This window comes from Cylas formicarius, unplaced genomic scaffold (assembly GCF_029955315.1).
Source record: "Cylas formicarius isolate icCylForm1 unplaced genomic scaffold, icCylForm1.1 PGA_scaffold_6__28_contigs__length_40554024, whole genome shotgun sequence".
Taxonomy (NCBI): domain Eukaryota; kingdom Metazoa; phylum Arthropoda; class Insecta; order Coleoptera; family Brentidae; genus Cylas; species Cylas formicarius.
In genome coordinates, this window is record NW_026844347.1 from 19,044,909 (window position 1) to 19,189,087 (window position 144,179).

The window sequence follows — 144,179 nt, forward strand, 5'->3', positions numbered from 1 at the left end:
CCAAAGACGCCGATTTTGACTAGAATTTGAAAGATATTGACATGAATATATAACAGTTTTTATCAAAAAATGATAGTTTAAACTGATATTTGCAGTTTTGATGCGGTTTTAGATACGATATGGATCGAAGAAGCCGATTTTGACTTTAATCTGTTTAAAATGACAAAGAAAAACCTATTATCAATTCAAGGAAGTGAATTTTTAAGTAGTTATCTGCAGTTTTAATGTAGATTTCAGTTCGCTAAGTTATGAAAATGCATGTTTTGGCTATAATCTTCCGTAAATCAAGGGCGAAAATCAATTATTTGTCCCAAAAGAAGGTGTTTTAAGTATATATCTGCATTTCTAAGGTAGATTTGGTACAATAAGAGGCGAAAAAGCAGATTCTGACTAAGATTTTATCGAAATCGGCAACTATTTGACTCAGAAAGGTTGCCTTACGTCGAAATCTAATAGTTTATTAAGGTTTTCGTTACTAAAATGCCCAAAGACGCCGATTTTGACTAGAATTTGAAAGATATTGACATGAATATATAACTGTTTGTATCAAAAAATGATAGTTTAAACTGATATTTGCAGTTTTGATGCGGTTTTAGATACGATATGAATCGAAGAAGCCGATTTTGACTGGAATCTGTTTAAAATGGCAAAGAAAAACCTATTATCAATTCATGCATGCATGCATCAATGGATGTTTTGGCTATAATCTTCCGTAAATCAAGGGCGAAAACCAATTATTTGTCCCAAAAGAAGGTGTTTTAAGTATATATCTGCATTTCTAAGGTAGATTTGGCTACAATAAGAGGCGAAAAAGCAGATTCTGACTAAGATTTTATCGAAATCGGCAACTATTTGACTCAGAAAGATTGCCTTACGTCGAAATCTAATAGTTTATTAAGGTTTTCGTTACTAAAATGCCCAAAGACGCCGATTTTGACTAGAATTTGAAAGATATTGACATGAATATATAACTGTTTGTATCAAAAAATGATAGTTTAAACTGATATTTGCAGTTTTGATGCGGTTTTAGATACGATATGAATCGAAGAAGCCGATTTTGACTGGAATCTGTTTAAAATGACAAAGAAAAACCTATTATCAATTCAAGGAAGTGAATTTTTAAGTAGTTATCTGCAGTTTTAATGTAGATTTCAGTTCGCTAAGTTATGAAAATGCATGTTTTGGCTATAATCTTCCGTAAATCAAGGGCGAAAACCAATTATTTGTCCCAAAAGAAGGTGTTCTAAGTATATATCTGCATTTCTAAGGTAGATTTGGGTACAATAAGAGGCGAAAAAGCAGATTCTGACTAAGATTTTATCGAAATCGGCAACTATTTGACTCAGAATGGTTGCCTTACGTCGAAATCTAATAGTTTATTTAGGTTTTCGTTACTAAAATGCCCAAAGACGCCGATTTTGACTAGAATTTGAAAGATATTGACATGAATATATAACTGTTTGTATCAAAAAATGATAGTTTAAACTGATATTTGCAGTTTTGATGCGGTTTTAGGTACGATATGAGTCGAAGAAGCCGATTTTGACTGGAATCTGTTTAAAATGACAAAGAAAAACCTATTATCAATTCAAGGAAGTGAATTTTTAAGTAGTTATCTGCAGTTTTAATGTAGATTTCAGTTCGCTAAGTTATGAAAATGCATGTTTTGGCTATAATCTTCCGTAAATCAAGGGCGAAAACCAATTATTTGTCCCAAAAGAAGGTGTTCTAAGTATATATCTGCATTTCTAATGTAGATTTGGGTACAATAAGAGGCGAAAAAGCAGATTCTGACTAAGATTTTATCGAAATCGGCAACTATTTCACTCAGAATGGTTGCCTTACGTCGAAATCTAATAGTTTATTAAGGTTTTCGTTACTAAAATGCCGAAAGACGCCGATTTTGACTAGAATTTGAAAGATATTGACATGAATATATAACTGTTTGTATCAAAAAATGATATTTTAAACTGATATTTGCAGTTTTGATGCGGTTTTAGGTACGATATGAGTCGAAGAAGCCGATTTTGACTGGAATCTGTTTAAAATGACAAAGAACAACCTATTATCAATTCAAGGAAGTGAATTTTTAAGTAGTTATCTGCAGTTTTAATGTAGATTTCAGTTCGCTAAGTTATGAAAATGCATGTTTTGGCTATAATCTTCCGTAAATCAAGGGCGAAAACCAATTATTTGTCCCAAAAGAAGGTGTTTTAAGTATATATCTACATTTCTAAGGTAGATTTGGGTACAATAAGAGGCGAAAAAGCAGATTCTGACTAAGATTTTATCGAAATCGGCAACTATTTCACTCAGAATGGTTGCCTTACGTCGAAATCTAATAGTTTATTAAGGTTTTCGTTATTAAAATGCCGAAAGACGCCGATTTTGACTTGAATTTGAAAGATATTGAGATGAATATATAACTGTTTGTATCAAAAAATGATAGTTTAAACTGATATTTGCAGTTTTGATGTGGTTTTAGGTACGATATGAGTCGAAGAAGCCGATTTTAACTGGAATCTGTTTAAAATGACAAAGAACAACCTATTATCAATTCAAGGAAGTGAATTTTTAAGTAGTTATCTGCAGTTTTAATGTAGATTTCAGTTCGCTAAGTTATGAAAATGCATGTTTTGGCTATAATCTTCCGTAAATCAAGGGCGAAAACCAATTATTTGTCCCAAAAGAAGGTGTTTTAAGTATATATCTACATTTCTAAGGTACATTTGGGTACAATAAGAGGCGAAGAAGCAGATTCTGACTAAGATTTTATCGAAATCGTCAACTATTTCACTCAGAATGGTTGCCTTACGTCGAAATCTAATAGTTTATTAAGGTTTTCGTTATTAAAATGCCGAAAGACGCCGATTTTGACTAGAATTTGAAAGATATTGACATGAATATATAACTGTTTGTATCAAAAAATGATAGTTTAAACTGATATTTGCAGTTTTGATGCGGTTTTAGGTACGATATGAGTCGAAGAAGCCGATTTTAACTGGAATCTGTTTAAAATGACAAAGAACAACCTATTATCAGTTCAAGGAAGTGAATTTTTAAGTAGTTATCTGCAGTTTTAATCTAGATTTCAGTTCGCTAAGTTATGAAAATGCATGTTTTGGCTATAATCTTCCGTAAATCAAGGGCGAAAACCAATTATTTGTCCCAAAAGAAGGTGTTTTAAGTATATATCTGCATTTCTAAGGTAGATTTGGGTACAATAAGAGGCGAAAAAGCAGATTCTGACTAAGATTTTATCGAAATCGGCAACTATTTGACTCAGAAAGGTTGCCTTACGTCGAAATCTAATAGTTTATTAAGGTTTTCGTTACTAAAATGCCCAAAGACGCCGATTTTGACTAGAATTTGAAAGATATTGACATGAATATATAACTGTTTGTATCAAAAAATGATAGTTTAAACTGATATTTGCAGTTTTGATGCGGTTTTAGATACGATATGGATCGAAGAAGCCGATTTTGACTTTAATCTGTTTAAAATGACAAAGAAAAACCTATTATCAATTCAAGGAAGTGAATTTTTAAGTAGTTATCTGCAGTTTTAATGTAGATTTCAGTTCGCTAAGTTATGAAAATGCATGTTTTGGCTATAATCTTCCGTAAATCAAGGGCGAAAACCAATTATTTGTCCCAAAAGAAGGTGTTTTAAGTATATATCTGCATTTCTAAGGTAGATTTGGGTACAATAAGAGGCGAAAAAGCAGATTCTGACTAAGATTTTATCGAAATTGGCAACTATTTGACTCAGAAAGGTTGCCTTACGTCGAAATCTAATAGTTTATTAAGGTTTTCGTTACTAAAATGCCCAAAGACGCCGATTTTGACTAGAATTTGAAAGATATTGACATGAATATATAACTGTTTGTATCAAAAAATGATAGTTTAAACTGATATTTGCAGTTTTGATGCGGTTTTAGATACGATATGAATCGAAGAAACCGATTTTGACTGGAATCTGTTTAAAATGACAAAGAAAAACCTATTATCAATTCAAGGAAGTGAATTTTTAAGTAGTTATCTGCAGTTTTAATGTGGATTTCAGTTCGCTAAGTTATGAAAATGCATGTTTTGGCTATAATCTTCCGTAAATCAAGGGCGAAAACCAATTATTTGTCCCAAAAGAAGGTGTTTTAAGTATATATCTGCATTTCTAAGGTAGATTTGGGTACAACAAGATTCTAAAAAGCAGATTCTGACTAAGATTTTATCGAAATCGGCAACTATTTGACTCAGAATGGTTGCCTTACGTCGAAATCTAATAGTTTATTAAGGTTTTCGTTACTAAAATGCCCAAAGACGCCGATTTTGACTAGAATTTGAAAGATATTGACATGAATATATAACTGTTTGTATCAAAAAATGATAGTTTAAACTGATATTTGCAGTTTTGATGCTGTTTTAGGTACGATATGAGTCGAAGAAGCCGATTTTGACTGGAATCTGTTTAAAATGACAAAGAAAAACCTATTATCAATTCATGCATGCATGCATCAATGCATGTTTTGGCTATAATCTTCCGTAAATCAAGGGCGAAAACCAATTATTTGTCCCAAAAGAAGGTGTTTTAAGTATATATCTGCATTTCTAAGGTAGATTTGGGTACAATAAGAGGCCAAAAAGCAGATTCTGACTAAGATTTTATCGAAATCGGCAAATATTTGACTCAGAATGGTTGCCTAACGTCGAAATCTAATAGTTTATTAAGGTTTTCGTTACTAAAATGCCCAAAGACGCCGATTTTGGCTAGAATTTGAAAGATATTGACATGAATATATAACTGTTTGTATCAAAAAATGATAGTTTAAACTGATATTTGCAGTTTTGATGCGGTTTTAGATACGATATGAATCGAAGAAGCCGATTTTGACTGGAATCTGTTTAAAATGACAAAGAAAAACCTATTATCAATTCAAGGAAGTGAATTTTTAAGTAGTTATCTGCAGTTTTAATGTAGATTTCAGTTCGCTAAGTTATGAAAATGCATGTTTTGGCTATAATCTTCCGTAAATCAAGGGCGAACACCAATTATTTGTCCCAAAAGAAGGTGTTTTAAGTATATATCTGCATTTCTAAGGTAGATTTGGGTACAATAAGAGGCGAAAAAGCAGATTCTGACTAAGATTTTATCGAAATCGGCAACTATTTCACTCAGAATGGTTGCCTTACGTCGAAATCTAATAGTTTATTAAGGTTTTCGTTACTAGAATGCCGAAAGACGCCGATTTTGACTAGAATTTGAAAGATATTGACATGAATATATAACTGTTTGTATCAAAAAATGATAGTTTAAACTGATATTTGCAGTTTTGATGCGGTTTTAGGTACGATATGAGTCGAAGAAGCCGATTTTGACTGGAATCTGTTTAAAATGACAAAGAAAAACCTATTATCAATTCAAGGAAGTGAATTTTTAAGTAGTTATCTGAAGTTTTAATGTAGATTTCAGTTCGCTAAGTTATGAAAATGCATGTTTTGGCTATAATCTTCCGTAAATCAAGGGCGAAAACCAATTATTTGTCCCAAAAGAAGGTGTTCTAAGTATATATCTGCATTTCTAAGGTAGATTTGGGTACAATAAGAGGCGAAAAAGCAGATTCTGACTAAGTTTTTATCGAAATCGGCAACTATTTGACTCAGAATGGTTGCCTTACGTCGAAATCTAATAGTTTATTAAGGTTTTCGTTACTAAAATGCCCAAAGACGCCGATTTTGACTAGAATTTGAAAGATATTGACATGAATATATAACTGTTTGTATCAAAAAATGATAGTTTAAACTGATATTTGCAGTTTTGATGCGGTTTTAGGTACGATATGAGTCGAAGAAGCCGATTTTGACTGGAATCTGTTTAAAATGACAAAGAAAAACCTATTATCAATTCAAGGAAGTGAATTTTTAAGTAGTTATCTGCAGTTTTAATGTAGATTTCAGTTCGATAAGTTATGAAAATGCATGTTTTGGCTATAATCTTCCGTAAATCAAGGGCGAAAACCAATTATTTGTCCCAAAAGAAGGTGTTTTAAGTATATATCTGCATTTCTAGGGTAGATTTGGGTACAATAAGAGGCGAAAAAGCAGATTCTGACTAAGATTTTATCGAAATCGGCAACTATTTGACTCAGAAAGGTTGCCTTACGTCGAAATCTAATAGTTTATTAAGGTTTTCGTTACTAAAATGCCCAAAGACGCCGATTTTGACTAGAATTTGAAAGATATTGACATGAATATATAACTGTTTGTATCAAAAAATGATAGTTTAAACTGATATTTGCAGTTTTGATGCGGTTTTAGATACGATATGGATCGAAGAAGCCGATTTTGACTTTAATCTGTTTAAAATGACAAAGAAAAACCTATTATCAATTCAAGGAAGTGAATTTTTAAGTAGTTATCTGCAGTTTTAATGTAGATTTCAGTTCGCTAAGTTATGAAAATGCATGTTTTGGCTATAATCTTCCGTAAATCAAGGGCGAAAACCAATTATTTGTCCCAAAAGAAGGTGTTTTAAGTATATATCTGCATTTCTAAGGTAGATTTGGGTACAATAAGAGGCGAAAAAGCAGATTCTGACTAAGATTTTATCGAAATCGGCAACTATTTGACTCAGAAAGGTTGCCTTACGTCGAAATCTAATAGTTTATTAAGGTTTTCGTTACTAAAATGCCCAAAGACGCCGATTTTGACTAGAATTTGAAAGATATTGACATGAATATATAACTGTTTGTATCAAAAAATGATAGTTTAAACTGATATTTGCAGTTTTTATGCGGTTTTAGGTACGATATGAGTCGAAGAAGCCGATTTTGACTGGAATCTGTTTAAAATGACAAAGAAAAACCTATTATCAATTCAAGGAAGTGAATTTTTAAGTAGTTATCTGCAGTTTTAATGTAGATTTCAGTTCGCTAAGTTATGAAAATGCATGTTTTGGCTATAATCTTCCGTAAATCAAGTGCGAAAACCAATTATTTGTCCCAAAAGAAGGTGTTTTAAGTATATATCTGCATTTCTAAGGTAGATTTGGGTACAATAAGAGGCGAAAAAGCAGATTCTGACTAAGATTTTATCGAAATCGGCAACTATTTGACTCAAAAAGGTTGCCTTACGTCGAAATCTAATAGTTTATTAAGGTTTTCGTTACTAAAATGCCCAAAGACGCCGATTTTGACTAGAATTTGAAAGATATTGACATGAATATATAACTGTTTGTATCAAAAAATGATAGTTTAAACTGATATTTGCAGTTTTGATGCGCTTTTAGGTACGATATGAGTCGAAGAAGCCGATTTTGACTGGAATCTGTTTAAAATGACAAAGAACAACCTATTATCAATTCAAGGAAGTGCATTTTTAAGTAGTTATCTGCAGTTTTAATGTAGATTTCAGTTCGCTAATTTATGAAAATGCATGTTTTGGCTATAATCTTCCGTAAATCAAGGGCGAAAACCAATTATTTGTCCCAAAAGAAGGTGTTTTAAGTATATATCTACATTTCTAAGGTAGATTTGGGTACAATAAGAGGCGAAAAAGCAGATTCTGACTAAGATTTTATCGAAATCGGCAACTATTTCACTCAGAATGGTTACCTTACGTCGAAATCCAATAGTTTATTAAGGTTTTCGTTATTAAAATGCCGAAAGACGCCGATTTTGACTAGAATTTGAAAGATATTGACATGAATATATAACTGTTTGTATCAAAAAATGATAGTTTAAACTGATATTTGCAGTTTTGATGCGGTTTTAGGTACGATATGAGTCGAAGAAGCCGATTTTGACTGGAATCTGTTTAAAATGACAAAGAACAACCTATTATCAATTCAAGGAAGTGAATTTTTAAGTAGTTATCTGCAGTTTTAATGTAGATTTCAGTTCGCTAAGTTATGAAAATGCATGTTTTGGCTATAATCTTCCGTAAATCAAGGGCGAAAACCAATTATTTGTCCCAAAAGAAGGTGTTTTAAGTATATATCTGCATTTCTAAGGTAGATTTGGGTACAATAAGAGGCGAAAAAGTAGATTCTGACTAGGATTTTATCGAAATCGGCAACTATTTGACTCAGAATGGTTGCCTTACGTCGAAATCTAATAGTTCATTAAGGTTTTCGATACTAAAATGCCCAAAGACGCCGATTTTGACTAGAATTTGAAAGATATTGACATGAATATATAACTGTTTTTATCAAAAAATGATAGTTTAAACTGATATTTGCAGTTTTGATGCGGTTTTAGGTACGATATGAGTCGAAGAAGCCGATTTTGACTGGAATCTGTTTAAAATGACAAAGAAAAACCTATTATCAATTCAAGGAAGTGAATTTTTAAGTAGTTATCTGCAGTTTTAATGTAGATTTCAGTTCGCTAAGTTATGAAAATGCATGTTTTGGCTATAATCTTCCGTAAATCAAGGGCGAAAACCAATTATTTGTCCCAAAAGAAGGTGTTTTAAGTATATATCTGCATTTCTAAGGTAGATTTGGGTACAATAAGAGGCGAAAAAGCAGATTCTGACTAAGATTTTATCGAAATCGGCAACTATTTGACTCAGAAAGGTTGCCTTACGTCGAAATCTAATAGTTTATTAAGGTTTTCGTTACTAAAATGCCCAATGACGCCGATTTTGACTAGAATTTGAAAGATATTGACATGAATATATAACTGTTTGTATCAAAAAATGATAGTTTAAACTGATATTTGCAGTTTTGATGCGGTTTTAGGTACGATATGAGTCGAAGAAGCCGATTTTGACTGGAATCTGTTTAAAAGGACAAAGAAAAACCTATTATCAATTCAAGGAAGTGAATTTTTAAGTAGTTATCTGCAGTTTTAATGTAGATTTCAGTTCGCTAAGTTATGAAAATGCATGTTTTGGCTATAATCTTCCGTAAATCAAGGGCGAAAACCAATTATTTGTCCCAAAAGAAGGTGTTTTAAGTATATATCTGCATTTCTAAGGTAGATTTGGGTACAATAAGAGGCGAAAAAGCAGATTCTGACTAAGATTTTATCGAAATCGGCAACTATTTGACTCAGAAAGGTTGCCTTACGTCGAAATCTAATAGTTTATTAAGGTTTTCGTTACTAAAATGCCCAAAGACGCCGATTTTGACTAGAATTTGAAAGATATTGACATGAATATATAACTGTTTGTATCAAAAAATGATAGTTTAAACTGATATTTGCAGTTTTGATGCGGTTTTAGATACGATATGAATCGAAGAAGCCGATTTTGACTGGAATCTGTTTAAAATGACAAAGAAAAACCTATTATCAAGGAAGTGAATTTTTAAGTAGTTATCTGCAGTTTTAATGTAGATTTCAGTTCGCTAAGTTATGAAAATGCATGTTTTGGCTATAATCTTCCGTAAATCAAGGGCGAAAACCAATTATTTGTCCCAAAAGAAGGTGTTCTAAGTATATATCTGCATTTCTAAGGTAGATTTGGGTACAATAAGAGGCGAAAAAGCAGATTCTGACTAAGATTTTATCGAAATCGGCAACTATTTGACTCAGAATGGTTGCCTTACGTCGAAATCTAATAGTTTATTAAGGTTTTCGTTACTAAAATGCCCAAAGACGCCGATTTTGACTAGAATTTGAAAGATATTGACATGAATATATAACTGTTTGTATCAAAAAATGATAGTTTAAACTGATATTTGCAGTTTTGATGCGGTTTTAGGTACGATATGAGTCGAAGAAGCCGATTTTGACTGGAATCTGTTTAAAATGACAAAGAAAAACCTATTATCAATTCAAGGAAGTGAATTTTTAAGTAGTTATCTGCAGTTTTAATGTAGATTTCAGTTCGCTAAGTTATGAAAATGCATGTTTTGGCTATAATCTTCCGTAAATCAAGGGCGAAAACCAATTATTTGTCCCAAAAGAAGGTGTTTTAAGTATATATCTGCATTTCTAAGGTAGATTTGGGTACAATAAGAGGCGAAAAAGCAGATTCTGACTAAGATTTTATCAAAATCGGCAACTATTTGACTCAGAAAGGTTGCCTTACGTCGAAATCTAATAGTTTATTAAGGTTTTCGTTGCTAAAATGCCCAAAGACGCCGATTTTGACTAGAATTTGAAAGATATTGACATGAATATATAACTGTTTGTATCAAAAAATGATAGTTTAAACTGATATTTGCAGTTTTGATGCGGTTTTAGGTACGATATGAGTCGAAGAAGCCGATTTTGACTGGAATCTGTTTAAAATGACAAAGAAAAACCTATTATCAATTCAAGGAAGTGAATTTTTAAGTAGTTATCTGCAGTTTTAATGTAGATTTCAGTTCGCTAAGTTATGAAAATGCATGTTTTGGCTATAATCTTCCGTTAATCAAGGGCGAAAACCAATTATTTGTCCCAAAAGAAGGTGTTTTAAGTATATATCTGCATTTCTAAGGTAGATTTGGGTACAATAAGAGGCGAAAAAGCAGATTCTGACTAAGATTTTATCGAAATCGGCAACTATTTGACTCAGAAAGGTTGCCTTACGTCGAAATCTAATAGTTTATTAAGGTTTTCGTTACTAAAATGCCCAAAGACGCCGATTTTGACTAGAATTTGAAAGATATTGACATGAATATATAACTGTTTGTATCAAAAAATGATAGTTTAAACTGATATTTGCAGTTTTGATGCGGTTTTAGATACGATATGAATCGAAGAAGCCGATTTTGACTGGAATCTGTTTAAAATGACAAAGAAAAACCTATTATCAATTCATGCATGCATGCATCAATGCATGTTTTGGCTATAATCTTCCGTAAATCAAGGGCGAAAACCAATTATTTGTCCCAAAAGAAGGTGTTTTAAGTATATATCTGCATTTCTAAGGTAGATTTGGGTACAATAAGAGGCGAAAAAGCAGATTCTGACTAAGATTTTATCGAAATCGGCAACTATTTGACTCAGAATGGTTGCCTTACGTCGAAATCTAATAGTTTATTAAGGTTTTCGTTACTAAAATGCCCAAAGACGCCGATTTTGACTAGAATTTGAAAGATATTGACATGAATATATAACTGTTTGTATCAAAAAATGATAGTTTAAACTGATATTTGCAGTTTTGATGCGGTTTTAGATACGATATGAGTCGAAGAAGCCGATTTTGACTGGAATCTGTTTAAAATGACAAAGAAAAACCTATTATCAATTCAAGGAAGTGAATTTTTAAGTAGTTATCTGCAGTTTTAATGTAGATTTCAGTTCGCTAAGTTATGAAAATGCATGTTTTGGCTATAATCTTCCGTAAATCAAGTGCGAAAACCAATTATTTGTCCCAAAAGAAGGTGTTTTTAGTATATATCTGCATTTCTAAGGTAGATTTGGGTACAATAAGAGGCGAAAAAGCAGATTCTGACTAAGATTTTATCGAAATCGGCAACTATTTGACTCAGAAAGGTTGCCTTACGTCGAAATCTAATAGTTTATTAAGGTTTTCGTTACTAAAATGCCCAAAGACGCCGATTTTGACTAGAATTTGAAAGATATTGACATGAATATATAACTGTTTGTATCAAAAAATGATAGTTTAAACTGATATTTGCAGTTTTGATGCGGTTTTAGGTACGATATGAGTCGAAGAAGCCGATTTTGACTGGAATCTGTTTAAAATGACAAAGAACAACCTATTATCAATTCAAGGAAGTGAATTTTTAAGTAGTTATCTGCAGTTTTAATGTAGATTTCAGTTCGCTAAGTTATGAAAATGCATGTTTTGGCTATAATCTTCCGTAAATCAAGGGCGAAAACCAATTATTTGTCCCAAAAGAAGGTGTTTTAAGTATATATCTACATTTCTAAGGTAGATTTGGGTACAATAAGAGGCGAAAAAGCAGATTCTGACTAAGATTTTATCGAAATCGGCAACTATTTGACTCAGAATGGTTGCCTTACGTCGAAATCTAATAGTTTATTAAGGTTTTCGTTACTAAAATGCCCAAAGACGCCGATTTTGACTAGAATTTGAAAGATATTGACATGAATATATAACTGTTTGTATCAAAAAATGATAGTTTAAACTGATATTTGCAGTTTTGATGCGGTTTTAGGTACCATATGAGTCGAAGAAGCCGATTTTCACTGGAATCTGTTTAAAATGACAAAGAAAAACCTATTATCAATTCATGCATGCATGCATCAATGCATGTTTTGGCTATAATCTTCCGTAAATCAAGGGCGAAAACCAATTATTTGTCCCAAAAGAAGGTGTTTTAAGTATATATCTGCATTTCTAAGGTAGATTTGGGTACAATAAGAGGCGAAAAAGCAGATTCTGACTAAGATTTTATCGAAATCGGCAACTATTTGACTCAGAAAGGTTGCCTTACGTCGAAATCTAATAGTTTATTAAGGTTTTCGTTACTAAAATGCCCAAAGACGCCGATTTTGACTAGAATTTGAAAGATATTGACATGAATATATAACTGTTTGTATCAAAAAATGATAGTTTAAACTGATATTTGCAGTTTTGATGCGGTTTTAGATACGATATGGATCGAAGAAGCCGATTTTGACTTTAATCTGTTTAAAATGACAAAGAAAAACCTATTATCAATTCAAGGAAGTGAATTTTTAAGTAGTTATCTGCAGTTTTAATGTAGATTTCAGTTCGCTAAGTTATGAAAATGCATGTTTTGGCTATAATCTTCCGTAAATCAAGGGCGAAAACCAATTATTTGTCCCAAAAGAAGGTGTTTTAAGTATATATCTGCATTTCTAAGGTAGATTTGGGTACAATAAGAGGCGAAAAAGCAGATTCTGACTAAGATTTTATCGAAATCGGCAACTATTTGACTCAGAAAGGTTGCCTTACGTCGAAATCTAATAGTTTATTAAGGTTTTCGTTACTAAAATGCCCAAAGACGCCGATTTTGACTAGAATTTGAAAGATATTGACATGAATATATAACTGTTTGTATCAAAAAATGATAGTTTAAACTGATATTTGCAGTTTTGATGCGGTTTTAGATACGATATGAATCGAAGAAACCGATTTTGACTGGAATCTGTTTAAAATGACAAAGAAAAACCTATTATCAATTCATGCATGCATGCATCAATGCATGTTTTGGCTATAATCTTCCGTAAATCAAGGGCGAAAACCAATTATTTGTCCCAAAAGAAGGTGTTTTAAGTATATATCTGCATTTCTAAGGTAGATTTGGGTACAATAAGAGGCGAAAAAGCAGATTCTGACTAAGATTTTATCGAAATCGGCAACTATTTGACTCAGAATGGTTGCCTTACGTCGAAATCTAATAGTTTATTAAGGTTTTCGTTACTAAAATGCCCAAAGACGCCGATTTTGACTAGAATTTGAAAGATATTGACATGAATATATAACTGTTTGTATCAAAAAATGATAGTTTAAACTGATATTTGCAGTTTTGATGCGGTTTTAGGTACGATATGAGTCGAAGAAGCCGATTTTGACTGGAATCTGTTTAAAATGACAAAGAACAACCTATTATCAATTCAAGGAAGTGAATTTTTAAGTAGTTATCTGCAGTTTTAATGTAGATTTCAGTTCGCTAAGTTATGAAAATGCATGTTTTGCATTCTCATCTTCCGCAAATCAAGGGCGAACACCAATTATTTGTCCCAAAAGAAGGTGTTTTAAGTATATATCTGCATTTCTAAGGTAGATTTGGGTACAATAAGAGGCGAAAAAGCAGATTCTGACTAAGATTTTATCGAAATCGGCAACTCTTTCACTCAGAATGGTTGCCTTACGTCGAAATCTAATAGTTTATTAAGGTTTTCGTTACTAAAATGCCGAAAGACGCCGATTTTGACTAGAATTTGAAAGATATTGACATGAATATATAACTGTTTGTATCAAAAAATGATAGTTTATACTGATATTTGCAGTTTTGATGCGGTTTTAGGTACGATATGAGTCGAAGAAGCCGATTTTGACTGGAATCTGTTTAAAATGACAAAGAACAACCTATTATCAATTCAAGGAAGTGAATTTTTAAGTAGTTATCTGCAGTTTTAATGTAGATTTCAGTTCGCTAAGTTATGAAAATGCATGTTTTGGCTATAATCTTCCGTAAATCAAGGGCGAAAACCAATTATTTGTCCCAAAAGAAGGTGTTTTAAGTATATATCTACATTTCTAAGGTAGATTTGGGTACAATAAGAGGCGAAAAAGCAGATTCTGACTAAGATTTTATCGAAATCGGCAACTATTTGACTCAGAATGGTTGCCTTACGTCGAAATCTAATAGTTTATTAAGGTTTTCGTTACTAAAATGCCCAAAGACGCCGATTTTGACTAGAATTTGAAAGATATTGACATGAATATATAACTGTTTGTATCAAAAAATGATAGTTTAAACTGATATTTGCAGTTTTGATGCGGTTTTAGGTACCATATGAGTCGAAGAAGCCGATTTTCACTGGAATCTGTTTAAAATGACAAAGAAAAACCTATTATCAATTCATGCATGCATGCATCAATGCATGTTTTAGCTATAATCTTCCGTAAATCAAGGGCGAAAACCAATTATTTGTACCAAAAGAAGGTGTTTTAAGTATATATCTGCATTTCTAAGGTAGATTTGGGTACAATAAGAGGCGAAAAAGCAGATTCTGACTAAGATTTTATCGAAATCGGCAACTATTTGACTCAGAAAGGTTGCCTTACGTCGAAATCTAATAGTTTATTAAGGTTTTCGTTACTAAAATGCCCAAAGACGCCGATTTTGACTAGAATTTGAAAGATATTGACATGAATATATAACTGTTTGTATCAAAAAATGATAGTTTAAACTGATATTTGCAGTTTTGATGCGGTTTTAGATACGATATGGATCGAAGAAGCCGATTTTGACTTTAATCTGTTTAAAATGACAAAGAAAAACCTATTATCAATTCAAGGAAGTGAATTTTTAAGTAGTTATCTGCAGTTTTAATGTAGATTTCAGTTCGCTAAGTTATGAAAATGCATGTTTTGGCTATAATCTTCCGTAAATCAAGGGCGAAAACCAATTATTTGTCCCAAAAGAAGGTGTTTTAAGTATATATCTGCATTCCTAAGGTAGATTTGGGTACAATAAGAGGCGAAAAAGCAGATTCTGACTAAGATTTTATCGAAATCGGCAACTATTTGACTCAGAAAGGTTGCCTTACGTCGAAATCTAATAGTTTATTAAGGTTTTCGTTACTAAAATGCCCAAAGACGCAGATTTTGACTAGAATTTGAAAGATATTGACATGAATATATAACTGTTTGTATCAAAAAATGATAGTTTAAACTGATATTTGCAGTTTTGATGCGGTTTTAGGTACCATATGAGTCGAAGAAGCCGATTTTCACTGGAATCTGTTTAAAATGACAAAGAAAAACCTATTATCAATTCATGCATGCATGCATCAATGCATGTTTTGGCTATAATCTTCCGTAAATCAAGGGCGAAAACCAATTATTTGTCCCAAAAGAAGGTGTTTTAAGTATATATCTGCATTTCTAAGGTAGATTTGGGTACAATAAGAGGCGAAAAAGCAGATTCTGACTAAGATTTTATCGAAATCGGCAACTATTTGACTCAGAAAGGTTGCCTTACGTCGAAATCTAATAGTTTATTAAGGTTTTCGTTACTAAAATGCCCAAAGACGCCGATTTTGACTAGAATTTGAAAGATATTGACATGAATATATAACTGTTTGTATCAAAAAATGATAGTTTAAACTGATATTTGCAGTTTTGATGCGGTTTTAGATACGATATGGATCGAAGAAGCCGATTTTGACTTTAATCTGTTTAAAATGACAAAGAAAAACCTATTATCAATTCAAGGAAGTGAATTTTTAAGTAGTTATCTGCAGTTTTAATGTAGATTTCAGTTCGCTAAGTTATGAAAATGCATGTTTTGGCTATAATCTTCCGTAAATCAAGGGCGAAAACCAATTATTTGTCCCAAAAGAAGGTGTTTTAAGTATATATCTGCATTTCTAAGGTAGATTTGGATACAATAAGAGGCGAAAAAGCAGATTCTGACTAAGATTTTATCGAAATCGGCAACTATTTGACTCAGAAAGGTTGCCTTACGTCGAAATCTAATAGTTTATTAAGGTCTTCGTTACTAAAATGCCCAAAGACGCCGATTTTGACTAGAATTTGAAAGATATTGACATGAATATATAACTGTTTGTATCAAAAAATGATAGTTTAAACTGATATTTGCAGTTTTGATGCGGTTTTAGGTACGATATGAGTCGAAGAAGCCGATTTTGACTGGAATCTGTTTAAAATGACAAAGAAAAACCTATTATCAATTCAAGGAAGTGAATTTTTAAGTAGTTATCTGCAGTTTTAATGTAGATTTCAGTTCGCTAAGTTATGAAAATGCATGTTTTGGCTATAATCTTCCGTAAATCAAGTGCGAAAACCAATTATTTGTCCCAAAAGAAGGTGTTTTAAGTATATATCTGCATTTCTAAGGTAAATTTGGGTACAATAAGAGGCGAAAAAGCAGATTCTGACTAGGATTTTATCGAAATCGGCAACTATTTGACTCAGAATGGTTGCCTTACGTCGAAATCTAATAGTTCATTAAGGTTTTCGTTACTAAAATGCCCAAAGACGCCGATTTTGACTAGAATTTGAAAGATATTGACATGAATATATAACTGTTTTTATCAAAAAATTATAGTTTAAACTGATATTTGCAGTTTTGATGCGGTTTTAGGTACGATATGAGTCGAAGAAGCCGATTTTGACTGGAATCTGTTTAAAATGACAAAGAAAAACCTATTATCAATTCAAGGAAGTGAATTTTTAAGTAGTTATCTGCAGTTTTAATGTAGATTTCAGTTCGCTAAGTTATGAAAATGCATGTTTTGGCTATAATCTTCCGTAAATCAAGGGCGAAAACCAATTATTTGTCCCAAAAGAAGGTGTTTTAAGTATATATCTGCATTTCTAAGGTAGATTTGGGTACAATAAGAGGCGAAAAAGCAGATTCTGACTAAGATTTTATCGAAATCGGCAACTATTTGACTCAGAGAGGTTGCCTTACGTCGAAATCTAATAGTTTATTAAGGTTTTCGTTACTAAAATGCCCAAAGACGCCGATTTTGACTAGAATTTGAAAGATATTGACATGAATATATAACTGTTTGTATCAAAAAATGATAGTTTAAACTGATATTTGCAGTTTTGATGCGGTTTTAGGTACGATATGAGTCGAAGAAGCCGATTTTGACTGGAATCTGTTTAAAATGACAAAGAAAAACCTATTATCAATTCAAGGAAGTGAATTTTTAAGTAGTTATCTGCAGTTTTAATGTAGATTTCAGTTCGCTAAGTTATGAAAATGCATGTTTTGGCTATAATCTTCCGTAAATCAAGGGCGAAAACCAATTATTTGTCCCAAAAGAAGGTGTTTTAAGTATATATCTGCATTTCTAAGGTAGATTTGGGTACAATAAAAGGCGAAAAAGCAGATTCTGACTAAGATTTTATCGAAATCGGCAACTATTTGACTCAGAAAGGTTGCCTTACGTCGAAATCTAATAGTTTATTAAGGTTTTCGTTACTAAAATGCCCAAAGACGCCGATTTTGACTAGAATTTGAAAGATATTGACATGAATATATAACTGTTTGTATCAAAAAATGATAGTTTAAACTGATATTTGCAGTTTTGATGCGGTTTTAGATACGATATGGATCGAAGAAGCCGATTTTGACTTTAATCTGTTTAAAATGACAAAGAAAAACCTATTATCAATTCAAGGAAGTGAATTTTTAAGTAGTTATCTGCAGTTTTAATGTAGATTTCAGTTCGCTAAGTTATGAAAATGCATGTTTTGGCTATAATCTTCCGTAAATCAAGGGCGAAAACCAATTATTTGTCCCAAAAGAAGGTGTTTTAAGTATATATCTGCATTTCTAAGGTAGATTTGGGTACAATAAGAGGCGAAAAAGCAGATTCTGACTAAGATTTTATCGAAATCGGCAACTATTTGACTCAGAAAGGTTGCCTTACGTCGAAATCTAATAGTTTATTAAGGTTTTCGTTACTAAAATGCCCAAAGACGCCGATTTTGACTAGAATTTGAAAGATATTGACATGAATATATAACTGTTTGTATCAAAAAATGATAGTTTAAACTGATATTTGCAGTTTTGATGCGGTTTTAGATACGATATTAATCGAAGAAGCCGATTTTGACTGGAATCTGTTTAAAATGACAAAGAAAAACCTATTATCAATTCATGCATGCATGCATCAATGCATGTTTTGGCTATAATCTTCCGTAAATCAAGGGCGAAAACCAATTATTTGTCCCAAAAGAAGGTGTTTTAAGTATATATCTGCATTTCTAAGGTAGATTTGGGTACAATAAGAGGCGAAAAAGCAGATTCTGACTAAGATTTTATCGAAATCGGCAACTATTTGACTCAGAATGGTTGCCTTACGTCGAAATCTAATAGTTTATTAAGGTTTTCGTTACTAAAATGCCCAAAGACGCCGATTTTGACTAGAATTTGAAAGATATTGACATGAATATATAACTGTTTGTATCAAAAAATGATAGTTTAAACTGATATTTGCAGTTTTGATGCGGTTTTAGGTACGATATGAGTCGAAGAAGCCGATTTTGACTGGAATCTGTTTAAAATGACAAAGAAAAACCTATTATCAATTCAAGGAAGTGAATTTTTAAGTAGTTATCTGCAGTTTTAATGTAGATTTCAGTTCGCTAAGTTATAAAAATGCATGTTTTGGCTATAATCTTCCGTAAATCAAGTGCGAAAACCAATTATTTGTCCCAAAAGAAGGTGTTTTAAGTATATATCTGCATTTCTAAGGTAGATTTGGGTACAATAAGAGGCGAAAAAGCAGATTCTGACTAAGATTTTATCGAAATCGGCAACTATTTGACTCAGAAAGGTTGCCTTACGTCGAAATCTAATAGTTTATTAAGGTTTTCGTTACTAAAATGCCCAAAGACGCCGATTTTGACTAGAATTTGAAAGATATTGACATGAATATATAACTGTTTGTATCAAAAAATGATAGTTTAAACTGATATTTGCAGTTTTGATGCGGTTTTAGGTACGATATGAGTCGAAGAAGCCGATTTTGACTGGAATATGCTTAAAATGACAAAGAACAACCTATTATCAATTCAAGTAAGTGAATTTTTATGTAGTTATCTGCAGTTTTAATGTAGATTTCAGTTCGCTAAGTTATGAAAATGCATGTTTTGGCTATAATCTTCCGTAAATCAAGGGCGAACACCAATTATTTGTCCCAAAAGAAGGTGTTTTAAGTATATATCTGCATTTCTAAGGTAGATTTGGGTACAATAAGAGGCGAAAAAGCAGATTCTGACTAAGATTTTATCGAAATCGGCAACTATTTCACTCAGAATGGTTGCCTTACGTCGAAATCTAATAGTTTATTAAGGTTTTCGTTACTAAAATGCCGAAAGACGCCGATTTTGACTAGAATTTGAAAGATATTGACATGAATATATAACTGTTTGTATCAAAAAATGATAGTTTAAACTGATATTTGCAGTTTTGATGCGGTTTTAGGTACGATATGAGTCGAAGAAGCCGATTTTGACTGGAATCTGTTTTTTAAATGACAAAGAACAACCTATTATCAATTCAAGGAAGTGAATTTTTAAGTAGTTATCTGCAGTTTTAATGTAGATTTCAGTTCGCTAAGTTATGAAAATGCATGTTTTGGCTATAATCTTCCGTAAATCAAGGGCGAAAACCAATTATTTGTCCCAAAAGAAGGTGTTTTAAGTATATATCTACATTTCTAAGGTAGATTTGGGTACAATAAGAGGCGAAAAAGCAGATTCTGACTAAGATTTTATCGAAATCGGCAACTATTTCACTCAGAATGGTTGCCTTACGTCGAAATCTAATAGTTTATTAAGGTTTTCGTTATTAAAATGCCGAAAGACGCCGATTTTGACTAGAATTTGAAAGATATTGACATGAATATATAACTGTTTGTATCAAAAAATGATAGTTTAAACTGATATTTGCAGTTTTGATGCGGTTTTAGGTACGATATGAGTCGAAGAAGCCGATTTTGACTGGAATCTGTTTAAAATGACAAAGAACAACCTATTATCAATTCAAGGAAGTGAATTTTTAAGTAGTTATCTGCAGTTTTAATGTAGATTTCAGTTCGCTAAGTTATGAAAATGCATGTTTTGGCTATAATCTTCCGTAAATCAAGGGCGAAAACCAATTATTTGTCCCAAAAGAAGGTGTTTTAAGTATATATCTGCATTTCTAAGGTAGATTTGGGTACAATAATAGGCGAAAAAGCAGATTCTGACTAGGATTTTATCGAAATCGGCAACTATTTGACTCAGAATTGTTGCCTTACGTCGAAATCTAATAGTTCATTAAGGTTTTCGTTACTAAAATGCCCAAAGACGCCGATTTTGACTAGAATTTGAAAGATATTTACATGAATATATAACTGTTTTTATCAAAAAATGATAGTTTAAACTGATATTTGCAGTTTTGATGCGGTTTTAGGTACGATATGAGTCGAAGAAGCCGATTTTGACTGGAATCTGTTTAAAATGACAGAGAAAAACCTATTATCAATTCAAGGAAGTGAATTTTTAAGTAGTTATCTGCAGTTTTAATGTAGATTTCAGTTCGCTAAGTTATGAAAATGCATGTTTTGGCTATAATCTTCCGTAAATCAAGGGCGAAAACCAATTATTTGTCCCAAAAGAAGGTGTTCTAAGTATATATCTGCATTTCTAAGGTAGATTTGGGTACAATAAGAGACGAAAAAGCAGATTCTGACTAAGATTTTATCGAAATCGTCAACTATTTGACTCAGAATGGTTGCCTTACGTCGAAATCTAATAGTTTATTAAGGTTTTCGTTACTAAAATGCCCAAAGACGCCGATTTTGACTAGAATTAGAAAGATATTGACATGAATATATAACTGTTTGTATCAAAAAATGATAGTTTAAACTGATATTTGCAGTTTTGATGCGGTTTTAGGTACGATATGAGTCGAAGAAGCCGATTTTGACTGGAATCTGTTTAAAATGACAAAGAAAAACCTATTATCAATTCAAGGAAGTGAATTTTTAAGTAGTTATCTGCAGTTTTAATGTAGATTTCAGTTCGCTAAGTTATAAAAATGCATGTTTTGGCTATAATCTTCCGTAAATCAAGTGCGAAAACCAATTATTTGTCCCAAAAGAAGGTGTTTTAAGTATATATCTGCATTTCTAAGGTAGATTTGGGTACAATAAGAGGCGAAAAAGCAGATTCTGACTAAGATTTTATCGAAATCGGCAACTATTTGACTCAGAAAGGTTGCCTTACGTCGAAATCTAATAGTTTATTAAGGTTTTCGTTACTAGAATGCCCAAAGACGCCGATTTTGACTAGAATTTGAAAGATATTGACATGAATATATAACTGTTTGTATCAAAAAATGATAGTTTAAACTGATATTTGCAGTTTTGATGCGGTTTTAGATACGATATGAATCGAAGAAGCCGATTTTGACTGGAATCTGTTTAAAATGACAAAGAAAAACCTATTATCAATCCAAGGAAGTGAATTTTTAAGTAGTTATCTGCAGTTTTAATGTAGATTTCAGTTCGCTAAGTTATGAAAATGCATGTTTTGGCTATAATCTTCCGTAAATCAAGGGCGAAAACCAATTATTTGTCCCAAAAGAAGGTGTTTTAAGTATATATCTGCATTTCTAAGGTAGATTTGGGTACAATAAGAGGCGAAAAAGCAGATTCTGACTAAGATTTTATCGAAATCGGCAACTATTTGACTCAGAATGGTTGCCTTACGTCGAAATCTAATAGTTTAATAAGGTTTTCGTTACTAAAATGCCCAAAGACGCCGATTTTGACTAGAATTTGAAAGATATTGACATGAATATATATATAACTGTTTGTATCAAAAAATGATAGTTTAAACTGATATTTGCAGTTTTGATGCGGTTTTAGGTACGATATGAGTCGAAGAAGCCGATTTTGACTGGAATCTGTTTAAAATGACAAAGAAAAACCTATTATCAATTCATGCATGCATGCATCAATGCATGTTTTGGCTATAATCTTCCGTAAATCAAGGGCGAAAACCAATTATTTGTCCCAAAATAAGGTGTTTTAAGTATATATCTGCATTTCTAAGGTAGATTTGGGTACAATAAGAGGCGAAAAAGCAGATTCTGACTAAGATTTTATCGAAATCGGCAACTATTTGACTCAGAATGGTTGCCTTACGTCGAAATCTAATAGTTTATTAAGGTTTTCGTTACTAAAATGCAAAAAGACGCCGATTTTGACTAGAATTTGAAAGATATTGACATGAATATATAACTGTTTGTATCAAAAAATGATAGTTTAAACTGATATTTGCAGTTTTGTTGCGGTTTTAGATACGATATGAATCGAAGAAGCCGATTTTGACTGGAATCTGATTAAAATGACAAAGAAAAACCTATTATCAATTCAAGGAAGTGAATTTTTAAGTAGTTATCTGCAGTTTTAATGTAGATTTCAGTTCGCTAAGTTATGAAAATGCATGTTTTGGCTATAATCTTCCGTAAATCAAGGGCGAACACCAATTATTTGTCCCAAAAGAAGGTGTTTTAAGTATATATCTGCATTTCTAAGGTAGATTTGGGTACAATAAGAGGCGAAAAAGCAGATTCTGACTAAGATTTTATCGAAATCGGCAACTATTTCACTCAGAATGGTTGCCTTACGTCGAAATCTAATAGTTTATTAAGGTTTTCGTTACTAAAATGCCGAAAGACGCCGATTTTGACTAGAATTTGAAAGATATTGACATGAATATATAACTGTTTGTATCAAAAAATGATAGTTTAAACTGATATTTGCAGTTTTGATGCGGTTTTAGGTACTATATGAGTCGAAGAAGCCGATTTTGACTGGAATCTGTTTAAAATGACAAAGAACAACCTATTATCAATTCAAGGAAGTGAATTTTTAAGTAGTTATCTGCAGTTTTAATGTAGATTTCAGTTCGCTAAGTTATGAAAATGCATGTTTTGGCTATAATCTTCCGTAAATCAAGGGCGAAAACCAATTATTTGTCCCAAAAGAAGGTGTTTTAAGTATATATCTGCATTTCTAAGGTAGATTTGGGTACAATAAGAGGCGAAAAAGCAGATTCTGACTAGGATTTTATCGAAATCGGCAACTATTTGACTCAGAATGGTTGCCTTACGTCGAAATCTAATAGTTCATTAAGGTTTTCGTTACTAAAATGCCCAAAGACGCCGATTTTGACTAGAATTTGAAAGATATTGACATGAACATATAACTGTTTGTATCAAAAAATGATAGTTTAAACTGATATTTGCAGTTTTGATGCGGTTTTAGGTACGATATGAGTCGAAGAAGCCGATTTTGACTGGAATCTGTTTAAAATGACAAAGAAAAACCTATTATCAATTCAAGGAAGTGAATTTTTAAATAGTTATCTGCAGTTTTAATGTAGATTTCAGTTCGCTAAGTTGTGAAAATGCATGTTTTGGCTATAATCTTCCGTAAATCAAGGGCGGAAACCAATTATTTGTCCCAATAGAAGGTGTTCTAAGTATATATCTGCATTTCTAAGGTAGATTTGGGTACAATAAGAGGCGAAAAAGCAGATTCTGACTAAGATTTTATCGAAATCGGCAACTATTTGACTCAGAATGGTTGCCTTACGTCGAAATCTAATAGTTTATTAAGGTTTTCGTTACTAAAATGAACAAAGACGCCGATTTTGACTAGAATTTGAAAGATATTGACATGAATATATAACTGTTTGTATCAAAAAATGATAGTTTAAACTGATATTTGCAGTTTTGATGCGGTTTTAGGTACGATATGAGTCGAAGAAGCCGATTTTTACTGGAATCTGTTTAAAATGACAAAGAAAAACCTATTATCAATTCAAGGAAGTGAATTTTTAAGTAGTTATCTGCAGTTTTAATGTAGATTTCAGTTCCTTAAGTTATGAAAATGCATGTTTTGGCTATAATCTTCAGTAAATCAAGGGCGAAAACCAATTATTTGTCCCAAAAGAAGGTGTTTTAAGTATATATCTGCATTTCTAAGGTAGATTTGGGTACAATAAGAGGCGAAAAAGCAGATTCTGACTAAGATTTTATCGAAATCGGCAACTATTTGACTCAGAAAGGTTGCCTTACGTCGAAATCTAATAGTTTATTAAGGTTTTCGTTACTAAAACGCCCAAAGACGCCGATTTTGACTAGAATTTGAAAGATATTGACATGAATATATAACTGTTTGTATCAAAAAATGATAGTTTAAACTGATATTTGCAGTTTTGATGCGGTTTTAGATACGATATGGATCGAAGAAGCCGATTTTGACTTTAATCTGTTTAAAATGACAAAGAAAAACCTATTATCAATTCAAGGAAGTGAATTTTTAAGTAGTTATCTGCAGTTTTAATGTAGATTTCAGTTCGCTAAGTTATGAAAATGCATGTTTTGGCTATAATCTTCCGTAAATCAAGGGCGAAAACCAATTATTTGTCCCAAAAGAAGGTGTTTTAAGTATATATCTGCATTTCTAAGGTAGATTTGGGTACAATAAGAGGCGAAAAAGCAGATTCTGACTAAGATTTTATCGAAATCGGCAACTATTTGACTCAGAAAGGTTGCCTTACGTCGAAATCTAATAGTTTATTAAGGTTTTCGTTACTAAAATGCCCAAAGACGCCGATTTTGACTAGAATTTGAAAGATATTGACATGAATATATAACTGTTTGTATCAAAAAATGATAGTTTAAACTGATATTTGCAGTTTTGATGCGGTTTTAGATACGATATGGATCGAAGAAGCCGATTTTGACTTTAATCTGTTTAAAATGACAAAGAAAAACCTATTATCAATTCAAGGAAGTGAATTTTTAAGTAGTTATCTGCAGTTTTAATGTAGATTTCAGTTCGCTAAGTTATGAAAATGCATGTTTTGGCTATAATCTTCCGTAAATCAAGGGCGAAAACCAATTATTTGTCCCAAAAGAAGGTGTTTTAAGTATATATCTGCATTTCTAAGGTAGATTTGGGTACAATAAGAGGCGAGAAAGCAGATTCTGACTAAGATTTTATCGAAATCGGCAACTATTTGACTCAGAAAGGTTGCCTTACGTCGAAATCTAATAGTTTATTAAGGTTTTCGTTACTAAAATGCCCAAAGACGCCGATTTTGACTAGAATTTGAAAGATATTGACATGAATATATAACAGTTTGTATCAAAAAATGATAGTTTAAACTGATATTTGCAGTTTTGATGCGGTTTTAGATACGATATGGATCGAAGAAGCCGATTTTGACTTTAATCTGTTTAAAATGACAAAGAAAAACCTATTATCAATTCAAGGAAGTGAATTTTTAAGTAGTTATCTGCAGTTTTAATGTAGATTTCAGTTCGCTAAGTTATGAAAATGCATGTTTTGGCTATAATCTTCCGTAAATCAAGGGCGAAAACCAATTATTTGTCCCAAAAGAAGGTGTTTTAAGTATATATCTGCATTTCTAAGGTAGATTTGGGTACAATAAGAGGCGAAAAAGCAGATTCTGACTAAGATTTTATCGAAATCGGCAACTATTTGACTCAGAAAGGTTGCCTTACGTCGAAATCTAATAGTTTATTAAGGTTTTCGTTACTAAAGTGCCCAAACACGCCGATTTTGACTAGAATTTGAAAGATATTGACATGAATATATAACTGTTTGTATCAAAAAATGATAGTTTAAACTGATATTTGCAGTTTTGATGCGTTTTAGATACGATATGAATCGAAGAAGCCGATTTTGACTGGAATCTGTTTAAAATGACAAAGAAAAACCTATTATCAATTCATGCATGCATGCATCAATGCATGTTTTGGCTATAATCTTCCGTAAATCAAGGGCGAAAACCAATTATTTGTCCCAAAAGAAGGTGTTTTAAGTATATATCTGCATTTCTAAGGTAGATTTGGGTACAATAAGAGGCGAAAAAGCAGATTCTGACTAAGATTTTATCGAAATCGGCAACTATTTGACTCAGAAAGGTTGCCTTACGTCGAAAACTAATAGTTTATTAAGGTTTTCGTTACTAAAATGCCCAAAGACGCCGATTTTGACTAGAATTTGAAAGATATTGACATGAATATATAACTGTTTGTATCAAAAAATGATAGTTTAAACTGATATTTGCAGTTTTGATGCGGTTTTAGGTACGATATGAGTCGAAGAAGCCGATTTTGACTGGAATCTGATTAAAATGACAAAGAACAACCTATTATCAATTCAAGGAAGTGAATTTTTAAGTAGTTATCTGCAGTTTTAATGTAGATTTCAGTTCGCTAAGTTATGAAAATGCTTGTTTTGGCTATAATCTTCCGTTAATCAAGGGCGAACACCAATTATTTGTCCCAAAAGAAGGTGTTTTAAGTATAGATCTGCATTTCTAAGGTAGATTTGGGTACAATAAGAGGCGAAAAAGCAGATTCTGACTAAGATTTTATCGAAATCGGCCACTATTTCACTCAGAATGGTTGCCTTACGTCGAAATCTAATAGTTTATTAAGGTTTTCGTTACTAAAATGCCGAAAGACGCCGATTTTGACTAGAATTTGAAAGATATTGACATGAATATATAACTGTTTGTATCAAAAAATGATAGTTTAAACTGATATTTGCAGTTTTGATGCGGTTTTAGGTACGATATGAGTCGAAGAAGCCGATTTTGACTGGAATCTGTTTAAAATGACAAAGAACAACCTATTATCAATTCAAGGAAGTGAATTTTTAAGCAGTTATCTGCAGTTTTAATGTAGATTTCAGTTCGCTAAGTTATGAAAATGCATGTTTTGGCTATAATCTTCCGTAAATCAAGGGCGAAAACCAATTATTTGTCCCACAAGAAGGTGTTCTAAGTATATATCTACATTTCTAAGGTAGATTTGGGTACAATAAGAGGCGAAAAAGCAGATTCTGACTAAGATTTTATCGAAATCGGCAACTATTTTACTCAGAATGGTTGCCTTACGTCGAAATCTAATAGTTTATTAAGGTTTTCGTTATTAAAATGCCGAAAGACGCCGATTTTGACTAGAATTTGCAAGATATTGACATGAATATATAACTGTTTGTATCAAAAAATGATAGTTTAAACTGATATTTGCAGTTTTGATGCGGTTTTAGGTACGATATGAGTCGAAGAAGCCGATTTTGACTGGAATCTGTTTAAAATGACAAAGAAAAACCTATTATCAATTCAAGGAAGTGAATTTTTTAGTAGTTATCTGCAGTTTTAATGTAGATTTCAGTTCGCTAAGTTATGAAAATGCATGTTTTGGCTATAATCTTCCGTAAATCAAGGGCGAAAACCAATTATTTGTCCCAAAAGAAGGTGTTTTAAGTATATATCTGCATTTCTAAGGTAGATTTGGGTACAATAAGAGGCGAAAAAGCAGATTCTGACTAAGATTTTATCGAAATCGGCAACTATTTGACTCAGAAAGGTTGCCTTACGTCGAAATCTAATAGTTTATTAAGGTTTTCGTTACTAAAATGCCCAAAGACGCCGATTTTGACTAGAATTTGAAAGATATTGACATGAATATATAACTGTTTGTATCAAAAAATGATAGTTTAAACTGATATTTGCAGTTTTGATGCGGTTTTAGATACGATATGGATCGAAGAAGCCGATTTTGACTTTAATCTGTTTAAAATGACAAAGAAAAACCTATTATCAATTCAAGGAAGTGAATTTTTAAGTAGTTATCTGCAGTTTTAATGTAGATTTCAGTTCGCTAAGTTATGAAAATGCATGTTTTGGCTATAATCTTCCGTAAATCAAGGGCGAAAACCAATTATTTGTCCCAAAAGAAGGTGTTTTAAGTATATATCTGCATTTCTAAGGTAGATTTGGGTACAATAAGAGGCGAAAAAGCAGATTCTGACTAAGATTTTATCGAAATCGGCAACCATTTGACTCAGAAAGGTTGCCTTACGTCGAAATCTAATAGTTTATTAAGGTTTTCGTTACTAAAATGCCCAAAGACGCCGATTTTGACTAGAATTTGAAAGATATTGACATGAATATATAACTGTTTGTATCAAAAAATGATAGTTTAAACTGATATTTGCAGTTTTGATGCGGTTTTAGATACGATATGAATCGAAGAAGCCGATTTTGACTGGAATCTGTTTAAAATGACAAAGAAAAACCTATTATCAATTCAAGGAAGTGAATTCTTAAGTAGCTATCTGCAGTTTTAATGTGGATTTCAGTTCGCTAAGTTATGAAAATGCATGTTTTGGCTATAATCTTCCGTAAATCAAGGGCGAAAACCAATTATTTGTCCCAAAAGAAGGTGTTTTAAGTATATATCTGCATTTCTAAGGTAGATTTGGGTACAATAAGATTCTAAAAAGCAGATTCTGACTAAGATTTTATCGAAATCGGCAACTATTTGACTCAGAATGGTTGCCTTACGTCGAAATCTAATAGTTTATTAAGGTTTTCGTTACTAAAATGCCCAAAGACGGCGATTTTGACTAGAATTTGAAAGATATTGACATGAATATATAACTGTTTGTATCAAAAAATGATAGTTTAAACTAATATTTGCAGTTTTGATGCGGTTTTAGGTACGATATGAGTCGAAGAAGCCGATTTTGACTGGAATCTGTTTAAAATGACAAAGAAAAACCTATTATCAATTCATGCATGCATGCATCAATGCATGTTTTGGCTATAATCTTCCGTAAATCAAGGGCGAACACCAATTATTTGTCCCAAAAGAAGGTGTTTTAAGTATATATCTGCATTTCTAAGGTAGATTTGGGTACAATAAGAGGCGAAAAAGCAGATTCTGACTAAGATTTTATCGAAATCGGCAACTATTTCACTCAGAATGGTTGCCTTAAGTCGAAATCTAATAGTTTATTAAGGTTTTCGTTACTAAAATGCCGAAAGACGCCGATTTTGAGTAGAATTTGAAAGATATTGACATGAATATATAACTGTTTGTATCAAAAAATGATAGTTTAAACTGATATTTGCAGTTTTGATGCGGTATTAGGTACGATATGAATCGAAGAAGCCGATTTTGACTGGAATCTGTTTAAAATGACAAAGAACAACCTATTATCAATTCAAGGAAGTGAATTTTTAAGTAGTTATCTGCAGTTTTAATGTAGATTTCAGTTCGCTAAGTTATGAAAATGCATGTTTTGGCTATAATCTTCCGTAAATCAAGGGCGAAAACCAATTATTTGTCCCAAAAGAAGGTGTTTTAAGTATATATCTGCATTTCTAAGGTAGATTTGGGTACAATAAGAGGCGAAAAAGCAGATTCTGACTAAGATTTTATCGAAATCGGCAACTATTTGACTCAGAAAGGTTGCCTTACGTCGAAAACTAATAGTTTATTAAGGTTTTCGTTACTAAAATGCCCAAAGACGCCGATTTTGACTAGAATTTGAAAGATATTGACATGAATATATAACTGTTTGTATCAAAAAATGATAGTTTAAACTGATATTTGCAGTTTTGATGCGGTTTTAGATACGATATGGATCGAAGAAGCCGATTTTGACTTTAATCTGTTTAAAATGACAAAGAAAAACCTATTATCAATTCAAGGAAGTGAATTTTTAAGTAGTTATCTGCAGTTTTAATGTAGATTTCAGTTCGCTAAGTTATGAAAATGCATGTTTTGGCTATAATCTTCCGTAAATCAAGGGCGAAAACCAATTATTTGTCCCAAAAGAAGGTGTTTTAAGTATATATCTGCATTTCTAAGGTAGATTTGGGTACAATAAGAGGCGAAAAAGCAGATTCTGACTAATATTTTATCGAAATCGGCAACCATTTGACTCAGAAAGGTTGCCTTACGTCGAAATCTAATAGTTTATTAAGGTTTTCGTTACTAAAATGCCCAAAGACGCCGATTTTGACTAGAATTTGAAAGATATTGACATGAATATATAACTGTTTGTATCAAAAAATCATAGTTTAAACTGATATTTGCAGTTTTGATGCGGTTTTAGATACGATATGAATCGAAGAAGCCGATTTTGACTGGAATCTGTTTAAAATGACAAAGAAAAACCTATTATCAATTCAAGGAAGTGAATTCTTAAGTAGTTATCTGCAGTTTTAATGTGGATTTCAGTTCGCTAAGTTATGAAAATGCATGTTTTGGCTATAATCTTCCGTAAATCAAGGGCGAAAACCAATTATTTGTCCCAAAAGAAGGTGTTTTAAGTATATATCTGCATTTCTAAGGTAGATTTGGGTACAATAAGATTCTAAAAAGCAGATTCTGACTAAGATTTTATCGAAATCGGCAACTATTTGACTCAGAATGGTTGCCTTACGTCGAAATCTAATAGTTTATTAAGGTTTTCGTTACTAAAATGCCCAAAGACGGCGATTTTGACTAGAATTTGAAAGATATTGACATGAATATATAACTGTTTGTATCAAAAAATGATAGTTTAAACTAATATTTGCAGTTTTGATGCGGTTTTAGGTACGATATGAGTCGAAGAAGCCGATTTTGACTGGAATCTGTTTAAAATGACAAAGAAAAACCTATTATCAATTCATGCATGCATGCATCAATGCATGTTTTGGCTATAATCTTCCGTAAATCAAGGGCGAACACCAATTATTTGTCCCAAAAGAAGGTGTTTTAAGTATATATCTGCATTTCTAAGGTAGATTTGGGTACAATAAGAGGCGAAAAAGCAGATTCTGACTAAGATTTTATCGAAATCGGCAACTATTTCACTCAGAATGGTTGCCTTAAGTCGAAATCTAATAGTTTATTAAGGTTTTCGTTACTAAAATGCCGAAAGACGCCGATTTTGAGTAGAATTTGAAAGATATTGACATGAATATATAACTGTTTGTATCAAAAAATGATAGTTTAAACTGATATTTGCAGTTTTGATGCGGTATTAGGTACGATATGAATCGAAGAAGCCGATTTTGACTGGAATCTGTTTAAAATGACAAAGAACAACCTATTATCAATTCAAGGAAGTGAATTTTTAAGTAGTTATCTGCAGTTTTAATGTAGATTTCAGTTCGCTAAGTTATGAAAATGCATGTTTTGGCTATAATCTTCCGTAAATCAAGGGCGAAAACCAATTATTTGTCCCAAAAGAAGGTGTTTTAAGTATATATCTGCATTTCTAAGGTAGATTTGGGTACAATAAGAGGCGAAAAAGCAGATTCTGACTAGGATTTTATCGAAATCGGCAACTATTTGACTCAGAATGGTTGCCTTACGTCGAAATCTAATAGTTTATTAAGGTTTTCGTTACTAAAATGCCCAAAGACGCCGATTTTGACTAGAATTTGAAAGATATTGACATGAACATATAACTGTTTGTATCAAAAAATGATAGTTTAAACTGATATTTGCAGTTTTGATGCGGTTTTAGGTACGATATGAGTCGAAGAAGCCGATTTTGACTGGAATCTGTTTAAAATGACAAAGAAAAACCTATTATCAATTCAAGGAAGTGAATTTTTAAGTAGTTATCTGCAGTTTTAATGTAGATTTCAGTTCGCTAAGTTATGAAAATGCATGTTTTGGCTATAATCTTCCGTAAATCAAGGGCGAAAACCAATTATTTGTCCCAAAAGAAGGTGTTTTAAGTATATATCTGCATTTCTAAGGTAGATTTGGGTACAATAAGAGGCGAGAAAGCAGATTCTGACTAAGATTTTATCGAAATCGGCAACTTTTTGACTCAGAAAGGTTGCCTTACGTCGAAATCTAATAGTTTATTAAGGTTTTCGTTACTAAAATGCCCAAAGACGCCGATTTTGACTAGAATTTGAAAGATATTGACATGAATATATAACTGTTTGTATCAAAAAATGATAGTTTAAACTGATATTTGCAGTTTTGATGCGGTTTTAGATACGATATGAATCGAAGAAGCCGATTTTTACTGGAATCTGTTTAAAATGACAAAGAAAAACCTATTATCAATTCATGCATGCATGCATCAATGCATGTTTTGGCTATAATCTTAAGTAAATCAAGGGCGAAAACCAATTATTTGTCCCAAAAGAAGGTGTTTTAAGTATATATCTGCATTTCTAAGGTAGATTTGGGTACAATAAGAGGCGAAAAAGCAGATTCTGACTAAGATTTTATCGAAATCGGCAACTATTTGACTCAGAAAGGTTGCCTTACGTCGAAATCTAATAGTTTATTAAGGTTTTCGTTACTAAAATGCCCAAAGACGCCGATTTTGACTAGAATTTGAAAGATATTGACATGAATATATAACAGTTTGTATCAAAAAATGATAGTTTAAACTGATATTTGCAGTTTTGATGCGGTTTTAGATACGATATGGATCGAAGAAGCCGATTTTGACTTTAATCTGTTTAAAATGACAAAGAAAAACCTATTATCAATTCAAGGAAGTGAATTTTTAAGTAGTTATCTGCAGTTTTAATGTAGATTTCAGTTCGCTAAGTTATGAAAATGCATGTTTTGGCTATAATCTTCCGTAAATCAAGTGCGAAAACCAATTATTTGTCCCAAAAGAAGGTGTTTTAAGTATATATCTGCATTTCTAAGGTAGATTTGGGTACAATAAGAGGCGAAAAAGCAGATTCTGACTAAGATTTTATCGAAATCGGCAACTATTTGACTCAGAAAGGTTGCCTTACGTCAAAATCTAATAGTTTATTAAGGTTTTCGTTACTAAAATGCCCAAAGACGCCGATTTTGACTAGAATTTGAAAGATATTGACATGAATATATAACTGTTTGTATCAAAAAATGATAGTTTAAACTGATATTTGCAGTTTTGATGCGGTTTTAGGTACGATATGAGTCGAAGAAGCCGATTTTGACTGGAATCTGTTTAAAATGACAAAGAACAACCTATTATCAATTCAAGGAAGTGAATTTTTAAGTAGTTATCTGCAGTTTTAATGTAGATTTCAGTTCGCTAAGTTATGAAAATGCATGTTTTGGCTATAATCTTCCGTAAATCAAGGGCGAACACCAATTATTTGTCCCAAAAGAAGGTGTTTTAAGTATATATCTGCATTTCTAAGGTAGATTTGGGTACAATAAGAGGCGAAAAAGCAGATTCTGACTAAGATTTTATCGAAATCGGCAACTATTTCATTCAGAATGGTTGCCTTACGTCGATATCTAATAGTTTATTAAGGTTTTCGTTACTAAAATGCCGAAAGACGCCGATTTTGACTAGAATTTGAAAGATATTGACATGAATATATAACTGTTTGTATCAAAAAATGATAGTTTAAACTGATATTTGCAGTTTTGATGCGGTTTTAGGTACGATATGAGTCGAAGAAGCCGATTTTGACTGGAATCTGTTTAAAATGACAAAGAACAACCTATTATCAATTCAAGGAAGTGAATTTTTAAGTAGTTATCTGCAGTTTTAATGTAGATTTCAGTTCGCTAAGTTATGAAAATGCATGTTTTGGCTATAATCTTCCGTAAATCAAGGGCGAAAACCAATTATTTGTCCCAAAAGAAGGTGTTTTAAGTATATATCTGCATTTCTAAGGTAGATTTGGGTACAATAAGAGGTGAAAAAGCAGATTCTGACTAGGATTTTATCGAAATCGGCAACTATTTGACTCAGAATGGTTGACTTACGTCGAAATCTAATAGTTCATAAAGGTTTTCGTTACTAAAATGCCCAAAGATGCCGATTTTGACTAGAATTTGAAAGTTATTGACATGAATATATAACTGTTTGTATCAAAAAAAGATAGTTTAAACTGATATTTGCAGTTTTGATGCGGTTTTAGGTACGATATGAGTCGAAGAAGCCGATTTTGACTGGAATCTGTTTAAAATGACAAAGAAAAACCTATTATCAATTCAAGGAAGTGAATTTTTAAGTAGTTATCTGCAGTTTTAATGTAGATTTCAGTTCGCTAAGTTATGAAAATGCATGTTTTGGCTATAATCTTCCGTAAATCAAGGGCGAAAATCAATTATTTGTCCCAAAAGAAGGTGTTTTAAGTATATATCTGCATTTCTAAGGTAGATTTGGGTACAATAAGAGGCGAAAAAGCAGATTCTGACTAAGATTTTATCGAAATCGGCAACTATTTGACTCAGAAAGGTTGCCTTACGTCGAAATCTAATAGTTTATTAAGGTTTTCGTTACTAAAATGCCCAAAGACGCCGATTTTGACTAGAATTTGAAAGATATTGACATGAATATATAACTGTTTGTATCAAAAAATGATAGTTTAAACTGATATTTGCAGTTTTGATGCGGTTTTAGATACGATATGGATCGAAGAAGCCGATTTTGACTTTAATCTGTTTAAAATGACAAAGAAAAACCTATTATCAATTCAAGGAAGTGAATTTTTAAGTAGTTATCTGCAGTTTTAATGTAGATTTCAGTTCGCTAAGTTATGAAAATGCATGTTTTGGCTATAATCTTCCGTAAATCAAGGGCGAAAACCAATTATTTGTCCCAAAAGAAGGTGTTTTAAGTATATATCTGCATTTCTAAGGTAGATTTGGGTACAATAAGAGGCGAAAAAGCAGATTCTGACTAAGATTTTATCGAAATCGGCAACTATTTGACTCAGAATGGTTGCCTTACGTCGAAATCTAATAGTTTATTAAGGTTTTCGTTACTAAAATGCCCAAAGACGCCGATTTTGACTAGAATTTGAAAGATATTGACATGAATATATAACTGTTTGTATCAAAAAATGATAGTTTAAACTGATATTTGCAGTTTTGATGCGGTTTTAGATACGATATGAATCGAAGAAGCCGATTTTGACTGGAATCTGTTTAAAATGACAAAGAAAAACCTATTATCAACTCAAGGAAGTGAATTTTTAAGTAGTTATCTGCAGTTTTAATGTAGATTTCAGTTCGTTAAGTTATGAAAATGCATGTTTTGGCTATAATCTTCCGTAAATCAAGGGCGAACACCAATTATTTGTCCCAAAAGAAGGTGTTTTAAGTATATATCTGCATTTCTAAAGTAGATTTGGGTACAATAAGAGGCGAAAAAGCAGATTCTGACTAAGATTTTATCGAAATCGGCAACTATTTCACTCAGAATGGTTGCCTTACGTCGAAATCTAATAGTTCATTAAGGTTTTCGTTACTAAAATGCCCAAAGACGCCGATTTTGACTAGAATTTGAAAGATATTGACATGAATATATAACTGTTTGTATCAAAAAATGATAGTTTAAACTGATATTTGCAGTTTTGATGCGGTTTTAGGTACGATATGAGTCGAAGAAGCCGATTTTGACTGGAATCTGTTTAAAATGACAAAGAAAAACCTATTATCAATTCAAGGAAGTGACTTTTTAAGTAGTTATCTGCAGTTTTAATGTAGATTTCAGTTCGCTAAGTTATGAAAATGCATGTTTTGGCTATAATCTTCCGTAAATCAAGGGCGAAAACCAATTATTTGTCCCAAAAGAAGGTGTTCTAAGTATATATCTGCATTTCTAAGGTAGATTTGGGTACAATAAGAGGCGAAAAAGCAGATTCTGACTAAGATTTTATCGAAATCGGCAACTATTTGACTCAGAATGGTTGCCTTACGTCGAAATCTAATAGTTTATTAAGGTTTTCGTTACTAAAATGCCCAAAGACGCCGATTTTGACTAGAATTTGAAAGATATTGACATGAATATATAACTGTTTGTATCAAAAAATGATAGTTTAAACTGATATTTGCAGTTTTGATGCGGTTTTAGGTACGATATGAGTCGAAGAAGCCGATTTTGACTGGAATCTGTTTAAAATGACAAAGAAAAACCTATTATCAATTCAAGGAAGTGAATTTTTAAGTAGTTATCTGCAGTTTTAATGTAGATTTCAGTTCGCTAAGTTATGAAAATGCATGTTTTGGCTATAATCTTCCGTAAATCAAGGGCGAAAACCAATTATTTGTCCCAAAAGAAGGTGTTTTAAGTATATATCTGCATTTCTAAGGTAGATTTGGGTACAATAAGAGGCGAGAAAGCAGATTCTGACTAAGATTTTATCGAAATCGGCAACTATTTGACTCAGAAAGGTTGCCTTACGTCGAAATCTAATAGTTTATTAAGGTTTTCGTTACTAAAATGCCCAAAGACGCCGATTTTGACTAGAATTTGAAAGATATTGACATGAATATATAACTGTTTGTATCAAAAAATGATAGTTTAAACTGATATTTGCAGTTTTGATGCGGTTTTAGATACGATATGAATCGAAGAAGCCGATTTTTACTGGAATCTGTTTAAAATGACAAAGAAAAACCTATTATCAATTCATGCATGCATGCATCAATGCATGTTTTGGCTATAATCTTCCGTAAATCAAATGCGAAAACCAATTATTTGTCCCAAAAGAAGGTGTTTTAAGTATATATCTGCATTTCTAAGGTAGATTTGGGTACAATAAGAGGCGAAAAAGCAGATTCTGACTAAGATTTTATCGAAATCGGCAACTATTTGACTCAGAAAGGTTGCCTTACGTCGAAATCTAATAGTTTATTAAGGTTTTCGTTACTAAAATGCCCAAAGACGCCGATTTTGACTAGAATTTGAAAGATATTGACATGAATATATAACTGTTTGTATCAAAAAATGATAGTTTAAACTGATATTTGCAGTTTTGATGCGGTTTTAGGTACGATATGAGTCGAAGAAGCCGATTTTGACTGGAATCTGTTTAAAATGACAAAGAACAACCTATTATCAATTCAAGGAAGTGAATTTTTAAGTAGTTATCTGCAGTTTTAATGTAGATTTCAGTTCGCTAAGTTATGAAAATGCATGTTTTGGCTATAATCTTCCGTAAATCAAGGGCGAACACCAATTATTTGTCCCAAAAGAAGGTGTTTTAAGTATATATCTGCATTTCTAAGGTAGATTTGGGTACAATAAGAGGCGAAAAAGCAGATTCTGACTAAGATTTTATCGAAATCGGCAACTATTTCATTCAGAATGGTTGCCTTACGTCGAAATCTAATAGTTTATTAAGGTTTTCGTTACTAAAATGCCGAAAGACGCTGATTTTGACTAGAATTTGAAAGATATTGACATGAATATATAACTGTTTGTATCAAAAAATGATAGTTTAAACTGATATTTGCAGTTTTGATGCGGTTTTAGGTACGATATGAGTCGAAGAAGCCGATTTTGACTGGAATCTGTTTAAAATGACAAAGAACAACCTATTATCAATTCAAGGAAGTGAATTTTTAAGTAGTTATCTGCAGTTTTAATGTAGATTTCAGTTCGCTAAGTTATGAAAATGCATGTTTTGGCTATAATCTTCCGTAAATCAAGGGCGAAAACCAATTATTTGTCCCAAAAGAAGGTGTTTTAAGTATATATCTGCATTTCTAAGGTAGATTTGGGTACAATAAGAGGTGAAAAAGCAGATTCTGACTAGGATTTTATCGAAATCGGCAACTATTTGACTCAGAATGGTTGCCTTACGTAAATCTAATAGTTCATTAAGGTTTTCGTTACTAAAATGCCCAAAGACGCCGATTTTGACTAGAATTTGAAAGTTATTGACATGAATATATAACTGTTTGTATCAAAAAAAGATAGTTTAAACTGGTATTTGCAGTTTTGATGCGGTTTTAGGTACGATATGAGTCGAAGAAGCCGATTTTGACTGGAATCTGTTTAAAATGACAAAGAAAAACCTATTATCAATTCAAGGAAGTGAATTTTTAAGTAGTTATCTGCAGTTTTAATGTAGATTTCAGTTCGCTAAGTTATGAAAATGCATGTTTTGGCTATAATCTTCCGTAAATCAAGGGCGAAAATCAATTATTTGTCCCAAAAGAAGGTGTTTTAAGTATATATCTGCATTTCTAAGGTAGATTTGGGTACAATAAGAGGCGAAAAAGCAGATTCTGACTAAGATTTTATCGAAATCGGCAACTATTTGACTCAGAAAGGTTGCCTTACGTCGAAATCTAATAGTTTATTAAGGTTTTCGTTACTAAAATGCCCAAAGACGCCGATTTTGACTAGAATTTGAAAGATATTGACATGAATATATAACTGTTTGTATCAAAAAATGATAGTTTAAACTGATATTTGCAGTTTTGATGCGGTTTTAGATACGATATGGATCGAAGAAGCCGATTTTGACTTTAATCTGTTTAAAATGACAAAGAAAAACCTATTATCAATTCAAGGAAGTGAATTTTTAAGTAGTTATCTGCAGTTTTAATGTAGATTTCAGTTCGCTAAGTTATGAAAATGCATGTTTTGGCTATAATCTTCCGTAAATCAAGGGCGAAAACCAATTATTTGTCCCAAAAGAAGGTGTTTTAAGTATATATCTGCATTTCTAAGGTAGATTTGGGTACAATAAGAGGCGAAAAAGCAGATTCTGACTAAGATTTTATCGAAATCGGCAACTATTTGACTCAGAAAGGTTGCCTTACGTCGAAATCTAATAGTTTATTAAGGTTTTCGTTACTAAAATGCCCAAAGACGCCGATTTTGACTAGAATTTGAAAGATATTGACATGAATATATAACTGTTTGTATCAAAAAATGATAGTTTAAACTGATATTTGCAGTTTTGATGCGGTTTTAGATACGATATGAATCGAAGAAGCCGATTTTGACTGGAATCTGTTTAAAATGACAAAGAAAAAACTATTATCAATTCAAGGAAGTGAATTCTTAAGTAGTTATCTGCAGTTTTAATGTGGATTTCAGTTCGCTAAGTTATGAAAATGCATGTTTTGGCTATAATCTTCCGTAAATCAAGGGCGAAAACCAATTATTTGTCCCAAAAGAAGGTGTTTTAAGTATATATCTGCATTTCTAAGGTAGATTTGGGTACAATAAGATTCTAAAAAGCAGATTCTGACTAAGATTTTATCGAAATCGGCAACTATTTGACTCAGAATGGTTGCCTTACGTCGAAATCTAATAGTTTATTAAGGTTTTCGTTACTAAAATGCCCAAAGACCCCGATTTTGACTAGAATTTGAAAGATATTGACATGAATATATAACTGTTTGTATCAAAAAATGATAGTTTAAACTAATATTTGCAGTTTTGATGCTGTTTTAGGTACGATATGAGTCGAAGAAGCCATTTTGACTGGAATCTGTTTAAAATGACAAAGAAAAACCTATTATCAATTCATGCATGCATGCATCAATGCATGTTTTGGCTATAATCTTCCGTAAATCAAGGGCGAAAACCAATTATTTGTCCCAAAAGAAGGTGTTTTAAGTATATATCTGCATTTCTAAGGTAGATTTGGGTACAATAAGAGGCGAAAAAGCAGATTCTGACTAAGATTTTATCGAAATCGGCAACTATTTGACTCAGAATGGTTGCCTTACGTCGAAATCTAATAGTTTATTAAGGTTTTCGTTACTAAAATGCCCAAAGACGCCGATTTTGACTAGAATTTGAAAGATATTGACATGAATATATAACTGTTTGTATCAAAAAATGATAGTTTAAACTGATATTTGCAGTTTTGATGCGGTTTTAGATACGATATGAATCGAAGAAGCCGATTTTGACTGGAATCTGTTTAAAATGACAAAGAAAAACCTATTATCAACTCAAGGAAGTGAATTTTTAAGTAGTTATCTGCAGTTTTAATGTAGATTTCAGTTCGCTAAGTTATGAAAATGCATGTTTTGGCTATAATCTTCCGTAAATCAAGGGCGAACACCAATTATTTGTCCCAAAAGAAGGTGTTTTAAGTATATATCTGCATTTCTAAGGTAGATTTGGGTACAATAAGAGGCGAAAAAGCAGATTCTGACTAAGATTTTATCGAAATCGGCAACTATTTCACTCAAAATGGTTGCCTTACGTCGAAATCTAATAGTTCATTAAGGTTTTCGTTACTAAAATGCCGAAAGACGCCGATTTTGACTAGAATTTGAAAGATATTGACATGAATATATAACTGTTTGTATCAAAAAATGATAGTTTAAACTGATATTTGCAGTTTTGATGCGGTATTAGGTACGATATGAATCGAAGAAGCCGATTTTGACTGGAATCTGTTTAAAATGACAAAGAACAACCTATTATCAATTCAAGGAAGTGAATTTTTAAGTAGTTATCTGCAGTTTTAATGTAGATTTCAGTTCGCTAAGTTATGAAAATGCATGTTTTGGCTATAATCTTCCGTAAATCAAGGGCGAAAACCAATTATTTGTCCCAAAAGAACGTGTTTTAAGTATATATCTGCATTTCTAAGGTAGATTTGGGTACAATAAGAGGCGAAAAAGCAGATTCTGACTAAGATTTTATCGAAATCGGCAACTATTTGACTCAGAATGGTTGCCTTACGTCGAAATCTAATAGTTTATTAAGGTTTTCGTTACTAAAATGCCCAAAGACGCCGATTTTGACTAGAATTTGAAAGATATTGACATGAATATATAACTGTTTGTATCAAAAAATGATAGTTTAAACTGATATTTGCAGTTTTGATGCGGTTTTAGGTACGATATGAGTCGAAGAAGCCGATTTTGACTGGAATCTGTTTAAAATGACAAAGAAAAGCCTATTATCAATTCAAGGAAGTGAATTTTTAAGTAGTTATCTGCAGTTTTAATGTAGATTTCAGTTCGCTAAGTTATGAAAATGCATGTTTTGGCTATAATCTTCCGTAAATCAAGGGCGAAAACCAATTATTTGTCCCAAAAGAAGGTGTTTTAAGTATATATCTGCATTTCTAAGGTAGATTTGGGTACAATAAGATTCGAAAAAGCAGATTCTGACTAAGATTTTATCGAAATCGGCAACTATTTGACTCAGAATGGTTGCCTTACGTCGAAATCTAATAGTTTATTAAGGTTTTCGTTACTAAAATGCCCAAAGACGCCGATTTTGACTAGAATTTGAAAGATATTGACATGAATATATAACTGTTTGTATCAAAAAATGATAGTTTAAACTGATATTTGCAGTTTTGATGCGGTTTTAGGTACGATATGAGTCGAAGAAGCCGATTTTGACTGGAATCTGTTTAAAATGACAAAGAAAAACCTATTATCAATTCAAGGAAGTGAATTTTTAAGTAGTTATCTGCAGTTTTAATGTAGATTTCAGTTCGCTAAGTTATGAAAATGCATGTTTTGTCTATAATCTTCCGTAAATCAAGTGCGAAAACCAATTATTTGTCCCAAAAGAAGGTGTTTTAAGTATATATCTGCATTTCTAAGGTAGATTTGGGTACAATAAGAGGCGAAAAAGCAGATTCTGACTAAGATTTTATCGAAATCGGCAACTATTTGACTCAGAAAGGTTGCCTTACGTCGAAATCTAATAGTTTATTAATGTTTTCGTTACTAAAATGCCCAAAGACGCCGATTTTGACTAGAATTTGAAAGATATTGACATGAATATATAACTGTTTGTATCAAAAAATGATAGTTTAAACTGATATTTGCAGTTTTGATGCGGTTTTAGGTACGATATGAGTCGAAGAAGCCGATTTTGACTGGAATCTGTTTAAAATGACAAAGAACAACCTATTATCAATTCAAGGAAGTAAATTTTTAAGTAGTTATCTGCAGTTTTAATGTAGATTTCAGTTCGCTAAGTTATGAAAATGCATGTTTTGGCTATAATCTTCCGTAAATCAAGGGCGAAAACCAATTATTTGTCCCAAAAGAAGGTGTTCTAAGTATATATCTGCATTTCTAAGGTAGATTTGGGTACAATAAGAGGCGAAAAAGCAGATTCTGACTAAGATTTTATCAAAATCGGCAACTATTTCACTCAGAATGGTTGCCTTACGTCGAAATCTAATAGTTTATTAAGGTTTTCGTTACTAAAATGCCGAAAGACGCCGATTTTGACTAGAATTTGAAAGATATTGACATGAATATATAACTGTTTGTATCAAAAAATGATAGTTTAAACTAATATTTGCAGTTTTGATGCGGTTTTAGGTACGATATGAGTCGAAGAAGCCGATTTTGACTGGAATCTGTTTAAAATGACAAAGAACAACCTATTATCAATTCAAGGAAGTAAATTTTTAAGTAGTTATCTGCAGTTTTAATGTAGATTTCAGTTCGCTAAGTTATGAAAATGCATGTTTTGGCTATAATCTTCCGTAAATCAAGGGCGAAAACTAATTATTTGTCCCAAAAGAAGGTGTTTTAAGTATATATCTGCATTTCTAAGGTAGATTTGGGTACAATAAGAGGTGAAAAAGCAGATTCTGACTTGGATTTTATCGAAATCGGCAACTATTTGACTCAGAATGGTTGCCTTACGTCGAAATCTAATAGTTCATTAAGGTTTTCGTTACTAAAATGCCCAAAGACGCCGATTTTGACTAGAATTTGAAAGTTATTGACATGAATATATAACTGTTTGTATCAAAAAATGATAGTTTAAACTGATATTTGCAGTTTTGATGCGGTTTTAGGTACGATATGAGTCGAAGAAGCCGATTTTGACTGGAATCTGTTTAAAATGACAAAGAACAACCTATTATCAATTCAAGGAAGTAAATTTTTAAGTAGTTATCTGCAGTTTTAATGTAGATTTCAGTTCGCTAAGTTATGAAAATGCATGTTTTGGCTATAATCTTCCGTAAATCAAATGCGAAAACTAATTATTTGTCCCAAAAGAAGGTGTTTCAAGTATATATCTGCATTTCTAAGGTAGATTTGGGTACAATAAGAGGTGAAAAAGCAGATTCTGACTAGGATTTTATCGAAATCGGCAACTATTTGACTCAGAATGGTTGCCTTACGTCGAAATCTAATAGTTCATTAAGGTTTTCGTTACTAAAATGAACAAAGACGCCGATTTTGACTAGAATTTTAAAGTTATTGACATGAATATATAACTGTTTGTATCAAAAAATGATAGTTTAAACTGATATTTGCAGTTTTGATGCGGTTTTAGGTACGATATGAAACGAAGAAGCCGATTTTGACTGGAATCTGTTTAAAATGACAAAGAAAAACCTATTATCAATTCAAGGAAGTGAATTTTTAAGTAGTTATCTGCAGTTTTAATGTAGATTTCAGTTCGCTAAGTTATGAAAATGCATGTTTTGGCTATAATCTTCCGTAAATCAAGGGCGAAAACCAATTATTTGTCCCAAAAGAAGGTGTTCTAAGTATATATCTGCATTTCTAAGGTAGATTTGGGAACAATAAGAGGCGAAAAAGCAGATTCTGACTAAGATTTTATCGAAATCGGCAACTATTTGACTCAGAATGGTTGCCTTACGTCGAAATCTAATAGTTTATTAAGGTTTTCGTTACTAAAATGCCCAAAGACGCCGATTTTGACTAGAATTTGAAAGATATTGACATGAATATATAACTGTTTGTATCAAAAAATGATAGTTTAAACTGATATTTGCAGTTTTGATGCGGTTTTAGGTACGATATGACTCGAAGAAGCCGATTTTGACTGAAATCTGTTTAAAATGACAAAGAAAAACCTATTATCAATTCAAGGAAGTGAATTTTTAAGTAGTTATCTGCAGTTTTAATGTAGATTTCAGTTCGCTAAGTTATGAAAATGCATGTTTTGGCTATAATCTTCCGTAAATCAAGTGCGAAAACCAATTATTTGTCCCAAAAGAAGGTTTTTTAAATATATATCTGCATTTCTAAGGTAGATTTGGGTACAATAAGAGGCGAAAAAGCAGATTCTGACTAAGATTTTATCGAAATCGGCAACTATTTGACTCAGAAAGGTTGCCTTACGTCGAAATCTAATAGTTTATTAAGGTTTTCGTTACTAAAATGCCCAAAGACGCCGATTTTGACTAGAATTTGAAAGATATTGACATGAATATATAACTGTTTGTATCAAAAAATGCTAGTTTAAACTGATATTTGCAGTTTTGATGCGGTTTTAGATACGATATGAATCGAAGAAGCCGATTTTGACTTTAATCTGTTTAAAATGACAAAGAAAAACCTATTATCAATTCAAGGAAGTGAATTTTTAAGTAGTTATCTGCAGTTTTAATGTAGATTTCAGTTCGCTAAGTTATGAAAATGCATGTTTTGGCTATAATCTTCCGTAAATCAAGGGCGAACACCAATTATTTGTCCCAAAAGAAGGTGTTTTAAGTATATATCTGCATTTCTAAGGTAGATTTGGGTACAATAAGAGGCGAAAAAGCAGATTCTGACTAAGATTTTATCGAAATCGGCAACTATTTCACTCAGAATGGTTGCCTTACGTCGAAATCTAATAGTTTATTAAGGTTTTTAAAATGCCGAAAGACGCCGATTTTGACTAGAATTTGAAAGATATTGACATGAACATATAACTGTTTGTATCAAAAAAAGATAGTTTAAACTGATATTTGCAGTTTTGATGCGGTTTTAGGTACGATATGAGTCGAAGAAGCCGATTTTGACTGGAATCTGTTTAAAATGACAAAGAAAAACCTATTATCAATTCAAGGAAGTGAATTTTTAAGTAGTTATCTGCAGTTTTAATGTAGATTTCAGTTCGCTAAGTTATGAAAATGCATGTTTTGGCTATATTCTTCCGTAAATCAAGTGCGAAAACCAATTATTTGTCCCAAAAGAAGATGTTTTAAGTATATATCTGCATTTCTAAGGTAGATTTGGGTACAATAAGAGGCGAAAAAGCAGATTCCGACAAAGATTTTATCGAAATCGGCAACTATTTGATTCAGAATTTTTGCCTTACGTCGAAATCTAATAGTTTATTAAGGTTTTCGTTACTAAAATGCCCAAAGACGCCGATTTTGACTAGAATTTGAAAGATATTGACATGAATATATAACTGTTTGTATCAAAAAATGATAGTTTAAACTGATATTTGCAGTTTTGATGCGGTTTTTTGGTACGATATGAGTCGAAGAAGCCGATTTTGACTGGAATCTGTTTAAAATGACAAAGAAAAACCTATTATCAATTCAAGGAAGTGAATTTTTAAGTAGTTATCTGCAGTTTTAATGTAGATTTCAGTTCGCTAAGTTATGAAAATGCATGTTTTGGCTATAATCTTCCGTAAATCAAGGGCGAAAACCAATTATTTGTACCAAAAGAAGGTGTTTTAAGTATATATCTGCATTTCTAAGGTAGATTTGGGAACAATAAGAGGCGAAAAAGCAGATTCTGACTAAGATTTTATCGAAATCGGCAACTATTTGACTCAGAAAGGTTGCCTTACGTCGAAATCTAATAGTTTATTAAGGTTTTCGTTACTAAAATGCCCAAATACGCCGATTTTGACTAGAATTTGAAAGATATTGACATGAATATATAACTGTTTGTATCAAAAAATGATAGTTTAAACTGATATTTGCAGTTTTGATGCGGTTTTAGGTACGATATGAGTCGAAGAAGCCGATTTTGACTGGAATCTGTTTAAAATGACAAAGAACAAATTATTATCAATTCAAGGAAGTGAATTTTTAAGTAGTTATCTGCAGTTTTAATGTAGATTTCAGTTCGCTAAGTTATGAAAATGCATGTTTTGGCTATAATCTTCCGTAAATCAAGGGCGAACACCAATTATTTGTCCCAAAAGAAGGTGTTTTAAGTATATATCTGCATTTCTAAGGTAGATTTGGGTACAATAAGAGGCGAAAAAGCAGATTCTGACTAAGATTTTATCGAAATCGGCAACTATTTCACTCAGAATGGTTGCCTTACGTCGAAATCTAATAGTTTATTAAGGTTTTTAAAATGCCGAAAGACGCCGATTTTGACTAGAATTTGAAAGATATTGACATGAATATATAACTGTTTGTATCAAAAAATGATAGTTTAAACTGATATTTGCAGTTTTGATGCGGTTTTAGGTACGATATGAGTCGAAGAAGCCGATATTGACTGGAATCTGTTTAAAATGACAAAGAACAACCTATTATCAATTCAATTAAGTGAATTTTTAAGTAGTTATCTGCAGTTTTAATGTAGATTTCAGTTCGCTAAGTTATGAAAATGAATGTTTTGGCTATAATCTTCCGTAAATCAAGGGCGAAAACCAATTATTTGTCCCAAAAGAAGGTGTTTTAAGTATATATCTACATTTCTAAGGTAGATTTGGGTACAATAAGAGGCGAAAAAGCAGATTCTGACTAAGATTTTATCGAAATCGGCAACTATTTCACTCAGAATGGTTGCCTTACGTCGAAATCTAATAGTTTATTAAGGTTTTCGTTACTAAAATGCCCAAACACGCCGATTTTGACTAGAATTTGAAAGATATTGACATGAATATATAACTGTTTGTATCAAAAAATGATAGTTTAAACTGATATTTGCAGTTTTGATGCGGTTTTAGGTACGATATGAGTCGAAGAAGCCGATTTTGACTGGAATCTGTTTAAAATGACAAAGAAAAACCTATTATCAATTCATGCATGCATGCATCAATGCATGTTTTGGCTATAATCTTCGGTAAATCAAGGGCGAAAACCAATTATTTGTCCCAAAAGAAGGTGTTTTAAGTATATATCTGCATTTCTAAGGTAGATTTGGGTAGAATAAGAGGCGAAAAAGCAGATTCTGACTAAGATTTTATCGAAATCGGCAACTATTTGACTCAGAATGGTTGCCTTACGTCGAAATCTAATAGTTTATTAAGGTTTTCGTTACTAAAATGCCCAAAGACGCCGATTTTGACTAGAATTTGAAAGATATTGACATGAATATATAACTGTTTGTATCAAAAAATGATAGTTTAAACTGATATTTGCAGTTTTGATGCGGTTTTAGGTACGATATGAGTCGAAGAAGCCGATTTTGACTGGAATCTGTTTAAAATGACAAAGAAAAACCTATTATCAATTCAAGGAAGTGAATTTTTAAGTAGTTATCTGCAGTTTTAATGTAGACTTCAGTTCGCTAAGTTATGAAAATGCATGTTTTGGCTATAATCTTCCGTAAATCAAGTGCGAAAACCAATTATTTGTCCCAAAAGAAGGTGTTTTAAGTATATATCTGCATTTCTAAGGTAGATTTGGGTACAATAAGAGGCGAAAAAGCAGATTCTGACTAAGATTTTATCGAAATCGGCAACTATTTGACTCAGAAAGGTTGCCTTACGTCGAAATCTAATAGTTTATTAAGGTTTTTAAAATGCCGAAAGACGCCGATTTTGACTAGAATTTGAAAGATATTGACTATTGACATGAATATATAACTGTTTGTATCAAAAAATGATAGTTTAAACTGATATTTGCAGTTTTGATGCGGTTTTAGGTACGATATGAGTCGAAGAAGCCGATTTTGACTGGAATCTGTTTAAAATGACAAAGAAAAACCTATTATCAATTCAAGGAAGTGAATTTTTAAGTAGTTATCTGCAGTTTTAATGTAGATTTCAGTTCGCTAAATTATGAAAATGCATGTTTTGGCTATAATCTTCCGTAAATCAAGTGCGAAAACCAATTATTTGTCCCAAAAGAAGGTGTTTTAAGTATATATCTGCATTTCTAAGGTAGATTTGGGTACAATAAGAGGCGAAAAAGCAGATTCCGACTAAGATTTTATCGAAATCGGCAACTATTTGACTCAGAATTTTTGCCTTACGTCGAAATCTAATAGTTTATTAAGGTTTTCGTTACTAAAATGCCCAAAGACGCCGATTTTGACTAGAATTTGAAAGATATTGACATGAATATATAACTGTTTGTATCAAAAAATGATAGTTTAAACTGATATTTGCAGTTTTGATGCGGTTTTAGGTACGATATGAGTCGAAGAAGCCGATTTTGACTGGAATCTGTTTAAAATGACAAAGAAAAACCTATTATCAATTCAAGGAAGTGAATTTTTAAGTAGTTATCTGCAGTTTTAATGTAGATTTCAGTTCGCTAAGTTATGAAAATGCATGTTTTGGCTATAATCTTCCGTAAATCAAGTGCGAAAACCAATTATTTGTCCCAAAAGAAGGTGTTTTAAGTATATATCTGCATTTCTAAGGTAGATTTGGGTACAATAAGAGGCGAAAAAGCAGATTCTGACTAAGATTTTATCGAAATCGGCAACTATTTGACTCAGAAAGGTTGCCTTACGTCGAAATCTAATAGTTTATTAAGGTTTTCGTTACTAGAATGCCCAAAGACGCCGATTTTGACTAGAATTTGAAAGATATTGACATGAATATATAACTGTTTGTATCAAAAAATGATAGTTTAAACTGATATTTGCAGTTTTGATGCGGTTTTAGGTACGATATGAGTCGAAGAAGCCGATTTTGACTGGAATCTGTTTAAAATGACAAAGAACAACCTATTATCAATTCAAGGAAGTGAATTTTTAAGTAGTTATCTGCAGTTTTAATGTAGATTTCAGTTCGCTAAGTTATGAAAATGCATGTTTTGGCTATAATCTTCCGTAAATCAAGGGCGAACACCAATTATTTGTCCCAAAAGAAGGTGTTTTAAGTATATATCTGCATTTCTAAGGTAGATTTGGGTACAATAAGAGGCGAAAAAGCAGATTCTGACTAAGATTTTATCGAAATCGGCAACTATTTCACTCAGAATGGTTGCCTTACGTCGAAATCTAATAGTTTATTAAGGTTTTTAAAATGCCGAAAGACGCCGATTTTGACTAGAATTTGAAAGATATTGACATGAATATATAACTGTTTGTATCAAAAAATGATAGTTTAAACTGATATTTGCAGTTTTGATGCGGTTTTAGGTACGATATGAGTCGAAGAAGCCGATTTTGACTGGAATCTGTTTAAAATGACAAAGAACAACCTATTATCAATTCAAGGAAGTGAATTTTTAAGTAGTTATCTGCAGTTTTAATGTAGATTTCAGTTCGCTAAGTTATGAAAATGAATGTTTTGGCTATAATCTTCCGTAAATCAAGGGCGAAAACCAATTATTTGTCCCAAAAGAAGGTGTTTTAAGTATATATCTGCATTTCTAAGGTAGATTTGGGTACAATAAGAGGCGAAAAAGCAGATTCTGACTAAGATTTTATCGAAATCGGCAACTATTTGACTCAGAAAGGTTGCCTTACGTCGAAATCTAATAGTTTATTAAGGTTTTCGTTACTAGAATGCCCAAAGACGCCGATTTTGACTAGAATTTGAAAGATATTGACATGAATATATAACTGTTTGTATCAAAAAATGATAGTTTAAACTGATATTTGCAGTTTTGATGCGGTTTTAGGTACGATATGAGTCGTAGAAGCCGATTTTGACTAAAATCTGTTTAAAATGACAAAGAACAACCTATTATCAATTCAAGGAAGTGAATTTTTAAGTAGTTATCTGCAGTTTTAATGTAGATTTCAGTTCGCTAAGTTATGAAAATGCATGTTTTGGCTATAATCTTCCGTAAATCAAGGGCGAACACCAATTATTTGTCCCAAAAGAAGGTGTTTTAAGTATATATCTGCATTTCTAAGGTAGATTTGGGTACAATAAGAGGCGAAAAAGCAGATTCTGACTAAGATTTTATCGAAATCGGCAACTATTTCACTCAGAATGGTTGCCTTACGTCGAAATCTAATAGTTTATTAAGGTTTTTAAAATGCCGAAAGACGCCGATTTTGACTAGAATTTGAAAGATATTGACATGAATATATAACTGTTTGTATCAAAAAATGATAGTTTAAACTGATATTTGCAGTTTTGATGCGGTTTTAGGTACGATATGAGTCGAAGAAGCCGATTTTGACTGGAATCTGTTTAAAATGACAAAGAACAACCTATTATCAATTCAAGGAAGTGAATTTTTAAGTAGTTATCTGCAGTTTTAATGTAGATTTCAGTTCGCTAAGTTATGAAAATGAATGTTTTGGCTATAATCTTCCGTAAATCAAGGGCGAAAACCAATTATTTGTCCCAAAAGAAGGTGTTTTAAGTATATATCTACATTTCTAAGGTAGATTTGGGTACAATAAGAGGCGAAAAAGCAGATTCTGACTAAGATTTTATCGAAATCGGCAACTATTTCACTCAGAATGGTTGCCTTACGTCGAAATCTAATAGTTTATTAAGGTTTTCGTTACTAAAATGCCGAAAGACGCCGATTTTGACTAGAATTTGAAAGATATTGACATGAATATATAACTGTTTGTATCAAAAAATGATAGTTTAAACTGATATTTGCAGTTTTGATGCGGTTTTAGGTACGATATGAGTCGAAGAAGCCGATTTTGACTGGAATCTGTTTAAAATGACAAAGAACAACCTATTATCAATTCAAGGAAGTGAATTTTTAAGTAGTTATCTGCAGTTTTAATGTAGATTTCAGTTCGCTAAGTTATGAAAATGCATGTTTTGGCTATAATCTTCCTTAAATCAAGGGCGAAAACCAATTATTTGTCCCAAAAGAAGGTGTTTTAAGTATATATCTGCATTTCTAAGGTAGATTTGGGTACAATAAGAGGCGAAAAAGCAGATTCTGACTAGGATTTTATCGAAATCGGCAACTATTTGACTCAGAATGGTTGCCTTACGTCGAAATCTAATAGTTCATTAAGGTTTTCGTTACTAAAATGCCCAAAGACGCCGATTTTGACTAGAATTTGAAAGTTATTGACATGAATATATAACTGTTTGTATCAAAAAATGATAGTTTAAACTGATATTTGCAGTTTTGATGCGGTTTTAGGTACGATATGAGTCGAAGAAGCCGATTTTGACTGGAATCTGTTTAAAATGACAAAGAAAAACCTATTATCAATTCAAGGAAGTGAATTTTTAAGTAGTTATCTGCAGGTTTAATGTAGATTTCAGTTCGCTAAGTTATGAAAATGCATGTTTTGGCTATAATCTTCCGTAAATCAAGGGCGAAAACCAATTATTTGTCCCAAAAGAAGGTGTTCTAAGTATATATCTGCATTTCTAAGGTAGATTTGGGTACAATAAGAGGCGAAAAAGCAGATTCTGACTAAGATTTTATCGAAATCGGCAACTATTTGACTCAGAATGGTTGCCTTACGTCGAAATCTAATAGTTTATTAAGGTTTTCGTTACTAAAATGCCCAAAGACGCCGATTTTGACTAGAATTTGAAAGATATTGACATGAATATATAACTGTTTGTATCAAAAAATGATAGTTTAAACTGATATTTGCAGTTTTGATGCGGTTTTAGGTACGATATGAGTCGAAGAAGCCGATTTTGACTGGAATCTGTTTAAAATGACAAAGAAAAACCTATTATCAATTCAAGGAAGTGAATTTTTAAGTAGTTATCTGCAGTTTTAATGTAGATTTCAGTTCGCTAAGTTATGAAAATGCATGTTTTGGCTATAATCTTCCGTAAATCAAGGGCGAAAACCAATTATTTGTCCCAAAAGAAGGTGTTTTAAGTATATATCTGCATTTCTAAGGTAGATTTGGGTACAATAAGAGGCGAAAAAGCAGATTCTGACTAAGATTTTATCGAAATCGGCAACTATTTGACTCAGAAAGGATGCCTTACGTCGAAATCTAATAGTTTATTAAGGTTTTCGTTACTAAAATGCCCAAAGACGCCGATTTTGACTAGAATTTGAAAGATATTGACATGAATATATAACTGTTTGTATCAAAAAATGATAGTTTAAACTGATATTTGCAGTTTTGATGCGGTTTTAGGTACGATATGAGTCGAAGAAGCCGATTTTGACTGGAATCTGTTTAAAATGGCAAAGAAAAACCTATTATCAATTCATGCATGCATGCATCAATGCATGTTTTGGCTATAATCTTCCGTAAATCAAGGGCGAAAACCAATTATTTGTCCCAAAAGAAGGTGTTTTAAGTATATATCTGCATTTCTAAGGTAGATTTGGGTTGAATAAGAGGCGAAAAAGCAGATTCTGACTAAGATTTTATCGAAATCGGCAACTATTTGACTCAGAATGGTTGCCTTACGTCGAAATCTAATAGTTTATTAAGGTTTTCGTTACTAAAATGCCCAAAGACGCCGATTTTGACTAGAATTTGAAAGATATTGACATGAATATATAACTGTTTGTATCAAAAAATGATAGTTTAAACTGATATTTGCAGTTTTGATGCGGTTTTAGGTACGATATGAGTCGAAGAAGCCGATTTTGACTGGAATCTGTTTAAAATGACAAAGAAAAACCTATTATCAATTCAAGGAAGTGAATTTTTAAGTAGTTATCTGCAGTTTTAATGTAGATTTCAGTTCGCTAAGTTATGAAAATGCATGTTTTGGCTATAATCTTCCGTAAATCAAGGGCGAAAACCAATTATTTGTCCCAAAAGAAGGTGTTTTAAGTATATATCTGCATTTCTAAGGTAGATTTGGGTACAATAAGAGGCGAAAAAGCAGATTCTGACTAAGATTTTATCGAAATCGGCAACTATTTGACTCAGAAAGGTTGCCTTACGTCGAAATGTAATAGTTTATTAAGGTTTTCGTTACTAAAATGCCCAAAGACGCCGATTTTGACTAGAATTTGAAAGATATTGACATGAATATATAACTGTTTGTATCAAAAAATGATAGTTTAAACTGATATTTGCAGTTTTGATGCGGTTTTAGGTACGATATGAGTCGAAGAAGCCGATTTTGACTGGAATCTGTTTAAAATGACAAAGAAAAACCTATTATCAATTCATGCATGCATGCATCAATGCATGTTTTGGCTATAATCTTCCGTAAATCAAGGGCGAAAACCAATTATTTGTCCCAAAAGAAGGTGTTTTAAGTATATATCTGCATTTCTAAGGTAGATTTGGGTACAATAAGAGGCGAAAAAGCAGATTCTGACTAAGATTTTATCGAAATCGGCAACTATTTGACTCAGAAAGGTTGCCTTACGTCGAAATCTAATAGTTTATTAAGGTTTTCGTTACTAAAATGCCCAAAGACGCCGATTTTGACTAGAATTTGAAAGATATTGACATGAATATATAACTGTTTGTATCAAAAAATGATAGTTTAAACTGATATTTGCAGTTTTGATGCGGTTTTAGATACGATATGAATCGAAGAAGCCGATTTTGACTTTAATCTGTTTAAAATGACAAAGAAAAACCTATTATCAATTCAAGGAAGTGAATTTTAAAGTAGTTATCTGCAGTTTTAATGTAGATTTCGGTTCGCTAAGTTATGAAAATGCATGTTTTGGCTATAATCTTCCGTAAATCAAGGGCGAAAACCAATTATTTGTCCCAAAAGAAGGTGTTTTAAGTATATATCTGCATTTCTAAGGTAGATTTGGGTACAATAAGAGGCGAAAAAGCAGATTCTGACTAAGATTTTATCGAAATCGGCAACTATTTGACTCAGAATGGTTGCCTTACGTCGAAATCTAATAGTTTATTAAGGTTTTCGTTACTAAAATGCCCAAAGACGCCGATTTTGACTAGAATTTGAAAGATATTGACATGAATATATAACTGTTTGTATCAAAAAATGATAGTTTAAACTGATATTTGCAGTTTTGATGCGGTTTTAGATACGATATGAATCGAAGAAGCCGATTTTGACTGGAATCTGTTTAAAATGACAAAGAAAAACCTATTATCAATTCAAGGAAGTGAATTTTTAAGTAGTTATCTGCAGTTTTAATGTAGATTTCAGTTCGCTAAGTTATGAAAATGCATGTTTTGGCTATAATCTTCCATAAATCAAGGGCGAAAACCAATTATTTGTCAAAAAAGAAGGTGTTTTATGTATATATCTGCATTTCTAAGGTAGATTTGGGTACAATAAGAGGCGAAAAAGCAGATTCTGACTAAGATTTTATCGAAATCGGCAACTATTTGACTCAGAATGGTTGCCTTACGTCGAAATCTAATAGTTTATTAAGGTTTTCGTTACTAAAATGCCCAAAGACGCCGATTTTGACTAGAATTTGAAAGATATTGACATGAATATATAACTGTTTGTATCAAAAAATGATAGTTTAAACTGATATTTGCAGTTTTGATGCGGTTTTAGATACGATATGAATCGAAGAAGCCGATTTTGACTGGAATCTGTTTAAAATGACAAAGAAAAACCTATTATCAATTCAAGGAAGTGAATTTTTAAGTAGTTATCTGCAGTTTTAATGTAGATTTCAATTCGCTAAGTTATGAAAATGCATGTTTTGGCTATAATCTTCCGTAAATCAAGTGCGAAAACCAATTATTTGTCCCAAAAGAAGGTGTTTTAAGTATATATCTGCATTTCTAAGGTAGATTTGGGTACAATAAGAGGCGAAAAAGCAGATTCTGACTAAGATTTTATCGAAATCGGCAACTATTTGACTCAGAAAGGTTGCCTTACGTCGAAATCTAATAGTTTATTAAGGTTTTCGTTACTAAAATGCCCAAAGACGCCGATTTTGACTAGAATTTGAAAGATATTGACATGAATATATAACTGTTTGTATCAAAAAATGATAGTTTAAACTGATATTTGCAGTTTTGATGCGGTTTTAGATACGATATGAATCGAAGAAGCCGATTTTGACTTTAATCTGTTTAAAATGACAAAGAAAAACCTAATATCAATTCAAGGAAGTGAATTTTAAAGTAGTTATCTGCAGTTTTAATGTAGATTTCGGTTCGCTAAGTTATGAAAATGCATGTTTTGGCTATAATCTTCCGTAAATCAAGGGCGAAAACCAATTATTTGTCCCAAAAGAAGGTGTTTTAAGTATATATCTGCATTTCTAAGGTAGATTTGGGTACAATAAGAGGCGAAAAAGCAGATTCTGACTAAGATTTTATCGAAATCGGCAACTATTTGACTCAGAATGGTTGCCTTACGTCGAAATCTAATAGTTTATTAAGGTTTTCGTTACTAAAATGCCCAAAGACGCCGATTTTGACTAGAATTTGAAAGATATTGACATGAATATATAACTGTTTGTATCAAAAAATGATAGTTTAAACTGATATTTGCAGTTTTGATGCGGTTTTAGATACGATATGAATCGAAGAAGCCGATTTTGACTGGAATCTGTTTAAAATGACAAAGAAAAACCTATTATCAATTCAAGGAAGTGAATTTTTAAGTAGTTATCTGCAGTTTTAATGTAGATTTCAGTTCGCTAAGTTATGAAAATGCATGTTTTGGCTATAATCTTCCATAAATCAAGGGCGAAAACCAATTATTTGTCAAAAAAGAAGGTGTTTTATGTATATATCTGCATTTCTAAGGTAGATTTGGGTACAATAAGAGGCGAAAAAGCAGATTCTGACTAAGATTTTATCGAAATCGGCAACTATTTGACTCAGAATGGTTGCCTTACGTCGAAATCTAATAGTTTATTAAGGTTTTCGTTACTAAAATGCCCAAAGACGCCGATTTTGACTAGAATTTGAAAGATATTGACATGAATATATAACTGTTTGTATCAAAAAATGATAGTTTAAACTGATATTTGCAGTTTTGATGCGGTTTTAGATACGATATGAATCGAAGAAGCCGATTTTGACTGGAATCTGTTTAAAATGACAAAGAAAAACCTATTATCAATTCAAGGAAGTGAATTTTTAAGTAGTTATCTGCAGTTTTAATGTAGATTTCAATTCGCTAAGTTATGAAAATGCATGTTTTGGCTATAATCTTCCGTAAATCAAGTGCGAAAACCAATTATTTGTCCCAAAAGAAGGTGTTTTAAGTATATATCTGCATTTCTAAGGTAGATTTGGGTACAATAAGAGGCGAAAAAGCAGATTCTGACTAAGATTTTATCGAAATCGGCAACTATTTGACTCAGAAAGGTTGCCTTACGTCGAAATCTAATAGTTTATTAAGGTTTTCGTTACTAAAATGCCCAAAGACGCCGATTTTGACTAGAATTTGAAAGATATTGACATGAATATATAACTGTTTGTATCAAAAAATGATAGTTTAAACTGATATTTGCAGTTTTGATGCGGTTTTAGATACGATGTGAATCGAAGAAGCCGATTTTGACTTTAATCTGTTTAAAATGACAAAGAAAAACCTATTATCAATTCAAGGAAGTGAATTTTAAAGTAGTTATCTGCAGTTTTAATGTAGATTTCGGTTCGCTAAGTTATGAAAATGCATGTTTTGGCTATAATCTTCCGTAAATCAAGGGCGAAAACCAATTATTTGTCCCAAAAGAAGGTGTTTTAAGTATATATCTGCATTTCTAAGGTAGATTTGGGTACAATAAGAGGCGAAAAAGCAGATTCTGACTAAGATTTTATCGAAATCGGCAACTATTTGACTCAGAATGGTTGCCTTACGTCGAAATCTAATAGTTTATTAAGGTTTTCGTTACTAAAATGCCCAAAGACGCCGATTTTGACTAGAATTTGAAAGATATTGACATGAATATATAACTGTTTGTATCAAAAAATGATAGTTTAAACTGATATTTGCAGTTTTGATGCGGTTTTAGATACGATATGAATCTAAGAAGCCGATTTTGACTGGAATCTGTTTAAAATGACAAAGAAAAACCTATTATCAATTCAAGGAAGTGAATTTTTAAGTAGTTATCTGCAGTTTTAATGTAGATTTCAGTTCGCTAAGTTATGAAAATGCATGTTTTGGCTATAATCTTCCGTAAATCAAGGGCGAAAACCAATTATTTGTCCCAAAAGAAGGTGTTTTATGTATATATCTGCATTTCTAAGGTAGATTTGGGTACAATAAGAGGGGAAAAAGCAGATTCTGACTAAGATTTTATCGAAATCGGCAACTATTTGACTCAGAATGGTTGCCTTACGTCGAAATCTAATAGTTTATTAAGGTTTTCGTTACTAAAATGCCCAAAGACGCCGATTTTGACTAGAATTTGAAAGATATTGACATGAATATATAACTGTTTGTATCAAAAAATGATAGTTTAAACTGATATTTGCAGTTTTGATGCGGTTTTAGATACGATATGAATCGAAGAAGCCGATTTTGACTGGAATCTGTTTAAAATGACAAAGAAAAACCTATTATCAATTCAAGGAAGTGAATTTTTAAGTAGTTATCTGCAGTTTTAATGTAGATTTCAATTCGCTAAGTTATGAAAATGCATGTTTTGGCTATAATCTTCCGTAAATCAAGGGCGAAAACCAATTATTTGTCCCAAAAGAAGGTGTTTTAAGTATATATCTGCATTTCTAAGGTAGATTTGGGTACAATAAGAGGCGAAAAAGCAGATTCTGACTAAGATTTTATCGAAATCGGCAACTATTTGACTCAGAATGGTTGCCTTACGTCGAAATCTAATAGTTTATTAAGGTTTTCGTTACTAAAATGCCCAAAGACGCCGATTTTGACTAGAATTTGAAAGATATTGACATGAATATATAAATGTTTGTATCAAAAAATGATAGTTTAAACTGATATTTGCAGTTTTGATGCGGTTTTAGATACGATATGAATCTAAGAAGCCGATTTTGACTGGAATCTGTTTAAAATGACAAAGAAAAACCTATTATCAATTCAAGGAAGTGAATTTTTAAGTAGTTATCTGCAGTTTTAATGTAGATTTCAGTTCGCTAAGTTATGAAAATGCATGTTTTGGCTATAATCTTCCATAAATCAAGGGCGAAAACCAATTATTTGTCAAAAAAGAAGGTGTTTTATGTATATATCTGCATTTCTAAGGTAGATTTGGGTACAATAAGAGGCGAAAAAGCAGATTCTGACTAAGATTTTATCGAAATCGGCAACTATTTGACTCAGAATGGTTGCCTTACGTCGAAATCTAATAGTTTATTAAGGTTTTCTTTACTAAAATGCCCAAAGACGCCGATTTTGACTAGAATTTGAAAGATATTGACATGAATATATAACTGTTTGTATCAAAAAATGATAGTTTAAACTGATATTTGCAGTTTTGATGCGGTTTTAGATACGATATGAATCGAAGAAGCCGATTTTGACTGGAATCTGTTTAAAATGACAAAGAAAAACCTATTATCAATTCAAGGAAGTGAATTTTTAAGTAGTTATCTGCAGTTTTAATGTAGATTTCAATTCGCTAAGTTATGAAAATGCATGTTTTGGCTATAATCTTCGGTAAATCAAGTGCGAAAACCAATTATTTGTCCCAAAAGAAGGTGTTTTAAGTATATATCTGCATTTCTAAGGTAGATTTGGGTACAATAAGAGGCGAAAAAGCAGATTCTGACTAAGATTTTATCAAAATCGGCAACTATTTGACTCAGAAAGGTTGCCTTACGTCGAAATCTAATAGTTTATTAAGGTTTTCGTTACTAAAATGCCCAAAGACGCCGATTTTGACTAGAATTTGAAAGATATTGACATGAATATATAACTGTTTGTATCAAAAAATGATAGTTTAAACTGATATTTGCAGTTTTGATGCGGTTTTAGATACGATATGAATCGAAGAAGCCGATTTTGACTTTAATCTGTTTAAAATGACAAAGAAAAACCTATTATCAATTCAAGGAAGTGAATTTTAAAGCAGTTATCTGCAGTTTTAATGTAGATTTCGGTTCGCTAAGTTATGAAAATGCATGTTTTGGCTATAATCTTCCGTAAATCAAGGGCGAAAACCAATTATTTGTCCCAAAAGAAGGTGTTTTAAGTATATATCTGCATTTCTAAGGTAGATTTGGGTACAATAAGAGGCGAAAAAGCAGATTCTGACTAAGATTTTATCGAAATCGGCAACTATTTGACTCAGAATGGTTGCCTTACGTCGAAATCTAATAGTTTATTAAGGTTTTCGTTACTAAAATGCCCAAAGACGCCGATTTTGACTAGAATTTGAAAGATATTGACATGAATATATAACTGTTTGTATCAAAAAATGATAGTTTAAACTGATATTTGCAGTTTTGATGCGGTTTTAGATACGATATGAATCTAAGAAGCCGATTTTGACTGGAATCTGTTTAAAATGACAAAGAAAAACCTATTATCAATTCAAGGAAGTGAATTTTTAAGTAGTTATCTGCAGTTTTAATGTAGATTTCAGTTCGCTAAGTTATGAAAATGCATGTTTTGGCTATAATCTTCCGTAAATCAAGGGCGAAAACCAATTATTTGTCCCAAAAGAAGGTGTTTTATGTATATATCTGCATTTCTAAGGTAGATTTGGGTACAATAAGAGGCGAAAAAGCAGATTCTGACTAAGATTTTATCGAAATCGGCAACTATTTGACTCAGAATGGTTGCCTTACGTCGAAATCTAATAGTTTATTAAGGTTTTCGTTACTAAAATGCCCAAAGACGCCGATTTTGACTAGAATTTGAAAGATATTGACATGAATATATAACTGTTTGTATCAAAAAATGATAGTTTAAACTGATATTTGCAGTTTTGATGCGGTTTTAGATACGATATGAATCGAAGAAGCCGATTTTGACTGGAATCTGTTTAAAATGACAAAGAAAAACCTATTATCAATTCAAGGAAGTGAATTTTTAAGTAGTTATCTGCAGTTTTAATGTAGATTTCAATTCGCTAAGTTATGAAAATGCATGTTTTGGCTATAATCTTCCGTAAATCAAGGGCGAAAACCAATTATTTGTAACAAAAGAAGGTGCTTTAAGTATATATCTGCATTTCTAAGGTAGATTTGGGTACAATAGGAGGCGAAAAAGCAGATTCTGACTAAGATTTTATCGAAATCGGCAACTATTTGACTCAGAATGGTTGCCTTACGTCGAAATCTAATAGTTTATTAAGGTTTTCGTTACTAAAATGCCCAAAGACGCCGATTTTGACTAGAATTTGAAAGATATTGACATGAATATATAACTGTTTGTATCAAAAAATGATAGTTTAAACTGATATTTGCAGTTTTGATGCGGTTTTAGATACGATATGAATCGAAGAAGCCGATTTTGACTGGAATCTGTTTAAAATGACAAAGAAAAACCTATTATCAATTCAAGGAAGTGAATTTTTAAGTAGTTATCTGCAGTTTTAATGTAGATTTCAATTCGCTAAGTTATGAAAATGCATGTTTTGGCTATAATCTTCCGTAAATCAAGGGCGAAAACCAATTATTTGTAACAAAAGAAGGTGCTTTAAGTATATATCTGCATTTCTAAGGTAGATTTGGGTACAATAGGAGGCGAAAAAGCAGATTCTGACTAAGATTTTATCGAAATCGGCAACTATTTGACTCAGAATGGTTGCCTTACGTCGAAATCTAATAGTTTATTAAGGTTTTCGTTACTAAAATGCCCAAAGACGCCGATTTTGACTAGAATTTGAAAGATATTGACATGAATATATAACTGTTTGTATCAAAAAATGATAGTTTAAACTGATATTTGCAGTTTTGATGCGGTTTTAGATACGATATGACTCTAAGAAGCCGATTTTGACTGGAATCTGTTTAAAATGACAAAGAAAAACCTATTATCAATTCAAGGAAGTGAATTTTTAAGTAGTTATCTGCAGTTTTAATGTAGATTTCAGTTCGCTAAGTTATGAAAATGCATGTTTTGGCTATAATCTTCCGTAAATCAAGGGCGAAAACCAATTATTTGTCCCAAAAGAAGGTGTTTTATGTATATATCTGCATTTCTAAGGTAGATTTGGGTACAATAAGAGGCGAAAAAGCAGATTCTGACTAAGATTTTATCGAAATCGGCAACTATTTGACTCAGAATGGTTGCCTTACGTCGAAATCTAATAGTTTATTAAGGTTTTCGTTACTAAAATGCCCAAAGACGCCGATTTTGACTAGAATTTGAAAGATATTGACATGAATATATAACTGTTTGTATCAAAAAATGATAGTTTAAACTGATATTTGCAGTTTTGATGCGGTTTTAGGTACGATATGAGTCGAAGAAGCCGATTTTGACTGGAATCTGTTTAAAATGACAAAGAAAAACCTATTATCAATTCAAGGAAGTGAATTTTTAAGTAGTTATCTGCAGTTTTAATGTAGATTTCAGTTCGCTAAGTTATGAAAATGCATGTTTTGGCTATAATCTTCCGTAAATCAAGGGCGAAAACCAATTATTTGTCCCAAAAGAAGGTGTTTTAAGTATATATCTGCATTTCTAAGGTAGATTTGGGTACAATAAGAGGCGAAAAAGCAGATTCTGACTAAGATTTTATCGAAATCGGCAACTATTTGACTCAGAAAGGTTGCCTTACGTCGAAATCTAATAGTTTATTAAGGTTTTCGTTACTAAAATGCCCAAAGACGCCGATTTTGACTAGAATTTGAAAGATATTGACATGAATATATAACTGTTTGTATCAAAAAATGATAGTTTAAACTGATATTTGCAGTTTTGATGCGGTTTTAGGTACGATATGAGTCGAAGAAGCCGATTTTGACTGGAATCTGTTTAAAATGACAAAGAAAAACCTATTATCAATTCATGCATGCATGCATCAATGCATGTTTTGGCTATAATCTTCCGTAAATCAAGGGCGAAAACCAATTATTTGTCCCAAAAGAAGGTGTTTTAAGTATATATCTGCATTTCTAAGGTAGATTTGGGTAGAATAAGAGGCGAAAAGCAGATTCTGACTAAGATTTTATCGAAATCGGCAACTATTTGACTCAGAATGGTTGCCTTACGTCGAAATCTAATAGTTTATTAAGGTTTTCGTTACTAAAATGCCCAAAGACGCCGATTTTGACTAGAATTTGAAAGATATTGACATGAATATATAACTGTTTGTATCAAAAAATGATAGTTTAAACTGATATTTGCAGTTTTGATGCGGTTTTAGGTACGATATGAGTCGAAGAAGCCGATTTTGACTGGAATCTGTTTAAAATGACAAAGAAAAACCTATTATCAATTCATGCATGCATGCATCAATGCATGTTTTGGCTATAATCTTCCGTAAATCAAGGGCGAAAACCAATTATTTGTCCCAAAAGAAGGTGTTTTAAGTATATATCTGCATTTCTAAGGTAGATTTGGGTACAATAAGAGGCGAAAAAGCAGATTCTGACTAAGATTTTATCGAAATCGGCAACTATTTGACTCAGAATGGTTGCCTTACGTCGAAATCTAATAGTTTATTAAGGTTTTCGTTACTAAAATGCCCAAAGACGCCGATTTTGACTAGAATTTGAAAGATATTGACATGAATATATAACTGTTTGTATCAAAAAATGATAGTTTAAACTGATATTTGCAGTTTTGATGCGGTTTTAGGTACGATATGAGTCGAAGAAGCCGATTTTGACTGGAATCTGTTTAAAATGACAAAGAAAAACCTATTATCAATTCAAGGAAGTGAATTTTTAAGTAGTTATCTGCAGTTTTAATGTAGATTTCAGTTCGCTAAGTTATGAAAATGCATGTTTTGGCTATAATCTTCCGTAAATCAAGGGCGAAAACCAATTATTTGTCCCAAAAGAAGGTGTTTTATGTATATATCTGCATTTCTAAGGTAGATTTGGGTACAATAAGAGGCGAAAAAGCAGATTCTGACTAAGATTTTATCGAAATCGGCAACTATTTGACTCAGAATGGTTGCCTTACGTCGAAATCTAATAGTTTATTAAGGTTTTCGTTACTAAAATGCCCAAGGACGCCGATTTTGACTAGAATTTGAAAGATATTGACATGAATATATAACTGTTTGTATCAAAAAATGATAGTTTAAACTGATATTTGCAGTTTTGATGCGGTTTTAGATACGATATGAATCGAAGAAGCCGATTTTGACTGGAATCTGTTTAAAATGACAAAGAAAAACCTATTATCAATTCAAGGAAGTGAATTTTTAAGTAGTTATCTGCAGTTTTAATGTAGATTTCAATTCGCTAAGTTATGAAAATGCATGTTTTGGCTATAATCTTCCGTAAATCAAGGGCGAAAACCAATTATTTGTAACAAAAGAAGGTGCTTTAAGTATATATCTGCATTTCTAAGGTAGATTTGGGTACAATAGGAGGCGAAAAAGCAGATTCTGACTAAGATTTTATCGAAATCGGCAACTATTTGACTCAGAATGGTTGCCTTACGTCGAAATCTAATAGTTTATTAAGGTTTTCGTTACTAAAATGCCCAAAGACGCCGATTTTGACTAGAATTTGAAAGATATTGACATGAATATATAACTGTTTGTATCAAAAAATGATAGTTTAAACTGATATTTGCAGTTTTGATGCGGTTTTAGATACGATATGACTCTAAGAAGCCGATTTTGACTGGAATCTGTTTAAAATGACAAAGAAAAACCTATTATCAATTCAAGGAAGTGAATTTTTAAGTAGTTATCTGCAGTTTTAATGTAGATTTCAGTTCGCTAAGTTATGAAAATGCATGTTTTGGCTATAATCTTCCGTAAATCAATGGCGAAAACCAATTATTTGTCCCAAAAGAAGGTGTTTTAAGTATATATCTGCATTTCTAAGGTAGATTTGGGTACAATAAGAGGCGAAAATGCAGATTCTGACTAAGATTTTATCGAAATCGGCAACTATTTGACTCAGAATGGTTGCCTTACGTCGAAATCTAATAGTTTATTAAGGTTTTCGTTACTAAAATGCCCAAAGACGCCGATTTTGACTAGAATTTGAAAGATATTGACATGAATATATAACTGTTTGTATCAAAAAATGATAGTTTAAACTGATATTTGCAGTTATGATGCGGTTTTAGATACGATATGAATCGAAGAAGCCTATTTTGACTGGAATCTGTTTAAAATGACAAAGAAAAACCTATTATCAATTCAAGGAAGTGAATTTTTAAGTAGTTATCTGCAGTTTTAATGTAGATTTCAGTTCGCTAAGTTATGAAAATGCATGTTTTGGCTATAATCTTCCGTAAATCAAGGGCGAAAACCAATTATTTGTCCCAAAAGAAGGTGTTTTATGTATATATCTGCATTTCTAAGGTAGATTTGGGTACAATAAAAAGCGAAAAAGCAGATTCTGACTAAGATTTTATCGAAATCGGCAACTATTTGACTCAGAATGGTTGCCTTACGTCGAAATCTAATAGTTTATTAAGGTTTTCGTTACTAAAATGCCCAAAGACGCCGATTTTGACTAGAATTTGAAAGATATTGACATGAATATATAACTGTTTGTATCAAAAAATGATAGTTTAAACTGATATTTGCAGTTTTGAGGCGGTTTTAGATACGATATGAATCGAAGAAGCCGATTTTGACTGGAATCTGTTTAAAATGACAAAGAAAAACCTATTATCAATTCAAGGGAGTGAATTTTTAAGTAGTTATCTGCAGTTTTAATGTAGATTTCAGTTCGCTAAGTTATGAAAATGCATGTTTTGGCTATAATCTTCCGTAAATCAAGGGCGAAAACCAATTATTTGTCCCAAAAGAAGGTGTTTTAAGTATATATCTGCATTTCTAAGGTAGATTTGGGTACAATAAGAGGCGAAAAAGCAGATTCTGACTAAGATTTTATCGAAATCGGCAACTATTTGACTCAGAAAGGTTGCCTTACGTCGAAATCTAATAGTTTATTAAGGTTTTCGTTACTAAAATGCCCAAAGACGCCGATTTTGACTAGAATTTGAAAGATATTGACATGAATATATAACTGTTTGTATCAAAAAATGATAGTTTAAACTGATATTTGCAGTTTTGATGCGGTTTTAGGTACGATATGAGTCGAAGAAGCCGATTTTGACTGGAATCTGTTTAAAATGACAAAGAAAAACCTATTATCAATTCAAAGAAGTGAATTTTTAAGTAGTTATCTGCAGTTTTAATGTAGATTTCAGTTCGCTAAGTTATGAAAATGCATGTTTTGGCTATAATCTTCCGTAAATCAAATGCAAAAACCAATTATTTGTCCCAAAAGAAGGTGCTTTAAGTATGTATCTGCATTTCTAAGGTAGATTTGGGTACAATAAGAGGCGAAAAAGCAGATTCTGACTAAGATTTTATCGAAATCGGCAACTATTTGACTCAGAATGGTTGCCTTACGTCGAAATCTAATAGTTTATTAAGGTTTTCGTTACTAAAATGCCCAAAGACGCCGATTTTGACTAGAATTTGAATGATATTGACATGAATATATAACTGTTTGTATCAAAAAATGATAGTTTAAACTGATATTTGCAGTTTTGATGCGGTTTTAGATACGATATGAATCTAAGAAGCCGATTTTGACTGGAATCTGTTTAAAATGACAAAGAAAAACCTATTATCAATTCAAGGAAGTGAATTTTTAAGTAGTTATCTGCAGTTTTAATGTAGATTTCAGTTCGCTAAGTTATGAAAATGCATGTTTTGGCTATAATCTTCCGTAAATCAAGGGCGAAAACCAATTATTTGTCCCAAAAGAAGGTGTTTTATGTATATATCTGCATTTCTAAGGTAGATTTGGGTACAATAAGAGGCGAAAAAGCAGATTCTGGCTAAGATTTTATCGAAATCGGCAACTATTTGACTCAGAATGGTTGCCTTACGTCCAAATCTAATAGTTTATTAAGGTTTTCGTTACTAAAATGCCCAAAGACGCCGATTTTGACTAGAATTTGAAAGATATTGACATGAATATATAACTGTTTGTATCAAAAAATGATAGTTTAAACTGATATTTGCAGTTTTGATGCGGTTTTAGATACGATATGAATCGAAGAAGCCGATTTTGACTGGAATCTGTTTAAAATGACAAAGAAAAACCTATTATCAATTCAAGGAAGTGAATTTTTAAGTAGTTATCTGCAGTTTTAATGTAGATTTCAATTCGCTAAGTTATGAAAATGCATGTTTTGGCTATAATCTTCCGTAAATCAAGGGCGAAAACCAATTATTTGTAACAAAAGAAGGTGCTTTAAGTATATATCTGCATTTCTAAGGTAGATTTGGGTACAATAGGAGGCGAAAAAGCAGATTCTGACTAAGATTTTATCGAAATCGGCAACTATTTGACTCAGAATGGTTGCCTTACGTCGAAATCTAATAGTTTATTAAGGTTTTCGTTACTAAAATGCCCAAAGACGCCGATTTTGACTAGAATTTGAAAGATATTGACATGAATATATAACTGTTTGTATCAAAAAATGATAGTTTAAACTGATATTTGCAGTTATGATGCGGTTTTAGATACGATATGAATCGAAGAAGCCGATTTTGACTGGAATCTGTTTAAAATGACAAAGGAAAACCTATTATCAATTCAAGGAAGTGAATTTTTAAGTAGTTATCTGCAGTTTTAATGTAGATTTCAGTTCGCTAAGTTATGAAAATGCATGTTTTGGCTATAATCTTCCGTAAATCAAGGGCGAAAACCAATTATTTGTCCCAAAAGAAATTGTTTTAAGTATATATCTGCATTTCTAAGGTAGATTTGGGTACAATAAGAGGCGAAAAAGCAGATTCTGACTAAGATTTTATCGAAATCGGCAACTATTTGACTCAGAAAGGTTGCCTTACGTCGAAATCTAATAGTTTATTAAGGTTTTCGTTACTAAAATGCCCAAAGACGCCGATTTTGACTAGAATTTGAAAGATATTGACATGAATATATAACTGTTTGTATCAAAAAATGATAGTTTAAGCTGATATTTGCAGTTTTGATGCGGTTTTAGATACGATTTGAATCGAAGAAGCCGATTTTGACTTTAATCTGTTTAAAATGACAAAGAAAAACCTATTATCAATTCAAGGAAGTGAATTTTTAAGTAGTTATCTGCAGTTTTAATGTAGATTTCAGTTCGCTAAGTTATGAAAATGCATGTTTTGGCTATAATCTTCCGTAAATCAATTGCGAAAACCAATTATTTGTCCCAAAAGAAGGTGTTTTAAGTATATATCTGCATTTCTAAGGTAGATTTGGGTACAATAAGAGGCGAAAAAGCAGATTCTGACTAAGATTTTATCGAAATCGGCAACTATTTGACTCAGAATGGTTGCCTTACGTCCAAATCTAATAGTTTATTAAGGTTTTCGTTACTAAAATGCCCAAAGACGCCGATTTTGACTAGAATTTGAAAGATATTGACATGAATATATAACTGTTTGTATCAAAAAATGATAGTTTAAACTGATATTTGCAGTTTTGATGCGGTTTTAGGTACGATATGAGTCGAAGAAGCCGATTTTGACTGGAATCTGTTTAAAATGACAAAGAAAAACCTATTATCAATTCATGCATGCATGCATCAATGCATGTTTTGGCTATAATCTTCCGTAAATCAAGGGCGAAAACCAATTATTTGTCCCAAAAGAAGGTGTTTTAAGTATATATCTGCATTTCTAAGGTAGATTTGGGTACAATAAGAGGCGAAAAAGCAGATTCTGACTAAGATTTTATCGAAATCGGCAACTATTTGACTCAGAATGGTTGCCTTACGTCGAAATCTAATAGTTTATTAAGGTTTTCGTTACTAAAATGCCCAAAGACGCCGATTTTGACTAGAATTTGAAAGATATTGACATTAATATATAACTTTTTGTATCAAAAAATGATAGTTTAAACTGATATTTGCAGTTTTGATGCGGTTTTAGATACGATATGAATCGAAGAAGCCGATTTTGACTGGAATCTATTTAAAATGACAAAGAAAAACCTATTATCAATTCAAGGAAGTTAATTTTTAAGTAGTTATCTGCAGTTTTAATGTAGATTTCAGTTCGCTAAGTTATGAAAAAGCATGTTTTGGCTATAATCTTCCGTAAATCAAGGGCCAAAACCAATTATTTGTCCCAAAAGAAGGTGTTTTATGTATTTATCTGCATTTCTAAGGTAGATTTGGGTACAATAAGAGGCGAAAAAGCAGATTCTGACTAAGATTTTATCGAAATCGGCAACTATTTGACTCAGAATGGTTGCCTTACGTCGAAATCTATTAGTTTATTAAGGTTTTCGTTACTAAAATGCCCAAAGACGCCGATTTTGACTAGAATTTGAAAGATATTGACATGAATATATAACTGTTTGTATCAAAAAATGATAGTTTAAACTGATATTTGCAGTTTTGATGCGGTTTTAGATACGATATGAATCGAAGAAGCCGATTTTGACTGGAATCTGTTTAAAATGACAAAGAAAAACCTATTATCAATTCAAGGAAGTGAATTTTTAAGTAGTTATCTGCAGTTTTAATGTAGATTTCAGTTCGCTAAGTTATGAAAATGCATGTTTTGGCTATAATCTTCCGTAAATCAAGGGCGAAATCCAATTACTTGTCCCAAAAGAAGGTGCTTTAAGTATATATCTGCATTTCTAAGGTAGATTTGGGTACAATATGAGGCGAAAAAGCAGATTCTGACTAAGATTTTATCGAAATCGGCAACTATTTGACTCAGAATGGTTGCCTTACGTCGAAATCTAATAGTTTATTAAGGTTTTCGTTACTAAAATGCCCAAAGACGCCGATTTTGACTAGAATTTGAAAGATATTGACATGAATTTATAACTGTTTGTATCAAAAAATGATAGTTTAAACTGATATTTGCAGTTTTGATGCGGTTTTAGATACGATATGAATCGAAGAAGCCGATTTTGACTGGAATCTGTTTAAAATGACAAAGAAAATCCTATTATCAATTCAAGGAAGTGAATTTTTAAGTAGTTATCTGCAGTTTTAATGTAGATTTCAGTTCGCTAAGTTATGAAAATGCATGTTTTGGCTATAATCTTCCGTAAATCAAGCGCGAAAACCAATTATTTGTCCCAAAAAAGGTGTTTTAAGTATATATCTGCATTTCTAAGGTAGATTTGGGTACAATAAGAGGCGAAAATGCAGATTCTGACTAAGATTTTATCGAAATCGGCAACTATTTGACTCAGAATGGTTGCCTTACGTCGAAATCTAATAGTTTATTAAGGTTTTCGTTACTAAAATGCCCAAAGACGCCGATTTTGACTAGAATTTGAAAGATATTGACATGAATATATAACTGTTTGTATCAAAAAATGATAGTTTAAACTGATATTTGCAGTTATGATGCGGTTTTAGATACGATATGAATCGAAGAAGCCGATTTTGACTGGAATCTGTTTAAAATGACAAAGAAAAACCTATTATCAATTCAAGGAAGTGAATTTTTAAGTAGTTATCTGCAGTTTTAATGTAGATTTCAGTTCGCTAAGTTATGAAAATGCATGTTTTGGCTATAATCTTCCGTAAATCAAGGGCGAAAACCAATTATTTGTCCCAAAAGAAGGTGTTTTAAGTATATATCTGCATTTCTAAGGTAGATTTGGGTACAATAAGAGGCGAAAAAGCAGATTCTGACTAAGATTTTATCGAAATCGGCATCTATTTGACTCAGAATGGTTGCCTTACGTCGAAATCTAATAGTTTATTAAGGTTTTCGTTACTAAAATGCCCAATGACGCCGATTTTGACTAGAATTTGAAAGATATTGACCTGAATATATAACTGTTTGTATCAAAAAATGATAGTTTAAACTGATATTTGCAGTTTTGATGCGGTTTTAGATACGATAAGAATCGAAGAAGCCGATTTTGACTGGAATCTGTTTTAAATGACAAAGAAAAACCTATTATCAATTCAAGGAAGTGAATTTTTAAGTAGTTATCTGCAGTTTTAATGTTGATTTCAGTTCGCTAAGTTATGAAAATGCATGTTTTGGCTATAATCTTCCGTAAATCAAGGGCGAAAACCAATTATTTGTCCCAAAAGAAGGTGTTTTAAGTATATATCTGCATTTCTAAGGTGGATTTGGGTACAATAATATTCGAAAAAGCAGATTCTGACTAAGATTTTATCGAAATCGGCAACTATTTGACTCAGAATGGTTGCCTTACGTCGAAATCTAATAGTTTATTAAGGTTTTCGTTACTAAAATGCCCAAAGACGCCGATTTTGACTAGAATTTGAAAGATATTGACATGAATATATAACAGTTTGTATCAAAAAATGATAGTTTAAACTGATATTTGCAGTTTTGATGCGGTTTTAGATACGATATGAATCGAAGAAGCCGATTTTTATCTGCAGTTTTAATGTAGATTTCAGTTCGCTAAGTTATGAAAATGCATGTTTTGGCTATAATCTTCCGTAAATCAAGGGCGAAAACCAATTATTTTTCCCAAAAGAAGGTGTTTTAAGTATATATCTGCATTTCTAAGGTAGATTTGGGTACAATAAGAGGCGAAAAAGCAGATTCTGACTAAGATTTTATCGAAATCGGCAACTATTTGACTCAGAAAGGTTGCCTTACGTCGAAATCTAATAGTTTATTAAGGTTTTCGTTACTAAAATGCCTAAAGACGCCGATTTTGACTAGAATTTGAAAGATATTGACATGAATATATAACTGTTTGTATCAAAAAATGATAGTTTAAACTGATATTTGCAGTTTTGATGCGGTTTTAGATACGATATGAATCGAAGAAGCCGATTTTGACTGGAATCTGTTTAAAATGACAAAGAAAAACCTATTATTAATTCAAGGAAGTGAATTTTTATGTAGTTATCTGCAGTTTTAATGTAGATTTCACTTCGCTAAGTTATGAAAATGCATGTTTTGGCTATAATCTTCCGTAAATCAAGGGCGAAAACCAATTATTTGTCCCAAAAGAAGGTGTTTTAAGTATATATCTGCATTTCTAAGGTAGATTTGGGTACAATAAGAGGCGAAAAAGCAGATTCTGACTAAGATTTTATCGAAATCGGCATCTATTTGACTCAGAATGGTTGCCTTACGTCGAAATCTAATAGTTTATTAAGGTTTTCGTTACTAAAATGCCCAATGACGCCGATTTTGACTAGAATTTGAAAGATATTGACCTGAATATATAACTGTTTGTATCAAAAAATGATAGTTTAAACTGATATTTGCAGTTTTGATGCGGTTTTAGATACGATAAGAATCGAAGAAGCCGATTTTGACTGGAATCTGTTTAAAATGACAAAGAAAAACCAATCAATTCAAGGAAGTGAATTTTTAAGTAGTTATCTGCAGTTTTAATGTAGATTTCAGTTCGCTAAGTTATGAAAATGCATGTTTTGGCTATAATCTTAAGTAAATCAAGGGCAAAAACCAATTATTTGTCCCAAAAGAAGGTGTTTTAAGTATATATCTGCATTTCTAAGGTAGATTTCGGTACAATAAGAGGCGAAAAAGCAGATTCTGACTAAGATTTTATCGAAATCGGCAACTATTTGACTCAGAAAGGTTGCCTTACGTCGAAATCTAATAGTTTATTAAGGTTTTCGTTACTAAAATGCCCAAAGACGCCGATTTTGACTAGAATTTGAAAGATATTGACATGAATATATAACTGTTTGTATCAAAAAATGATAGTTTAAACTGATATTTGCAGTTTTGATGCGGTTTTAGATACGATATGAATCGAAGAAGCCGATTTTGACTGGAATCTGTTTAAAATGACAAAGAAAAACCTATTATTAATTCAAGGAAGTGAATTTTTATGTAGTTATCTGCAGTTTTAATGTAGATTTCACTTCGCTAAGTTATGAAAATGCATGTTTTGGCTATAATCTTCCGTAAATCAAGGGCGAAAACCAATTATTTGTCCCAAAAGAAGGTGTTTTAAGTATATATCTGCATTTCTAAGGTAGATTTGGGTACAATAAGAGGCGAAAAAGCAGATTCTGACTAAGATTTTATCGAAATCGGCAACTATTTGACTCAGGAAGGTTGCCTTACGTCGAAATCTAATAGTTTATTAAGGTTTTCGTTACTAAAATGCCTAAAGACGCCGATTTTGACTAGAATTTGAAAGATATTGACATGAATGTATAACTGTTTTTATCAAAAAATGATAGTTTAAACTGATATTTGCAGTTTCGATGCGGTTTTAGGTACGATATGAGTCGAAGAAGCCGATTTTGACTGGAATCTGTTTAAAATGACAAAGAAAAATATATTATCAATTCAAGGAAGTGAATTTTTAAGTAGTTATCTGCAGTTTTAATGTAGATTTCAGTTCGCTAAGTTATGAAAATGCATGTTTTGGCTATAATCTTCCGTAAATCAAGGGCAAAAACCAATTATTTGTACCAAAAGAATGTGTTTTAAGTATATATATCTGCATTTCTAAGGTAGATTTGGGTAAAATAAGAGGCGAAAAAGCAGATTCTGACTAAGATTTTATCGAAATCGGCAACTATTTGTCTCAGAAAGGTTGCCTTACGTCGAAATCTAATAGTTCATTAAGGTTTTCGTTACTAAAATGCCCAAAGACGCCGATTTTGACTAGAATTTGAAAGATATTGACATGAATATATAACTGTTTGTATCAAAAAATGATAGTTTAAACTGATATTTGCAGTTTTGATGCGGTTTTAGATACGATAAGAATCGAAGAAGCCGATTTTGACTGGAATCTGTTTAAAATGACAAAGAAAAACCTATTATCAATTCAAGGAAGTGAATTTTTAAGTAGTTATCTGCAGTTTTAATGTTGATTTCAGTTCGCTAAGTTATGAAAATGCATGTTTTGGCTATAATCTTCCGTAAATCAAGGGCGAAAACCAATTATTTGTCCCAAAAGAAGGTGTTTTAAGTATATATCTGCATTTCTAAGGTAGATTTGGGTACAATAATATTCGAAAAAGCAGATTCTGACTAAGATTTTATCGAAATCGGCAACTATTTGACTCAGAATGGTTGCCTTACGTCGAAATCTAATAGTTTATTAAGGTTTTCGTTACTAAAATGCCCAAAGACGCCGATTTTGACTAGAATTTGAAAGATATTGACATGAATATATAACAGTTTGTATCAAAAAATGATAGTTTAAACTGATATTTGCAGTTTTGATGCGGTTTTAGATACGATATGAATCGAAGAAGCCGATTTTGACTGGAATCTGTTTAAAATGACAAAGAAAAACCTATTATCAATTCAAGGAAGTGAATTTTTATGTAGTTATCTGCAGTTTTAATGTAGATTTCAGTTCGCTAAGTTATGAAAATGCATGTTTTGGCTATAATCTTCCGTAAATCAAGGGCGAAAACCAATTATTTGTCCCAAAAGAAGGTGTTTTAAGTATATATCTGCATTTCTAAGGTAGATTTGGGTACAATAAGAGGCGAAAAAGCAGATTCTGACTAAGATTTTATCGAAATCGGCAACTATTTGACTCAGAAAAGTTGCCTTACGTCGAAATCTAATAGTTTATTAAGGTTTTCGTTATTAAAATGCCTAAAGACGCCGATTTTGACTAGAATTTGAAAGATATTGACATGAATATATAACTGTTTGTATCAAAAAATGATATTTTAAACTGATATTTGCAGTTTTGATGCGGTTTTATTTACGATATGAGTCGAAGAAGCCGATTTTGACTGGAATCTGTTTAAAATGACAAAGAAAAACCAATCAATTCAAGGAAGTGAATTTTTAAGTAGTTATCTGCAGTTTTAATGTAGATTTCAGTTCGCTAAGTTATGAAAATGCATGTTTTGGCTATAATCTTCCGTAAATCAAGGGCAAAAACCAATTATTTGTCCCAAAAGAAGGTGTTTTAAGTATATATCTGCATTTCTAAGGTAGATTTCGGTACAATAAGAGGCGAAAAAGCAGATTCTGACTTAGATTTTATCGAAATCGGCAACTATTTGACTCAGAAAGGTTGCCTTACGTCGAAATCTAATAGTTTATTAAGGTTTTCGTTACTAAAATGCCCAAAGACGCCGATTTTGCTAGAATTTGAAAGATATTGACATGAATATATAACTGTTTGTATCAAAAAATGATAGTTTAAACTGATATTTGCAGTTTTGATGCGGTTTTAGATACGATATGAATCGAAGAAGCCGATTTTGACTGGAATCTGTTTAAAATGACAAAGAAAAACCTATTATTAATTCAAGGAAGTGAATTTTTATGTAGTTATCTGCAGTTTTAATGTAGATTTCACTTCGCTAAGTTATGAAAATGCATGTTTTGGCTATAGTCTTCGGTAAATCAAGGGCGAAAACCAATTATTTGTCCCAAAAGAAGGTGTTTTAAGTATATATCTGCATTTCTAAGGTAGATTTGGGTACAATAAGAGGCGAAAAAGCAGATTCTGACTAAGATTTTATCGAAATCGGCAACTATTTGACTCAGGAAGGTTGCCTTACGTCGAAATCTAATAGTTTATTAAGGTTTTCGTTACTAAAATGCCTAAAGACGCCGATTTTGACTAGAATTTGAAAGATATTGACATGAATATATAACTGTTTTTATCAAAAAATGATAGTTTAAACTGATATTTGCAGTTTCGATGCGGTTTTAGGTACGATATGAGTCGAAGAAGCCGATTTTGACTGGAATCTGTTTAAAATGACAAAGAAAAACCTATTATCAATTCAAGGAAGTGAATTTTTAAGTAGTTATCTGCAGTTTTAATGTAGATTTCAGTTCGCTAAGTTATGAAAATGCATGTTTTGGCTATAATCTTCCGTAAATCAAGGGCAAAAACCAATTATTTGTCCCAAAAGAAGGTGTTTTAAGTATATATATCTGCATTTCTAAGGTAGATTTGGGTAAAATAAGAGGCGAAAAAGCAGATTCTGACTAAGATTTTATCGAAATCGGCAACTATTTTTCTCAGAAAGGTTGCCTTACGTCGAAATCTAATAGTTTATTAAGGTTTTCGTTACTAAAATGCCCAAAGACGCCGATTTTGACTAGAATTTGAAAGATATTGACATGAATATATAACTGTTTGTATCAAAAAATGATAGTTTAAACTGATATTTGCAGTTTTGATGCGGTTTTAGATACGATATGAATCGAAGAAGCCGATTTTGACTGGAATCTGTTTAAAATGACAAAGAAAAACCTATTATCAATTCAAGGAAGTGAATTTTTAAGTAGTTATCTGCAGTTTTAATGTAGATTTCAGTTCGCTAAGTTATGAAAATGCATGTTTTGGCTATAATCTTCCGTAAATCAATGGCGAAAACCAATTATTTGTCCCAAAAGGTAAGTATATATCTGCATTTCTAAGGTAGATTTGGGTACAATAAGAGGCGAAAAAGCAGATTCTGACTAAGATTTTATCGAAATCGGCAAATATTTGACTCAGAAAGGTTGCCTTACGTCGAAATCTAATAGTTTATTAAGGTTTTCGTTACTAAAATGCCCAAAGACGCCGATTTTGACTAGAATTTGAAAGATATTGACATGAATATATAACTGTTTGTATCAAAAAATGATAGTTTAAACTGATATTTGCAGTTTTGATGCGGTTTTAGATACGATATGAATCGAAGAAGCCGATTTTGACTGGAATCTGTTTAAAATGACAAAGAAAAACCTATTATCAATTCAAGGAAGTGAATTTTTAAGTAGTTATCTGCAGTTTTAATGTAGATTTCAGTTCGCTAAGTTATGAAAATGCATGTTTTGGCTATAATCTTCCGTAAATCAAGGGCGAAAACCAATTATTTGTCCCAAAAGAAGGTGTTTTAAGTATATATCTGCATTTCTAAGGTAGATTTGGGTACAATAAGAGGCGAAAAAGCAGATTCTGACTAAGATTTTATCGAAATCGGCAAATATTTGACTCAGAAAGGTTGCCTTACGTCGAAATCTAATAGTTTATTAAGGTTTTCGTTGCTAAAATGCCCAAAGACGCCGATTTTGACTAGAATTTGAAAGATATTGACATGAATATATAACTGTTTGTATCAAAAAATGATAGTTTAAACTGATATTTGCAGTTTTGATGCGGTTTTAGATACGATATGAATCGAAGAAGCCGATTTTGACTGGAATCTGTTTAAAATGACAAAGAAAAACCTATTATCAATTCAAGGAAGTGAATTTTTATGTAGTTATCTGCAGTTTTAATGTAGATTTCAGTTCGCTAAGTTTTGAAAATGCATGTTTTGGCTATAATCTTCAGTAAATCAAGGGCGAAAACCAATTATTTGTCCCAAAAGAAGGTGTCTTAAGTATATATCTGCATTTCTAAGGTAGATTTGGGTACAATAAGAGGCGAAAAAGCAGATTCTGACTAAAATTTTATCGAAATCGGCAACTATTTGACTCAGGAAGGATGCTTAAGTCGAAATCTAATAGTTTATTAAGGTTTTCGTTACTAAAATGCCCAAAGACGCCGATTTTGACTAGAATTTGAAAGATATTGACATGAATATGTAACTGTTTTTATCAAAAAATGATAGTTTAAACTGATATTTGCAGTTTCGATGCGGTTTTAGGTACGATATGAGTCGAAGAAGCCGATTTTGACTGGAATCTGTTTAAAATGACAAAGAAAAACCTATTATCAATTCAAGGAAGTGAATTTTTAAGTAGTTATCTGCAGTTTTAATGTAGATTTCAGTTCGCTAAGTTATGAAAATGCATGTTTTGGCTATAATCTTCCGTAAATCAAGGGCAAAAACCAATTATTTGTCCCAAAAGAAGGTGTTTTAAGTATATATATCTGCATTTCTAAGGTAGATTTGGGTAAAATAAGAGGCGAAAAAGCAGATTCTGACTAAGATTTTATCGAAATCGGCAACTATTTGTCTCAGAAAGGTTGCCTTACGTCGAAATCTAATAGTTTATTAAGGTTTTCGTTACTAAAATGCCCAAAGACGCCGATTTTGACTAGAATTTGAAAGATATTGACATGAATATATAACTGTTTGTATCAAAAAATGATAGTTTAAACTGATATTTGCAGTTTTGATGCGGTTTTAGATACGATATGAATCGAAGAAACCGATTTTGACTGGAATCTGTTTAAAATGACAAAGAAAAACCTATTATCAATTCAAGGAAGTGAATTTTTAAGTAGTTATCTGCAGTTTTAATGTAGATTTCAGTTCGCTAAGTTATGAAAATGCATGTTTTGGCTATAATCTTCCGTAAATCAAGGGCGAAAACCAATTATTTGTCCCAAAAGAAGGTGTTTTAAGTATATATCTGCATTTCTAAGGTAGATTTGGGTACAATAAGAGGCGAAAAAGCAGATTCTGACTAAGATTTTATCGAAATCGGCAACTATTTGACTCAGAAAAGTTGCCTTACGTCGAAATCTAATAGTTTATTAAGGTTTTCGTTACTAAAATGCCCAAAGACGCCGATTTTGACTAGAATTTGAAAGATATTGACATTAATATATAACTTTTTGTATCAAAAAATGATAGTTTAAACTGATATTTGCAGTTTTGATGCGGTTTTAGATACGATATGAATCGAAGAAGCCGATTTTGACTTTAATCTGTTTAAAATGACAAAGAAAAACCTATTATCAATTCAAGGAAGTGAATTTTTAAGTAGTTATCTGCAGTTTTAATGTAGATTTCAGTTCGCTAAGTTATGAAAATGCATGTTTTGGCTATAATCTTCCGTAAATCAAGGGCGAAAACCAATTATTTGTCCCAAAAGAAGGTGTTTTAAGTATATATCTGCATTTCTAAGGTAGATTTGGGTACAATAAGAGGCGAAAAAGCAGATTCTGACTAAGATTTTATCGAAATCGGCAACTATTTGACTCAGAATGGTTGCCTTACGTCCAAATCTAATAGTTTATTAAGGTTTTCGTTACTAAAATGCCCAAAGACGCCGATTTTGACTAGAATTTGAAAGATATTGACATGAATATATAACTGTTTGTATCAAAAAATGATAGTTTAAACTGATATTTGCAGTTTTGATGCGGTTTTAGGTACGATATGAGTCGAAGAAGCCGATTTTGACTGGAATCTGTTTAAAATGACAAAGAAAAACCTATTATCAATTCATGCATGCATGCATCAATGCATGTTTTGGCTATAATCTTCCGTAAATCAAGGGCGAAAACCAATTATTTGTCCCAAAAGAAGGTGTTTTAAGTATATATCTGCATTTCTAAGGTAGATTTGGGTACAATAAGAGGCGAAAAAGCAGATTCTGACTAAGATTTTATCGAAATCGGCAACTATTTGACTCAGAATGGTTGCCTTACGTCGAAATCTAATAGTTTATTAAGGTTTTCGTTACTAAAATGCCCAAAGACGCCGATTTTGACTAGAATTTGAAAGATATTGACATTAATATATAACTTTTTGTATCAAAAAATGATAGTTTAAACTGATATTTGCAGTTTTGATGCGGTTTTAGATACGATATGAATCGAAGAAGCCGATTTTGACTGGAATCTATTTAAAATGACAAAGAAAAACCTATTATCAATTCAAGGAAGTTAATTTTTAAGTAGTTATCTGCAGTTTTAATGTAGATTTCAGTTCGCTAAGTTATGAAAAAGCATGTTTTGGCTATAATCTTCCGTAAATCAAGGGCCAAAACCAATTATTTGTCCCAAAAGAAGGTGTTTTATGTATTTATCTGCATTTCTAAGGTAGATTTGGGTACAATAAGAGGCGAAAAAGCAGATTCTGACTAAGATTTTATCGAAATCGGCAACTATTTGACTCAGAATGGTTGCCTTACGTCGAAATCTATTAGTTTATTAAGGTTTTCGTTACTAAAATGCCCAAAGACGCCGATTTTGACTAGAATTTGAAAGATATTGACATGAATATATAACTGTTTGTATCAAAAAATGATAGTTTAAACTGATATTTGCAGTTTTGATGCGGTTTTAGATACGATATGAATCGAAGAAGCCGATTTTGACTGGAATCTGTTTAAAATGACAAAGAAAAACCTATTATCAATTCAAGGAAGTGAATTTTTAAGTAGTTATCTGCAGTTTTAATGTAGATTTCAGTTCGCTAAGTTATGAAAATGCATGTTTTGGCTATAATCTTCCGTAAATCAAGGGCGAAAACCAATTACTTGTCCCAAAAGAAGGTGCTTTAAGTATATATCTGCATTTCTAAGGTAGATTTGGGTACAATATGAGGCGAAAAAGCAGATTCTGACTAAGATTTTATCGAAATCGGCAACTATTTGACTCAGAATGGTTGCCTTACGTCGAAATCTAATAGTTTATTAAGGTTTTCGTTACTAAAATGCCCAAAGACGCCGATTTTGACTAGAATTTGAAAGATATTGACATGAATTTATAACTGTTTGTATCAAAAAATGATAGTTTAAACTGATATTTGCAGTTTTGATGCGGTTTTAGATACGATATGAATCGAAGAAGCCGATTTTGACTGGAATCTGTTTAAAATGACAAAGAAAAACCTATTATCAATTCAAGGAAGTGAATCTTTAAGTAGTTATCTGCAGTTTTAATGTAGATTTCAGTTCGCTAAGTTATGAAAATGCATGTTTTGGCTATAATCTTCCGTAAATCAAGGGCGAAAACCAATTATTTGTCCCAAAAGAAGGTGCTTTAAGTATATATCTGCATTTCTAAGGTAGATTTGGGTACAATAGGAGGCGAAAAAGCAGATTCTGACTAAGATTTTATCGAAATCGGCAACTATTTGACTCAGAATGGTTGCCTTACGTCGAAATCTAATAGTTTATTAAGGTTTTCGTTACTAAAATGCCCAAAGACGCCGATTTTGACTAGAATTTGAAAGATATTGACATGAATATATAACTGTTTGTATCAAAAAATGATAGTTTAAACTGATATTTGCAGTTTTGATGCGGTTTTAGATACGATATGAATCGAAGAAGCCGATTTTGACTGGAATCTATTTAAAATGACAAAGAAAAACCTATTATCAATTCAAGGAAGTTAATTTTTAAGTAGTTATCTGCAGTTTTAATGTAGATTTCAGTTCGCTAAGTTATGAAAAAGCATGTTTTGGCTATAATCTTCCGTAAATCAAGGGCCAAAACCAATTATTTGTCCCAAAAGAAGGTGTTTTATGTATTTATCTGCATTTCTAAGGTAGATTTGGGTACAATAAGAGGCGAAAAAGCAGATTCTGACTAAGATTTTATCGAAATCGGCAACTATTTGACTCAGAATGGTTGCCTTACGTCGAAATCTATTAGTTTATTAAGGTTTTCGTTACTAAAATGCCCAAAGACGCCGATTTTGACTAGAATTTGAAAGATATTGACATGAATATATAACTGTTTGTATCAAAAAATGATAGTTTAAACTGATATTTGCAGTTTTGATGCGGTTTTAGATACGATATGAATCGAAGAAGCCGATTTTGACTGGAATCTGTTTAAAATGACAAAGAAAAACCTATTATCAATTCAAGGAAGTGAATTTTTAAGTAGTTATCTGCAGTTTTAATGTAGATTTCAGTTCGCTAAGTTATGAAAATGCATGTTTTGGCTATAATCTTCCGTAAATCAAGGGCGAAAACCAATTACTTGTCCCAAAAGAAGGTGCTTTAAGTATATATCTGCATTTCTAAGGTAGATTTGGGTACAATATGAGGCGAAAAAGCAGATTCTGACTAAGATTTTATCGAAATCGGCAACTATTTGACTCAGAATGGTTGCCTTACGTCGAAATCTAATAGTTTATTAAGGTTTTCGTTACTAAAATGCCCAAAGACGCCGATTTTGACTAGAATTTGAAAGATATTGACATGAATTTATAACTGTTTGTATCAAAAAATGATAGTTTAAACTGATATTTGCAGTTTTGATGCGGTTTTAGATACGATATGAATCGAAGAAGCCGATTTTGACTGGAATCTGTTTAAAATGACAAAGAAAAACCTATTATCAATTCAAGGAAGTGAATCTTTAAGTAGTTATCTGCAGTTTTAATGTAGATTTCAGTTCGCTAAGTTATGAAAATGCATGTTTTGGCTATAATCTTCCGTAAATCAAGGGCGAAAACCAATTATTTGTCCCAAAAGAAGGTGCTTTAAGTATATATCTGCATTTCTAAGGTAGATTTGGGTACAATAGGAGGCGAAAAAGCAGATTCTGACTAAGATTTTATCGAAATCGGCAACTATTTGACTCAGAATGGTTGCCTTACGTCGAAATCTAATAGTTTATTAAGGTTTTCGTTACTAAAATGCCCAAAGACGCCGATTTTGACTAGAATTTGAAAGATATTGACATGAATATATAACTGTTTGTATCAAAAAATGATAGTTTAAACTGATATTTGCAGTTTTGATGCGGTTTTAGATACGATATGAATCTAAGAAGCCGATTTTGACTGGAATCTGTTTAAAATGACAAAGAAAAACCTATTATCAATTCAAGGAAGTGAATTTTTAAGTAGTTATCTGCAGTTTTAATGTAGATTTCAGTTCGCTAAGTTATGAAAATGCATGTTTTGGCTATAATCTTCCGTAAATCATGGGCGAAAACCAATTATTTGTCCCAAAAGAAGGTGTTTTAAGTATATATCTGCATTTCTAAGGTAGATTTGGGTACAATAAGAGGCGAAAATGCAGATTCTGACTAAGATTTTATCGAAATCGGCAACTATTTGACTCAGAATGGTTGCCTTACGTCGAAATCTAATAGTTTATTAAGGTTTTCGTTACTAAAATGCCCAAAGACGCCGATTTTGACTAGAATTTGAGAGATATTGACATGAATATATAACAGTTTGTATCAAAAAATGATAGTTTAAACTGATATTTGCAGTTTTGATGCGGTTTTAGATACGATATGAATCGAAGAAGCCGATTTTGACTGGAATCTGTTTAAAATGACAAAGAAAAACCTATTATCAATTCAAGGAAGTGAATTTTTATGTAGTTATCTGCAGTTTTAATGTAGATTTCAGTTCGCTAAGTTATGAAAATGCATGTTTTGGCTATAATCTTCCGTAAATCAAGGGCGAAAACCAATTATTTGTCCCAAAAGAAGGTGTTTTAAGTATATATCTGCATTTCTAAGGTAGATTTGGGTACAATAAGAGGCGAAAAAGCAGATTCTGACTAAGATTTTATCGAAATCGGCAACTATTTGACTCAGAAAGGTTGCCTTACGTCGAAATCTAATAGTTTATTAAGGTTTTCGTTACTAAAATGCCTAAAGACGCCGATTTTGACTAGAATTTGAAAGATATTGACATGAATATATAACTGTTTGTATCAAAAAATGATAGTTTAAACTGATATTTGCAGTTTTGATGCGGTTTTAGATACGATATGAATCGAAGAAGCCGATTTTGACTGGAATCTGTTTAAAATGACAAAGAAAAACCTATTATTAATTCAAGGAAGTGAATTTATATGTAGTTATCTGCAGTTTTAATGTAGATTTCACTTCGCTAAGTTATGAAAATGCATGTTTTGGCTATAATCTTCCGTAAATCAAGGGCGAAAACCAATTATTTGTCCCAAAAGAAGGTGTTTTAAGTATATATCTGCATTTCTAAGGTAGATTTGGGTACAATAAGAGGCGAAAAAGCAGATTCTGACTAAGATTTTATCGAAATCGGCATCTATTTGACTCAGAATGGTTGCCTTACGTCGAAATCTAATAGTTTATTAAGGTTTTCGTTACTAAAATGCCCAATGACGCCGATTTTGACTAGAATTTGAAAGATATTGACCTGAATATATAACTGTTTGTATCAAAAAATGATAGTTTAAACTGATATTTGCAGTTTTGATGCGGTTTTAGATACGATAAGAATCGAAGAAGCCGATTTTGACTGGAATCTGTTTAAAATGACAAAGAAAAACCTATTATCAATTCAAGGAAGTGAATTTTTAAGTAGTTATCTGCAGTTTTAATGTTGATTTCAGTTCGCTAAGTTATGAAAATGCATGTTTTGGCTATAATCTTCCGTAAATCAAGGGCGAAAACCAATTATTTGTCCCAAAAGAAGGTGTTTTAAGTATATATCTGCATTTCTAAGGTGGATTTGGGTACAATAATATTCGAAAAAGCAGATTCTGACTAAGATTTTATCGAAATCGGCAACTATTTGACTCAGAATGGTTGCCTTACGTGGAAATCTAATAGTTTATTAAGGTTTTCGTTACTAAAATGCCCAAAGACGCCGATTTTGACTAGAATTTGAAAGATATTGACATGAATATATAACAGTTTGTATCAAAAAATGATAGTTTAAACTGATATTTGCAGTTTTGATGCGGTTTTATTTACGATATGAGTCGAAGAAGCCGATTTTGACTGGAATCTGTTTAAAATGACAAAGAAAAACCAATCAATTCAAGGAAGTGAATTTTTAAGTAGTTATCTGCAGTTTTAATGTAGATTTCAGTTCGCTAAGTTATGAAAATGCATGTTTTGGCCTTAATCTTCCGTAAATCAAGGGCAAAAACCAATTATTTGTCCCAAAAGAAGGTGTTTTAAGTATATATCTGCATTTCTAAGGTAGATTTCGGTACAATAAGAGGCGAAAAAGCAGATTCTGACTAAGATTTTATCGAAATCGGCAACTATTTGACTCAGAAAGGTTGCCTTACGTCGAAATCTAATAGTTTATTAAGGTTTTCGTTACTAAAATGCCCAAAGACGCCGATTTTGACTAGAATTTGAAAGATATTGACATGAATATATAACTGTTTGTATCAAAAAATGATAGTTTAAACTGATATTTGCAGTTTTGATGCGGTTTTAGATACGATATGAATCGAAGAAGCCGATTTTGACTGGAATCTGTTTAAAATGACAAAGAAAAACCTATTATTAATTCAAGGAAGTGAATTTTTATGTAGTTATCTGCAGTTTTAATGTAGATTTCACTTCGCTAAGTTATGAAAATGCATGTTTTGGCTATAATCTTCCGTAAATCAAGGGCGAAAACCAATTATTTGTCCCAAAAGAAGGTGTTTTAAGTATATATCTGCATTTCTAAGGTAGATTTGGGTACAATAAGAGGCGAAAAAGCAGATTCTGACTAAGATTTTATCGAAATCGGCAACTATTTGACTCAGGAAGGTTGCCTTACGTCGAAATCTAATAGTTTATTAAGGTTTTCGTTACTAAAATGCCTAAAGACGCCGATTTTGACTAGAATTTGAAAGATATTGACATGAATATATAACTGTTTTTATCAAAAAATGATAGTTTAAACTGATATTTGCAGTTTCGATGCGGTTTTAGGTACGATATGAGTCGAAGAAGCCGATTTTGACTGGAATCTGTTTAAAATGACAAAGAAAAACCTATTATCAATTCAAGGAAGTGAATTTTTAAGTAGTTATCTGCAGTTTTAATGTAGATTTCAGTTCGCTAAGTTATGAAAATGCATGTTTTGGCTATAATCTTCCGTAAATCAAGGGCAAAAACCAATTATTTGTACCAAAAGAATGTGTTTTAAGTATATATATCTGCATTTCTAAGGTAGATTTGGGTAAAATAAGAGGCGAAAAAGCAGATTCTGACTAAGATTTTATCGAAATCGGCAACTCTTTGTCTCAGAAAGGTTGCCTTACGTCGAAATCTAATAGTTCATTAAGGTTTTCGTTACTAAAATGCCCAAAGACGCCGATTTTGACTAGAATTTGAAAGATATTGACATGAATATATAACTGTTTGTATCAAAAAATGATAGTTTAAACTGATATTTGCAGTTTTGATGCGGTTTTAGATACGATAAGAATCGAAGAAGCCGATTTTGACTGGAATCTGTTTAAAATGACAAAGAAAAACCTATTATCAATTCAAGGAAGTGAATTTTTAAGTAGTTATCTGCAGTTTTAATGTTGATTTCAGTTCGCTAAGTTATGAAAATGCATGTTTTGGCTATAATCTTCCGTAAATCAAGGGCGAAAACCAATTATTTGTCCCAAAAGAAGGTGTTTTAAGTATATATCTGCATTTCTAAGGTAGATTTGGGTACAATAATATTCGAAAAAGCAGATTCTGACTAAGATTTTATCGAAATCGGCAACTATTTGACTCAGAATGGTTGCCTTACGTCGAAATCTAATAGTTTATTAAGGTTTTCGTTACTAAAATGCCCAAAGACGCCGATTTTGACTAGAATTTGAAAGATATTGACATGAATATATAACAGTTTGTATCAAAAAATGATAGTTTAAACTGATATTTGCAGTTTTGATGCGGTTTTATTTACGATATGAGTCGAAGAAGCCGATTTTGACTGGAATCTGTTTAAAATGACAAAGAAAAACCTATTATCAATTCAAGGAAGTGAATTTTTAAGTAGTTATCTGCAGTTTTAATGTTGATTTCAGTTCGCTAAGTTATGAAAATGCATGTTTTGGCTATAATCTTCCGTAAATCAAGGGCGAAAACCAATTATTTGTCCCAAAAGAAGGTGTTTTAAGTATATATCTGCATTTCTAAGGTAGATTTGGGTACAATAAGAGGCGAAAAAGCAGATTCTGACTAAGATTTTATCGAAATCGGCAACTATTTGACTCAGAAAAGTTGCCTTACGTCGAAATCTAATAGTTTATTAAGGTTTTCGTTACTAAAATGCCTAAAGACGCCGATTTTGACTAGAATTTGAAAGATATTGACATGAATATATAACTGTTTGTATCAAAAAATGATAGTTTAAACTGATATTTGCAGTTTTGATGCGGTTTTATTTACGATATGAGTCGAAGAAGCCGATTTTGACTGGAATCTGTTTAAAATGACAAAGAAAAACCAATCAATTCAAGGAAGTGAATTTTTAAGTAGTTATCTGCAGTTTTAATGTAGATTTCAGTTCGCTAAGTTATGAAAATGCATGTTTTGGCTATAATCTTCCGTAAATCAAGGGCAAAAACCAATTATTTGTCCCAAAAGAAGGTGTTTTAAGTATATATCTGCATTTCTAAGGTAGATTTCGGTACAATAAGAGGCGAAAAAGCAGATTCTGACTTAGATTTTATCGAAATCGGCAACTATTTGACTCAGAAAGGTTGCCTTACGTCGAAATCTAATAGTTTATTAAGGTTTTCGTTACTAAAATGCCTAAAGACGCCGATTTTGACTAGAATTTGAAAGATATTGACATGAATATATAACTGTTTTTATCAAAAAATGATAGTTTAAAATGATATTTGCAGTTTCGATGCGGTTTTAGGTACGATATGAGTCGAAGAAGCCGATTTTGACTGGAATCTGTTTAAAATGACAAAGAAAAACCTATTATCAATTCAAGGAAGTGAATTTTTAAGTAGTTATCTGCAGTTTTAATGTAGATTTCAGTTCGCTAAGTTATGAAAATGCATGTTTTGGCTATAATCTTCCGTAAATCAAGGGCAAAAACCAATTATTTGTCCCAAAAGAAGGTGTTTTAAGTATATATATCTGCATTTCTAAGGTAGATTTGGGTAAAATAAGAGGCGAAAAAGCAGATTCTGACTAAGATTTTATCGAAATCGGCAACTATTTTTCTCAGAAAGGTTGCCTTACGTCGAAATCTAATAGTTTATTAAGGTTTTCGTTACTAAAATGCCCAAAGACGCCGATTTTGACTAGAATTTGAAAGATATTGACATGAATATATAACTGTTTGTATCAAAAAATGATAGTTTAAACTGATATTTGCAGTTTTGATGCGGTTTTAGATACGATATGAATCGAAGAAGCCGATTTTGACTGGAATCTGTTTAAAATGACAAAGAAAAACCTATTATCAATTCAAGGAAGTGAATTTTTAAGTAGTTATCTGCAGTTTTAATGTAGATTTCAGTTCGCTAAGTTATGAAAATGCATGTTTTGGCTATAATCTTCCGTAAATCAAGGGCGAAAACCAATTATTTGCCCCAAAAGAAGGTGTTTTAAGTATATATCTGCATTTCTAAGGTAGATTTGGGTACAATAAGAGGCGAAAAAGCAGATTCTGACTAAGATTTTATCGAAATCGGCAAATATTTGACTCAGAAAGGTTGAATTACGTCGAAATCTAATAGTTTATTAAGGTTTTCGTTGCTAAAATGCCCAAAGACGCCGATTTTGACTAGAATTTGAAAGATATTGACATGAATATATAACTGTTTGTATCAAAAAATGATAGTTTAAACTGATATTTGCAGTTTTGATGCGGTTTTAGATACGATATGAATCGAAGAAGCCGATTTTGACTGGAATCTGTTTAAAATGACAAAGAAAAACCTATTATCAATTCAAGGAAGTGAATTTTTATGCAGTTATCTGCAGTTTTAATGTAGATTTCAGTTCGCTAAGTTATGAAAATGCATGTTTTGGCTATAATCTTCCGTAAATCAAGGGCGAAAACCAATTATTTGTCCCAAAAGAAGGTGTCTTAAGTATATATCTGCATTTCTAAGGTAGATTTGGGTACAATAAGAGGCGAAAAAGCAGATTCTGACTAAAATTTTATCGAAATCGGCAACTATTTGACTCAGGAAGGATGCTTAAGTCGAAATCTAATAGTTTATTAAGGTTTTCGTTACTAAAATGCCCAAAGACGCCGATTTTGACTAGAATTTGAAAGATATTGACATGAATATGTAACTGTTTTTATCAAAAAATGATAGTTTAAACTGATATTTGCAGTTTCGATGCGGTTTTAGGTACGATATGAGTCGAAGAAGCCGATTTTGACTGGAATCTGTTTAAAATGACAAAGAAAAACCTATTATCAATTCAAGGAAGTGAATTTTTAAGTAGTTATCTGCAGTTTTAATGTAGATTTCAGTTCGCTAAGTTATGAAAATGCATGTTTTGGCTATAATCTTCCCTAAATCAAGGGCAAAAACCAATTATTTGTCCCAAAAGAAGGTGTTTTAAGTATATATATCTGCATTTCTAAGGTAGATTTGGGTAAAATAAGAGGCGAAAAAGCAGATTCTGACTAAGATTTTATCGAAATCGGCAACTATTTGTCTCAGAAAGGTTGCCTTACGTCGAAATCTAATAGTTTATTAAGGTTTTCGTTACTAAAATGCCCAAAGACGCCGATTTTGACTAGAATTTGAAAGATATTGACATGAATATATAACTGTTTGTATCAAAAAATGATAGTTTAAACTGATATTTGCAGTTTTGATGCGGTTTTAGATACGATATGAATCGAAGAAACCGATTTTGACTGGAATCTGTTTAAAATGACAAAGAAAAACCTATTATCAATTCAAGGAAGTGAATTTTTAAGTAGTTATCTGCAGTTTTAATGTAGATTTCAGTTCGCTAAGTTATGAAAATGCATGTTTTGGCTATAATCTTCCGTAAATCAAGGGCGAAAACCAATTATTTGTCCCAAAAGAAGGTGTTTTAAGTATATATCTGCATTTCTAAGGTAGATTTGGGTACAATAATATTCGAAAAATCAGATTCTGACTAAGATTTTATCGAAATCGGCAACTATTTGACTCAGAAAAGTTGCCTTACGTCGAAATCTAATAGTTTATTAAGGTTTTCGTTACTAAAATGCCTAAAGACGCCGATTTTGACTAGAATTTGAAAGATATTGACATGAATATATAACTGTTTGTATCAAAAAATGATAGTTTAAACTGATATTTGCAGTTTTGATGCGGTTTTATTTACGATATGAGTCGAAGAAGCCGATTTTGACTGGAATCTGTTTAAAATGACAAAGAAAAACCAATCAATTCAAGGAAGTGAATTTTTAAGTAGTTATCTGCAGCTTTAATGTAGATTTCAGTTCGCTAAGTTATGAAAATGCATGTTTTGGCTATAATCTTCCGTAAATCAAGGGCAAAAACCAATTATTTGTCCCAAAAGAAGGTGTTTTAAGTATATATCTGCATTTCTAAGGTAGATTTCGGTACAATAAGAGGCGAAAAAGCAGATTCTGACTAAGATTTTATCGAAATCGGCAACTATTTGACTCAGAAAGGTTGCCTTACGTCGAAATCTAATAGTTTATTAAGGTTTTCGTTACTAAAATGCCCAAAGACGCCGATTTTGACTAGAATTTGAAAGATATTGACATGAATATATAACTGTTTGTATCAAAAAATGATAGTTTAAACTGATATTTGCAGTTTTGATGCGGTTTTAGATACGATATGAATCGAAGAAGCCGATTTTGACTGGAATCTGTTTAAAATGACAAAGAAAAACCTATTATTAATTCAAGGAAGTGAATTTTTATGTAGTTATCTGCAGTTTTAATGTAGATTTCACTTCGCTAAGTTATGAAAATGCATGTTTTGGCTATAATCTTCCGTAAATCAAGGGCGAAAACCAATTATTTGTCCCAAAAGAAGGTGTTTTAAGTATATATCTGCATTTCTAAGGTAGATTTGGGTACAATAAGAGGCGAAAAAGCAGATTCTGACTAAGATTTTATCGAAATCGGCAACTATTTTTCTCAGAAAGGTTGCCTTACGTCGAAATCTAATAGTTTATTAAGGTTTTCGTTACTAAAATGCCCAAAGACGCCGATTTTGACTAGAATTTGAAAGATATTGACATGAATATATAACTGTTTGTATCAAAAAATGATAGTTTAAACTGATATTTGCAGTTTTGATGCGGTTTTAGATACGATATGAATCGAAGAAGCCGATTTTGACTGGAATCTGTTTAAAATGACAAAGAAAAACCTATTATCAATTCAAGGAAGTGAATTTTTAAGTAGTTATCTGCAGTTTTAATGTAGATTTCAGTTCGCTAAGTTATGAAAATGCATGTTTTGGCTATAATCTTCCGTAAATCAAGGGCGAAAACCAATTATTTGTCCCAAAAGGTAAGTATATATCTGCATTTCTAAGGTAGATTTGGGTACAATAAGAGGCGAAAAAGCAGATTCTGACTAAGATTTTATCGAAATCGGCAAATATTTGACTCAGAAAGGTTGCCTTACGTCGAAATCTAATAGTTTATTGTTTTCGTTACTAAAATGCCCAAAGACGCCGATTTTGACTAGAATTTGAAAGATATTGACATGAATATATATCTGTTTGTATCAAAAAATGATAGTTTAAACTGATATTTGCAGTTTTGATGCGGTTTTAGATACGATATGAATCGAAGAAGCCGATTTTGACTGGAATCTGTTTAAAATGACAAAGAAAAACCTATTATCAATTCAAGGAAGTGAATTTTTAAGTAGTTATCTGCAGTTTTAATGTAGATTTCAGTTCGCTAAGTTATGAAAATGCATGTTTTGGCTATAATCTTCCGTAAATCAAGGGCGAAAACCAATTATTTGTCCCAAAAGAAGGTGTTTTAGGTATATATCTGCATTTCTAAGGTAGATTTGGGTACAATAAGAGGCGAAAAAGCAGATTCTGACTAAGATTTTATCGAAATCGGCAAATATTTGACACAGAAAGGTTGCCTTACGTCGAAATCTAATAGTTTATTAAGGTTTTCGTTACTAAAATGCCCAAAGACGCCGATTTTGACTAGAATTTGAAAGATATTGACATGAATATATAACTGTTTGTATCAAAAAATGATAGTTTAAACTGATATTTGCAGTTTTGATGCGGTTTTAGATACGATATGAATCGAAGAAGCCGATTTTGACTGGAATCTGTTTAAAATGACAAAGAAAAACCTATTATCAATTCAAGGAAGTGAATTTTTATGTAGTTATCTGCAGTTTTAATGTAGATTTCAGTTCGCTAAGTTATGAAAATGCATGTTTTGGCTATAATCTTCCGTAAATCAAGGGCGAAAACCAATTATTTGTCCCAAAAGAAGGTGTCTTAAGTATATATCTGCATTTCTAAGGTAGATTTGGGTACAATAAGAGGCGAAAAAGCAGATTCTGACTAAAATTTTATCGAAATCGGCAACTATTTGACTCAGGAAGGTTGCCTTACGTCGAAATCTAATAGTTTATTAAGGTTTTCGTTACTAAAATGCCCAAAGACGCCGATTTTGACTAGAATTTGAAAGATATTGACATGAATATATATCTGTTTGTATCAAAAAATGATAGTTTAAACTGATATTTGCAGTTTTGATGCGGTTTTAGATACGATATGAATCGAAGAAGCCGATTTTGACTGGAATCTGTTTAAAATGACAAAGAAAAACCTATTATCAATTCAAGGAAGTGAATTTTTAAGTAGTTATCTGCAGTTTTAATGTAGATTTCAGTTCGCTAAGTTATGAAAATGCATGTTTTGGCTATAATCTTCCGTAAATCAAGGGCGAAAACCAATTATTTGTCCCAAAAGAAGGTGTTTTAGGTATATATCTGCATTTCTAAGGTAGATTTGGGTACAATAAGAGGCGAAAAAGCAGATTCTGACTAAGATTTTATCGAAATCGGCAAATATTTGACACAGAAAGGTTGCCTTACGTCGAAATCTAATAGTTTATTAAGGTTTTCGTTACTAAAATGCCCAAAGACGCCGATTTTGACTAGAATTTGAAAGATATTGACATGAATATATAACTGTTTGTATCAAAAAATGATAGTTTAAACTGATATTTGCAGTTTTGATGCGGTTTTAGATACGATATGAATCGAAGAAGCCGATTTTGACTGGAATCTGTTTAAAATGACAAAGAAAAACCTATTATCAATTCAAGGAAGTGAATTTTTATGTAGTTATCTGCAGTTTTAATGTAGATTTCAGTTCGCTAAGTTATGAAAATGCATGTTTTGGCTATAATCTTCCGTAAATCAAGGGCGAAAACCAATTATTTGTCCCAAAAGAAGGTGTCTTAAGTATATATCTGCATTTCTAAGGTAGATTTGGGTACAATAAGAGGCGAAAAAGCAGATTCTGACTAAAATTTTATCGAAATCGGCAACTATTTGACTCAGGAAGGTTGCCTTACGTCGAAATCTAATAGTTTATTAAGGTTTTCGTTACTAAAATGCCCAAAGACGCCGATTTTGACTAGAATTTGAAAGATATTGACATGAATATATAACTGTTTGTATCAAAAAATGATAGTTTAAACTGATATTTGCAGTTTTGATGCGGTTCTAGATACGATATGAATCGAAGAAGCCGATTTTGACTGGAATCTGTTTAAAATGACAAAGAAAAACCTATTATTAATTCAAGGAAGTGAATTTTTATGTAGTTATTTGCAGTTTTAATGTAGATTTCACTTCGCTAAGTTATGAAAATGCATGTTTTGGCTATAATCTTCCGTAAATCAAGGGCGAAAACCAATTATTTGTCCCAAAAGAAGGTGTTTTAAGTATATATCTGCATTTCTAAGGTAGATTTGGGTACAATAAGAGGCGAAAAAGCAGATTCTGACTAAGATTTTATCGAAATCGGCAACTATTTGACTCAGGAAGGTTGCCTTACGTCGAAATCTAATAGTTTATTAAGGTTTTCGTTACTAAAATGCCTAAAGACGCCGATTTTGACTAGAATTTGAAAGATATTGAAATGAATATATAACTGTTTTTATCAAAAAATGATAGTTTAAACTGATATTTGCAGTTTCGATGCGGTTTTAGGTACGATATGAGTCGAAGAAGCCGATTTTGACTGGAATCTGTTTAAAATGACAAAGAAAAACCTATTATCAATTCAAGGAAGTGAATTTTTAAGTAGTTATCTGCAGTTTTAATGTAGATTTCAGTTCGCTAAGTTATGAAAATGCATGTTTTGGCTATAATCTTCCGTAAATCAAGGGCGAAAACCAATTATTTGTCCCAAAAGGTAAGTATATATCTGCATTTCTAAGGTAGATTTGGGTACAATAAGAGGCGAAAAAGCAGATTCTGACTAAGATTTTATCGAAATCGGCAAATATTTGACTCAGAAAGGTTGCCTTACGTCGAAATCTAATAGTTTATTAAGGTTTTCGTTACTAAAATGCCCAAAGACGCCGATTTTGACTAGAATTTGAAAGATATTGACATGAATATATAACTGTTTGTATCAAAAAATGATAGTTTAAACTGATATTTGCAGTTTTGATGCGGTTTTAGATACGATATGAATCGAAGAAGCCGATTTTGACTGGAATCTGTTTAAAATGACAAAGAAAAACCTATTATCAATTCAAGGAAGTGAATTTTTAAGTAGTTATCTGCAGTTTTAATGTAGATTTCAGTTCGCTAAGTTATGAAAATGCATGTTTTGGCTATAATCTTCCGTAAATCAAGGGCGAAAACCAATTATTTGTCCCAAAAGAAGGTGTTTTAAGTATATATCTGCATTTCTAAGGTAGATTTGGGTACAATAAGATTCGAAAAAGCAGATTCTGACTAAGATTTTATCGAAATCGGCAAATATTTGACTCAGAAAGGTTGCCTTACGTCGAAATCTAATAGTTTATTAAGGTTTTCGTTACTAAAATGCCCAAAGACGCCGATTTTGACTAGAATTTGAAAGATATTGACATGAATATATAACTGTTTGTATCAAAAAATGATAGTTTAAACTGATATTTGCAGTTTTGATGCGGTTTTAGATACGATATGAATCGAAGAAGCCGATTTTGACTGGAATCTGTTTAAAATGACAAAGAAAAACCTATTATCAATTCAAGGAAGTGAATTTTTATGTAGTTATCTGCAGTTTTAATGTAGATTTCAGTTCGCTAAGTTATGAAAATGCATGTTTTGGCTATAATCTTCCGTAAATCAAGGGCGAAAACCAATTATTTGTCCCAAAAGAAGGTGTCTTAAGTATATATCGGCATTTCTAAGGTAGATTTGGGTACAATAAGAGGCGAAAAAGCAGATTCTGACTAAAATTTTATCGAAATCGGCAACTATTTGACTCAGGAAGGTTGCCTTACGTCGAAATCTAATAATTTATTAAGGTTTTCGTTACTAAAATGCCTAAAGACGCCGATTTTGACTAGAATTTGAAAGATATTGACATGAATATGTAACTGTTTGTATCAAAAAATGATAGTTTAAACTGATATTTGCAGTTTTGATGCGGTTTTAGGTACGATATGAGTCGAAGAAGCCGATTTTGACTGGAATCTGTTTCAAATGACAAAGAAAAACCTATTATCAATTCAAGGAAGTGAATTTTTAAGTAGTTATCTGCAGTTTTAATGTAGATTTCAGTTCGCTAAGTTATGAAAATGCATGTTTTGGCTATAATCTTCCGTAAATCAAGGGCAGAAACCAATTATTTGTCCCAAAAGAAGGTGTTTTAAGTATATATCTGCATTTCTAAGGTAGATTTGGGTACAATAAGAGGCGAAAAAGCAGATTCCGACTAAGATTTTATCGAAATCGGCAACTATTTGACTCAGAAAGGTTGCCTTACGTCGAAATCTAATAGTTTATTAAGGTTTTCGTTACTAAAATGCCCAAAGACGCCGATTTTGACTAGAATTTGAAAGATATTGACATGAATATATAACTGTTTGTATCAAAAAATGATAGTTTAAACTGATATTTGCAGTTTTGATGCGGTTTTAGATACGATTTGAATCGAAGAAGCCGATTTTGACTTTAATCTGTTTAAAATGACAAAGAAAAACCTATTATCAATTCAAGGAAGTGAATTTTTAAGTAGTTATCTGCAGTTTTAATGTAGATTTCAGTTCGCTAAGTTATGAAAATGCATGTTTTGGCTATAATCTTCCGTAAATCAAGGGCGAAAACCAATTATTTGTCCCAAAAGAAGGTGTTTTAAGTATATATCTGCATTTCTAAGGTAGATTTGGGTACAATAAGAGGCGAAAAAGCAGATTCTGACTAAGATTTTATCGAAATCGGCAACTATTTGACTCAGAAAGGTTGCCTTACGTCGAAATCTAATAGTTTATTAAGGTTTTCTTTACTAAAATGCCCAAAGACGCCGATTTTGACTAGAATTTGAAAGATATTGACATGAATATATAACTGTTTGTATCAAAAAATGATAGTTTAAACTGATATTTGCAGTTTTGATGCGGTTTTAGATACGATATGAATCGAAGAAGCCGATTTTGACTGGAATCTGTTTAAAATGACAAAGAAAAACCTATTATCAATTCAAGGAAGTGAATTTTGAAGTAGTTATCTGCAGTTTTAATGTGGATTTCAGTTCGCTAAGTTATGAAAATGCATGTTTTGTCTATAATCTTCCGTAAATCAAGGGCGAAAACCAATTATTTGTCCCAAAAGAAGGTGTTTTAAGTATATATCTGCATTTCTAAGGTAGATTTGGGTACAATAAGAGGCGAAAAAGCAGATTCTGACTAAGATTTTATCGAAATCGGCAACTATTTGACTCAGAATGGTTGCCTTACGTCGAAATCTAATAGTTTATTAAGGTTTTCGTTACTAAAATGCCCAAAGACGCCGATTTTGACTAGAATTTGAAAGATATTGACATGAATATATAACTGTTTGTATCAAAAAATGATAGTTTAAGCTGATATTTGCAGTTTTGATGCGGTTTTAGGTACGATATGAGTCGAAGAAGCCGATTTTGACTGGAATCTGTTTAAAATGATAAAGAAAAACCTATTATCAATTCATGCATGCATGCATCAATGCATGTTTTGGCTATAATCTTCCGTAAATCAAGGGCGAAAACCAATTATTTGTCCCAAAAGAAGGTGTTTTAAGTATATATCTGCATTTCTAAGGTAGATTTGGGTACAATAAGAGGCGAAAAAGCAGATTCTGACTAAGATTTTATCGAAATCGGCAACTATTTGACTCAGAATGGTTGCCTTACGTCGAAATCTAATAGTTTATTAAGGTTTTCGTTACTAAAATGCCCAAAGACGCCGATTTTGACTAGAATTTGAAAGATATTGACATGAATATATAACTTTTTGTATCAAAAAATGATAGTTTAAACTGATATTTGCAGTTTTGATGTGGTTTTAGATACGATATGAATCGAAGAAGCCGATTTTGACTGGAATCTATTTAAAATGACAAAGAAAAACCTATTATCAATTCAAGGAAGTGAATTTTTAAGTAGTTATCTGCAGTTTTAATGTAGATTTCAGTTCGCTAAGTTATGAAAAAGCATGTTTTGGCTATAATCTTCCGTAAATCAAGAGCGAAAACCAATTATTTGTCCCAAAAGAAGGTGTTTTATGTATATATCTGCATTTCTAAGGTAGATTTGGGTACAATAAGAGGCGAAAAAGCAGATTCTGACTAAGATTTTATCGAAATCGGCAACTATTTGACTCAGAATGGTTGCCTTACGTCGAAATCTAATAGTTTATTAAGGTTTTCGTTACTAAAATGCCCAAAGACGCCGATTTTGACTAGAATTTGAAAGATATTGACATGAATATATAACTGTTTGTATCAAAAAATGATAGTTTAAACTGATATTTGCAGTTTTGATGCGGTTTTAGATACGATATGAGTCGAAGAAGCCGATTTTGACTGGAATCTGTTTAAAATGACAAAGAAAAACCTATTATCAATTCAAAGAAGTGAATTTTTAAGTAGTTATCTGTAGTTTTAATGTAGATTTCAGTTCGCTAAGTTATGAAAATGCATGTTTTGGCTATAATCTTCCGTAAATCAAGGGCGAAAACCAATTATTTGTCCCAAAAGAATGTGCTTTAAGTATGTATCTGCATTTCTAAGGTAGATTTGGGTACAATAAGAGGCGAAAAAGCAGATTCTGACTAAGATTTTATCGAAATCGGCAACTATTTGACTCAGAATGGTTGCCTTACGTCGAAATCTAATAGTTTATTAAGGTTTTCGTTACTAAAATGCCCAAAGACGCCGATTTTGACTAGAATTTGAAAGATATTGACATGAATATATAACTGTTTGTATCAAAAAATGATAGTTTAAACTGATATTTGCAGTTTTGATGCGGTTTTAGATACGATATGAATCTAAGAAGCCGATTTTGACTGGAATCTGTTTAAAATGACAAAGAAAAACCTATTATCAATTCAAGGAAGTGAATTTTTAAGTAGTTATCTGCAGTTTTAATGTAGATTTCAGTTCGCTAAGTTATGAAAATGCATGTTTTGGCTATAATCTTCCGTAAATCAAGGGCGAAAACCAATTATTTGTCCCAAAAGAAGGTGTTTTATGTATATATCTGCATTTCTAAGGTAGATTTGGGTACAATAAGAGGCGAAAAAGCAGATTCTGACTAAGATTTTATCGAAATCGGCAACTATTTGACTCAGAATGGTTGCCTTACGTCGAAATCTAATAGTTTATTAAGGTTTTCGTTAGTAAAATGCCCAAAGACGCCGATTTTGACTAGAATTTGAAAGATATTGACATGAATATATAACTGTTTGTATCAAAAAATGATAGTTTAAACTGATATTTGCAGTTTTGATGCGGTTTTAGATACGATATGAATCGAAGAAGCCGATTTTGACTGGAATCTGTTTAAAATGACAAAGAAAAACCTATTATCAATTCAAGGAAGTGAATTTTTAAGTAGTTATCTGCAGTTTTAATGTAGATTTCAATTCGCTAAGTTATGAAAATGCATGTTTTGGCTATAATCTTCCGTAAATCAAGGGCGAAAACCAATTATTTGTAACAAAAGAAGGTGCTTTAAGTATATATCTGCATTTCTAAGGTAGATTTGGGTACAATAGGAGGCGAAAAAGCAGATTCTGACTAAGATTTTATCGAAATCGGCAACTATTTGACTCAGAATGGTTGCCTTACGTCGAAATCTAATAGTTTATTAAGGTTTTCGTTACTAAAATGCCCAAAGACGCCGATTTTGACTAGAATTTGAAAGATATTGACATGAATATATAACTGTTTGTATCAAAAAATGATAGTTTAAACTGATATTTGCAGTTTTGATGCGGTTTTAGGTACGATATGAGTCGAAGAAGCCGATTTTGACTGGAATCTGTTTAAAATGACAAAGAAAAACCTATTATCAATTCATGCATGCATGCATCAATGCATGTTTTGGCTATAATCTTCCGTAAATCAAGGGCGAAAACCAATTATTTGTCCCAAAAGAAGGTGTTTTAAGTATATATCTGCATTTCTAAGGTAGATTTGGGTACAATAAGAGGCGAAAAAGCCGATTCTGACTAAGATTTTATCGAAATCGGCAACTATTTGACTCAGAATGGTTGCCTTACGTCGAAATCTAATAGTTTTTTAAGGTTTTCGTTACTAAAATGCCCAAAGACGCCGATTTTGACTAGAATTTGAAAGATATTGACATGAATATATATCTGTTTGTATCAAAAAATGATAGTTTAAACTGATATTTGCAGTTTTGATGCGGTTTTAGGTACGATATGTGTCGAAGAAGCCGATTTTGACTGGAATCTGTTTAAAATGACAAAGAAAAACCTATTATCAATTCAAAGAAGTGAATTTTTAAGTAGTTAACTGCAGTTTTAATGTAGATTTCAGTTCGCTAAGTTATGAAAATGCATGTTTTGGCTATAATCTTCCGTAAATCAAGGGCGAAAACCAATTATTTGTCCCAAAAGAAGGTGCTTTAAGTATATATCTGCATTTCTAAGGTAGATTTGGGTACAATAAGAGGCGATAAAGCAGATTCTGACTAAGATTTTATCGAAATCGGCAACTATTTGACTCAGAATGGTTGCCTTACGTCGAAATCTAATAGTTTATTAAGGTTTTCGTTACTAAAATGCCCAAAGACGCCGATTTTGACTAGAATTTGAAAGATATTGATATGAATATATAACTGTTTGTATCAAAAAATGATAGTTTAAACTGATATTTGCAGTTTTGATGCGGTTTTAGATACGATATGAATCGAAGAAGCCGATTTTGACTGGAATCTGTTTAAAATGACAAAGAAAAACCTATTATCAATTCAAGGAAGTGAATTTTTAAGTAGTTATCTGCAGTTTTAATGTAGATTTCAGTTCGCTAAGTTATGAAAATGCATGTTTTGGCTATAATCTTCCGTAAATCAAGGGCGAAAACCAATTATTTGTCCCAAAAGAAGGTGCTTTAAGTATATATCTGCATTTCTAAGGTAGATTTGGGTACAATATGAGGCGAAAAAGCAGATTCTGACTAAGATTTTATCGAAATCGGCAACTATTTGACTCAGAATGGTTGCCTTACGTCGAAATCTAATAGTTTTTTAAGGTTTTCGTTACTAAAATGCCCAAAGACGCCGATTTTGACTAGAATTTGAAAGATATTGACATGAATATATATCTGTTTGTATCAAAAAATGATAGTTTAAACTGATATTTGCAGTTTTGATGCGGTTTTAGGTACGATATGTGTCGAAGATGCCGATTTTGACTGGAATCTGTTTAAAATGACAAAGAAAAACCTATTATCAATTCAAAGAAGTGAATTTTTAAGTAGTTAACTGCAGTTTTAATGTAGATTTCAGTTCGCTAAGTTATGAAAATGCATGTTTTGGCTATAATCTTCCGTAAATCAAGGGCGAAAACCAATTATTTGTCCCAAAAGAAGGTGCTTTAAGTATATATCTGCATTTCTAAGGTAGATTTGGGTACAATAAGAGGCGATAAAGCAGATTCTGACTAAGATTTTATCGAAATCGGCAACTATTTGACTCAGAATGGTTGCCTTACGTCGAAATCTAATAGTTTATTAAGGTTTTCGTTACTAAAATGCCCAAAGACGCCGATTTTGACTAGAATTTGAAAGATATTGACATGAATATATAACTGTTTGTATCAAAAAATGATAGGTTAAACTGATATTTGCAGTTTTGATGCGGTTTTAGATACGATATGAATCGAAGAAGCCGATTTTGACTGGAATCTGTTTAAAATGACAAAGAAAAACCTATTATCAATTCAAGGAAGTGAATTTTTAAGTAGTTATCTGCAGTTTTAATGTAGATTTCAGTTCGCTAAGTTATGAAAATGCATGTTTTGGCTATAATCTTCCGTAAATCAAGGGCGAAAACCAATTATTTGTCCCAAAAGAAGGTGCTTTAAGTATATATCTGCATTTCTAAGGTAGATTTGGGTACAATAGGAGGCGAAAAAGCAGATTCTGACTAAGATTTTATCGAAATCGGCAACTATTTGACTCAGAATGGTTGCCTTACGTCGAAATCTAATAGTTTATTAAGGTTTTCGTTACTAAAATGCCCAAAGACGCCGATTTTGACTAGAATTTGAAAGATATTGACATGAATATATAACTGTTTGTATCAAAAAATGATAGTTTAAACTGATATTTGCAGTTTTGATGCGGTTTTAGATACGATATGAATCTAAGAAGCCGATTTTGACTGGAATCTGTTTAAAATGACAAAGAAAAACCTATTATCAATTCAAGGAAGTGAATTTTTAAGTAGTTATCTGCAGTTTTAATGTAGATTTCAGTTCGCTAAGTTATGAAAATGCATGTTTTGGCTATAATCTTCCGTAAATCAAGGGCGAAAACCAATTATTTGTCCCAAAAGAAGGTGTTTTAAGTATATATCTGCATTTCTAAGGTAGATTTGGGTACAATAAGTGGCGAAAAAGCAGATTCTGACTAAAATTTTATCGAAATCGGCAACTATTTGACTCAGGAAGGTTGCCTTACGTCGAAATCTAATAGTTTATTAAGGTTTTCGTTACTAAAATGCCTAAAGACGCCGATTTTGACTAGAATTTGAAAGATATTGACATGAATATGTAACTGTTTGTATCAAAAAATGATAGTTTAAACTGATATTTGCAGTTTTGATGCGGTTTTAGGTACGATATGAGTCGAAGAAGCCGATTTTGACTGGAATCTGTTTAAAATGACAAAGAAAAACCTATTATCAATTCAAGGAAGTGAATTTTTAAGTAGTTATCTGCAGTTTTAATGTAGATTTCAGTTCGCTAAGTTATGAAAATGCATGTTTTGGCTATAATCTTCCGTAAATCAAGGGCAGAAACCAATTATTTGTCCCAAAAGAAGGTGTTTTAAGTATATATCTGCATTTCTAAGGTAGATTTGGGTACAATAAGAGGCGAAAAAGCAGATTCCGACTAAGATTTTATCGAAATCGGCAACTATTTGACTCAGAAAGGTTGCCTTACGTCGAAATCTAATAGTTTATTAAGGTTTTCGTTACTAAAATGCCCAAAGACGCCGATTTTGACTAGAATTTGAAAGATATTGACATTAATATATAACTGTTTGTATCAAAAAATGATAGTTTAAACTGATATTTGCAGTTTTGATGCGGTTTTAGATACGATATGAATCGAAGAAGCCGATTTTGACTGGAATCTGTTTAAAATGACAAAGAAAAACCTATTATCAATTCAAAGAAGTGAATTTTTAAGTAGTTATCTGCAGTTTTAATATAGATTTCAGTTCGCTAAGTTATGAAAATGCATGTTTTGGCTATAATCTTCCGTAAATCAAGCGCGAAAACCAATTATTTGTACCAAAAGAAGGTGTTTTAAGTATATATCTGCATTTCTAAGGTAGATTTGGGTACAATAAGAGGCGAAAAAGCAGATTCTGACTAAGATTTTATCGAAATCGGCAACTATTTGACTCAGAATGGTTGCCTTACGTCGAAATCTAATAGTTTATTAAGGTTTTCGTTACTAAAATGCCCAAAGACGCCGATTTTGAATAGAATTTGAAAGATATTGACATGAATATATAACTGTTTGTATCAAAAAATGATAGTTTAAACTGATATATGCAGTTTTGATGCGGTTTTAGATACGATATGAATCGAAGAAGCCGATTTTGACTGGAATCTGTTTAAAATGACAAAGAAAAACCTATTATCAATTCAAGGAAGTGAATTTTTAAGTAGTTATCTGCAGTTTTAATGTAGATTTCAGTTCGCTAAGTTATGAAAATGCATGTTTTGGCTATAATCTTACGTAAATCAAGGGCGAAAACCAATTATTTGTCCCAAAAGAAGGTGTTCTAAGTATATATCTGCATTTCTAAGGTAGATTTGGGTACAATAAGAGGCGAAAAAGCAGATTCTGACTAAGATTTTATCGAAATCGGCAACTATTTGACTCAGAATGGTTGCCTTACGTCGAAATCTAATAGTTTATTAAGGTTTTCGTTACTAAAATGCCCAAAGACGCCGATTTTGACTAGAATTTGAAAGATATTGACATGAATATATAACTGTTTGTATCAAAAAATGATAGTTTAAACTGATATTTGCAGTTTTGATGCGGTTTTAGGTACGATATGAGTCGAAGAAGCCGATTTTGACTGGAATCTGTTTAAAATGACAAAGAAAAACCTATTATCAATTCAAGGAGAAGTGAATTTTTAAGTAGTTATCTGCAGTTTTAATGTAGATTTCAGTTCGCTAAGTTATGAAAATGCATGTTTTGGCTATAATCTTACGTAAATCAAGGGCGAAAACCAATTATTTGTCCCAAAAGAAGGTGTTCTAAGTATATATCTGCATTTCTAAGGTAGATTTGGGTACAATAAGAGGCGAAAAAGCAGATTCTGACTAAGATTTTATCGAAATCGGCAACTATTTGACTCAGAATGGTTGCCTTACTTCGAAATCTAATAGTTTATTAAGGTTTTCGTTACTAAAATGCCCAAAGACGCCGATTTTGACTAGAATTTGAAAGATATTGACATGAATATATAACTGTTTGTATCAAAAAATGATAGTTTAAACTGATATTTGCAGTTTTGATGCGGTTTTAGGTACGATATGAGTCGAAGAAGCCGATTTTGACTGGAATCTGTTTAAAATGACAAAGAAAAACCTATTATCAATTCAAGGAGAAGTGAATTTTTAAGTAGTTATCTGCAGTTTTAATGTAGATTTCAGTTCGCTAAGTTATGAAAATGCATGTTTTGGCTATAATCTTACGTAAATCAAGGGCGAAAACCAATTATTTGTCCCAAAAGAAGGTGTTCTAAGTATATATCTGCATTTCTAAGGTAGATTTGGGTACAATAAGAGGCGAAAAAGCAGATTCTGACTAAGATTTTATCGAAATCGGCAACTATTTGACTCAGAATGGTTGCCTTACTTCGAAATCTAATAGTTTATTAAGGTTTTCGTTACTAAAATGCCCAAAGACGCCGATTTTGACTAGAATTTGAAAGATATTGACATGAATATATAACTGTTTGTATCAAAAAATGATAGTTTAAACTGATATTTGCAGTTATGATGCGGTTTTAGATACGATATGAATCGAAGAAGCCGATTTTGACTGGAATCTGTTTAAAATGACAAAGAAAAACCTATTATCAATTCAAGGAAGTGAATTTTTAAGTAGTTATCTGCAGTCTTAATGTAGATTTCAGTTCGCTAAGTTATGAAAATGCATGTTTTGGCTATAATCTTCAGTAAATCAAGGGCGAAAACCAATTATTTGTCCCAAAAGAAGGTGTTTTAAGTATATATCTGCATTTCTAAGGTAGATTTGGGTACAATAAGAGGCGAAAAAGCAGATTCTGACTAAGATTTTATCGAAATCGGCAACTATTTGACTCAGGAAGGTTTTCGTTACTAAAATGCCTAAAGACGCCGATTTTGACTAGAATTTGAAAGATATTGACATGAATATATAACTGTTTGTATCTAAAAATGATAGTTTAAACTGATATTTGCAGTTTTGATGCGGTTTTAGATACGATATGAATCGAAGAAGCCGATTTTGACTGGAATCTGTTTAAAATGACAAAGAAAAACCTATTATCAATTCAAGGAAGTGAATTTTTATGTAGTTATCTGCAGTTTTAATGTAGATTTCAGTTCGCTAAGTTATGAAAATGCATGTTTTGGCTATAATCTTCCGTAAATCAAGGGCGAAAACCAATTATTTGTCCCAAAAGAAGGTGTTTTAAGTATATATCTGCATTTCTAAGGTAGATTTGGATACAATAAGAGGCGAAAAAGCAGATTCTGACTAAAATTTTATCGAAATCGGCAACTATTTGACTCAGGAAGGTTGCCTTACGTCGAAATCTAATAGTTTATTAAGGTTTTCGTTACTAAAATGCCTAAAGACGCCGATTTTGACTAGAATTTGAAAGATATTGACATGAATATGTAACTGTTTGTATCAAAAAATGATAGTTTAAACTGATATTTGCAGTTTTGATGCGGTTTTAGGTACGATATGAGTCGAAGAAGCCGATTTTGACTGGAATCTGTTTAAAATGACAAAGAAAAACCTATTATCAATTCAAGGAGAAGTGAATTTTTAAGTAGTTATCTGCAGTTTTAATGTAGATTTCAGTTCGCTAAGTTATGAAAATGCATGTTTTGGCTATAATCTTACGTAAATCAAGGGCGAAAACCAATTATTTGTCCCAAAAGAAGGTGTTCTAAGTATATATCTGCATTTCTAAGGTAGATTTGGGTACAATAAGAGGCGAAAAAGCAGATTCTGACTAAGATTTTATCGAAATCGGCAACTATTTGACTCAGAATGGTTGCCTTACTTCGAAATCTAATAGTTTATTAAGGTTTTCGTTACTAAAATGCCCAAAGACGCCGATTTTGACTAGAATTTGAAAGATATTGACATGAATATATAACTGTTTGTATCAAAAAATGATAGTTTAAACTGATATTTGCAGTTTTGATGCGGTTTTAGGTACGATATGAGTCGAAGAAGCCGATTTTGACTGGAATCTGTGTAAAATGACAAAGAAAAACCTATTATCAATTCAAGGAAGTGAATTTTTAAGTAGTTATCTACAGTTTTAATGTAGATTTCAGTTCGCTAAATTATGAAAATGCATGTTTGGGCTATAATCTTCCGTAAATCATGGGCGAAAACCAATTATTTGTCCCAAAAGAAGGTGCTTTAAGTATATATCTGCATTTCTAAGGTAGATTTGGGTACAATAAGAGGCGAAAAAGCAGATTCTGACTAAGATTTTATCGAAATCGGCAACTATTTGACTCAGAATGGTTGCCTTACGTCGAAATCTAATAGTTTATTAAGGTTTTCGTTACTAAAATGCCCAAAGAGGCCGATTTTGACTAGAATTTGAAAGATATTGACATGAATATATAACTGTTTGTATCAAAAAATGATAGTTTAAACTGATATTTGCAGTTTTGATGCGGTTTTAGGTACGATATGAGTCGAAGAAGCCGATTTTGACTGGAATCTGTTTAAAATGACAAAGAAAAACCTATTATCAATTCAAGGAAGTGAATTTTTAAGTAGTTATCTGCAGTTTTAATGTAGATTTCAGTTCGCTAAGTTATGAAAATGCATGTTTTGGCTATAATCTTCCGTAAATCAAGGGCGAAAACCAATTATTTGTCCCAAAAGAAGGTGTTTTAAGTATATATCTGCATTTCTAAGGTAGATTTGGGTACAATAAGAGGCGAAAATGCAGATTCTGACTAAGATTTTATCGAAATCGGCAACTATTTGACTCAGAAAGGTTGCCTTACGTCGAAATCTAATAGTTTATTAAGGTTTTCGTTACTAAAATGCCCAAAGACGCCGATTTTGTATCAAAAAATGATAGTTTAAACTGATATTTGCAGCTTTGATGCGGTTTTAGATACGATATGAATCGAAGAAGCCGATTTTGACTGGAATCTGTTTAAAATGACAAAGAAAAACCTATTATCAATTCAAGGAAGTGAATTTTTAAGTAGTTATCTGCAGTTTTAATGTAGATTTCAGTTCGCTAAGTTATGAAAATGCATGTTTTGGCTATAATCTTCCGTAAATCAAGGGCGAAAACCAATTATTTGTCCCAAAAGAAGGTGTTTTAAGTATATATCTGCATTTCTAAGGTAGATTTGGGTACAATAAGAGGCAAAAAAGCAGATTCTGACTAAGATTTTATCGAAATCGGCAACTATTTGACTCAGAATGGTTGCCTTACGTCGAAATCTAATAGTTTATTAAGGTTTTCGTTACTAAAATGCCCAAAGACGCCGATTTTGACTAGAATTTGAAAGATATTGACATGAATATATAACTGTTTGTATCAAAAAATGATAGTTTAAACTGATATATGCAGTTTTGATGCGGTTTTAGATACGATATGAATCGAAGAAGCCGATTTTGACTGGAATCTGTTTAAAATGACAAAGAAAAACCTATTATCAATTCAAGGAATTGAATTTTTAAGTAGTTATCTGCAGTTTTAATGTAGATTTCAGTTCGCCAAGTTATGAAAATGCATGTTTTGGCTATAATCTTACGTAAATCAAGGGCGAAAACCAATTATTTGTCCCAAAAGAAGGTGTTCTAAGTATATATCTGCATTTCTAAGGTAGATTTGGGTACAATAAGAGGCGAAAAAGCAGATTCTGACTAAGATTTTATCGAAATCGGCAACTATTTGACTCAGAATGGTTGCCTTACGTCGAAATCTAATAGTTTATTAAGGTTTTCGTTACTAAAATGCCCAAAGACGCCGATTTTGACTAGAATTTGAAAGATATTGACATGAATATATAACTGTTTGTATCAAAAAATGATAGTTTAAACTGATATTTGCAGTTTTGATGCGGTTTTAGGTACGATATGAGACGAAGAAGCCGATTTTGACTGGAATCTGTTTAAAATGACAAAGAAAAACCTATTATCAATTCAAGGAAGTGAATTTTTAAGTAGTTATCTACAGTTTTAATGTTGATTTCAGTTCGCTAAATTATGAAAATGCATGTTTTGGCTATAATCTTCCGTAAATAATGGGCGAAAACCAATTATTTGTCCCAAAAGAAGGTGCTTTAAGTACATATCTGCATTTCTAAGGTAGATTTGGGTACAATAAGAGGCGAAAAAGCAGATTCTGACTAAGATTTTATCGAAATCGGCAACTATTTGACTCAGAATGGTTGCCTTACGTCGAAATCTAATAGTTTATTAAGGTTTTCGTTACTAAAATGCCCAAAGAGGCCGATTTTGACTAGAATTTGAAAGATATTGACATGAATATATAACTGTTTGTATCAAAAAATGATAGTTTAAACTGATATTTGCAGTTTTGATGCGGTTTTAGGTACGATATGAGTCGAAGAAGCCGATTTTGACTGGAATCTGTTTAAAATGACAAAGAAAAACCTATTATCAATTCAAGGAAGTGAATTTTTAAGTAGTTATCTGCAGTTTTAATGTAGATTTCAGTTCGCTAAGTTATGAAAATGCATGTTTTGGCTATAATCTTCCGTAAATCAAGGGCGAAAACCAATTATTTGTCCCAAAAGAAGGTGTTTTAAGTATATATCTGCATTTCTAAGGTAGATTTGGGTACAATAAGAGGCGAAAAAGCAGATTCTGACTAAGATTTTATCGAAATCGGCAACTATTTGACTCAGAAAGGTTGCCTTACGTCGAAATCTAATAGTTTATTAAGGTTTTCGTTACTAAAATGCCCAAAGACGCCGATTTTGTATCAAAAAATGATAGTTTAAACTGATATTTGCAGCTTTGATGCGGTTTTAGATACGATATGAATCGAAGAAGCCGATTTTGACTGGAATCTGTTTAAAATGACAAAGAAAAACCTATTATCAATTCAAGGAAGTGAATTTTTAAGTAGTTATCTGCAGTTTTAATGTAGATTTCAGTTCGCTAAGTTATGCAAATGCATGTTTTGGCTATAATCTTCCGTAAATCAAGGGCGAAAACCAATTATTTGTCCCAAAAGAAGGTGTTTTAAGTATATATCTGCATTTCTAAGGTAGATTTGGGTACAATAAGAGGCGAAAAAGCAGATTCTGACTAAGATTTTATCGAAATCGGCAAATATTTGACTCAGAAAGGTTGCCTTACGTCGAAATCTAATAGTTTATTAAGGTTTTCGTTACTAAAATGCCCAAAGACGCCGATTTTGACTAGAATTTGAAAGATATTGACATGAATATATAACTGTTTGTATCAAAAAATGATTGTTTAAACTGATATTTGCAGTTTTGATGCGGTTTTAGATACGATATGAATCGAAGAAGCCGATTTTGACTGGAATTTGTTTAAAATGACAAAGAAAAACCTATTATCAATTCAAGGAAGTGAATTTTTATGTAGTTATCTGCAGTTTTAATGTAGATTTCAGTTAGCTAAGTTATGAAAATGCATGTTTTGGCTATAATCTTCCGTAAATCAAGGGCGAAAACCAATTATTTGTCCCAAAAGAAGGTGTTTTAAGTATATATCTGCATTTCTAAGGTAGATTTGGGTACAATAAGAGGCGAAAAAGCAGATTCTGACTAAAATTTTATCGAAATCGGCAACTATTTGACTCAGGAAGGTTGCCTTACGTCGAAATCTAATAGTTTATTAAGGTTTTCGTTACTAAAATGCCTAAAGACGCCGATTTTGACTAGAATTTGAAAGATATTGACATGAATATGTAACTGTTTGTATCAAAAAATGATAGTTTAAACTGATATTTGCAGTTTTGATGCGGTTTTAGGTACGATATGAGTCGAAGAAGCCGATTTTGACTGGAATCTGTTTAAAATGACAAAGAAAAACCTATTATCAATTCAAGGAAGTGAATTTTTAAGTAGTTATCTGCAGTTTTAATGTAGATTTCAGTTCGCTAAGTTATGAAAATGCATGTTTTGGCTACAATCTTCCGTAAATCAAGGGCAGAAACCAATTATTTGTCCCAAAAGAAGGTGTTTTAAGTATATATCTGCATTTTTAAGGTAGATTTGGGTACAATAAGAGGCGAAAAAGCAGATTCCGACTAAGATTTTATCGAAATCGGCAACTATTTGACTCAGAAAGGTTGCCTTATGTCGAAATCTAATAGTTTATTAAGGTTTTCGTTACTAAAATGCCCAAAGACGCCGATTTTGACTAGAATTTGAAAGATATTGACATGAATATATAACTGTTTGTATCAAAAAATGATAGTTTAAACTGATATTTGCAGTTTTGATGCGGTTTTATTTACGATATGAGTCGAAGAAGCCGATTTTGACTGGAATCTGTTTAAAATGACAAAGAAAAACCAATCAATTCAAGGAAGTGAATTTTTAAGTAGTTATCTGCAGTTTTAATGTAGATTTCAGTTCGCTAAGTTATGAAAATGCATGTTTTGGCTATAATCTTCCGTAAATCAAGGGCAAAAACTAATTATTTGTCCCAAAAGAAGGTGTTTTAAGTATATATCTGCATTTCTAAGGTAGATTTCGGTACAATAAGAGGCGAAAAAGCAGATTCTGACTAAGATTTTATCGAAATCGGCAACTATTTGACTCAGAAAGGTTGCCTTACGTCGAAATCTAATAGTTTATTAAGGTTTTCGTTACTAAAATGCCCAAAGACGCCGATTTTGACTAGAATTTGAAAGATATTGACATGAATATATAACTGTTTGTATCAAAAAATGATAGTTTAAACTGATATTTGCAGTTTTGATGCGGTTTTAGATACGATATGAATCGAAGAAGCCGATTTTGACTGGAATCTGTTTAAAATGACAAAGAAAAACCTATTATCAATTCAAGGAAGTGAATTTTAAAGTAGTTATCTGCAGTTTTAATGTAGATTTCAGTTCGCTAAGTTATGAAAATGCATGTTTTGGCTATAATCTTCCGTAAATCATGGGCGAAAACCAATTATTTGTCCCAAAAGAAGGTGCTTTAAGTACATATCTGCATTTCTAAGGTAGATTTGGGTACAATAAGAGGCGAAAAAGCAGATTCTGACTAAAATTTTATCGAAATCGGCAACTATTTGACTCAGAAAGGTTGCCTTACGTCGAAATCTAATAGTTTATTAAGGTTTTCGTTACTAAAATGCCCAAAGACGCCGATTTTGTATCAAAAAATTATAGTTTAAACTGATATTTGCAGCTTTGATGCGGTTTTAGATACGATATGAATCGAAGAAGCCGATTTTGACTGGAATCTGTTTAAAATGACAAAGAAAAACCTATTATCAATTCAAGGAAGTGAATTTTTAAGTAGTTATCTGCAGTTTTAATGTAGATTTCAGTTCGCTAAGTTATGAAAATGCATGTTTTGGCTATAATCTTCCGTAAATCAAGGGCGAAAACCAATTATTTGTCCCAAAAGAAGGTGTTTTAAGTATATATCTGCATTTCTAAGGTAGATTTGGGTACAATAAGAGGCGAAAAAGCAGATTCTGACTAAGATTTTATCGAAATCGGCAACTATTTGACTCAGAATGGTTGCCTTACGTCGAAATCTAATAGTTTATTAAGGTTTTCGTTACTAAAATGCCCAAAGACGCCGATTTTGACTAGAATTTGAGAGATATTGACATGAATATATAACTGTTTGTATCAAAAAATGATAGTTTAAACTGATATTTGCAGTTTTGATGCGGTTTTAGATACGATATGAATCGAAGAAGCCGATTTTGACTGGAATCTGTTTAAAATGACAAAGAAAAACCTATTATCAATTCAAGGAAGTGAATTTTTAAGTAGTTATCTGCAGTTTTAATGTAGATTTCAGTTCGCTAAGTTATGAAAATGCATGTTTTGGCTATAATCTTCCGTAAATCAAGGGCGAAAACCAATTATTTGTCCCAAAAGAAGGTGTTTTAAGTTTATATCTGCATTTCTAAGGTAGATTTGGGTACAATAAGAGGCGAAAAAGCAGATTCTGAATAAGATTTTATCGAAATCGGCAACTATTTGACTCAGGAAGGTTGCCTTACGTCGAAATCTAATAGTTTATTAAGGTTTTCGTTACTAAAATGCCTAAAGACGCCGATTTTGACTAGAATTTGAAAGATATTGACATGAATATATAACTGTTTGTATCAAAAAATGATAGTTTAAACTGATATTTGCAGTTTTGATGCGGTTTTAGATACGATATGAATCGAAGAAGCCGATTTTGACTGGAATCTGTTTAAAATGACAAAGAAAAACCTATTATCAATTCAAGGAAGTGAATTTTTATGTAGTTATCTGCAGTTTTAATGTAGATTTCAGTTCGCTAAGTTATGAAAATGCATGTTTTGGCTATAATCTTCCGTAAATCAAGGGCGAAAACCAATTATTTGTCCCAAAAGAAGGTGTTTTAAGTATACATCTGCATTTCTAAGGTAGATTTGGGTACAATAAGAGGCGAAAAAGCAGATTCTGACTAAAATTTTATCGAAATCGGCAACTATTTGACTCAGGAAGGTTGCCTTACGTCGAAATCTAATAGTTTATTAAGGTTTTCGTTACTAAAATGCCTAAAGACGCCGATTTTGACTAGAATTTGAAAGATATTGACATGAATATGTAACTGTTTGTATCAAAAAATGATAGTTTAAACTGATATTTGCAGTTTTGATGCGGTTTTAGGTACGATATGAGTCGTAGAAGCCGATTTTGACTGGAATCTGTTTAAAATGACAAAGAAAAACCTATTATCAATTCAAGGAAGTGAATTTTTAAGTAGTTATCTGCAGTTTTAATGTAGATTTCAGTTCGCTAAGTTATGAAAATGCATGTTTTGGCTATAATCTTCCGTAAATCAAGGCAGAAACCAATTATTTGTCCCAAAAGAAGGTGTTTTAAGTATATATCTGCATTTCTAAGGTAGATTTGGGTAAATAAGAGGCGAAAAAGCAGATTCCGACTAAGATTTTATCGAAATCGGCAAGTATTTGACTCAGAAAGGTTGCCTTACGTCAAAATCTAATAGTTTATTAAGGTTTTCGTTACTAAAATGCCCAAAGACGCCGATTTTGACTAGAATTTGAAAGATATTGACATGAATATATAACTGTTTGTATCAAAAAATGATAGTTTAAACTGATATTTGCAGTTTTGATGCGGTTTTAGATACGATATGAATCGAAGAAGCCGATTTTGACTGGAATCTGTTTAAAATGACAAAGAAAAACCTATTATCAATTCAAGGAAGTGAATTTTTAAGTAGTTATCTGCAGTTTTAATGTAGATTTCAGTTCGCTAAGTTATGAAAATGCATGTTTTGGCTATAATCTTCCGTAAATCAAGGGCGAAAACCAATTATTTGTCCCAAAAGAAGGTGTTTTAAGTATATATCTGCATTTGTAAGGTAGATTTGGGTACAATAAGAGGCGAAAAAGCAGATTCTGACTAAGATTTTATCGAAATCGGCAACTATTTGACTCAGAATGGTTGCCTTACGTCGAAATCTAATAGTTTATTAAGGTTTTCGTTACTAAAATGCCCAAAGACGCCGATTTTGAATAGAATTTGAAAGATATTGACATGAATATATAACTGTTTGTATCAAAAAATGATAGTTTAAACTGATATATGCAGTTTTGATGCGGTTTTAGATACGATATGAATCGAAGAAGCCGATTTTGACTGGAATCTGTTTAAAATGACAAAGAAAAACCTATTATCAATTCAAGGAAGTGAATTTTTAAGTAGTTATCTGCAGTTTTAATGTAGATTTCAGTTCGCTAAGTTATGAAAATGCATGTTTTGGCTATAATCTTCCGTAAATCAAGGGCGAAAACCAATTATTTGTCCCAAAAGAAGGTATTCTAAGTATATATCTGCATTTCTAAGGTAGATTTGGGTACAATAAGAGGCGAAAAGGCAGATTCTGACTAAGATTTTATCGAAATCGGCAAATATTTGACTCAGAAAGGTTGCCTTACGTCGAAATCTAATAGTTTATTAAGGTTTTCGTTACTAAAATGCCCAAAGACGCCGATTTTGACTAGAATTTGAAAGATATTGACATGAATATATAACTGTTTGTATCAAAAAATGATAGTTTAAACTGATATTTGCAGTTTTGATGCGGTTTTAGATACGATATGAATCGAAGAAGCCGATTTTGACTGGAATCTGTTTAAAATGACAAAGAAAAACCTATTATCAATTCAAGGAAGTGAATTTTTAAGTAGTTATCTGCAGTTTTAATGTAGATTTCAGTTCGCTAAGTTATGAAAATGCATGTTTTGGCTATAATCTTCCGTAAATCAAGGGCGAAAACCAATTATTTGTCCCAAAAGAAGGTGTTTTAAGTATATATCTGCATTTCTAAGGTAGATTTGGGTACAATAAGAGGCGAAAAAGCAGATTCTGACTAAAATTTTATCGAAATCGGCAACTATTTGACTCAGGAAGGTTGCCTTACGTCGAAATCTAATAGTTTATTAAGGTTTTCGTTACTAAAATGCCTAAAGACGCCGATTTTGACTAGAATTTGAAAGATATTGACATGAATATGTAACTGTTTGTATCAAAAAATGATAGTTTAAACTGATATTTGCAGTTTTGATGCAGTTTTAGGTACGATATGAGTCGAAGAAGCCGATTTTGACTGGAATCTGTTTAAAATGACAAAGAAAAACCTATTATCAATTCAAGGAAGTGAATTTTTAAGTAGTTATCTGCAGTTTTAATGTAGATTTCAGTTCGCTAAGTTATGAAAATGCATGTTTTGGCTATAATCTTCCGTAAATCAAGGGCAGAAACCAATTATTTGTCCCAAAAGAAGGTGTTTTAAGCATATATCTGCATTTCTAAGGTAGATTTGGGTACAATAAGAGGCGAAAAAGCAGATTCCGACTAAGATTTTATCGAAATCGGCAACTATTTGACTCAGAAAGGTTGCCTTACGTCGAAATCTAATAGTTTATTAAGGTTTTCGTTACTAAAATGCCCAAAGACGCCGATTTTGACTAGAATTTGAAAGATATTGACATGAATATATAACTGTTTGTATCAAAAAATGATAGTTTAAACTGATATTTGCAGTTTTGATGCGGTTTTAGATACGATATGAATCGAAGAAGCCGATTTTGACTGGAATCTGTTTAAAATGACAAAGAAAAACCTATTATCAATTCAAGGAAGTGAATTTTTAAGTAGTTATCTGCAGTTTTAATGTAGATTTCAGTTCGCTAAGTTATGAAAATGCATGTTTTGGCTATAATCTTCCGTAAATCAAGGGCGAAAACCAATTATTTGTCCCAAAAGAAGGTGTTCTAAGTATATATCTGCATTTCTAAGGTAGATTTGGGTACAATAAGAGGCGAAAAAGCATATTCTGACTAAGATTTTATCGAAATCGGCAACTATTTGACTCAGAATGGTTGCCTTACGTCGAAATCTAATAGTTTATTAAGGTTTTCGTTACTAAAATGCCCAAAGACGCCGATTTTGACTAGAATTTGAAAGATATTGACATGAATATATAACTGTTTGTATCAAAAAATGATTGTTTAAACTGATATTTGCAGTTTTGATGCGGTTTTAGATACGATATGAATCGAAGAAGCCGATTTTGACTGGAATCTGTTTAAAATGACAAAGAAAAACCTATTATCAATTCAAGGAAGTGAATTTTTAAGTAGTTATCTGCAGTTTTAATGTAGATTTCAGTTCGCTAAGTTATGCAAATACATGTTTTGGCTATAATCTTCCGTAAATCAGGGGCGAAAACCAATTATTTGTCCCAAAAGAAGGTGTTTTAAGTATATATCTGCATTTCTAAGGTAGATTTGGGTACAATAAGAGGCGAAAAAGCAGATTCTGACTAAGATTTTTTCGAAATCGGCAACTATTTGACTCAGAATGGTTGCCTTACGTCGAAATCTAATAGTTTATTAAGGTTTTCGTTACTAAAATGCCCAAAGACGCCGATTTTGAATAGAATTTGAAAGATATTGACATGAATATATAACTGTTTGTATCAAAAAATGATAGTTTAAACTGATATATGCAGTTTTGATGCGGTTTTAGGTACGATATGAATCGAAGAAGCCGATTTTGACTGGAATCTGTTTAAAATGACAAAGAAAAACCTATTATCAATTCAAGGAAGTGAATTTTTAAGTAGTTATCTGCAGTTTTAATGTAGATTTCAGTTCGCTAAGTTATGAAAATGCATGTTTTGGCTATAATCTTCCGTAAATCAAGGGCGAAAACCAATTATTTGTCCCAAAAGAAGGTGTTCTAAGTATATATCTGCATTTCTAAGGTAGATTTGGGTACAATAAGAGGCGAAAAAGCAGATTCTGACTAAGATTTTATCGAAATCGGCAACTATTTGACTCAGAATGGTTGCCTTACGTCGAAATCTAATAGTTTATTAAGGTTTTCGTTACTAAAATGCCCAAAGACGCCGATTTTGACTAGAATTTGAAAGATATTGACATGAATATATAACTGTTTGTATCAAAAAATGATAGTTTAAACTGATATTTGCAGTTTTGATGCGGTTTTAGATACGATATGAATCGAAGAAGCCGATTTTGACTGGAATCTGTTTAAAATGACAAAGAAAAACCTATTATCAATTCAAGGAAGTGAATTTTTAAGTAGTTATCTGCAGTTTTAATGTAGATTTCAGTTCGCTAAGTTATGCAAATACATGTTTTGGCTATAATCTTCCGTAAATCAGGGGCGAAAACCAATTATTTGTCCCAAAAGAAGGTGTTTTAAGTATATATCTGCATTTCTAAGGTAGATTTGGGTACAATAAGAGGCGAAAAAGCAGATTCTGACTAAGATTTTATCGAAATCGGCAAATATTTGACTCAGAAAGGTTGCCTTACGTCGAAATCTAATAGTTTATTAAGGTTTTCGTTACTAAAATGCCCAAAGACGCCGATTTTGACTAGAATTTGAAAGATATTGACATGAATATATAACTGTTTGTATCAAAAAATGATAGTTTAAACTGATATTTGCAGTTTTGATGCGGTTTTAGATACGATATGAATCGAAGAAGCCGATTTTGACTGGAATCTGTTTAAAATGACAAAGAAAAACCTATTATCAATTCAAGGAAGTGAATTTTTAAGTAGTTATCTGCAGTTTTAATGTAGATTTCAGTTCGCTAAGTTATGCAAATACATGTTTTGGCTATAATCTTCCGTAAATCAGGGGCGAAAACCAATTATTTGTCCCAAAAGAAGGTGTTTTAAGTATATATCTGCATTTCTAAGGTAGATTTGGGTACAATAAGAGGCGAAAAAGCAGATTCTGACTAAGATTTTATCGAAATCGGCAACTATTTGACTCAGAATGGTTGCCTTACGTCGAAATCTAATAGTTTATTAAGGTTTTCGTTACTAAAATGCCCAAAGACGCCGATTTTGACTAGAATTTGAAAGATATTGACATGAATATATAACTGTTTGTATCAAAAAATGATAGTTTAAACTGATATTTGCAGTTTTGATGCGGTTTTAGATACGATATGAATCGAAGAAGCCGATTTTGACTGGAATCTGTTTAAAATGACAAAGAAAAACCTATTATCAATTCAAGGAAGTGAATTTTTAAGTAGTTATCTGCAGTTTTAATGTAGATTTCAGTTCGCTAAGTTATGCAAATACATGTTTTGGCTATAATCTTCCGTAAATCAGGGGCGAAAACCAATTATTTGTCCCAAAAGAAGGTGTTTTAAGTATATATCTGCATTTCTAAGGTAGATTTGGGTACAATAAGAGGCGAAAAAGCAGATTCTGACTAAGATTTTATCGAAATCGGCAAATATTTGACTCAGAAAGGTTGCCTTACGTCGAAATCTAATAGTTTATTAAGGTTTTCGTTACTAAAATGCCCAAAGACGCCGATTTTGACTAGAATTTGAAAGATATTGACATGAATATATAACTGTTTGTATCAAAAAATGATTGTTTAAACTGATATTTGCAGTTTTGATGCGGTTTTAGATACGATATGAATCGAAGAAGCCGATTTTGACTGGAATCTGTTTAAAATGACAAAGAAAAACCTATTATCAATTCAAGGAAGTGAATTTTTATGTAGTTATCTGCAGTTTTAATGTAGATTTCAGTTCGCTAAGTTATGAAAATGCATGTTTTGACTATAATCTTCCGTAAATCAAGGGCGAAAACCAATTATTTGTCCCAAAAGAAGGTGTTTTAAGTATATATCTGCATTTCTAAGGTAGATTTGGGTACAATAAGAGGCGAAAAAGCAGATTCTGACTAAAATTTTATCGAAATCGGCAACTATTTGACTCAGGAAGGTTGCCTTACGTCGAAATCTAATAGTTTATTAAGGTTTTCGTTAATAAAATGCCTAAAGACGCCGATTTTGACTAGAATTTGAAAGATATTGACATGAATATGTAACTGTTTGTATCAAAAAATGATAGTTTAAACTGATATTTGCAGTTTTGATGCGGTTTTAGGTACGATATGAGTCGAAGAAGCCGATTTTGACTGGAATCTGTTTAAAATGACAAAGAAAAACCTATTATCAATTCAAGGAAGTGAATTTTTAAGTAGTTATCTGCAGTTTTAATGTAGATTTCAGTTCGCTAAGTTATGAAAATGCATGTTTTGGCTATAATCTTCCGTAAATCAAGGGCAGAAACCAATTATTTGTCCCAAAAGAAGGTGTTTTAAGTATATATCTGCATTTCTAAGGTAGATTTGGGTACAATAAGAGGCGAAAAAGCAGATTCCGACTAAGATTTTATCGAAATCGGCAACTATTTGACTCAGAAAGGTTGCCTTACGTCGAAATCTAATAGTTTATTAAGGTTTTCGTTACTAAAATGCCCAAAGACGCCGATTTTGACTAGAATTTGAAAGATATTGACATGAATATATAACTGTTTGTATCAAAAAATGATAGTTTAAACTGATATTTGCAGTTTTGATGCGGTTTTATTTACGATATGAGTCGAAGAAGCCGATTTTGACTGGAATCTGTTTAAAATGACAAAGAAAAACCAATCAATTCAAGGAAGTGAATTTTTAAGTAGTTATCTGCAGTTTTAATGTAGATTTCAGTTCGCTAAGTTATGAAAATGCATGTTTTGGCTATAATCTTCCGTAAATCAAGGGCAAAAACCAATTATTTGTCCCAAAAGAAGGTGTTTTAAGTATATATCTGCATTTCTAAGGTAGATTTCGGTACAATAAGAGGCGAAAAAGCAGATTCTGACTAAGATTTTATCGAAATCGGCAACTATTTGACTCAGAAAGGTTGCCTTACGTCGAAATATAATAGTTTATTAAGGTTTTCGTTACTAAAATGCCCAAAGACGCCGATTTTGACTAGAATTTGAAAGATATTGACATGAATATATAACTGTTTGTATCAAAAAATGATAGTTTAAACTGATATATGCAGTTTTGATGCGGTTTTAGATACGATATGAATCGAAGAAGCCGATTTTGACTGGAATCTGTTTAAAATGACAAAGAAAAACCTATTATCAATTCAAGGAAGTGAATTTTTAAGTAGTTATCTGCAGTTTTAATGTAGATTTCAGTTCGCTAAGTTATGAAAATGCATGTTTTGGCTATAATCTTACGTAAATCAAGGGCGAAAACCAATTATTTGTCCCAAAAGAAGGTGTTCTAAGTATATATCTGCATTTCTAAGGTAGATTTGGGTACAATAAGAGGCGAAAAAGCAGATTCTGACTAAGATTTTATCGAAATCGGCAACTATTTGACTCAGAATGGTTGCCTTACGTCGAAATCTAATAGTTTATTAAGGTTTTCGTTACTAAAATGCCCAAAGACGCCGATTTTGACTAGAATTTGAAAGATATTGACATGAATATATAACTGTTTGTATCAAAAAATGATAGTTTAAACTGATATTTGCAGTTTTGATGCGGTTTTAGGTACGATATGAGTCGAAGAAGCCGATTTTGACTGGAATCTGTTTAAAATGACAAAGAAAAACCTATTATCAATTCAAGGAAGTGAATTTTTAAGTAGTTATCTACAGTTTTAATGTAGATTTCAGTTCGCTAAATTATGAAAATGCATGTTTTGGCTATAATCTTGAGTAAATAATGGGCGAAAACCAATTATTTGTCCCAAAAGAAGGTGCTTTAAGTACATATCTGCATTTCTAAGGTAGATTTGGGTACAATAAGAGGCGAAAAAGCAGATTCTAAGATTTTATCGAAATCGGCAACTATTTGACTCAGAATGGTTGCCTTACGTCGAAATCTAATAGTTTATTAAGGTTTTCGTTACTAAAATGCCCAAAGAGGCCGATTTTGACTAGAATTTGAAAGATATTGACATGAATATATAACTGTTTGTATCAAAAAATGATAGTTTAAACTGATATTTGCAGTTTTGATGCGGTTTTAGGTACGATATGAGTCGAAGAAGCCGATTTTGACTGGAATCTGTTTAAAATGACAAAGAAAAACCTATTATCAATTCAAGGAAGTGAATTTTTAAGTAGTTATCTGCAGTTTTAATGTAGATTTCAGTTCGCTAAGTTATGAAAATGCATGTTTTGGCTATAATCTTCCGTAAATCAAGGGCGAAAACCAATTATTTGTCCCAAAAGAAGGTGTTTTAAGTATATATCTGCATTTCTAAGGTAGATTTGTGTACAATAAGAGGCGAAAAAGCAGATTCTGACTAAGATTTTATCGAAATCGGCAACTATTTGACTCAGAAAGGTTGCCTTACGTCGAAATCTAATAGTTTATTAAGGTTTTCGTTACTAAAATGCCCAAAGACGCCGATTTTGTATCAAAAAATGATAGTTTAAACTGATATTTGCAGCTTTGATGCGGTTTTAGATACGATATGAATCGAAGAAGCCGATTTTGACTGGAATCTGTTTAAAATGACAAAGAAAAACCTATTATCAATTCAAGGAAGTGAATTTTTAAGTAGTTATCTGCAGTTTTAATGTAGATTTCAGTTCGCTGAGTTATGCAAATGCATGTTTTGGCTATAATCTTCCGTAAATCAAGGGCGAAAACCAATTATTTGTCCCAAAAGAAGGTGTTTTAAGTATATATCTGCATTTCTAAGGTAGATTTGGGTACAATAAGAGGCGAAAAAGCAGATTCTGACTAAGATTTTATCGAAATCGGCAAATATTTGACTCAGAAAGGTTGCCTTACGTCGAAATCTAATAGTTTATTAAGGTTTTCGTTACTAAAATGCCCAAAGACGCCGATTTTGACTAGAATTTGAAAGATATTGACATGAATATATAACTGTTTGTATCAAAAAATGATTGTTTAAACTGATATTTGCAGTTTTGATGCGGTTTTAGATACGATATGAATCGAAGAAGCCGATTTTGACTAGAATCTGTTTAAAATGACAAAGAAAAACCTATTATCAATTCAAGGAAGTGAATTTTTAAGTAGTTATCTACAGTTTTAATGTAGATTTCAGTTCGCTAAGTTATGAAAATGCATGTTTTGGCTATAATCTTCCGTAAATCAAGGGCGAAAACCAATTATTTGTCCCAAAAGAAGGTGTTTTAAGTATATATCTGCATTTCTAAGGTAGATTTGGGTACAATAAGAGGCGAAAAAGCAGATTCTGACTAAAATTTTATCGAAATCGGCAACTATTTGACTCAGGAAGGTTGCCTTACGTCGAAATCTAATAGTTTATTAAGGTTTTCGTTACTAAAATGCCTAAAGACGCCGATTTTGACTAGAATTTGAAAGATATTGACATGAATATGTAACTGTTTGTATCAAAAAATGATAGTTTAAACTGATATTTGCAGTTTTGATGCGGTTTTAGGTACGATATGAGTCGAAGAAGCCGATTTTGACTGGAATCTGTTTAAAATGACAAAGAAAAACCTATTATCAACTCAAGGAAGTGAATTTTTAAGTAGTTATCTGCAGTTTTAATGTAGATTTCAGTTCGCTAAGTTATGAAAATGCATGTTTTGGCTATAATCTTCCGTAAATCAAGGGCAGAAACCAATTATTTGTCCCAAAAGAAGGTGTTTTAAGTATATATCTGCATTTCTAAGGTAGATTTGGGTACAATAATAGGCGAAAAAGCAGATTCCGACTAAGATTTTATCGAAATCGGCAACTATTTGACTCAGAAAGGTTGCCTTACGTCGAAATCTAATAGTTTATTAAGGTTTTCGTTACTAAAATGCCCAAAGACGCCGATTTTGACTAGAATTTGAAAGATATTGACATGAATATATAACTGTTTGTATCAAAAAATGATAGTTTAAACTGATATTTGCAGTTTTGATGCGGTTTTAGATACGATATGAATCGAAGAAGCCGATTTTGACTGGAATCTGTTTAAAATGACAAAGAAAAACCTATTATCAATTCAAGGAAGTGAATTTTTAAGTAGTTATCTGCAGTTTTAATGTAGATTTCAGTTCGCTAAGTTATGAAAATGCATGTTTTGGCTATAATCTTCCGTAAATCATGGGCGAAAACCAATTATTTGTCCCAAAAGAAGGTGCTTTAAGTACATATCTGCATTTCTAAGGTAGATTTGGGTACAATAAGAGGCGAAAAAGCAGATTCTGACTAAGATTTTATCGAAATCGGCAACTATTTGACTCAGAAAGGTTGCCTTACGTCGAAATCTAATAGTTTATTAAGGTTTTCGTTACTAAAATGCCCAAAGACGCCGATTTTGTATCAAAAAATGATAGTTTAAACTGATATTTGCAGCTTTGATGCGGTTTTAGATACGATATGAATCGAAGAAGCCGATTTTGACTGGAATCTGTTTAAAATGACAAAGAAAAACCTATTATCAATTCAAGGAAGTGAATTTTTAAGTAGTTATCTACAGTTTTAATGTAGATTTCAGTTCGCTAAGTTATGAAAATGCATGTTTTGGCTATAATCTTCCGTAAATCAAGGGCGAAAACCAATTATTTGTCCCAAAAGAAGGTGTTTTAAGTATATATCTGCATTTCTAAGGTAGATTTGGGTACAATAAGAGGCGAAAAAGCAGATTCTGACTAAAATTTTATCGAAATCGGCAACTATTTGACTCAGGAAGGTTGCCTTACGTCGAAATCTAATAGTTTATTAAGGTTTTCGTTACTAAAATGCCTAAAGACGCCGATTTTGACTAGAATTTGAAAGATATTGACATGAATATGTAACTGTTTGTATCAAAAAATGATAGTTTAAACTGATATTTGCAGTTTTGATGCGGTTTTAGGTACGATATGAGTCGAAGAAGCCGATTTTGACTGGAATCTGTTTAAAATGACAAAGAAAAACCTATTATCAACTCAAGGAAGTGAATTTTTAAGTAGTTATCTGCAGTTTTAATGTAGATTTCAGTTCGCTAAGTTATGAAAATGCATGTTTTGGCTATAATCTTCCGTAAATCAAGGGCAGAAACCAATTATTTGTCCCAAAAGAAGGTGTTTTAAGTATATATCTGCATTTCTAAGGTAGATTTGGGTACAATAATAGGCGAAAAAGCAGATTCCGACTAAGATTTTATCGAAATCGGCAACTATTTGACTCAGAAAGGTTGCCTTACGTCGAAATCTAATAGTTTATTAAGGTTTTCGTTACTAAAATGCCCAAAGACGCCGATTTTGACTAGAATTTGAAAGATATTGACATGAATATATAACTGTTTGTATCAAAAAATGATAGTTTAAACTGATATTTGCAGTTTTGATGCGGTTTTAGATACGATATGAATCGAAGAAGCCGATTTTGACTGGAATCTGTTTAAAATGACAAAGAAAAACCTATTATCAATTCAAGGAAGTGAATTTTTAAGTAGTTATCTGCAGTTTTAATGTAGATTTCAGTTCGCTAAGTTATGAAAATGCATGTTTTGGCTATAATCTTCCGTAAATCATGGGCGAAAACCAATTATTTGTCCCAAAAGAAGGTGCTTTAAGTACATATCTGCATTTCTAAGGTAGATTTGGGTACAATAAGAGGCGAAAAAGCAGATTCTGACTAAGATTTTATCGAAATCGGCAACTATTTGACTCAGAAAGGTTGCCTTACGTCGAAATCTAATAGTTTATTAAGGTTTTCGTTACTAAAATGCCCAAAGACGCCGATTTTGTATCAAAAAATGATAGTTTAAACTGATATTTGCAGCTTTGATGCGGTTTTAGATACGATATGAATCGAAGAAGCCGATTTTGACTGGAATCTGTTTAAAATGACAAAGAAAAACCTATTATCAATTCAAGGAAGTGAATTTTTAAGTAGTTATCTGCAGTTTTAATGTAGATTTCAGTTCGCTAAGTTATGAAAATGCATGTTTTGGCTATAATCTTCCGTAAATCAAGGGCAAAACCAATTATTTGTCCCAAAAGAAGGTGTTTTAAGTATATATATCTGCATTTCTAAGGTAGATCAGGGTACAATAAGAGGCGAAAAAGCAGATTCTGACTAAGATTTTATCGAAATCGGCAACTATTTGTCTCAGAAAGGTTGCCTTCCGTCGAAATCTAATAGTTTATTAAGGTTTTCGTTACTAAAATGCCCAAAGACGCCGATTTTGACTAGAATTTGAAAGATATTGACATGAATATATAACTGTTTGTATCAAAAAATGATAGTTTAAACTGATATTTGCAGTTTTGATGCGGTTTTAGGTACGATATGAGTCGAAGAAGCCGATTTTGACTGGAATCTGTGTAAAATGACAAAGAAAAACCAATTATCAATTCAAGGAAGTGAATTTTTAAGTAGTTATCTGCAGTTTTAATGTAGATTTCAGTTCGCTAAGTTATGAAAATGCATGTTTTGGCTATAATCTTCCGTAAATCAAGGGCAAAACCAATTATTTGTCCCAAAAGAAGGTGTTTTAAGTATATATATCTGCATTTCTAAGGTAGATCAGGGTACAATAAGAGGCGAAAAAGCAGATTCTGACTAAGATTTTATCGAAATCGGCAACTATTTGTCTCAGGAAGGTTGCCTCACGTCGAAATCTAATAGTTTATTAAGGTTTTCGTTACTAAAATGCCTAAAGACGCCGATTTTGACTAGAATTTGGAAGATATTGACATGAATATATAACTGTTTGTATCAAAAAATGATAGTTTAAACTGATATTTGCAGTTTTGATGCGGTTTTAGGTACGATATGAGTCGAAGAAGCCGATTTTGACTGGAATCTGTGTAAAATGACAAAGAAAAACCTATTATCAATTCAAGGAAGTGAATTTTTAAGTAGTTATCTGCAGTTTTAATGTAGATTTCAGTTCGCTAAGTTATGAAAATGCATGTTTTGGCTATAATCTTCCGTAAATCAAGGGCAAAACCAATTATTTGTCCCAAAAGAAGGTGTTTTAAGTATATATATCTGCATTTCTAAGGTAGATCAGGGTACAATAAGAGGCGAAAAAGCAGATTCTGACTAAGATTTTATCGAAATCGGCAACTATTTGTCTCAGAAAGGTTGCCTTCCGTCGAAATCTAATAGTTTATTAAGGTTTTCGTTACTAAAATGCCCAAAGACGCCGATTTTGACTAGAATTTGAAAGATATTGACATGAATATATAACTGTTTGTATCAAAAAATGATAGTTTAAACTGATATTTGCAGTTTTGATGCGGTTTTAGATACGATATGAATCGAACAAGCCGATTTTGACTGGAATCTGTTTAAAATGACAAAGAAAAACCTATTATCAATTCAAGGAAGTGAATTTTTAAGTAGTTATCTGCAGTTTTAATGTAGATTTCAGTTCGCTAAGTTATGAAAATGCATGTTTTGGCTATAATCTTCCGTAAATCAAGGGCGAAAACCAATTATTTGTCCCAAAAGAAGGTGTTTTAAGTATATATCTGCATTTCTAAGGTAGATTTGGGTACAATAAGAGGCGAAAAAGCAGATTCTGACTAAGATTTTATCGAAATCGGCAAATATTTGACTCAGAAAGGTTGCCTTACGTCGAAATCTAATAGTTTATTAAGGTTTTCGTTACTAAAATGCCCAAAGACGCCGATTTTGACTAGAATTTGAAAGATATTGACATGAATATATAACTGTTTGTATCAAAAAATGATAGTTTAAACTGATATTTGCAGTTTTGATGCGGTTTTAGATACGATATGAATCGAAGAAGCCGATTTTGACTGGAATCTGTTTAAAATGACAAAGAAAAACCTATTATCAATTCAAGGAAGTGAATTTTTATGTAGTTATCTGCAGTTTTAATGTAGATTTCAGTTCGCTAAGTTATGAAAATGCATGTTTTGGCTATAATCTTCCGTAAATCAAGGGCGAAAACCAATTATTTGTCCCAAAAGAAGGTGTTTTAAGTATATATCTGCATTTCTAAGGTAGATTTGGGTACAATAAGAGGCGAAAAAGCAGATTCTGACTAAAATTTTATCGAAATCGGCAACTATTTGACTCAGGAAGGTTGCCTTACGTCGAAATCTAATAGTTTATTAAGGTTTTCGTTTCTAAAATGCCTAAAGACGCCGATTTTGACTAGAATTTGAAAGATATTGACATGAATATGTAACTGTTTGTATCAAAAAATGATAGTTTAAACTGACATTTGCAGTTTTGATGCGGTTTTAGGTACGATATGAGTCGAAGAAGCCGATTTTGACTGGAATCTGTTTAAAATGACAAAGAAAAACCTATTATCAATTCAAGGAAGTGAATTTTTAAGTAGTTATCTGCAGTTTTAATGTAGATTTCAGTTCGCTAAGTTATGAAAATGCATGTTTTGGCAATAATCTTCCGTAAATCAAGGGCAGAAACCAATTATTTGTACCAAAAGAAGGTGTTTTAAGTATATATCTGCATTTCTAAGGTAGATTTGGGAACAATAAGAGGCGAAAAAGCAGATTCCGACTAAGATTTTATCGAAATCGGCAACTATTTGACTCAGAAAGGTTGCCTTACGTCGAAATCTAATAGTTTATTAAGGTTTTCGTTACTAAAATGCCCAAAGACGCCGATTTTGACTAGAATTTGAAAGATATTGACATGAATATATAACTGTTTGTATCAAAAAATGATAGTTTAAACTGATATTTGCAGTTTTGATGCGGTTTTAGATACGATATGAATCGAAGAAGCCGATTTTGACTGGAATCTGTTTAAAATGACAAAGAAAAACCTATTATCAATTCAAGGAAGTGAATTTTTAAGTAGTTATCTGCAGTTTTAATGTAGATTTCAGTTCGCTAAGTTATGAAAATGCATGTTTTGGCTATAATCTTCCGTAAATCAAGGGCGAAAACCAATTATTTGTCCCAAAAGAAGGTGTTTTAAGTATATATCTGCATTTCTAAGGTAGATTTGGGTACAATAAGAGGCGAAAAAGCAGATTCTGACTAAGATTTTATCGAAATCGGCAACTATTTGACTCAGAATGGTTGCCTTACGTCGAAATCTAATAGTTTATTAAGGTTTTCGTTACTAAAATGCCCAAAGACGCCGATTTTGAATAGAATTTGAAAGATATTGACATGAATATATAACTGTTTGTATCAAAAAATGATAGTTTAAACTGATATATGCAGTTTTGATGCGGTTTTAGATACGATATGAATCGAAGAAGCCGATTTTGACTGGAATCTGTTTAAAATGACAAAGAAAAACCTATTATCAATTCAAGGAAGTGAATTTTTAAGTAGTTATCTGCAGTTTTAATGTAGATTTCAGTTCGCTAAGTTATGAAAATGCATGTTTTGGCTATAATCTTCCGTAAATCAAGGGCGAAAACCAATTATTTGTCCCAAAAGAAGGTGTTTTAAGTATATATCTGCATTTTTAAGGTAGATTTGGGTACAATAAGAGGCGAAAAAGCAGATTCTGACTAAGATTTTATCGAAATCGGCAACTATTTGACTCAGAAAGGTTGCCTTACGTCGAAATCTAATAGTTTATTAAGGTTTTCGTTACTAAAATGCCCAAAGACGCCGATTTTGTATCAAAAAATGATAGTTTAAACTGATATTTGCAGCTTTGATGCGGTTTTAGATACGATATGAATCGAAGAAGCCGATTTTGACTGGAATCTGTTTAAAATGACAAAGAAAAACCTATTATCAATTCAAGGAAGTGAATTTTTAAGTAGTTATCTGCAGTTTTAATGTAGATTTCAGTTCGCTAAGTTATGCAAATGCATGTTTTGGCTATAATCTTCCGTAAATCAAGGGCGAAAACCAATTATTTGTCCCAAAAGAAGGTGTTTTAAGTATATATCTGCATTTCTAAGGTAGATTTGGGTACAATAAGAGGCGAAAAAGCAGATTCTGACTAAGATTTTATCGAAATCGGCAAATATTTGACTCAGAAAGGTTGCCTTACGTCGAAATCTAATAGTTTATTAAGGTTTTCGTTACTAAAATGCCCAAAGACGCCGATTTTGACTAGAATTTGAAAGATATTGACATGAATATATAACTGTTTGTATCAAAAAATGATTGTTTAAACTGATATTTGCAGTTTTGATGCGGTTTTAGATACGATATGAATCGAAGAAGCCGATTTTGACTGGAATCTGTTTAAAATGACAAAGAAAAACCTATTATCAATTCAAGGAAGTGAATTTTTAAGTAGTTATCTACAGTTTTAATGTAGATTTCAGTTCGCTAAGTTATGAAAATGCATGTTTTGGCTATAATCTTCCGTAAATCAAGGGCGAAAACCAATTATTTGTCCCAAAAGAAGGTGTTTTAAGTATATATCTGCATTTCTAAGGTAGATTTGGGTACAATAAGAGGCGAAAAAGCAGATTCTGACTAAAATTTTATCGAAATCGGCAACTATTTGACTCAGGAAGGTTGCCTTACGTCGAAATCTAATAGTTTATTAAGGTTTTCGTTACTAAAATGCCTAAAGACGCCGATTTTGACTAGAATTTGAAAGATATTGACATGAATATGTAACTGTTTGTATCAAAAAATGATAGTTTAAACTGATATTTGCAGTTTTGATGCGGTTTTAGGTACGATATGAGTCGAAGAAGCCGATTTTGACTGGAATCTGTTTAAAATGACAAAGAAAAACCTATTATCAATTCAAGGAAGTGAATTTTTAAGTAGTTATCTGCAGTTTTAATGTAGATTTCAGTTCGCTAAGTTATGAAAATGCATGTTTTGGCTATAATCTTCCGTAAATCAAGGGCAGAAACCAATTATTTGTCCCAAAAGAAGGTGTTTTAAGTATATATCTGCATTTCTAAGGTAGATTTGGGTACAATAAGAGGCGAAAAAGCAGATTCCGACTAAGATTTTATCGAAATCGGCAACTATTTGACTCAGAAAGGTTGCCTTACGTCGAAATCTAATAGTTTATTAAGGTTTTCGTTACTAAAATGCCCAAAGACGCCGATTTTGACTAGAATTTGAAAGATATTGACATGAATATATAACTGTTTGTATCAAAAAATGATAGTTTAAACTGATATTTGCAGTTTCGATGCGGTTTTAGATACGATATGAATCGAAGAAGCCGATTTTGACTGGAATCTGTTTAAAATGACAAAGAAAAACCTATTATCAATTCAAGGAAGTGAATTTTTAAGTAGTTATCTGCAGTTTTAATGTAGATTTCAGTTCGCTAAGTTATGAAAATGCATGTTTTGGCTATAATCTTCCGTAAATCATGGGCGAAAACCAATTATTTGTCCCAAAAGAAGGTGCTTTAAGTACATATCTGCATTTCTAAGGTAGATTTGGGTACAATAAGAGGCGAAAAAGCAGATTCTGACTAAGATTTTATCGAAATCGGCAACTATTTGACTCAGAAAGGTTGCCTTACGTCGAAATCTAATAGTTTATTAAGGTTTTCGTTACTAAAATGCCCAAAGACGCCGATTTTGTATCAAAAAATGATAGTTTAAACTGATATTTGCAGCTTTGATGCGGTTTTAGATACGATATGAATCGAAGAAGCCGATTTTGACTGGAATCTGTTTAAAATGACAAAGAAAAACCTATTATCAATTCAAGGAAGTGAATTTTTAAGTAGTTATCTGCAGTTTTAATGTAGATTTCAGTTCGCTAAGTTATGAAAATGCATGTTTTGGCTATAATCTTCCGTAAATCAAGGGCGAAAACCAATTATTTGTCCCAAAAGAAGGTGTTTTAAGTATATATCTGCATTTCTAAGGTAGATTTGGGTACAATAAGAGGCGAAAAAGCAGATTCTGACTAAGATTTTATCGAAATCGGCAAATATTTGACTCAGAAAGGTTGCCTTACGTCGAAATCTAATAGTTTATTAAGGTTTTCGTTACTAAAATGCCCAAAGACGCCGATTTTGACTAGAATTTGAAAGATATTGACATGAATATATAACTGTTTGTATCAAAAAATGATAGTTTAAACTGATATTTGCAGTTTTGATGCGGTTTTAGATACGATATGAATCGAAGAAGCCGATTTTGACTGGAATCTGTTTAAAATGACAAAGAAAAACCTATTATCAATTCAAGGAAGTGAATTTTTAAGTAGTTATCTGCAGTTTTAATGTAGATTTCAGTTCGCTAAGTTATGAAAATGCATGTTTTGGCTATAATCTTCCGTAAATCAAGGGCAAAACCAATTATTTGTCCCAAAAGAAGGTGTTTTAAGTATATATATCTGCATTTCTAAGGTAGATCAGGGTACAATAAGAGGCGAAAAAGCAGATTCTGACTAAGATTTTATCGAAATCGGCAACTATTTGTCTCAGAAAGGTTGCCTTCCGTCGAAATCTAATAGTTTATTAAGGTTTTCGTTACTAAAATGCCCAAAGACGCCGATTTTGACTAGAATTTGAAAGATATTGACATGAATATATAACTGTTTGTATCAAAAAATGATAGTTTAAACTGATATTTGCAGTTTTGATGCGGTTTTAGATACGATATGAATCGAACAAGCCGATTTTGACTGGAATCTGTTTAAAATGACAAAGAAAAGCCTATTATCAATTCAAGGAAGTGAATTTTTAAGTAGTTATCTGCAGTTTTAATGTAGATTTCAGTTCGCTAAGTTATGAAAATGCATGTTTTGGCTATAATCTTCCGTAAATCAAGGGCGAAAACCAATTATTTGTCCCAAAAGAAGGTGTTTTAAGTATATATCTGCATTTCTAAGGTAGATTTGGGTACAATAAGAGGCGAAAAAGCAGATTCTGACTAAGATTTTATCGAAATCGGCAAATATTTGACTCAGAAAGGTTGCCTTACGTCGAAATCTAATAGTTTATTAAGGTTTTCGTTACTAAAATGCCCAAAGACGCCGATTTTGACTAGAATTTGAAAGATATTGACATGAATATATAACTGTTTGTATCAAAAAATGATAGTTTAAACTGATATTTGCAGTTTTGATGCGGTTTTAGATACGATATGAATCGAAGAAGCCGATTTTGACTGGAATCTGTTTAAAATGACAAAGAAAAACCTATTATCAATTCAAGGAAGTGAATTTTTATGTAGTTATCTGCAGTTTTAATGTAGATTTCAGTTCGCTAAGTTATGAAAATGCATGTTTTGGCTATAATCTTCCGTAAATCAAGGGCGAAAACCAATTATTTGTCCCAAAAGAAGGTGTTTTAAGTATATATCTGCATTTCTAAGGTAGATTTGGGTACAATAAGAGGCGAAAAAGCAGATTCTGACTAAAATTTTATCGAAATCGGCAACTATCTGACTCAGGAAGGTTGCCTTACGTCGAAATCTAATAGTTTATTAAGGTTTTCGTTACTAAAATGCCTAAAGACGCCGATTTTGACTAGAATTTGAAAGATATTGACATGAATATGTAACTGTTTGTATCAAAAAATGATAGTTTAAACTGATATTTGCAGTTTTGATGCGGTTTTAGGTACGATATGAGTCGAAGAAGCCGATTTTGACTGGAATCTGTTTAAAATGACAAAGAAAAACCTATTATCAATTCAAGGAAGTGAATTTTTAAGTAGTTATCTGCAGTTTTAATGTAGATTTCAGTTCGCTAAGTTATGAAAATGCATGTTTTGGCTATAATCTTCCGTAAATCAAGGGCAGAAACCAATTATTTGTCCCAAAAGAAGGTGTTTTAAGTATATATCTGCATTTCTAAGGTAGATTTGGGTACAATAAGAGGCGAAAAAGCAGATTCCGACTAAGATTTTTTCGAAATCGGCAACTATTTGACTCAGAAAGGTTGCCTTACGTCGAAATCTAATAGTTTATTAAGGTTTTCGTTACTAAAATGCCCAAAGACGCCGATTTTGACTAGAATTTGAAAGATATTGACATGAATATATAACTGTTTGTATCAAAAAATGATAGTTTAAACTGATATTTGCAGTTTTGATGCGGTTTTAGATTCGATATGAATCGAAGAAGCCGATTTTGACTGGAATCTGTTTAAAATGACAAAGAAAAACCTATTATCAATTCAAGGAAGTGAATTTTTAAGTAGTTATCTGCAGTTTTAATGTAGATTTCAGTTCGCTAAGTTATGAAAATGCATGTTTTGGCTATAATCTTCCGTAAATCAAGGGCGAAAACCAATTATTTGTCCCAAAAGAAGGTGTTTTAAGTATATATCTGCATTTCTAAGGTAGATTTGGGTACAATAAGAGGCGAAAAAGCAGATTCTGACTAAGATTTTATCGAAATCGGCAACTATTTGACTCAGAATGGTTGCCTTACGTCGAAATCTAATAGTTTATTAAGGTTTTCGTTACTAAAATGCCCAAAGACGCCGATTTTGAATAGAATTTGAAAGATATTGACATGAATATATAACTGTTTGTATCAAAAAATGATAGTTTAAACTGATATATGCAGTTTTGATGCGGTTTTAGATACGATATGAATCGAAGAAGCCGATTTTGACTGGAATCTGTTTAAAATGACAAAGAAAAACCTATTATCAATTCAAGGAAGTGAATTTTTAAGTAGTTATCTGCAGTTTTAATGTAGATTTCAGTTCGCTAAGTTATGAAAATGCATGTTTTGGCTATAATCTTCCGTAAATCAAGGGCGAAAACCAATTATTTGTCCCAAAATAAGGTGTTCTAAGTATATATCTGCATTTCTAAGGTAGATTTGGGTACAATAAGAGGCGAAAAAGCAGATTCTGACTAAGATTTTATCGAAATCGGCAAATATTTGACTCAGAAAGGTTGCCTTACGTCGAAATCTAATAGTTTATTAAGGTTTTCGTTACTAAAATGCCCAAAGACGCCGATTTTGACTAGAATTTGAAAGATATTGACATGAATATATAACTGTTTGTATCAAAAAATGATTGTTTAAACTGATATTTGCAGTTTTGATGCGGTTTTAGATACGATATGAATCGAAGAAGCCGATTTTGACTGGAATCTGTTTAAAATGACAAAGAAAAACCTATTATCAATTCAAGGAAGTGAATTTTTAAGTAGTTATCTGCAGTTTTAATGTAGATTTCAGTTCGCTAAGTTATGAAAATGCATGTTTTGGCTATAATCTTCCGTAAATCAAGGGCGAAAACCAATTATTTGTCCCAAAAGAAGGTGTTTTAAGTATATATCTGCATTTCTAAGGTAGATTTGGGTACAATAAGAGGCGAAAAAGCAGATTCCGACTAAGATTTTTTCGAAATCGGCAACTATTTGACTCAGAAAGGTTGCCTTACGTCGAAATCTAATAGTTTATTAAGGTTTTCGTTACTAAAATGCCCAAAGACGCCGATTTTGACTAGAATTTGAAAGATATTGACATGAATATATAACTGTTTGTATCAAAAAATGATAGTTTAAACTGATATTTGCAGTTTTGATGCGGTTTTAGATTCGATATGAATCGAAGAAGCCGATTTTGACTGGAATCTGTTTAAAATGACAAAGAAAAACCTATTATCAATTCAAGGAAGTGAATTTTTAAGTAGTTATCTGCAGTTTTAATGTAGATTTCAGTTCGCTAAGTTATGAAAATGCATGTTTTGGCTATAATCTTCCGTAAATCAAGGGCGAAAACCAATTATTTGTCCCAAAAGAAGGTGTTTTAAGTATATATCTGCATTTCTAAGGTAGATTTGGGTACAATAAGAGGCGAAAAAGCAGATTCTGACTAAGATTTTATCGAAATCGGCAACTATTTGACTCAGAATGGTTGCCTTACGTCGAAATCTAATAGTTTATTAAGGTTTTCGTTACTAAAATGCCCAAAGACGCCGATTTTGAATAGAATTTGAAAGATATTGACATGAATATATAACTGTTTGTATCAAAAAATGATAGTTTAAACTGATATATGCAGTTTTGATGCGGTTTTAGATACGATATGAATCGAAGAAGCCGATTTTGACTGGAATCTGTTTAAAATGACAAAGAAAAACCTATTATCAATTCAAGGAAGTGAATTTTTAAGTAGTTATCTGCAGTTTTAATGTAGATTTCAGTTCGCTAAGTTATGAAAATGCATGTTTTGGCTATAATCTTCCGTAAATCAAGGGCGAAAACCAATTATTTGTCCCAAAATAAGGTGTTCTAAGTATATATCTGCATTTCTAAGGTAGATTTGGGTACAATAAGAGGCGAAAAAGCAGATTCTGACTAAGATTTTATCGAAATCGGCAAATATTTGACTCAGAAAGGTTGCCTTACGTCGAAATCTAATAGTTTATTAAGGTTTTCGTTACTAAAATGCCCAAAGACGCCGATTTTGACTAGAATTTGAAAGATATTGACATGAATATATAACTGTTTGTATCAAAAAATGATTGTTTAAACTGATATTTGCAGTTTTGATGCGGTTTTAGATACGATATGAATCGAAGAAGCCGATTTTGACTGGAATCTGTTTAAAATGACAAAGAAAAACCTATTATCAATTCAAGGAAGTGAATTTTTATGTAGTTATCTGCAGTTTTAATGTAGATTTCAGTTCGCTAAGTTATGAAAATGCATGTTTTGGCTATAATCTTCCGTAAATCAAGGGCGAAAACCAATTATTTGTCCCAAAAGAAGGTGTTTTAAGTATATATCTGCATTTCTAAGGTAGATTTGGGTACAATAAGAGGCGAAAAAGCAGATTCTGACTAAAATTTTATCGAAATCGGCAACTATTTGACTCAGGAAGGTTGCCTTACGTCGAAATCTAATAGTTTATTAAGGTTTTCGTTACTAAAATGCCTAAAGACGCCGATTTTGACTAGAATTTCAAAGATATTGACATGAATATGTAACTGTTTGTATCAAAAAATGATAGTTTAAACTGATATTTGCAGTTTTGATGCGGTTTTAGGTACGATATGAGTCGAAGAAGCCGATTTTGACTGGAATCTGTTTAAAATGACAAAGAAAAACCTATTATCAATTCAAGGAAGTGAATTTTTAAGTAGTTATCTGCAGTTTTAATGTAGATTTCAGTTCGCTAAGTTATGAAAATGCATGTTTTGGCTATAATCTTCCGTAAATCAAGGGCAGAAACCAATTATTTGTCCCAAAAGAAGGTGTTTTAAGTATATATCTGCATTTCTAAGGTAGATTTGGGTACAATAAGAGGCGAAAAAGCAGATTCCGACTAAGATTTTATCGAAATCGGCAACTATTTGACTCAGAAAGGTTGCCTTACGTCGAAATCTAATAGTTTATTAAGGTTTTCGTTACTAAAATGCCCAAAGACGCCGATTTTGACTAGAATTTGAAACATATTGACATGAATATATAACTGTTTGTATCAAAAAATGATAGTTTAAACTGATATTTGCAGTTTTGATGCGGTTTTAGATACGATATGAATCGAAGAAGCCGATTTTGACTGGAATCTGTTTAAAATGACAAAGAAAAACCTATTATCAATTCAAGGAAGTGAATTTTTAAGTAGTTATCTGCAGTTTTAATGTAGATTTCAGTTCGCTAAGTTATGAAAATGCATGTTTTGGCTATAATCTTCCGTAAATCAAGGGCGAAAACCAATTATTTGTCCCAAAAGAAGGTGTTTTAAGTATATATCTGCATTTCTAAGGTAGATTTGGGTACAATAAGAGGCGAAAAAGCAGATTCTGACTAAGATTTTATCGAAATCGGCAACTATTTGACTCAGAATGGTTGCCTTACGTCGAAATCTAATAGTTTATTAAGGTTTTCGTTACTAAAATGCCCAAAGACGCCGATTTTGAATAGAATTTGAAAGATATTGACATGAATATATAACTGTTTGTATCAAAAAATGATAGTTTAAACTGATATATGCAGTTTTGATGCGGTTTTAGATACGATATGAATCGAAGAAGCCGATTTTGACTGGAATCTGTTTAAAATGACAAAGAAAAACCTATTATCAATTCAAGGAAGTGAATTTTTAAGTAGTTATCTGCAGTTTTAATGTAGATTTCAGTTCGCTAAGTTATGAAAATGCATGTTTTGGCTATAATCTTAAGTAAATCAAGGGCGAAAACCAATTATTTGTCCCAAAAGAAGGTGTTCTAAGTATATATCTGCATTTCTAAGGTAGATTTGGGTACAATAAGAGGCGAAAAAGCAGATTCTGACTAAGATTTTATCGAAATCGGCAACTATTTGACTCAGAATGGTTGCCTTACGTCGAAATCTAATAGTTTATTAAGGTTTTCGTTACTAAAATGCCCAAAGACGCCGATTTTGACTAGAATTTGAAAGATATTGACATGAATATATAACTGTTTGTATCAAAAAATGATAGTTTAAACTGATATTTGCAGTTTTGATGCGGTTTTAGATACGATATGAATCGAAGAAGCCGATTTTGACTGGAATCTGTTTAAAATGACAAAGAAAAACCTATTATCAATTCAAGGAAGTGAATTTTTAAGTAGTTATCTGCAGTTTTAATGTAGATTTCAGTTCGCTAAGTTATGCAAATACATGTTTTGGCTATAATCTTCCGTAAATCAAGGGCGAAAACCAATTATTTGTCCCAAAAGAAGGTGTTTTAAGTATATGTCTGCATTTCTAAGGTAGATTTGGGTACAATAAGAGGCGAAAAAGCAGATTCTGACTAAAATTTTATCGAAATCGGCAACTATTTGACTCAGGAAGGTTGCCTTACGTCGAAATCTAATAGTTTATTAAGGTTTTCGTTACTAAAATGCCTAAAGGCGCCGATTTTGACTAGAATTTGAAAGATATTGACATGAATATGTAACTGTTTGTATCAAAAAATGATAGTTTAAACTGATATTTGCAGTTTTGATGCGGTTTTAGGTACGATATGAGTCGAAGAAGCCGATTTTGACTGGAATCTGTTTAAAATGACAAAGAAAAACCTATTATCAATTCAAGGAAGTGAATTTTTAAGTAGTTATCTGCAGTTTTAATGTAGATTTCAGTTCGCTAAGTTATGCAAATACATGTTTTGGCTATAATCTTCCGTAAATCAAGGGCAGAAACCAATTATTTGTCCCAAAAGAAGGTGTTTTAAGTATATATCTGCATTTCTAAGGTAGATTTGGGTACAATAAGAGGCGAAAAAGCAGATTCCGACTAAGATTTTATCGAAATCGGCAACTATTTGACTCAGAAAGGTTGCCTTACGTCGAAATCTAATAGTTTATTAAGGTTTTCGTTACTAAAATGCCCAAAGACGCCGATTTTGACTAGAATTTGAAACATATTGACATGAATATATAACTGTTTGTATCAAAAAATGATAGTTTAAACTGATATTTGCAGTTTTGATGCGGTTTTAGATACGATATGAATCGAAGAAGCCGATTTTGACTGGAATCTGTTTAAAATGACAAAGAAAAACCTATTATCAATTCAAGGAAGTGAATTTTTAAGTAGTTATCTGCAGTTTTAATGTAGATTTCAGTTCGCTAAGTTATGAAAATGCATGTTTTGGCTATAATCTTCCGTAAATCAAGGGCGAAAACCAATTATTTGTCCCAAAAGAAGGTGTTTTAAGTATATATCTGCATTTCTAAGGTAGATTTGGGTACAATAAGAGGCGAAAAAGCAGATTCTGACTAAGATTTTATCGAAATCGGCAACTATTTGACTCAGAATGGTTGCCTTACGTCGAAATCTAATAGTTTATTAAGGTTTTCGTTACTAAAATGCCCAAAGACGCCGATTTTGAATAGAATTTGAAAGATATTGACATGAATATATAACTGTTTGTATCAAAAAATGATAGTTTAAACTGATATATGCAGTTTTGATGCGGTTTTAGATACGATATGAATCGAAGAAGCCGATTTTGACTGGAATCTGTTTAAAATGACAAAGAAAAACCTATTATCAATTCAAGGAAGTGAATTTTTAAGTAGTTATCTGCAGTTTTAATGTAGATTTCAGTTCGCTAAGTTATGAAAATGCATGTTTTGGCTATAATCTTCCGTAAATCAAGGGCGAAAACCAATTATTTGTCCCAAAAGAAGGTGTTCTAAGTATATATCTGCATTTCTAAGGTAGATTTGGGTACAATAAGAGGCGAAAAAGCAGATTCTGACTAAGATTTTATCGAAATCGGCAACTATTTGACTCAGAATGGTTGCCTTACGTCGAAATCTAATAGTTTATTAAGGTTTTCGTTACTAAAATGCCCAAAGACGCCGATTTTGACTAGAATTTGAAAGATATTGACATGAATATATAACTGTTTGTATCAAAAAATGATAGTTTAAACTGATATTTGCAGTTTTGATGCGGTTTTAGATACGATATGAATCGAAGAAGCCGATTTTGACTGGAATCTGTTTAAAATGACAAAGAAAAACCTATTATCAATTCAAGGAAGTGAATTTTTAAGTAGTTATCTGCAGTTTTAATGTAGATTTCAGTTCGCTAAGTTATGCAAATACATGTTTTGGCTATAATCTTCCGTAAATCAAGGGCGAAAACCAATTATTTGTCCCAAAAGAAGGTGTTTTAAGTATATGTCTGCATTTCTAAGGTAGATTTGGGTACAATAAGAGGCGAAAAAGCAGATTCTGACTAAAATTTTATCGAAATCGGCAACTATTTGACTCAGGAAGGTTGCCTTACGTCGAAATCTAATAGTTTATTAAGGTTTTCGTTACTAAAATGCCTAAAGGCGCCGATTTTGACTAGAATTTGAAAGATATTGACATGAATATGTAACTGTTTGTATCAAAAAATGATAGTTTAAACTGATATTTGCAGTTTTGATGCGGTTTTAGGTACGATATGAGTCGAAGAAGCCGATTTTGACTGGAATCTGTTTAAAATGACAAAGAAAAACCTATTATCAATTCAAGGAAGTGAATTTTTAAGTAGTTATCTGCAGTTTTAATGTAGATTTCAGTTCGCTAAGTTATGCAAATACATGTTTTGGCTATAATCTTCCGTAAATCAAGGGCAGAAACCAATTATTTGTCCCAAAAGAAGGTGTTTTAAGTATATATCTGCATTTCTAAGGTAGATTTGGGTACAATAAGAGGCGAAAAAGCAGATTCCGACTAAGATTTTATCGAAATCGGCAACTATTTGACTCAGAAAGGTTGCCTTACGTCGAAATCTAATAGTTTATTAAGGTTTTCGTTACTAAAATGCCCAAAGACGCCGATTTTGACTAGAATTTGAAAGATATTGACATGAATATATAACTGTTTGTATCAAAAAATGATAGTTTAAACTGATATTTGCAGTTTTGATGCGGTTTTATTTACGATATGAGTCGAAGAAGCCGATTTTGACTGGAATCTGTTTAAAATGACAAAGAAAAACCTATTATCAATTCAAGGAAGTGAATTTTTAAGTAGTTATCTACAGTTTTAATGTAGATTTCAGTTCGCTAAATTATGAAATTGCATGTTTTGGCTATAATCTTCCGTAAATCATGGGCGAAAACCAATTATTTGTCCCAAAAGAAGGTGCTTTAAGTACATATCTGCATTTCTAAGGTAGATTTGGGTACAATAAGAGGCGAAAAAGCAGATTCTGACTAAGATTTTATCGAAATCGGCAACTATTTGACTCAGAATGGTTGCCTTACGTCGAAATCTAATAGTTTATTAAGGTTTTCGTTACTAAAATGCCCAAAGAGGCCGATTTTGACTAGAATTTGAAAGATATTGACATGAATATGTAACTGTTTGTATCAAAAAATGATAGTTTAAACTGATATTTGCAGTTTTGATGCGGTTTTAGGTACGATATGAGTCGAAGAAGCCGATTTTGACTGGAATCTGTTTAAAATGACAAAGAAAAACCTATTATCAATTCAAGGAAGTGAATTTTTAAGTAGTTATCTGCAGTTTTAATGTAGATTTCAGTTCGCTAAGTTATGAAAATGCATGTTTTGGCTATAATCTTCCGTAAATCAAGGGCGAAAACCAATTATTTGTCCCAAAAGAAGGTGTTTTAAGTATATATCTGCATTTCTAAGGTAGATTTGGGTACAATAAGAGGCGAAAAAGCAGATTCTGACTAAGATTTTATCGAAATCGGCAACTATTTGACTCAGAAAGGTTGCCTTACGTCGAAATCTAATAGTTTATTAAGGTTTTCGTTACTAAAATGCCTAAAGACGCCGATTTTGACTAGAATTTGAAAGATATTGACATGGATATATAACTGTTTGTATCAAAAAATGATAGTTTAAACTGATATTTGCAGTTTTGATGCGGTTTTATTTACGATATGAGTCGAAGAAGCCGATTTTGACTGGAATCTGTTTAAAATGACAAAGAAAAACCAATCAATTCAAGGAAGTGAATTTTTAAGTAGTTATCTGCAGTTTTAATGTAGATTTCAGTTCGCTAAGTTATGAAAATGCATGTTTTGGCTATAATCTTCCGTAAATCAAGGGCAAAAACCAATTATTTGTCCCAAAAGAAGGTGTTTTAAGTATATATCTGCATTTCTAAGGTAGATTTCGGTACAATAAGAGGCGAAAAAGCAGATTCTGACTAAGATTTTATCGAAATCGGCAACTATTTGACTCAGAAAGGTTGCCTTACGTCGAAATCTAATAGTTTATTAAGGTTTTCGTTACTAAAATGCCCAAAGACGCCGATTTTGAGTAGAATTTGAAAGATATTGACATGAATATATAACTGTTTGTATCAAAAAATGATAGTTTAAACTGATATATTCAGTTTTGATGCGGTTTTAGATACGATATGAATCGAAGAAGCCGATTTTGACTGGAATCTGTTTAAAATGACAAAGAAAAACCTATTATCAATTCAAGGAAGTGAATTTTTAAGTAGTTATCTGCAGTTTTAATGTAGATTTCAGTTCGCTAAGTTATGAAAATGCATGTTTTGGCTATAATCTTACGTAAATCAAGGGCGAAAACCAATTATTTGTCCCAAAAGAAGGTGTTCTAAGTATATATCTGCATTTCTAAGGTAGATTTGGGTACAATAAGAGGCGAAAAAGCAGATTCTGACTAAGATTTTATCGAAATCGGCAACTATTTGACTCAGAATGGTTGCCTTACGTCGAAATCTAATAGTTTATTAAGGTTTTCGTTACTAAAATGCCCAAAGACGCCGATTTTGACTAGAATTTGAAAGATATTGACATGAATATATAACTGTTTGTATCAAAAAATGATAGTTTAAACTGATATTTGCAGTTTTGATGCGGTTTTAGGTACGATATGAGTCGAAGAAGCCGATTTTGACTGGATTCTGTTTAAAATGACAAAGAAAAACCTATTATCAATTCAAGGAAGTGAATTTTTAAGTAGTTATCTACAGTTTTAATGTAGATTTCAGTTCGCTAAATTATGAAAATGCATGTTTTGGCTATAATCTTCCGTAAATCATGGTCGAAAACCAATTATTTGTCCCAAAAGAAGGTGCTTTAAGTACATATCTGCATTTCTAAGGTAGATTTGGGTACAATAAGAGGCGAAAAAGCAGATTCTGACTAAGATTTTATCGAAATCGGCAACTATTTGACTCAGAATGGTTGCCTTACGTCGAAATCTAATAGTTTATTAAGGTTTTCGTTACTAAAATGCCCAAAGAGGCCGATTTTGACTAGAATTTGAAAGATATTGTATATGTAACTGTTTGTATCAAAAAATGATAGTTTAAACTGATATTTGCAGTTTTGATGCGGTTTTAGGTACGATATGAGTCGAAGAAGCCGATTTTGACTGGAATCTGTTTAAAATGACAAAGAAAAACCTATTATCAATTCAAGGAAGTGAATTTTTAAGTAGTTATCTGCAGTTTTAATGTAGATTTCAGTTCGCTAAGTTATGAAAATGCATGTTTTGGCTATAATCTTCCGTAAATCAAGGGCGAAAACCAATTATTTTTCCCAAAAGAAGGTGTTTTAAGTATATATCTGCATTTCTAAGGTAGATTTGGGTACAATAAGAGGCGAAAAAGCAGATTCTGACTAAGATTTTATCGAAATCGGCAACTATTTGACTCAGAAAGGTTGCCTTACGTCGAAATCTAATAGTTTATTAAGGTTTTCGTTACTAAAATGCCCAAAGACGCCGATTTTGTATCAAAAAATGATAGTTTAAACTGATATTTGCAGCTTTGATGCGGTTTTAGATACGATATGAATCGAAGAAGCCGATTTTGAATGGAATCTGTTTAAAATGACAAAGAAAAACCTATTATCAATTCAAGGAAGTGAATTTTTAAGTAGTTATCTGCAGTTTTAATGTAGATTTCAGTTCGCTAAGTTATGAAAATGCATGTTTTGGCTATAATCTTCCGTAAATCAAGGGCGAAAACCAATTATTTGTCCCAAAAGAAGGTGTTTTAAGTATATATCTGCATTTCTAAGGTAGATTTGGGTACAATAAGAGGCGAAAAAGCAGATTCTGACTGAGATTTTATTGAAATCGGCAACTATTTGACTCAGAAAGGTTGCCTTACGTCGAAATCTAATAGTTTATTAAGGTTTTCGTTACTAAAATGCCCAAAGACGCCGATTTTGAGTAGAATTTGAAAGATATTGACATGAATATATAACTGTTTGTATCAAAAAATGATAGTTTAAACTGATATATTCAGTTTTGATGCGGTTTTAGATACGATATGAATCGAAGAAGCCGATTTTGACTGGAATCTGTTTAAAATGACAAAGAAAAACCTATTATCAATTCAAGGAAGTGAATTTTTAAGTAGTTATCTGCAGTTTTAATGTAGATTTCAGTTCGCTAAGTTATGAAAATGCATGTTTTGGCTATAATCTTACGTAAATCAAGGGCGAAAACCAATTATTTGTCCCAAAAGAAGGTGTTCTAAGTATATATCTGCATTTCTAAGGTAGATTTGGGTACAATAAGAGGCGAAAAAGCAGATTCTGACTAAGATTTTATCGAAATCGGCAACTATTTGACTCAGAATGGTTGCCTTACGTCGAAATCTAATAGTTTATTAAGGTTTTCGTTACTAAAATGCCCAAAGACGCCGATTTTGACTAGAATTTGAAAGATATTGACATGAATATATAACTGTTTGTATCAAAAAATGATAGTTTAAACTGATATTTGCAGTTTTGATGCGGTTTTAGGTACGATATGAGTCGAAGAAGCCGATTTTGACTGGATTCTGTTTAAAATGACAAAGAAAAACCTATTATCAATTCAAGGAAGTGAATTTTTAAGTAGTTATCTACAGTTTTAATGTAGATTTCAGTTCGCTAAATTATGAAAATGCATGTTTTGGCTATAATCTTCCGTAAATCATGGGCGAAAACCAATTATTTGTCCAAAAGAAGGTGCTTTAAGTACATATCTGCATTTCTAAGGTAGATTTGGGTACAATAAGAGGCGAAAAAGCAGATTCTGACTAAGATTTTATCGAAATCGGCAACTATTTGACTCAGAATGGTTGCCTTACGTCGAAATCTAATAGTTTATTAAGGTTTTCGTTACTAAAATGCCCAAAGAGGCCGATTTTGACTAGAATTTGAAAGATATTGACATGAATATGTAACTGTTTGTATCAAAAAATGATAGTTTAAACTGATATTTGCAGTTTTGATGCGGTTTTAGGTACGATATGAGTCGAAGAAGCCGATTTTGACTGGAATCTGTTTAAAATGACAAAGAAAAACCTATTATCAATTCAAGGAAGTGAATTTTTAAGTAGTTATCTGCAGTTTTAATGTAGATTTCAGTTCGCTAAGTTATGAAAATGCATGTTTTGGCTATAATCTTCCGTAAATCAAGGGCGAAAACCAATTATTTGTCCCAAAAGAAGGTGTTTTAAGTATATATCTGCATTTCTAAGGTAGATTTGGGTACAATAAGAGGCGAAAAAGCAGATTCTGACTAAGATTTTATCGAAATCGGCAACTATTTGACTCAGAAAGGTTGCCTTACGTCGAAATCTAATAGTTTATTAAGGTTTTCGTTACTAAAATGCCCAAAGACGCCGATTTTGTATCAAAAAATGATAGTTTAAACTGATATTTGCAGCTTTGATGCGGTTTTAGATACGATATGAATCGAAGAAGCCGATTTTGACTGGAATCTGTTTAAAATGACAAAGAAAAACCTATTATCAATTCAAGGAAGTGAATTTTTAAGTAGTTATCTGCAGTTTTAATGTAGATTTCAGTTCGCTAAGTTATGAAAATGCATGTTTTGGCTATAATCTTCCGTAAATCAAGGGCGAAAACCAATTATTTGTCCCAAAAGAAGGTGTTTTAAGTATATATCTGCATTTCTAAGGTAGATTTGGGTACAATAAGAGGCGAAAAAGCAGATTCTGACTAAGATTTTATCGAAATCGGCAACTATTTGACTCAGAATGGTTGCCTTACGTCGAAATCTAATAGTTTATTAAGGTTTTCGTTACTAAAATGCCCAAAGACGCCGAATTTGACTAGAATTTGAAAGATATTGACATGAATATATAACTGTATGTATCAAAAAATGATAGTTTAAACTGATATTTGCAGTTTTGATGCGGTTTTAGATACGATATGAATCGAAGAAGCCGATTTTGACTGGAATCTGTTTAAAATGACAAAGAAAAACCTATTATCAATTCAAGGAAGTGAATTTTTAAGTAGTTATCTGCAGTTTTAATGTAGATTTCAGTTCGCTAAGTTATGAAAATGCATGTTTTGGCTATAATCTTCCGTAAATCAAGGGCGAAAACCAATTATTTGTCCCAAAAGAAGGTGTTTTAAGTATATATCTGCATTTCTAAGGTAGATTTGGGTACAATAAGAGGTGAAAAAGCAGATTCTGACTAAGATTTTATCGAAATCGGCAACTATTTGACTCAGAATGGTTGCCTTACGTCGAAATCTAATAGTTTATTAAGGTTTTCGTTACTAAAATGCCCAAAGACGCCGATTTTGAATAGAATTTGAAAGATATTGACATGAATATATAACTGTTTGTATCAAAAAATGATAGTTTAAACTGATATATGCAGTTTTGATGCGGTTTTAGATACGATATGAATCGAAGAAGCCGATTTTGACTGGAATCTGTTTAAAATGACAAAGAAAAACCTATTATCAATTCAAGGAAGTGAATTTTTAAGTAGTTATCTGCAGTTTTAATGTAGATTTCAGTTCGCTAAATTATGAAAATGCATGTTTTGGCTATAATCTTCCGTAAATCATGGGCGAAAACCAATTATTTGTCCCAAAAGAAGGTGCTTTAAGTACATATCTGCATTTCTAAGGTAGATTTGGGTACAATAAGAGGCGAAAAAGCAGATTCTGACTAAGATTTTATCGAAATCGGCAACTATTTGACTCAGAATGGTTGCCTTACGTCGAAATCTAATAGTTTATTAAGGTTTTCGTTACTAAAATGCCCAAAGAGGCCGATTTTGACTAGAATTTGAAAGATATTGACATGAATATATAACTGTTTGTATCAAAAAATGATAGTTTAAACTGATATTTGCAGTTTTGATGCGATTTTAGGTACGATATGAGTCGAAGAAGCCGATTTTGACTGGAATCTGTTTAAAATGACAAAGAAAAACCTATTATCAATTCAAGGAAGTGAATTTTTAAGTAGTTATCTGCAGTTTTAATGCAGATTTCAGTTCGCTAAGTTATGAAAATGCATGTTATGGCTATAATCTTCCGTAAATCAAGGGCGAAAACCAATTATTTGTCCCAAAAGAAGGTGTTTTAAGTATATATCTGCATTTCTAAGGTAGATTTGGGTACAATAAGAGGCGAAAAAGCAGATTCTGACTAAGATTTTATCGAAATCGGCAACTATTTGACTCAGAAAGGTTGCCTTACTTCGAAATCTAATAGTTTATTAAGGTTTTCGTTACTAAAATGCCCAAAGACGCCG